This window comes from Ochotona curzoniae, unplaced genomic scaffold, assembly GCF_017591425.1.
Source record: "Ochotona curzoniae isolate NIBS_2020 unplaced genomic scaffold, NIBS_Ocur_1.0 contig_3622, whole genome shotgun sequence".
Lineage (NCBI taxonomy): Eukaryota > Metazoa > Chordata > Mammalia > Lagomorpha > Ochotonidae > Ochotona > Ochotona curzoniae.
The window spans coordinates 10,193,028-10,299,615 of NW_024465926.1; the positions used below are offsets into that span (position 1 = coordinate 10,193,028).

General features: G+C 45.9%; 2 protein-coding genes and 1 pseudogene across 2 annotated transcripts; 2 read left to right on the forward strand and 1 right to left on the reverse strand.

The window, feature by feature from the left end:
- Window positions 1-22,208: 22,208 nt before the first annotated feature.
- Window positions 22,209-33,207, forward strand: MARVELD3 (MARVEL domain containing 3). Its single transcript, XM_040982046.1, has 3 exons — window positions 22,209-22,567; window positions 24,392-24,519; window positions 32,191-33,207. Exons 1-3 carry the CDS (start codon window positions 22,209-22,211, stop codon window positions 32,826-32,828), a joined length of 1,125 nt encoding a protein of 374 aa, XP_040837980.1. The 3' UTR covers window positions 32,829-33,207.
- Window positions 33,208-35,822: 2,615 nt separating this feature from the next.
- On the reverse strand, window positions 35,823-100,009 carry PHLPP2 (PH domain and leucine rich repeat protein phosphatase 2). Its single transcript, XM_040982410.1, has 19 exons — window positions 99,911-100,009; window positions 90,148-90,428; window positions 81,342-81,475; window positions 75,748-75,938; window positions 72,104-72,229; window positions 68,908-69,062; window positions 67,018-67,164; window positions 65,870-66,100; window positions 63,582-63,784; window positions 59,491-59,551; window positions 55,173-55,268; window positions 53,534-53,689; window positions 51,241-51,441; window positions 49,612-49,774; window positions 49,271-49,401; window positions 47,937-48,047; window positions 46,645-46,839; window positions 44,626-44,857; window positions 35,823-40,477 (listed from the first exon to the last, which is right to left on the reverse strand). The coding sequence occupies exons 1-19, from the start codon at window positions 100,007-100,009 to the stop codon at window positions 39,323-39,325; spliced, it is 4,068 nt and encodes a 1,355-aa protein (XP_040838344.1). The 3' UTR covers window positions 35,823-39,322.
- Window positions 100,010-102,117: 2,108 nt separating this feature from the next.
- LOC121158136 lies at window positions 102,118-102,233 on the forward strand (annotated as a pseudogene).
- Window positions 102,234-106,588: the final 4,355 nt, after the last annotated feature.

Here is a 106,588-nt window from a genome sequence, read left to right on the forward strand (position 1 = left end):
TTAGCAGTAAGGAGGATTCTGGCTAAACCCATCCAACAGGAACCCTGCTGAAGACAGGCCAAGCTGATCAGCCGATGGTGAAGGATGAGGAACTCCATCAGTGGGACACACGGGAGGTGGAGGCAAGGGCCATTAATACACTTGACAGAATTCTTTGCTCAAACTGGATTTTACAAGAAGGTGCACAGATGTGCCCAGAGAGAGCCCAGGGTGTGAATAAAGTTGGGTCAGGCAGAGTGCGTCTCGGAGTTTAAGATCATTCTTGGCGATTCAAAGAGCTCAAGCACGGGTGGGACTTTGTCCAAGGGAGGAGGTTTTCTGGTGTCTCATTTGTCACTAACAATGTAGATTCTCAAGCATTCCAGCTCCAGGAAATGCAGGCCCTGCTCCCCTGCTCAGCACAGTCCACCAGCCTGACCTCTCGCCCCCAGCTGAACTAGAAAACATCAGCCTGGGGTTGTGGGTGGCTAATTCCCTGGGGACACCGTGCGATGTCAGGGCACTTTTGTGCCTAGTTTCCTTCCCATGGTTGGATCTCTAGGGCATTCTCTTTTACCCTTGAGTTTCAACTAGAAGTTTGGTTACGTTCCACCTGATATTCCTGGAGCTTATTGTTGTGAGTTTGTCCTACAGGTTACCTTGACTTCCATATTGCCAGAAATGGAAATCTCTCTCCATATTAATTTTTAAAAGATTTCTTTATGTTGAAAGTTAGAGTTACAGAGAGCTAGAGAGAGACAGAGACAGTGACCACCTATAGGCTGATTCATCCCGCCAGACTGCTGCAATAGCCAGCGCTGAGTCAGGCCAAAGCCAGAAGCCAGGGACTTCTTCCAGGTCTCCCATGTGAGTGGCAGGAGCCCAAGTTCCTGGGCCATCCTCTGTTGCTTTCTCAGGTGCATAACTGGGGAGCAGGATGGGAGGCCGAGCAGCCGGCACACAAACCAGTACCCATAAGGGATGACAGCATTGCAAGTGGCAGTTTTACCTGATAGGCCATGACACCAGCCCCTCCACACTAATTTTACACGTCACTTTTTACCTTATAATAAATTCCTTGTTGAATCTTCTTTTGACACCTATTCTAGAATATTCTATTCCAGAACAAACATTTGCACAGCTCTTTACACATACTGCCTTCAGAAAGGCTAATTAACTTTTCAATCAGTAACAGCAAGCCCTGGCAATTGTTTTCTAAAATCTTTTGTCAAAGTTACAGAAAAACCAGTACCTACATGGTGCTGTCACTTCTATCCTTCTCACTTTGGTGGGGCTGGCCTTTCCCAGCGTTTGCAAGCTCTTAACTTTTGTCCCTCTGCTGTCTCTGCCAGAGATGCATCATTATCCTAGATGAGCCTTCTGCCCAGGGAGTAAGTGCAAAGCAGCAAAATAGTTGCTCTAAGATACTGGCCCAACTTCCCCTGACCCAACCTAGCTGGCCATGACTGGGGTTTACAGATCAAAGAACAGCAAGCAGTGTGGGGTTGTGGCGGGCAGCCCTGCAAATAGTGCAGCTGACGCAGGCTCTGTGGAGTGAGGGAGATGAGCAGAGGGCAAGGGCTGCTGTGCCAGGTCATCACCATGGACATGCCCTCGTCCCTGCTGGGGTAGCCAGCCACTGAACCTGGTCAGAAGGGACAACAGGCAGAGCAAACACATCTGGGTGACACCCCTCCCATCTTCTGGAGTGAATACTTTCCCTCGACAGAATGCAGAGGGAGAGCAGTGTCCCAGCTGACCCCACGTGAACATTACAGCGTGGGACACACTCAATGAACTGCAGAAATGCTCAAACTCCGCACCAACCAGCCACCACTCAGATTTGGCACCCCCAAATAACGCTTTTATTTATTTCCTTAATTGAGTATCATATTTGCCATTTTTAGAAGGCATTTTTAACATAAAAACATTAGACATCAAGTTTACCATCTTCACAATTTTTAAGTTCAATTGTGTTGTTGTACAATAGCTCTCCCCAATTTCTTCATCTTGCAAAGTTGAAATTCTATTCCCATGAGACAGTAATCCCTCCATCCTCCTTCCCCTAAACGTTGCCAGCCTCCTCTTTATGTTGCTTCTACTTGGTTGAGATACAGAGAAACAAAAAAAGATGCAGAGAGATCCCCTTGTCTACTGGTTCAGTCCCCAAATGCCTCTTGTCACCAGGCTGGGGTCCAGCCAGGTCCAAGAGCTGGGAGCTCAGGCCAGATCTCCCACACAGGGGGCAGACCCCTTCCACTAGAGCCAGAACCACTGCCTTCCAGGCTGCACATGAGCAGGAGGCTGAAGACAGGAGTGTGAACCCAGGCAGGCCCCAGTGGGACCAGTAGGTTAAACTCCCACTCCACACATTTCCATTTTGATAAGAGAAATACTTCTGAAATCATTTCACCACTCAGAAATGACTACTGTTAACCATTCTGCTTATAATGAACATTTTGAAATTTAAAATTTCTAGCTGTTTATCCATATGTCTTACATATAAATATTTTCTATTCCATGGACCTCATTTTATAATACACTGTGAACATTTTCCTAAGATTGTAAAATTGTTCGTAAATTTTCTTATTAAGAAAAATCCTGGTGGCCAGCACTGTGGCATAGTAGGTTAAGCTTGTGCCAGCACTGGTGACATTCCATACTGTGGCATAACACGTTAAGCTTGCACATGTGCTGTTAACATCCCATATGGGTCCTGGCTTGAATCCTGGCTGCTCCACTTCTCATCCAGCTTCCTGCTTGTGGCCTGCAAAAGCAGTGGAGGATTGCTCAAGACCTTGGGACATTGCATCCATGTGAGAAACCCGGGAGAAGATTCTGGCTTTGGATCTGCTTGGCTCCGGCCATAGTGGAAATTTGGTCAGGGAACCAGTGCATGGAAGATCTGTCTCCCCTTATCTCTGTAATTATGTCTTTCAAATAAAAATAAAATCAATTAAAAAGTTAAAACTTCATTTGTGTGGACGTGTGTCCACCATCTTTCCTTCTCCACCCACACTGACAGGACTGCTATCCCCTACCTAGCTCGGACACATGGCAGCCGAATCAGCTCATCCAATTCCCACCGCAGCCCTAGAAGGGGAGCCTGCTTTGTCCCCACTTGAACTGAGAGATGAGATCTTAGTGTCCGTGGAAATCAGTGCTGAGTGGGAGCTTAACCTTTGAAATCTGACACCAGATCTCCCCTGACACACCCAACCTGCTTCTCCTTAGAGGGCAAAGTGAGTTGAGAAGCACAGTTGGTCCTCCCCTAAGGACTACAAACAGAAAATATAAGGACACAGTCCACAGGGAAGAGCCTTAGGAAAATCCTCACGTAACTATGTGACTTACACTAACCTGCCTCTTACTGTTCATGCCCTCGGTAGTCAACTTGTGTCTTTCCATCCTGAATCACCACCAACTCTCACTCATCAACTGGGCATAAAGACACAGCTATGTTTTAACTTCCCTAGTCAACTACGACTGCGGGAACACCCTCCTCTGTTTCGGGCATGGCACTTTATGGGAGCCACACTCATTACTCACCACTTGATGACAAACAGAATATGAACTGCAGAGAATAGAACAGCCAAGTCACGGAAGGGAAGGTGCTTGCATATTCACAGAAGGCAGAATGAGAAATTTAGAAGGAGTTAGGAAGCACCTTGGATTTTGACCATTTATAATAACTTGCATTTACAGAGAGTTCTGTAATTTGAGTTCACATTCCTTATCTAAAATATTTCACATAATAACCCCTTTCTCTCTTAAACACACACACACACACCTATTAGCTAGACAGAGAGAAGATTTTAAGAACAGAGAAGTCAGTCTGGATGAGCTTTCTAATATTAAGATACAACTCATTCACCCACTTATTCGAAAGAGTGGCAGAGACTGAGCTGGCCCATCCTCTGGTTCACTCTCCAGGTGGGGGGGGCAGCAGCTGGGACTGGGCCAGGCTGAAGCCAGGAGCCATGTGTCTGGCGGGAACCCAAATCCTAAACTCGACCTCCCCTGCTTCCCAGGTACATGAATTGTATCAGAAGCAAAGTAGCAGGACTGAAACCAATCCTTCAGCATGGGATGTGAGCGTGTCAGGTGGTGGCTTAACTTGCTGGGCCAGAACACTGGTGGCAAGCTTTCTTTGGGAATCAGGCTTTTGGTTTTACAACACTTACTAAATTTACAGAGGGCTTGCAGAGATCGGGCCAACCCTTCACCCAAAGGATTTCTGCTCTGAACGTCTTACAGGATACGGTCTTGGTCACAGAAACAAACATTGGCTAATGTTAGCCAAACTTCATTTACATTTCACTGGTTTTCCCACTAATGGCCTCTTCAGTTCGGGGGCCTACGCTACATCCACTGGCCGTGTCTCCTTCATCTCTCCTGATCTGGGTCAGTTTCTTCGACTTCACTTTGTTTTCCCCAACTTTGGCAGTTTCAGCCTAGAACGTTTCTTAGTTTGGACACGTCAGGTGTTTTCCTCTTGGTGAGAAAAAATGGGTGGAAAGACCCGCTGAGCTTCAAAAGGCACAGCCATTCACTCAACAACAGAATTCCAAAGGTTAAAGAGGAAACAGAATCTGCCTGTTTGCTGATAGGTGGCTGCAGGAGCTTAGCAAATAGCACCATCCTGTTTGTTTTTGTGCTTTGCACAACCATGTAAACCAGGCCCATTCGTTCAGCCATTTTTCTTCAGATGGAACTTGGTGTTCCTTTGCTTGTGGGTGGCTGAAACTTCAATTCCACCTGATCTGGTTCTTGATGTTCTTCAAGAAGCAGTGTCATTTGTGGTTACAGAGGAAACCATCAAGCAAATACAACAAGGTTCTCAGAAAATAATTCTACATCCTTGCCATTCTGACCTTGGGAATAATTTGGAGCCCAAACTATGCCCCAATGCATCAGCCTGCCAGTGGGCCACAAGATCCCATTTATTTTTACAGTAATAATTATTTGTTAAAATTAGGGTATGACTCATTTACATAAAGTTCACCTTTTCAAGTGCACAATCGGTGATTTTTAGTATGCTCTTGGCTTCTGGCTTCAACCTGCCCAGACCTGGAAATTGCAAACAAGCAGATAAAAGAGATCTCTTTCTTTCACACAATGAATAAATAAATAAAACTTGAAAAAGTAAGTAGATCTAGCTCTCCTGCTCTCCTGGAACTTAGTATCTATTGACAGAGATAGACAGCAAGCAGATCATTACACAGATACTTCTGCTGTTTAAATAAGTGCCATGGAAGAGGAGCACAAGTAGAATAGCCCAGGGCTGAAGACAGAGTTCCAAGGACTGGGCTGAGGTGGGAAGACGCAGATTTAGCCGAAAGAGGAGAGAGGACTGAAAAAGTAGAGGAGAGAGGAGAGAGGAGAGAGGAGAGGAGGGGAAAAGACGGGAGAAGGGGGGAAGACAACAGACAGGAGAAGAGGGGGGGAAGTAGAGGAGGAGAGGAGGGGAGGGGAGAGGAGGAGGAGGGAGGAGGAGGGAGGAGGGGAGAGGAGGGAGGAGGACAAGAGGAATGGGGGGAGAAGAGAATAGAGGAGAGGAGAGGAGGGGAGGGGAAGGGAGGGGAGGGGAGGGGAGGAGAGGGGAGGAGAGAGGAGGGGAGGGGAGGGGAGGGGAGGGGAGAGTGTGCTTGGGGCTTGAGAAAAAGCAGAGACCCTGAAAGGTCAGAGCAAAGCAGCAGAGGACAAGGTGGGCAGCAGCCAAGAGGGGTCTGGCTGGAGCACACTCCCAGAGATGGTGATCAGGGGCTGCGCCAGTGTCTTCTCAAGCAATGAAACCTGAGCTCTCTTTCAACACACCTGAGCATTTATGGGTCTCTCAAGCTGCCTCAAAATTAGGCACTTTTTCTTCTAGCCCTAAAAACTGCAATTTTGGTCCTGAACTTTGTTTACAAACATCACCCCAACATTTTACTACCACTCTGGTGTGTAGATGTCTTTAGTTCACCTCTTTAGAGCCGCTCCTCCTTCCCCATCTCCCACGTGCCCCATCAATGGGGCTTCTTGGCTGCTATAGGTCTCTGGCAGGGGATTCAAGTGGGGGCATTCAAAGTGTTGAGTAATTAATCATCCAGCTTCCTTGTGCTGGGTTGTATCTTGTGACACTTTGGAGCTGCTATCAGCTGATTGTTCCATATGGTCACCTGCTCTGGGTCACCTCCATACATGTCCCTTGAAGCTTCCGTGGGATGAGCCGTGCTGGTTCTCTAAGACTGGCTCACATATTTTACAGACTTAAAAGAACAGCTGCACCAAGCCACCCACCTGACATGCTCTTCAGCAATGGGGTCTATCCATGCAGAGAGGGAGCGCATCTCTCTCTGCCCTCTTCTCGACTGGTGGCAATTGGGGGCTGCGACACCCAGTGGCCCAACAACTTCTGCTTCCTGTTCTTAGGACTTTGAGTGTTCATGGAAGAAACCTGGCTTATATTGCTGGAGAGTCAACACAGAAGGAAGCACCGTAGTGCCAACTTGGACATCCCCATGTGAGCTATCAGGTGATATGACCTCAAGATGGCCACATAAGAAGTCACACACAAGGCCCACCCAGCCAATATGATTCAACGTCCAGAACCACAGCAGATCAAAAATCAATTATTTGTGCTATGTGCCAACCTGCAGGCACTATCATTGGACAACAGTTGTGTTTGTATTCCCTGTCATTCTTCCTGGAATGATTTAATGAACAATGGCACCCAGCATTGAGCCCAGAGGTGTAACAACTTCTGTAACCTAAAGAACACAAATATTTATATATCTGCAGAGAGAAAAACCAAAGGAAGGAGAGAACAAGTGAGGCAGGAGAGAAATATAGAAATTTAAAATCTTAGTCAACAAAAGGGTAATTACTAAAATAACAGGATAGAATATAAAATCTTTGTTTGTCTCTGGCCGTATGAATTCCATCCTTTCCCCGTTGGCTCAAGCCTGCATTTCCTCCTGCAATAAGCATTCCGGGCTTCAAGGTAGGACTTTCCACAAGCAGAGAACAGGCCTGGACTTAGCAGGTGACATAGGATCTGCCTTCCAGACAAGGCAAGGGCTGTGCCCAGTTTCTGTGCCCTCGGGGAGTCCTGAGAAGACCTCTGGGATTTGCGCTGTGAAGTATTTTCTCAGCCAAGAAGCATACACTGTTCCAAAGGTTAAAGGCTTTGCCAGTACCACCCCCCATGGAGATCTCAAGGACGCTCCTTCCCTATTCTGCCTGGAAACAAGTGCCAGAGGTGATGCAACTCAGCAAACTTTATCCAGATGCACTGCTGTGGGCCACAGTGGGTGAGGATCATGGATGGGGTTCAAACCACAGGGAATTACCCAAGTCCTGGAACATCAAGTTCCAGGTGGACCACGGGCAAAACAAAATGAGATGCAATGGGCCATCTAGGATTTGAGAAGAGACCCAGGGCAGATGCAGGTATCTTTTTCACATGGAGAACTGAGACAGGATATGAGAAGAACATGGTAGAACAGGAAGATTCGGGTATCTGGACTAAATCAAAGCCTACCCCTCACTTCAAGCTCTTACAAGACCAAGTGTCATCACTCAGCTCATTCTTGGTGTGTGATGAGCCAGGCTCTAAACACTGAAGGAAGCCAACCAAGACCCTGATCTTGGGATCTGACACGAGAAGCAATGAATGGACAACACAGAGGGCAGGAGATGTCAACTTCACGTAAAACATTAAAGCAAGGTGTGAGACTGCAAGGGGTAGTGTCTTCTATATGCTCAGTTAGAATAGCTTCACCCCTCATCCCAACAGTGGGGTAGTGATCTTTCATGGGACACGGCAACAAAAGGGGAAAACGACTCCTGTGAGTAAGCAGAACAGCCCTCTAGGCAGAGGGAACAGGAAGGACCAGTACCCAAACTGAGATGGCCTGTGAGGAGCACTGCCGGGGCAGTGGGCTGGAGTGAGCCAAGTGGCGGGTGTGGCAGGCAATGAAGTCAGAGAAAAAGCACATCAGTCTTTTGACCAAGAGGAAGAACAAGGGCTGTTGGCTTAATGCAGGAAACTGCTTCACAGAGGTGACAATGTGTCACCTCCAAATGCCACTGAACAAGAGGGGATAGAAAGTAGGTGTGACTTACTGCTGACCTGATTCAGAAACTAAAAGGAAACCCACAAAAGGCTGCTGGTATGGAAACAACAAGGCTATCCTACCACGTGGGGTTCACACGGACAGGATCCAGCACAGGTGCACATAGGTGCTCGGAGGCTGTTCTGGTAGATGCCATGCAGAACAGGGGCTCTGTACCACAGGGATCTCCCACATATCCTGCTCCACTTCATCAAACAGCTTCCAAATCCAACCATTCCCTTGGCCTCTTTCTGGAAATCCTACAGAGAGATGGTTTCAGGGATCAGCAATGGCTGTGCAAAGCTTGCAAAACATACTGACGGACTCTGTCAGAGAAACTGAAAGAAGCTACACATTTATTAACTCACTGACTTCATGATACTGCGCTCCTATTCTACAAGTCATTTCTAGGACACATGACTGCCCTCTTCCTCAAGTGTTACAAGGATGAATCAGCCACAGATAATGACAGCTTGCAAGAGCTGGCCTTAGGCCAATCGGATTCCAATCCACTCAAGAGTTGGGGCTGGGCCTCTCTCCTCCAGGCCAAGCTAACCTCCTGCCTTTCTCCTCCAAGCTCTCCTCCCCATGTCCAGGCCCACCTTCTGCATCCTGGGAACCGCCAGGACCAGAACCAGCACCTATATGGGATCCCGGCATGTGCAAGGTGAGGACTTTACCCGCTATTAAACCAAAATAGGACATTTGGATCCTATCCACGGTTTTCAATTATAATATCTGTTTGATAGCTGTGGCCATTGCTTTCCAGAGTATGCAAATATAAAGATACATGAGTGTGCCATAGCTAAGGTGAGAAACGCTCCAAGTTCCTTCTCTGCCTTAGTTGGCCCACATCACCGACTGTACTTGACAGTATCATGTCATCTCAAACCTAAGATGTCACTGATTCACACATGCCAGTATCTTCCACACAAAACAACAAAAAATGCTGGAAATAATCATGGAACTACCCCAGGTGTAAGATAAAACCTCAATTTCTAAGATATTAACATGAAAAAAGTGTCTTAACATCAATAACACACTAAAAATGTTATCTACTCCATGACGGTGCCAATTCCACGATGCATGCTTGGTGCCTAGCACCTAGCACATAGTCAAGCATACTTGCTGGAGAAATAAATCACACAGTGCCAGCTGATACTCTGACCCAGGCCAACGCTCTCTACTTGAATTAACTTCAAATTGTGCTGGATATTTTTATCAAAAATAGGAAATGTATTCTCATTAGCAATAACCCAGAAATAAATACTTCTCAATAACCTTACTTGAACATAAAATTAAGCAACTGAAAGAAGAAAGAGCATTCAAGTGTTACCTTTAACAATGAAATGAGAATTTTTTTAAGATTTGTTTATTTTTATTGGAAAGTCAGATATATAGAGAGGAGGAGAGACAAAGAGGAAGATCTTCCATATGTTGATTCATTCCCCAAGTGATCATAATGGCCAAAGCTGAACCGATCCAAAGCATGAGCCAAGAACCTCTTCCGGCTCTCCCACATGGATGCAGGGTCCCAGGCTATGGGCCGTCCTCTACTGCTTTCGCAGGCCACAAGCAGGGAGCTGGATGGGAAGTTAGGTCGCTGGGATTAGAATTGGCACCTATATGGGATCACAGCGTGTGCAAGGCGAGGATTTTTAAGCCACTAAGCTACTGTGCCAGGCTCCAAAATGAGAATTTTTAAATAGTAATCTTATTCAAAAAGTATTCCACATCTGAGAAAACCCATGCAGAGAAAGTTTAAGGAGGCTGCCCAAGGCCACGCAGGCCACTCTAGTATCTGTATTCTCAACCTGCCGGCTACTCTGCCCCACAGCCACTGAAGTCCCCTGTCTTGTTTCACTGGAACCCACGTGGTATTCAATCAACCAATAAGGCAACAAGAATCATTCACTTGTGTAAACGAAGGAATACCCTTTTCTCCCCCAGTGAATTAGGCTCCTCCATTCACTGTCTGACGAGCGTCAATGATCAAAAGGAAGGCAGAGGCCTCCTTCCCTGGGTAACCTGGGTTTTCCTGGCATTGATTGGATGCTCTGGATGTGACAATCACTGCCCTAGATGCTGGGGATAAAAAGAAAAGACAACAGGTGCTCCTGAGACAGAATAAAGAAGCTGGCAATGTAATGAGTGTCATCATAGAGGTCTCTGGAGGTTGGGGTTCAGGATGACCCCAAAGGAAGACAGGGACATTGCCCATCCTTGAGCTGAAAGTTGCACGAGACATAATATGCCAGGTGCACAGCAAAGATCAGTTGGATGTTCTATCCTGCCAGCCTGCTGTCCTTCAAACCTGGAGCTGGGCGCATTGGCTCCCTTCTCTTCACAAGATGTTTTCAATTTCCCAGGATAAGACATCACCCTTAGCTCCCTATGTTTGCCAGAGCAAATATTGAGAAATGCCCCATGTGGTGACTTCAGTGTTGCACTTTATTGCATGTGACACCGGGATGAATCCATTCACCCCCCACCTCTTCTGGGCCTCCCATGCTCCTCCTCCCCCACAAACTGCCCCCTGTCCAAGTGAGAATCAGGTGCTTGAGACAAGGCTAAATTCTGGTCAACAGATGGGAAAGACCCTGGTCAATAGATGGGAAAGAACCTGGGGCAGGCTACCCAGAGATGCAGAGAGGAAAGAACATTGGAAGAGAAGTGGGAAATTGAACCTGCCAAGCCCCCAAACACAGGGCATGGTGTGTGCAGAGATAGCAGAGAAAACTGCCTAGTGTCAGTGCCACAACCAATAATCCTAAGGGATGAGGATGCCAGCTGTTCTGGTGTGTTCCAGAACCCACTGTGCCCTCTCTTGAAGAAAAATATAAATAACAGTTACAACACACACACACACACACACACACCATTTGTTTTCCTAGAGCTTATTGTGATCAATTTACCAAAGCAAGCAACATCTGCTCAGAAAAGATACTGATTTTGATTGTTCTATTGATTTCTTAGCTACCACTGAGTTCTCACATGGCAATGAGCGTTAACATGAAAATTATGAAATATAACACTTATGGGACTTTGTAGATATTTGATCAACATGTTTTTGGCCAAAAAAAAAAAAAAAAGGTGAAAAATCTGTTTCACAAGCCAAAAAAAAAAGTGAAAAATCTGTTTCTTTTCATGTTTGTGCATCTCTAAGGGCAGGGCCCTTTTTGTCTGGCTTGTTCTAGACAGTGCAAAGCCATCCCGAGTACAAGAGAATACTTACTTTCAATCTAAGAAGCAGATATATATTTCGGAGAGGGGGTCAAAATACAGACACATTCATACATCAAGACATCTTAAAATTAAAAAACAAATGTATAGCAATGGTGAAATATTGATTTACAAGTGCCAAATAATCAGACTGAAATTTACATCCTCACTGATTAAAAAAAAATGACAAGTTGGGCCAGCCTGCACACTATGGCTTCTTACTACTGGATGACAAATCTCAGTGGAAGACCATGACTTAAATCCGATGTAGGCAGAAAAGAAGAAAATTCTAGCACAGCAGTGAGTACCAACTTCCAGCTGTCCTTCACCACGTCTACCATGGTTTTTCCCTAAAATAAATAGATGCTTTCAATGGTTATGCTTTTCCCTCCTATGCAAAACATGCGAGATTTAAGATGTAAAGAGATTAAAGAAAAAATAAAAATGAAACTAATGCCTACATCCAACTTAAAAGCCAGACTCAATGCCAAATGTTTTTACATGAATTAAGTACTGTGTGAGATTATTTCTATTTTTATGTTAATTTTCAGTGGAGGAAAATTTTTCATTTAATTGGAAGAAACTTAATATTAAATATGTTGCTCAATGGGCCCGGCACCATTATCTAGCAGCTAAAGTCCTCGCCTTGAATGTGCTGGGATCCCATATGGCGCCGGTTCGAATCCTGGCTGCTCCACTTCCCATCCAGCTCCGTGCTTGTGGCCTGGGAAAGCAGTCGAGGACAGCCCAAAGCCTTGGGACCCTACACCCACGTGGGAGATCTGGAAGAGCTCCTGGCTCCTGGCTTTGGATCAGCACAGCACCGGCTGTTGTGGTCACTTGGGGAGTGAATCATCAGATGAAAGATCTTCCTCTCTCTCTGCTCCTCTCTGTATATCTGACTTTGTAATGAAAATAAAAAATAAATCTTTAAAAAAAATATGTTCCCCAAGTTCACAAATCTACCAGATAGGAGGTGTGGTACTCACACCCAGGCAGTGCAAATCCACATATATTTCAACCACCAATACATGACCAGAAAGAAACTCTTTAAGGACTTCATCCTGAGTGGCTTTGACCTTGGAATTTAGTATGTGGTACTGACTTTTCCAACTCTTTAAAGTTACAGTAAAACCACAGATTTGAAAAGGAAACAGCAAAAAAAAAAAAAAATTCCAAAGTATATAACACTTACTTCAAGTTATTGGATGCGTTGGTGCACACGTGCAGGTTCATTTCGGTAACTTGATAGCTAAGAAACTTCCAAAAGCAGAAGGACCTCTGGTGCTATTCCAACCTTTCAGCAGCTTCTTCCAGGCATCCTGTACTTACAACTCCCTCTGAGTTCTCAAAGGAAACTTTGACTTAGCAGGTCACTATGTGTGAAGTCAATTAGCACCAGCTGCTGTAGCCACATCCAGTCTCAGTGGCTGAATGCCCTTAATGTTTATTGCTCAGTCAATGAAAGTCAAAAGCAGACATCCATGCTATCTCACAGCGATTCCAGAATCCGGGCTCCTTTTACATGGAGCGGCCTCTGTTTTCAGCTTACAGTCTCAATGATGCCCTGGATTGTGGAAATGGAGACAGAGAAGCAAGAATGAATACAGAGAAGGTAGATTCTTAATCATTTCAAGCTGGAATTGGTGTACATCCTTTCCTCTAATGTTTTATCAGCAAGAACTAGTTCAATGTTCCTACCTCAGTATTGAGGGGCTGGTAAAAGCAATTTGCTAAGCACACAAGAAGAGCATCCTATGAGTCGCGTGCTATAATGTCCACAACCATTTTCATTTTATTCTTCCTTGAAACCTAGTTATTCCCCAGGATTCTCTTACGGCAGGATCTCTCACGGGTTGCAACTAAGATTTCCTCTGGGACAGTAGTTGCCTAATGCTTGGGTGCAGCTGGGAGACCCACTTGTTTATTCAACTGTCATCAGACAGTTTATTCACCAACAAGAAAAATATATATAGATTAATCACATGAACATTAGCAGGAATTCTGCTATTGGCAGAAGATCCAGTGCATGGCCATCCAGACCTCTCCAGAATAGCATTTATTGTCCTTCCAACACAGCAGCTGGGTTTCCCAGGAACAAGAAATCCAAGGGGAGGTTAATGATTTTTCTGCTGTATTGTTAGAAGTCATTTCCATTATATTCTATCGGCTATGAAGCTCAACCCTATTCAATACAAAAGGCAAGGGTCATCGTGGGTCGTCTTTGATTCTGTTTACTACCAGAATGCCTCAGCTTATAAAAACCAGATACCTAAGGTCATATGTGATCTCTCTACCTCCGTCATCTATATAGCTGTTGTTGATATCTTGCCAATGTATAGAAAGATATCTAGATAAGCATATAGATGGAGAATACAGACAGATATTCTTTTTCCATCTTTCCATTGGCATCTTTAAGTCTCAAGTGTGTCTGGAACACAGCAGGATATTGGATTTTGTTTCTTATTTATTCTGATGATCTGGATGTCTTCTGCTAGTTTTTTTAATCCATTTATATTTAATGTGATTATGAGTGTTGTTTGTGTTTGCCATTTTACTACTTTTTTTCTATGTCTTATATACTTTGCTTTTATTCTGTTTGTCTTCTTTTGTACTAAATAACTGTTTTCTTTATTTAAGATTTATTTCTTTTTATTGGAAAGTCAGATACATACGGAGAGGAGGAGAGACAGAGAGGAAGATCTTCTGACCGATGATTTATTCCCCAAGTGACTGCAACGGCCGGAGCTAAGCCAATCCGAAGTCAGGAGTCAGGAGCTCTTCTGGGTCTCCCATGAGGGTGCAGGGTCCCAATCCTGACTCTGCCTCTGGTTCACAACAGCAGGCAACTGGTGACAGCTCAAGTACTTGGATCTGTGCCACCCATGATTGAGTTCCCAGCTCATGACTTCACCCTGGCACAGCCTGGTTACTGCAGGCATTTGGGGAGTAAGCTATCAGGTGGGAAACCTCTCTCTCTCCTCCCAATGTTGACACAGATAAAATATTTTGAAAGTAGCACTTCTGTGAAAATATACACAATTTTAACTTACATTCTTGACTTTAAGATATCAACTCTTAAGAATTTACCATATTTTGTGTGTGGTTTCAATGTGTCCCAAAATTTATGTCCTGGAAGCATGGTCCAAGGTGTAGTGCTGTTGAGGTGGTGAAATCTTTATGAAATGTATCCTGGTGGGAGGAAATTAGATCAAGAGAACATCATCACCAGAAGAGATTGGGGCCAGTGCTGTGGCACAGTGGGTTCAACTACTATCTGCAGTATTGGCATTCCACATGGGTGTTCACCTGAGTCCTGACTGCTCTGTTTCCCATCCAGCTCTCTGCCAATAGCCTGGGAAAGCAGCAGCAGATGGACCAAGCCCTTGGGCCCCACATGTCATGAGGGAGATCTGGAAGAAGCTCTTGGCTCCTCGCTTCAGCCTCATCCAACCCCGGCACAGCTATCTGGGAAGTAAACCAGCAAATGGAATATCTCTGTCTGCAACTCTTTCAAATAAATAAACTTTTTAAAAAAGTTTTAAATACAAGATGACTGCGGTTCTCACAAGACTGAGTTGGTTCTCCCCAGAGTGAGCCACTGCCCTGCTCAGTCAGCTGTGTACCAGGCGGTCTCTCTCCTCTTCTGCACCACACTGTGATGCAACTCGGGAGGCTCCCGGCAGCTGCTACCATGGCGCTGGTCCCTTCCAGCTACCAGAACTGGGAATCAAACATCTTCACCCCTTACCCTACATTGGCTGTTCTATCAGAGTCACCCTGAGCAGGTCCAGGTAGCCCTGAGGACGGTGGACAAAGAGACTCCATTTGGAGGAGTGGTGTGCTCAGGCCCCCTAGACTGGGAGGAGCACCCTGGCACACTCGGGGGCCTGGTCTTTCTGCAGTTGCAACACTTGACGCATGGCGCATGTTTGTTTTTGGTTGTGACACTGTCACTACCTCCTCCTACTGCTTCCCTCTTGTCCCATCTCAACCCAGACGAACCTGCCAAACATGGGTCACTTTTAAAAATTAATTCAGCTTTGCAAAATTTGCTGTGACCAAAGGTAAGGCCATCCACTCTGACCCGATGTAAACAAGAGAAGATGGCCACTGGGCACCGGAAGGGCTGGAGGAGAAAAGATACAAGCCCACCCAAAGCACGGTCTCTCAGAGAATATGAACTGTTGCTTTTATTACTACCTTTACAGAGTTTTAACGCATTTACATTTTTAAAGATTTTATTTATTTCTTTTATGGAGAAGATTTACAGAGGAAAGGAGAGACAAAAAGATCTTCCACCCGCTGGTTCACTCCCCAAGTTGCCGCGCAATGGCTGGAGCTGAGCCTATCCGAAGCTCGGAGCCAGGAACTTCTTCCAGATCTCCCACATGTGGGTGCAGGGTCCCAAGGCTTTGGGCCATCCTCTGCTGCTTTCCCAGGCCACAAGCAGGGAGCGGGATTGGAAGTGGAGCAGCCAGGACATGAATGGGCGTCCATAGGGATTAGCCAGTTAAGCCATCATTACCAGTTCCGGTTATAAGGCACTTCACAACAGTAAGCCTGCAGAACTGGATGGTCAAAGGCACTGGGAAAAACAGTAAAATACTCATGCTATTCGGAATAACGGGTGATTGATACATGGGCAAAGCTTTTATTTATTTATTTATTTTCATTTGATTTGAAAGATAGAGAGTGCTCATCTTCCAGTTCACTCCCCCCAGATCCGTCAGCAACCAGAGCTATGCCAGGCTGAAGCCAGGAACCCAAACGTCAATTCAGGTCTCCCACGTGGGTGGCAGGAACCCAAGTACCTGAACCATCACCTGCTGCCTCCCGGGCTGGGCATCAGGAGAAGCTGGAATGGGAGCCAGGCTAGGACATGAACCCAGAGGTGGGTGTCCCAAGAAGCACCTGGATCTACGCACCAAGCACCCTTCTCTACGGGCTAATTTTTTTTTTGTAGGTGATTTTCATTTCTTTTCTTTATTGTTCCATTGTCAAAAATCTCCACTTTTAAGTAATACTGCCACCGATACAAAACAGTATAATTGATTTTAAAAGAGGAACATGTTTGCTCTTCCATTCCACGCATGCGTGTTGAGCACGTACAGCATGCCAGACACTGACATGGCAACGGAAATACATAGACTCCCTCCCCTTTGGTGCTTCTGCTGCGATGGGTGACTGGGTGGGGGGATGTTCCCACTCTCCCTGTGTGCAATTACACTCTGAGAAAATTTGGGGGGTGTGGGATGTAGAGGGAGAAGCCTGCTGATGTACTGTTTGACCCCAGACAAGGAGACCCTGTCTGGTGGGAAAGCTTAAAGGTACGGGCAAGGCGGGCCACCTTGTGTCCCCGCGTTACGCAAGCTGGGTCTCCAGGTCCTAGCTGGTACCCTTGTGAACCCAAGCCTGCCTCCTGCACCTGCCGACTCATTGTGAAATCCAAGCGGGGAATCACCCCAGCAGGAGCTTCTCAGCAAGGTGGGGCCTGCGATGGGACGGCGTAGCTGGCTGACGACCACCTGACCACCCGACAGCTGCTCTCACTCTGGCAGGTGGTGAGCTCACCCTGAGTCACTGGATGGAGTGGCCGAAGGGCAGGAGCAGCCTGTTCTGTGACGCTGGTTTCCCTGCTCAAGCCTGAGCTCACTGAACGGTCAGTTTCCTCCGGTGCCTCCTGGACTTTGTCTCTGGGTGTGATGATGGGAAATGCCGTGGTGCTCACTGCAAGGGACAAACATTACACAGGACTGGGGCTCGTCACAGTCTCCCAAACACAGTCTGCCAAGGGAAACCACGTGCCGAAACACGTGTGGATCACAGAAGATTTACCCGAAAGAAATAGCTTAGCGAGAGGGAAACACGTCTATGAGGGTGGCCGCTCGGCATAGCAGTCAAGGTGCCACTTGAGGTAACGGCACCCGGGGTCAGAGTGTCTGAGTTCAAGTCCCAGCTCCACCGATGCACTCCTTGGGAAGCAGGAAGGCACACTCAAGCGCTGGGTCCCGTCCGCTCACAGAGGAGCCCTGGCTGGGAGCTCACTCAGCCCTGGCTGTTGCGGGTATTTGGGGAGAAAAGCAGCTCACGAAAGGCCTCTTTCTCTCTGTCTTTCAGATAAAATGAAGGTCAACAAAGTGAATAAAGTTAAGATGAATCAAGGCGTCGCAGATCCCACCCCAGGCTCCGGGAGGAGCAGCCACATGGGCAGCCCTGTGCAGAGCCTGAACGGCCAGCCTCCCACGCACTGGCAGCACCCACCTGCCCCACAGGACAGGGAGCCACCCCTGGAACAGCCCTTCAGGCCTCCTCACAGCCCATCTGCAGGTGGGCACACTTATCCCTGTTTTGTAAACAAGAACACTTGGGCCCAGAGAGGTTGGGTCACTTCCCAAGTTCAGCTTATGTAGGAGGTGACGTTCAGGAACTCCGGGTGGTCTCCCACCCCTGTGATGTGAGGTGGCACTGGGTGAGGAGATGCCCACTGTGGCCCTGCTGCCGGGAGTCGGCACGTCTGAGCCTGTGCTGCCCCCTGCTGGCCAACTCTATCCTCCCTGAGTTCCTGAGTGTGAGCTAACGTGTCCACAGTTCGATTCTAGTACCACAGTTGGAGCTGGAATCTGACAACCCACGACAGTGCCCTGGGACAGAAGACCACACAAGAAGCATGTGAGCGCATCTGCTTGGTCCGTATGTCTGAAGCAGCGGCCCCCGTCCAGGAGCTGCAAGATGAAACCAAAGAAACAAATGGGGAAAGTGAACTCTGTCCCAGATGCAGCAGAACGGGCCACAAACCACTAGAATATTGTCTTAGAAAAGGAAAACTTTGAGGCCTGGCTCAGTGACCTAATGGTTAAAGTCCTCGCCTTGAACATGCCTGGATCCCATATGGGTTCTGGTTTACATCCCGGCAGCCCTACTTCCCATCCAACTCCCTGCCTGTGGTCTGGGAAGGCACTCAAGGACAGCCCAAAGCCTGGGGACCCTGCACCCACGTGGGAGACCTGAACGAAGCTCCTGGCTACAGACTGGCTCAGCTCCGACCGTTGTGGCCAATTGAGGAGTGAACCAGTGGACAGAAGTTCTTTCTGTCTCTCCTCCTCTTTGTATATCTGACTTTCTAATAAAAAATAAACAAACCACAGCACAGCACATTATGCCTTTGCCTGACACATCAGCATCCCATATTAGTGCCAGTTTGAGTCCCAGCTGCTCCACTTCTCCTCCGGCTCCCACTTGTGGCCTTGGGAAGCAGTAGAAGATGGCTCAAAGCCTTAGGACCCTGCAGCCACGTGGGAGACCTGGAAGAGGCTCCTGGCTCCTAGCTTCAGATCAACTCAACTTGGGTTGTTGTGCCCATTTGGGGAGTGAACCAGCAGATACAAGATCTTTCTCTCTGCATTTCCTTCTCTCCATAAATCTGATCTGCCTTTCCAATAATAATAATTAAGTCTTAAAAATGTACTTTTTCTGAGACAGAGACACAGAGGGACCGCTCCGATCCACCGGTTTGCTCCTCTGGGACTGCACCAAGCCAAGGCTGGAGCCTGAGAACTCAGTCCCACCCCAAGGGCTGGCAGGGACCCAGTGATCTGAGCATTACCTCCCAGTGTGCCCAGCAGCAGGAAGCCAGGGACGGAGCCCATGTGCCCCAATGTAGGATCAAAGGATCCAGCGTCTAGGACGGAGCTCACTATTTCTCGGAGAGGTGCCTTGGGAACTCGTCAAAAATCCCACAGCCCTTGGCAGACAGGCTCCAGCCGAAGCATCCCAGAAGCCACTTCGTGGGCCAGAAGCTCTGATGTCATTCCCCGCACACTCCTGTCCTTACTCTTGGGCCACTGTCGCTTACGCTCTGCAGGGGGTCCATCTGCAGGTGCCTGGAAGAAGAGCGGAGCTGACAAAGGATGCTACACTTGGGGAGTTAACACACCTGTGCTGGCCCACATCAGAATACCCGAGTTCTGTGCCTGACCCCAGTTGCCAGTGACACAGACTCTGGGAGAGGTGAAAGTAATGACCCAAGTTGGGCCCAGGGGAGAGACACAGACTGGAGAGTGAACCGGCACATGAGAGATCTATATGCCTTGTGTAAATCAAAATATCAAAAAGCAGACATTTAGGGCTTGGCGCAATAGCCTAGTGGCTAAAGCCCTCACCTTGCATGTGCCTGGATCCCATATGGACACTAGTTCTAATCCCAGCAGCTCCACTTCCCATCCAGCTCCCTGCCTGTGGCCTGGGAAAGCAGTGGAGGATGGCCCAAAGCCTTGGCACCCTGCACCCGTGTGGGAGATCTGGAAGAAGCTCATGGCTCCTGGATTTGGGTCGGCTCAGCTCTGGCCGTTGCGCTCACTTGGGGAGTGAATCATCAGACAAAAGATCTTCCTCTCTGTCTCTCCTCCTCTCTGCATATCTGACTTTGCAGTAAAAATTAAATACATCTTTTTAAAAAATAGATAAAACTTTTAAAAGCAGACATGTAAAAGAAGGCACCTATTCTTTTCCTTGTTCACAGGCTTGCAAAGGCTTTAAAGACATACAAAGTATGGGCGGGGCTTACGGAGACAGGTCTTCTCCCATTCCCTTGTAGGTATTTGGCCTTTAGCAACAGCAGTCGCACCAGCTACCATTTTAGTAATGGTAAGTGTGCATACCCTCCAGCCCACCTCAGAGAAACATCTGCATGGCAGGAGTGGGAGCTCAGCCTGGTGGGCACGACGCCCACACCCACCCTGAGTCTGGTCTGCCTCCCTCCTCCCGGTCATGCAAACCCCAGAGGTTTGAGCAATGGGGTTCCTGCCACCGTCGGGGTGATCTGGATTAGGGGATGACCCGGCAGATGGGAGGCCTCTGCCTGTCAAACCGAGCAAGAATTTGAAATATTTTTAAATATGTTATATTTTTAAATTGAGACACAGGAGAAGAGCACTGATCCCTAACCTCCTCTTCTACGAACAGAACAAGATAAATTAAATTAGAAGGGAACGTGTCGCTCAGTCCCTGATTTTGAATGCACCCTAACCCCATGGCAAATGCCATGGGACATAAATCGTTCCTGTCTCTTCCTGAGAACACAGACTTAATCTACAGGTGTAATGCTGCACCTAAAGCGCATGCACTGAGCGGGGCTGTGTGCCACGCAGCTGACAGCGGAGACACACGGAGCACTCAAAGCTTGGAGACCACAGACAAACCAAAACAGCAAAAATCCAAACAGCAGAGGCCGCAGACCGGGGAACACCTGGAGTGTTAAAGCCAAGCACTCCCAGCACACAGGCGTGAGGCGCGCTGGGTCGATCGTTTGCAAAGAGTGTGGCTTGTCTATGCCCCAGTGTCCTCAGCGGTGGCTTAGACCAGGGCATGGCGCAGTTCATATCAGGGCTGGACCCCACCAGAGCAGACTCCACTCAGGGCTAAGACCATCTGAAGCCCCACATGCAGGTGGACAGGTGCCACCCTCATGGCTGCTACCACCCTTCATCTCTCATCTCCATCTTGGTCCCTGAGGGCCGTCCTCCTCCTCCTGGAAGCCAGAGTGACCCTCTGAAAGCACAAATCAGGAACCTGGGGCAGCAGCCTAGTGCTTAACGTCCTCGCCTTGCATATGCCAGGATCCCATATGGGCGCTGGTTCTAATCCCAGCAGCCCCACTTCCCATCCAGCTCCCTGCCTGTGGCCTGGGACAGCAATCAGGACAGCCATAAGTCTTGGGATCCTGCACCCACATGGGAGACTGGAGGAGGTTCCTGGCTTCAGATTGGCTCGGCTCTGGCCATTGTGGCCACTTGGGGAGTGAATGAGCAGATGGAGGATTTTCCTCTCTGTTTCTCCTTCTCTCTGTAAATCTGCCTTTCCAATAAAAATAAATCTTTTATATGTAATACATGTTAATATTATATATTAATTATATATTATATATTAAACATAATAAATGCAATATTGTATATTAACATATATTAAGAGTATACAATTATATGTAATACATGGCCATATATAATGTATATTTTATCATATATTATAATATCATATATATAATATATATGTAATGGACCCAGTGCAGTAGCCTAGTAGCTAAATCCTCAGCTTGCATGTCCCAGGCGCTCATATGGGCATCGGTTCATATTCCAGCTGCTCCACTTCCCAACTAGCTCCCTGCTTGTGGCCTGGGAAAGCAGTAGAGGTCAGCCCAAGGACTTGGAACCCTGCATCCACGTGGGAGATCAGGAGGAAGCTCCTGGCCTTGGATCAGCTCAGCTCCAGCAGTTGCAGTCACTTGGGGAGTGAACCACAGATGGAAACTCTTTCTCTGTCTCTCCTTCTCTCTGTATACCTGCCTTTGCATAAAATAAAAATAAATAAAAATTTTAAATATATGTATATCGTTGCTTGGTGACGTCGAAAAACTATGGATTCTGTGTGATTTTTCCCCATTTAAAAATAACACGCTTTTCAAATCCAGGAATCTCCTAACGCAGGAACTACACCTCAGCTGCGGCAGACAGCAGAAGTCAGGAGCACGGATGAGGGGCAGGATGGGGGGCTGGAGGAGAGCGTGGGAGCCAGGTGCACGGCGCGCTTGTGAGTGGGTAGCAAAGGAAACGCAAAGTGCCGTGTACCTTGAACCTTCAGGAGCTGGCAGGGTCACCAGCCGGGTGTGGTGGAGAGCGCCTGCTTCCAGCACGACCACCCCTTCCGTCCGGCCAGCGCAGCCTCGGGGACCTGACTGCAGGCGGCGCTCAGTGTCCCCAGGTGAGCGCTCGCGGACGCGCCGCGGGGCCCAGTGCGCGTGCGCCCAGGTGCGCTCCCCGCCGCCCCGCCTCCCGGGCTTGGCCACCTGCCCGGGAAACTTGGGTTTGCCTGTTGCCCTCGGGTCGCTCCCGCGTCTGGACACGGAACCGGGCCATGGAAAGCAGGTCGGGGACTCGCGCGTCCCGGGCCCTTCCGCGAGAGCGGGACCCGGACCGGCGCCCCCGCGAGCGACCGCGGGACAGACCCGACGACCGGCGCCGGGAGCGCAACGGGGAAGCGCGGAGGGACGGGGACCGGCGAGGGGGCCGAGGCCCCCGTCCGGACAGACACAGGGACGCGGGCCATCGCGCCGCGGGACACGGGGAGCGCGACAAGCCTCGCCAGAGCCGGGAGCGCGACGGAAGCCGGGGCGCAGCCTGGGACGCGGCCCCGCCCCCCTGGCCCGCGCCCTGGGAAACCCCGGAGCCGCCGCCCCACAGGAAGGAGGGCTTGGGGCGCCGCGCCCCGGAAAGGTGAGCTCCACCTCACGCCCTCAGAGGGCGACGGGGGCCCGCGCAGAGACCCTCACCTCGAGGAGGGACGCCAGGTTCACGAAAGGCTAGCCGGCCTGCTGTGGGGGTCCCGGGGACGAGGCGACCCTGAGGCGCTGCTCGCGGCGGAAGTTCCTCGCGTCCTGGGGGCCCGATTGGGTTCCCTCGGTCGGGGGCCCGCGGAGAGACTGCGCATGTCCGGAGCCCCCGCGCTGCGCTGGACCCCCAGCTCCTCCCAGAAGCCTAGTGTGCCTTAGGGCTCACACCTGTTCCGATGTCCGCAGGGAGGTGTGCACCCTCCAGCGGAACAAAGCCGGCTCTTCTGTGGTCCTTGGGATTTTGTGAGCTGGGTACACTGGGCAGCAGGCCCTCTGGTCCCCACATCATTTACTTGTAGGGTCCTTCCCCCACCAGCCGGCCCCCATCTCACATTCATTCACCTTGCACAGACGCTAATGAATGCGCAGATTCTGTGCTTAGCACTGTGGCCTGTCCCTGCCCCGCTCCCACGAGGACACCGACAAACACACACACAGGACCTGATGGCCACTTTAGGCCTCTTGATACCCCTGGCTCCTGACTTGGGCCATCGGGAGGCTGAGCCCAGCCTGTCCGTTGTATGTCAACACAGCCGGAAGGCTGGTCTCTGGAGTTTACTGGTCGTTATCTAAAACCAACTCGCAGGACAAAAGGTGCGCCCGCAGCAGGTCACAGGGCAGCTGGCTGCTGAGGGCTCCCTGGCGGCGGCCACGGTGCACTATGGTTGCTGTTTGGCTGGTGGCATCCAGTGGCAGCGGTTAGGTCAGGGTTGGTTTAAGGACCAGCAGCCACCCACCCACAGCTGGGATGTGGATGGGAACCCAAGAGTGATTTTTGTCTTGTCCTCCACTTACCATTTATTTGAGGCATGGGTTACAGGACCTCTCCCCTGCCTCCCTGCCGTGGTTACTGGACCCACTGCAGCCCAGCACTGCACGTTCCTTTTTGCATCGAACAGCTGGGCCTCTGGTGAGAATCAGGCGAACTTCCTGGAGGAACTAACCGCTAGAGAAAAGGTGCAGGAAGGGACAGACGAGGAGCACAGGGCACAGAAGGCCTTCCCGGAAGAGGAGTAGCTTCTGCAGAGACTAGGGTAGGGGGCCTCGCAGAGGTGACCAGGCTGTGCTGTGACGCCCTGGGCTGGCCAGCCTCGCAAGTAACTTCACGGAGGTTGGATCTGTGCGGAGCTGAGAGCTTTGGTTCCTGCAGGAGGAGGCTCACTGCTGCCTAGTTGGGCAAACTCCCAGGGGCAGAAAGACCTGTCCTGGCTCCATGTCCCATCCCAGCTTGCTCTCGGGCAGTGAGTGATTGCACGGGGTCTGGGTTCCCAGCCGTTCGTGGAGGAGACCCAGCTGCTTCCTGGTCTTGGGCTGCCCAGCCCTTCTCTGGGGCCACCCTACGGGGAGTGAACAGCGGCTACAAGATTTCTGTCCCTATCTTTCTGTTTCAGTCTCTCTGTGCTCAGTCTCACTGCTTTCAAAAATTAAATATACATATATATATACACACACACATTTAGAAAAATAATTTTAAAATAATTAAAATGGTTCCAAGGCTGTGCTCATGTGTGCTGGCTTGTCTGGGGAGCAAGTGTGTGAATGTTCTGGAACGCTTCTGTGAGGTCTACCATAATATAACAAACTGTACTTGTGTCCTGCACATTGTCTCACACATGGGCCCTGTGCAAGGAGCCCCATGTCCTCGTAGCACAGCACGCTGGGGGCTCAGACATATGTCATAATGGGCATGTGTGTTTTTTGCTTCTAGTGAATTCACGTCTGGGAGATACATGCCCTCGAACCCCAGGCCTGGGCTGGAGGAGGTGGAATTTGCCCAGTCAGAGGCCAAAGGACTCCTGGACTGCCACAAATGCAGATACCTGTGCACGGGCAGAGGTGAGCCGTTGGGAGAGAGTTGGCAGCCATCACTGTCTCTCGGGGTGGGGTTGAGCTATGGGCCGCGCACATGTCCCTTTGGGGTCCCTGGGATTTCCATCTTCAGCCCTGTGTGAGAGCCTCATGACAAAGGGACAAGTGCTGCTGGCTAACGAGCTTCTTGTTTGGAACCCTGGGCCTGAAGAGTCAGAGGGGTTGGCATTGGGGAGGAGGGAGCCGCGAGCAGGAGGGCTGCCTGCCTGTGAGCTGTCAGCTGTCAAGGGCGGCTCCTCGGGTAAGGTGGGCCAAATGGGGTGGGGGACTCTCCTGCAGCCAAGCTGCTGCTCACACCACAGGGACCCTGGCATTCTCCCCAGAGACACTGGGACCCCTGGCTGCGTTAAGAACCGGCTCCCACAGACGAGGAAGCCAGTTTGTCCAGAAGGTAGACCTACCCTCTGACGCAGCAAGTGCTCGACAAGCTCTGCGCTGTTGGCATTCAAAACAGAACTTTAAAACTCAGCCCAAGGGGCCCACCTGCAGCCTGAAAGACACTGAAATAAGATCAGATGTGAGCCCCGAGCGTGGTTCCCAGGGCTGTCGTCTGAGCCCTGGTGCCTGGCAGCAATGAGGAAGATCCGGTTAGTTCAGAGCAAGTGCTTGTGTGACTCAGGCGATGGGCTGGTGGGGGCGCAGAGAAGTGTCCCTGGCTGGGCTGTCTGTAGATGATGGACAAGAGCGAGGAGAGTAAAGGTGCCAGCCTCGGGAAGAAAAATCACAGGAAGGGAAGTGACTCCTCCCTAAAGGTGTAGCTTGGCACGGTAACTGCCAATATGATTGTAGGATCAGGACATTTGCTGCCAAGGCTGTCGGCCTTCCGGGCAGTGAGTACTGGCTGGCCGCCGTTCCCCTAGCAACTCCTGAGGCTCAGACAGGGAAACACTGACACTGTCCTCACATGGTTTACTTGCTTAACCTTGCTGTTCTTGAGGATACCAATCACAGGAATGAGCCAGAAGTTGGCTAACAGGTTCCTGTGTACAGACTTTTTTTTTTTTCTCTCTGTGATTGATTGACCAAGATGGGAGGGCAGCGCTTGGAGCTTCTGACCCAAGTATGCCTTGATTTAGCTTTGATAACTTCTGGCTACGTGGCCTCAGGAAGTACTAACCCTGGATATGCAGAGGCCCAGAGAAGCAGCCGTCAGACCCCGGGAGAAGTGGGCCTGCACAGAGGTCGCACCCAGGCCCCTGGAACTGTGCTAGCGTGTACCCTGTGTGACTGCCTTTCCTGATTGGTGAGACACAGTCCCCCACACTCACCCGCAGGAGTGAGAGGCAGGTGCAGCCTTCCCTGGCTTCCTGAGGAAACCCCCAAAGCATGGCTGTGCTTTGTGTCCAGGAAGTTCAGTGGAACATAGTGGGAGACAAATGGGAAGAGATTTACCCTGAATTCTCTTGAGTGAGTAAGAACTTTAGTGGATCAAGAGGGAGGGTAGGAGAGGGCAGATGGAAAGCATGCCCAGATGTTTGAGGCACACGTCAGGCCACAGGAGCCTGGGCACCTGTAGGGTGTACCTTTTTGAGACACAGGTGGCGAGTCAGCGGTTCCCAGCAGGAAGCAACATTCCCATCAGGCCACAGAGCACCTTCTCACCTTTCGCTCTTTCTCTCTTGCCTTAGACCCTTAGTACTCAGATCAGAGGCATGGGCATCTGGCTCCAGGCTTGCCTGCAAAGCAGCTTTAAAAACTTAATTTTGTTAGGGCCAGCACAGTAGCCTAGTGGCTAAAGTCCTTGCCTTGCACACTCCAGGATCCCATATGGGCACCAGTTCGTATCCCAGCACCCCTGTTTCCCATCCAGCTCGCTACTTGTGGCCTGGGAAAGCAGTGGAGGATGGCTCAAAGCCTTGGGACCCTGCATCCGTGTGGGAAACACAGAAGAAGCTCCTGGCTCCTGGCTTTGGATCAGCACAGCTCCGGCTGTTGCAGCCACTTAGGGAATGAATCAGTGAATGAAAGCTCTTTCTCTCCGTCTCTCTTCTCTATATATCTGACTTTCCAACGAAAATAAGTAAATCTTAAAAAAAAAAAAAACTTAATTTCCTCTCAAGACAGTTGCCATTTCTATAGTCAGAAGTTCCTCTCGCTCACCCAGAGCCTTGAGATGTAGCTTCTGAGTTCCTGTTTCAGAGAGCTCCCATGCATTGGTTTACTCCCCCAAAGGGTGGAAACTGAGTCAGGCTAAGCCAGGAGCTGGAAACTCCACTCGGGTTTCCTACATGGGTGGGAAGACCCAAGCACTCAAGCTGTCACACACAGCCTCCCAGGGTACACTTCAACAGGAAGGTGGGACCAGAAGCGTTGGAACCAGGACTTGAATTGGGTGCTACCAGAAAGAGTGTGGGCATCTAAAGTGGCAGTTCAGCTGCCCTGCCCCATACCTGCCTCTGTAGCACTTCAGGAAGGACAAAACTGGTTTCTGATGAGAGGTGGCAGACCATTGGTCTCCTCGGGAGGAAGGTAAACCATTGAGCTGAAGCATTAGTAGGGAGATTCAAGGGCTTCATGTCTGGATGGTGTTCCCGTGGCAGATGTGTGTGTCAGAACTCCGCCAGCTGTATGCTCACTGGAGTCATTTGCAAGTTCTATCTCAGTGAAGTGGATTTTAACGAGAAGACAGCTTTCCTTGTCCAAGATAGAGAAGCCCAGGCTCCTGAAACAGTCCAGCCCTGGGAAAATATTACTGCCCAGATAAGTCTTTAAGGGACCTGACAGATTCCACTTCAACTTAGTAACATTGTTTGAAAGGCTGAATAAGAAGTGAGATGTAGCCACGCAGCTGGACTAGTTCAAAGCCAGGAGCCAGGAGCATCTTTCTGGTCTCGCACGAAGAGGCAGGAACCCGAGGACATGGGCAGCCTTCTGCTGCCTTCTCAGGTGCTTTAGTGGGAGGTGGACAGGAAGTGGAGCAGCTGGGACTCCCTGGGCACCTCAGGCAGTGGCTTTACTGGCTGCATCACAGTGTGCTGGCCCCGGAGCTCTGCAGTCTCTTCTGAGAACTCTCCTGTTAGCACCAGTAAGAGGAGATGGCTTTCTTAGTGCTTTGGGGGAGGGTGGGGTGTGTGTGGCATGTTCTTGCCCTACAGCGTAGGCTGCCTTTCTGGCTGCAAGCTCGCGACCTTCCTCCGGTCAGCTTCATGCCCACAGCCCGGGGCAGGCTGCCTTGCTCTTCAGGGAGTCCTGCTTTGCCGTCCAGAACATGTTGGTCATGTGTGGTGCCCTGCTGCCACCTGCCTCTGTGGATGTGGCTTTGGCTGAGGACCTTGGGATAGAGGGCCGGCACTGGGTGCTGCTGCTGGCGCAGGGAAGGTCGGCCTCGCGGTGGAGGAGCCTGCGTGTGCCGTGGAGCGACTCTCAACGTGGTCCCCTGCCCTGTCTTTGCAGCCTGCTGCCAGATGCTGGAGGTTCTCCTGAACTTGCTGATCCTGGCCTGCAGCTCTGTGTCTTACACGTCCACTGGGGGCTACACGGGCATCACCAGCCTGGGGGGCATTTACTACTACCAGTATGGAGGGGCTTACAGTGGTTTCAGCGGCGCAGACGGTGAGAAAGCCCAGCAACTGGACATCCAGTTCTACCAGCTCAAGCTGCCCACAGCCACCACGGCCATGGCCTACAGTGGAGCCCTCATGGGCTTCTCCTGCCTTCTGCTCGGTGCAGGCGTGTTGCGGGTGCCGTGGCACTGCCCGCCATGGCTGCTGGTGGAAGGCTTGCTGGACGCGCTCATCGCTGGGGCCTACATCCCAGCCTTATACTTCTACTTCCACCACCTCTCGGCCGCCTACGGCTCTGCCGTGTGTCAAGAGAGGGAAGCACTGTACCAAAGCAAAGGGTACAGCGGCTTCGGCTGTGCCTTCCATGGAGGTGACATAGGGGCTGGGGTCTTTGCAGCCCTGGGCATCCCTGTCTTTGCCATGGGGGCTGTCCTGGCCTTTAGAGGATTCCGGAAAGTCAGGAGACTGAAGGAGAAGCCGACGGAAATGCTTGACCTTTAGGATTTTCCCAGCATTCTGCCAAACATGAAGTGATCAAAGTCACCCCAAACCCAAGTCCTTGGCAAGAACACTTAGCTGGGGAGCCTGCCGGAGCCTGGAAAGCCAGAGGCTAACTTGAACACCAGCCGTGAAGGTCCTAGTTGCAAGGAGGGGCATTCTCTGAACCAACCCTGGTTTTTGGAATCTTCCATTAGTGAAGCATGATTGATATTGTGAACAATAGAGCCCGGGACCCACAGGGCAAAGGCTGCAGCCAGGTGTGGCTATAGGTTAGGTAAATGCAGTAACCCAGTGGATCTCAAGAACCTTCTCTTCAAATCTCTGAACAAGGCACAGACACATGAGCCCGCATCCCAGCCCCAGCCTATTTGCATCCAGCTGGAAAGTCCAGAACGTTCCCTGGCTAGCACTCTGGGTATCCCATGGGCGCTCCGGGAGGCCGCTTCTGTCCTATTTAAGTCGGAGACAGGCACAGGCTGAGGGTGTTGCAAAGAGGCAATCCAGCCGAAGCCCCTCTGCTGGGAGCATTTTGTACCTCAGCAATGTGCTGCTGCACCAAGCCTGGAAGCCGACATCTGGGACCCAGCATGCATCTTCGTTTCCAGAACATTATACTCTTGGTCATAGGCTTGCTGGGTTCTGACTGTGCAATACATCACGACCACAGACCTTGTCACGTGTGCCTGGTACAGGTGAATACCTTGTTTGATTTATAGGAATCCAAGAGAAACACCCAGAGAAAGACTCGCGTGATGCTGATTCTCTTGACTCTTAAGTTCTTGTTACGCTCTGTGGTACAAACAGCTGATTGCTTTAAACACGCAAGTGGTAGAGCCAGTGCGATGGCTCAGTGGTTACATCCTCACCTTGGCATGCACAAGGATCCCATACGGGCACCAGATCATGTACCAGCTTCCACTTCCCATCCAGCTTCCTGCTTGTGGCCTGGGAAAGCAGTCGAGGACAGCCCAAAGCCTTGGGACCCAGCACCCGTGTGGGATACCCGGAAGAAGCTCCTGGCTCCAAGCTTCTTATCAGCTCAGCTCCATTGTGGCTACATGGGAAATGAACCAGTGGATGGAAGATCTATCTGTCTCTTCTTCTCTCTGTAAATCTGCCTCTCCAATAAAAATAAACAAATCTTAAAAAAAAAAAAAGACATGAGTGCCATTCAGGTCTTAAGAACATTCAGGACGTATGGACTTCTTGAAGTAGATATAAAATCTCTTGAAGAACACAAAGGAAAGTATTCAGAGTATAACAGTGTTGTTTCTGGGGGAAAGGGAATTTTTAGAATTTTTTACCTTCTGTGTATCTTGATCACACATGTATTTATTTTTAAAAAAATAAAAATGAAAAAAAAATCTGCTTGGTCGTCTCCGCTTGTGTAGGGCCAATGTAGTAGAGGCAGGTGTCTCGAGCATTAGATGAGAAGACGCCAAGACCACCTGGCCCAGAAGGAGGCTGTGTGAAGTAAAGCTCCCGGTCTGTTCCAGGCTCCGGGTCCCTCTCCTGGGCTCCTACCGTCTTTCCAGAGACTCCGCTCTGCCCCACCTGAGACAGGCCACAGCGAGTCTTTTCTGACCCTAATGTGTGTGTGTGCGTGTGTGTGTGTGTTTCAGCATTGACCTGTTCGGTACTCTGCTGAACCAGGACTACTGTCCCAGTGCCGATGGAAACTGGCAGATGAGTGTCACTCCTCCCAATGGCTGCAATTAGTGGGTGGGTGGTTGATTGTCATGGCCTGGGTCTGTTGGTTTTCACTCAGCAGACATGTGCTGCATGGGTTGTGATGTGGCTGTTTTGCTGAATCTGACCCAGAAGGAAGGTGGTTGGGTGTCCTATGTCTTGCAATAGCCATGTTACTGTCTTCCCTCAGAAGATGAGACAGCGACAGCCTGCAGAGGTGCCAGGGCAGCAGCTAGAAGCAGCATGGCATCTGGGTCAGTGCTCTTGCTCTGCTGTAGGAATTGGGTGGCCTGGAGCTCATGGTGCCCAGGGGAAGAGTGGGCAGTGTGGGTTCTCCATGCCGAGCCCTTGACAGCAGGGTTTCATGGCCATCTTGGAGCCTGCAGGAATTTGCATGGGTGCCATGGAGTTGGGATCAGCAAACCTGCCAGCTGCCCATCTGAGTGCCTTCTGGTGGGACGGCAGTGTCTGTGGCACTCACCACCAGAGAGCCTCACCATAGCCTGGCAGGCATCTCCTTCAGGCATCAGATCAAGCGCCAAGACTGAGAGGTGCAAGGACATGGGAAAGATGACCAGGCAGTGAGGGGAGCGGAACCTGGTGTTCCCCAGCATGGGTTCCTTTGCTTTTCTCTGGGCTCCCATCTCCAAACCCCTCACAGTAACAGGGGACCAGCCTGGCTCCCCCTGCCTCCCCAGGGGACAACCCAGGCATCCATGGCAGAATCCTGCTTGGACACCATTGAATCCCCACACCGGTGCTGCAGGCCATGTTACCCACGTGCTCGTCCTGTAGGGAGTTCTCAGAAAACATCTCTGTTTTTCTGCCTCCTAGGTAACATGAGAATAACATTTAAAAGGTGGTCAGGGTGCACAGTTTGGCACAGCTGGTAAATCGCTGCCTGGAACAGTGGCACCCGATATTTCAGTAGCTAGTCCAAGCCCCAGCTTCTCCAGTTCCAGCCTGCTTCCCGCTGACGTACACCTTGGGAGGCAATAGGTGATGGCTCCAGTGCTTTGACACCTGGTACTCACGTGCGAGACCTGGGGGTTCCCTGCCTCCGGCCTCTGGCATGGCCCTGCTCTGTTGTTGCAAGAATTTAAGGAGGGGATCAGCAGATGGAAAATCCTCTCTGCCTTCCAAGTAAGAAAATAAACACGTAGTAAGCAGTGAAGTGTTTATATCTGTGAACAAGCAGAGGAGGAGCGTAAGTTGCAAATCTGAGTGTGCTTTAATTTGCATCCAAGGAACACTAGAAAGTTGTATGAGAAACTACTGGAAGTATTTAGGAACGTCAGCTTTCCCAGCTGATCCTTTACATCATTGTGGTGACCGCCCCCAGAGCCGGTTTAGGGCTCACCAGCTCCACGTGCACTCGTGTGTGTAGTTCTGTGTGACTGTCGCAAGCATGGAGCTGGGTCACTTCTAACAGCACCATCAGAGCCAGGTGCCACCCCCTCTCAAATCGCACCCATGCCCTTCCCCAGGCCACCTAGGGGTGCTCTGTAATTCTGTCCTTTTGAGACTTGGACAGAATCCTTGTCCCCTCTGGTCCTGGGCTTGCTCCACTCCTCACAGTTCCCCAGGGACCCCTGCAGTTGTTGACTGTCAGATCTCACTCCCTCCTGTAGCTGAGCGGAGGGCTCCGTGGAGCGCGGGTGCCAGTGGGCAGCCAAGAGCATCTAACACAGGGCTCTTTGAAATGAGCCTCCTGTGAGCAGTCCTGCACACATTTTTGTGTGGACAGAAGTTTGTTCAGAGCCAGTGCCCGAGAGTCGCGCTGCAGGATCACAAGTGCATTGAATGTTCCTGAGAAAGTGCCAACATTTTTTTTTTCTAAGAAGCATTTTGATTTTCCAGATTTACATGGCTATTAGAATCAAAACACTAGTCAGGAAGCCCAAACGAATCGTGGGGATGCTAACCGCCCGTCTCTCCCCTGTAGGTGTGGTGCACATAGTGGAGGTGATACTGAACGCCATGGTCCTCATGTGCATTGTGGCCTCGTACTTCGTCCTGGCCGGATTCAGTGCCAGCTTCACCACAGGGGGCGGCTTCGGGAGCAACTATTACTCACCATTTGAGGGCACAGAGCTGGAGCAGGTGCGGCAGCTGGACCAGCAGTACACAGTCCTCCGGGCACCCCTGATCTACGGCGGCGTGGCTGTCTCTCTGGGGCTGGGCGTCCTCACCATGGGCGTTTTACTCCAAGGAGCCAAGAGCCTCATGAAACTGCCTAGGAGGTGGCTGCTTCTGGAGGCCGCATCCAGCCTCCTCGCAGCCGTGGGCTACTGCGTGGGCATCGGCATTTACCTGCACGCCGCCTTGCAGATCAACTCCACGGACACTTGCAAGCAAAGGGAGAGGCTGTATGCCCGCAAGGGTCTCACCTGGATGAACTGCCAGCTAGCAGGCACCGATGGAGCGGCGGCCACCTTTGCCTGTCTTCTGGTCATCATGTATGGCATCAGCGTGGTGCTGGCCCTGCGGAGCTACCGGGAGCAGAGGCGTTGCCAGGACAGGCAAGGACAGCAGAGGTACCACGCCGATGCCCCGGAGTACCTGTGGTCCGGGACTCTCTGAGGACTCCTCTGGAACCGAAACGTGAGCCTCGCTACCCTTGTTTCTCTGCCATGAAGACAGGTCCTTTTACAGGCTTGATTCTAGGATCGCTGCTGTTGGTACAAAGTGCAAAGTTCAATGTCTCATCCTTCTCTTCTCCAAGGAGATAACAAGGTCCTGGTTGGCGGACTGTGAGAGAGCTTGAACACGCCGCGTCCATTTACTGCCAAGACCAAGGTCATGAGTCTGGGGAGCGCCCTAGGGAGGGCTCACGACTGCAGAAGGCAAGCAGGGCAGTAGCTCTCTGACCTGGAAGTTCTGAAGGATGCGGACAGCACTGCAGGGCCTGGCGGGCCCAGTGGTAACTGTAGAACTATCCTCCCAAACCTGGCGCCAGGGCCTTCAAAGAACGCTCGTGGAAGAGGGTGAGTTCGTCTTCGTGCCGAAAAGTTTTAACCCCATGCATGCAAAGGGTCTTCAAGAAACTCATAGAAAGGGCATGTGACAGCATGTTTTGTACACCTGTTTACAAAATTTTGTGCACCCAAACCAAACAATCATTCCATGTTTATCAACTTGCCAGCCTTTAAAAATGCCAGCCTGTAATCCCCTGGCAACGGTTTTAAGGCAGTTCTGCTGTGGAAGTCTAGCCGAGTACCTGCGGAGGGAGGAGGTGCCGTCGTGTTGTGCCAGCACCCAGTGGGCCGTCAGCAGCCTGCCTGCCTTCGGACACGATTCCTGCCACCTGAAGAAGTGCCGCCTCGGGCCGGAGGAAAGGTTTTGAAGTAATTCCTAAGGTCTTTTTTTTTTCTAAACAGGAGCCTTGCAAGTCTTGAGGAAATTTGTGAACTTCTTAGATGCCTTGTTCAACTGATTAAGATAAGATAGTTAAATCAGCCGGCTCCGAAGGGTTACAGGAGGCTGCCTCATTTCTGTGTCGCCTGCTGAGCAGGCGTTCTTCACAGATCTGGGACTCTCGTTCCCTCCACTGACTTCGGAACAGAACCAATCCCTCGCATTGAGTTTTTAGGAATTTTAACCTCAAGTGTTCTAGTCCTGCCTTTACACTACTAGTCTCCAATGATAATTTCTTTATGCCACAGAAACAAGTAACACCGACTGGGATGGGCTACTCTTCCTCCCAGCTGTCCAATAGTTAGTTTCGAACGGAATCCATCCAATTAAGGACCAAAATCAAATCTCACATAGAAATGGGAAAGTTCAGGGCCCAGCACAATAGCCTAGTGGTTAAAGTCCTCGCCTTGCACCTCCAGGATCCCATATGGGCGCCGGTTCTAATCCCTGCAGTCCTACTTCTCATCCAGCTCCCTGCTTGTGGCCTGGGAAAGCAGTTGAGGACGGCCCAAAGCTTTGAGACCCTGCACCTCCGTAGGAGACCTAGAAGAAGCTCCTGGCTTCGGATCGGCATAGCTCCAGCCATCGTGGCCACTTGGGGGGGAGTGAATCAGTGGACAGAAGATCTTCCTCTCTGTATATCTGACTTTCCAATAAAAATTAAAAAAAATAATAAATCTTTTAAAAAAAGGAATGGGAAAGATCTGAATTATACTTTTACTAAAAAGCAAAAGTTAGAGGAAAAAGAATCAACTGGACATTAACATGCTAGGTTAAAATATGTTTGTTAAAGGGTGCTTCCCTGCTGTTCTCACCTCTTGAGTTGAACAGCAAAAATCAAACCGCTTTCCAGCCCCCTTGCCAAGAGACAGTACACTTCCGTGTACACACCGTTCTTATCTGGCCTTTATCCCTTCAGACATGTCCCGAAAATGAAAACCAAAACAGAAACACATGTCCCTTACTTGAGCTTTGCCCACAGTGGGTTTGGGAACCTGACAAAAAGGGAATTCGGTCTCTGACCAACTCTGTGCCCTGTCTATTCCTGTGCAGCAGCTGGAGCCCATGGCACTGGGACCAACTCTCCCGCTGGCTGCACACAGCTCGCTCTCACAGCATGCCGCAGTCAGCCTTCCCCCGCTCTCGGCCCTGGCACAGCTAGCTCCCACGGCCCACGGCATGCCGCAGTAAGCCTTCCCCTGCTCACAGCCCTGCACGCAGCTCGCTCCCATGGCATGCCGCAGTCAGCCTTCCCCCGCTCACAGCCCTGGCACAGCTAGCTCCCACGGCCCACGGCATGCCGCAGTCAGCCTTCCCCCGCTCACGGCCCTGGCACCGCTAGCTCCCACAGCCCACGGCATGCCGCAGTCAGCCTTCCCCCACTCACAGCCCTGGCGCAGGCCCAGAGTCATCATTCTGCTTCTACAGACGAAGAGGTGAGCTTCTGCCTGACAGTTTACGTATCATCGAGCACTGTGTGCCAGGTCCAGTACTGAGCTGCAACAGCAGTTGGCACCATGGCAAACACAGCAGATGACAGACACTGCAGTGTCTACGTAATGAGAAGAGCAGCCTAAGACCAAGGAACTTGCCTGAGCTCCCAACACTTCTGAGCAGCACAGGCATGACGGAGACCCGCTGACTCACGCGCTGGAATGTCTTCCAGGTGATCCCTGCTCACCTGGGGCCCCGAGGCACCTTGGAATATCCAAGAAGCAGAAAACATGCTTAGAGTTTCATTCCTGCTGCCTGGCCAGGAATGCCAATGCCTGCAAAGGTGGAGAAACATCTGTGTGACAAGAGCTATTCGGATATTCACGACTTCACTGACACCAAGCCATGGTCATCAACTGAAAAAAAAAAAGAGCCTGCTCCAATGTACTGAATTTTGAGACCTGCCTGCAGTGGCCCTGGCGGGGACCAGCTAAATGACTGTGGGGTTAACCCAGTTCTTCCCCACCCCCACTTACTGGCTTACAGCTCTGAACAGCATCATGGGTATGACTGCGTGTTTGTTCATGGTTACCTCCCCCTGACATAAAGAAAAACCAGAAAATCCTAAAGGTGCTTTGCATTAAGGACTTAATTTCCCCTGAATTAGGAAGATTTGTTAAATAACAGGCATTTCATTTTAAAACAAAGCCATGAAAAGATACTCCATTTTATTTTATTTATTATTATTATTGTTATTTTTTACAAATAATAGATTTGCTGCAACATGCTCTGGCTCGTATTATTGAATTAAAAAATTTAACACATTTCAAAAATATCAAAAATACACTATAATAATGAGTCTTAGGACTACAATACAACAATGATTGCACAAAACCATAAGATATGAGCGCACTGTCTGGATGACATCATTGGCAACAGTGAGAGAAAACCCTACAGCGTCTGGGAGGAGTGAGTGGGATTAAGGAGCTCATGGGTGGTCGATCAGCAGACGAGGGACATGACCGCAGCTGCTTTTCTCCACTGAGGAACTACTTACCCGAGTAGGGGCAGAGTCACCGACTGCAGAGAAAAGATGACCTTGTTGCCATGACTGGGGAGGCCAGGAGGCTCCACCCAGAGGGAAGTAAAAAGTGACAAGATAGTTCTACAGTGATGCTGCCAGACATCACCAAATGGCTTGGAGACTAATTCTTTTATCGATAACAGCCAAGTGCTCCCTTAAGGAGATCTCTTCATTGATAATTACTGAAGAGAAAAAGAAGGTAAGCCTGTGGCTACCCAGTACCTGCTTGCAGGGAAGGTCTAGGTGGGAAGAAGAGCAGTGTTTGATATTCGGTGAATCGACCAAACCTAACTGGCTCCATCTCCTGGAAAACAGCACGCAGTGCAGGCAGTTGTAATAGCACCCAGTGTTACCAGCTGCTCGTGTTGGCTCTTAAATACATTAGGAACATGAGTCTACCAACTTATTGCACACACACACACACACACACACACACTCTTGGCAGCGGTGTATTAAAACCCTCCCTTGTATCAGCAGCGGAATTCAATGACTTGACTTTGTAGTAACACTGTAGTTCTGCCATACCACATTCACATTTTCGAATAGATTCCCAATCCAAAGTAAGTCTCAAGGCTGCCAAGACGAGCAGTTTTCTTTCTCCCATGGTACTGCTCAACTGCTCCTCTGATCAGGACAGTTCTTTCAGGCATTTGCTAAAACTCCCTTGTGAAATGGGAGGTACACACAGAACCCTGAGCATCGCGCAGAGGCCCTCCTTGGCCCACATGGGGGACCCAGCCCCTGGGATGAAGCCCTAAGAAGTGGTTACATTCACCTGGGGACAGATGACTGCCTCCCACCAATGCAGCCTACTCAGAGAGCACCCCCTTGGTCCTAGGTCACACGCGTGTTTTACATCAGAGATTTTGGTCACGGACTATGGCCTTTTTACCCTTTAACACAGAGCAACTGTAGGTTATGAATTAAAGGAGACTGCAAAACATAATCAATTTGCTTTGGCCTATCTTAAAGCATTTTAGCACAACCTACTGATTCCTAAAAATCACTCTACCACACCAAAAACACCGGGAATGTTAGAATTCTGCTATCTAAAAAGTTAATGCATTTCCTTTTGTCAAGGTCATTTAGGACCTGGCTTTTGAAGTGGTGCCAATGAGCAGGGTGGAAAACAGAAGACAACAAAAGGATTCACAGGTATTGGATAAATTTTTTTATAAGACTATATTATTAATGTGGTATGTTCCCAAAATAATTTCTACTTTTAGACAATCTCACTATTCTACAATCCACAGGTTGTGCTATCTGTGGAGGAAGATGTCTCACCCATCACCATCAGGGTTTTTCCTTCATTTTCTTTCTTCTTAAAAATTTATTTTTTCATTTCCCCCCTATTCTCCCATATAAAAATAAGGTGGCAACACACTACTATTCCCATTTCTAACAGCACCTAATCTATGTTTGAGCCACTCTGCTCCGTATTTCAAAGCAAAGACCTGAGTTCTAAATATTTTCAGTAGCTGACCAGTAGTTTTGACACAGGCAAGTCAAGTGTGCCTGACAATTTGGAAACTCCAGATGGGAGTCTTGAGAGGTCTAATATTAGACTGTGGCAGCGGTGCAGCTTCCCCCAGGCATCCCACTGCCACACGCTGCGAGGCACAGCGCTTCCGCACGAGAAGACACATGGTGTTTGTGGATGGGTCACTTGGTTCTTGACCACTGCCCTTGGCAGACCCTTCCCAAAAACAAAAGGCATATAATTCAACTCTATCGTTAACATTTTGTTTCTGATGAAACAGATAAAAAAAAAAAAGGGTTCCACTCTATTTTCTTAATTGTGAATATTCAAAAATTCAAAGCACATTTCCCAATGGGTAAAATCAAGCAATGTAAATAAATACTAATTAATTTTCCTAAGTAAATCTTCTAAGTGAAAAAGTGGCAAAAATAGAGAAGGAACTAGGCTTTGCTAGGGTTACATGGAATGTGCGATATCCTGGCATTGAGCCTGGTACCCTGGAACCACACAAGGTGAATAAGCAGTTTTTGGAAGAGTGCGCCGTATAACATTACACGTAAGCTCTTGGTTTATTTCCAACATTCTGGAAACTGCCCCCACCCCCATCTGCTTTACAGTGACAGTGGGAACAAGTCTAACTTGGGAGATGCATCCACTCATCTGTGCTCATTTGGCGTCCGTCTGTGTCAGTCATTTGCTGTAATTCAAGGTGACCTTGACGTCAGCAGTGTCAGCCTCCGCCCTGTCGGCAAGGGGGCCTTCTGCCAACTCTTGCGCGTGTCAGGGGAGGAAGTCAACCCCCAAGTGCCTCCCTGAGAGCTGGGAAGCTCCTGGCAGGTGTCACATTTGTCTTTTCCTGATTTGGGGGAAAGCATTCTTTGTGCTCACTCCTTCCCTATCTTCATCCCCCAAAGTTGCTACGACCTCAGGTTCCTCATGTGTGTTCACAGTCTAACATCCAGGAGTGAAGTCAGTTCCCTCAGCCCCTTCCTCGTACCCTCAAAAAAGGCTCCAACACCCGGGATCTCTCTGCTTTTGCACAGAGGTGCCGGGCTGCCTCAAAGATTGGCTCGAATGCAGATTCAAAAATAAAAGTTCACAATGAAAAGTGCTCTCATTACATTACATACATAAATTATCTGTTTGATTGGTTCTACATTTCCAATAAGCATCATTTTGATAGGTTGTATTCTCGTAGAGAAGAATGAAAAGCATGTGACGAGTCACATCACACCCCTGCTAGTCTGTGAGACAAGGTGATTTTCTCTGGGCAGAGACCCATCAGCAGCAATCGGTAAAGGGAATCAATCTTCAGTCACTTCCTCCACAGAAATACCCCCTCCCTGCCCAGACAGGCAAGTCCTCAGAAATCCTTCTTAGGCGAGAAAGGGTTAATGGCAGGTGGCAGGACTGACACGGGGCAACATCGCCCTCTGCCTGGCAACCCTGGGAATTCCATCGCAGGCAGAAGCAGAAACTCAACACTGAAGGCGACAACTGGCTTATCTGGGGCCAGACCCTGACAGTACTCACCTTTGGCTCTGAGTTCTACCTCACGTGTCTATGGTTTAGCAACGCAGAGGCCAAATGCCTCTGGAAGGGTCCCCACCCCAACCCCACAAGCCTCCTCTCACACCTGCCCACTCCAGGGGCAGCATCGTATCACAGCGCAGTGTCAAACTCCTCCGGGGGCTCAGTCCGATCCTCCTCGCTGGGCTCGGGCTCGGGTCTGCCCTCCTGATGCTGTTTCATCTGCTCCTTCACTTCTTCCTCCAGGTCACGAGGTACAACAAGTTGATCTTCTGGCTCCAGCTGAGTCGGAGCAGCAAAATAGCCAGTTTTCCTCTTGGGTACTTCTGTGGCAACCTCAATGAGGTTCAGGCTGTCTTCTAGGGGCACAATGGAACCATTGGAGAGTTTCTTTCCATAGAGACAGGAAGTGGAGGGGGACTTTTGTAACTCCATCTTGTCCTTGCTCACTGGGAGGAGGATTCCACTGTTCACACTGTTCTGTCTGCGGATCCCAAAACACAAGCTTCTAGCAGGTTCCTCGGGACAGGGAGTGGGAGAGTTGTCTCGGAGCGTAGGAGCGTTCTCAAGGTCCCTCCCTCTGCAGCAGTGGATATCCACTTCCACTTCCAGCTTGCTGCCATTTGTTATGACCCCTTCGACCGGCTGGTCATCATCACTGTCTAGGCCATTGTCAGAATGATTACTGGAGAAGGTGGCACAGGAAGGCTGCCGCTGGAACACCCCAGAGGGGGCTGCCGGATGGAGGCTGCAGCGCCTCTCTGGCCTGGGAAGCAAGCCAGCGTCCAGGCCCACGGTGTTATGCTCATCAGAAGCAGTGGAGCCTACCTCACTGCTCACCTCTGAGGTGGACGTCTCACTGCTGAACTCTGAGGCGATGCCACTACTGGACGAAGGGGTGGTTGGCTTGGGGCCGTCCTTAGCTGTGCTGCTGGAAGCAAACCCCACAGGACCTGGGAGCGTGAGTCCATTCATCTCACAAGTGCAGCCTTCCTCACCAATGTTCAGATAAACTACGATTGCCCCCACATTGTCCTGGCACCCATAGCTCTGTGCTAACGTGCACAGCTTCTTGGCTGCTGCTAGTGGGTCTTGCACATGACGCACCGCGTTGACAGCTTCTGTGTATGACAGGTGTTCCCACAAGGCTTTGTTTCCCAGAATCAGCAACTCATCTTGAATGGTGAGAGGAGTAGAAGAAACGTGGGGCTTGGGGAGGATCCAAGGGTAGAGGTATGTGCAGCCCAGCATCCGGGTACAGCAAGTTACCCCATTCACTTTGTTGTCCTGGAGAAAGAACACGAGTTCTGAGAAACAGCAATAATGACATGCAGTTTTGTGTCTTTCTAAAATACAATGCTTAGGGATGTGACGTAAAATAGAGTTCACACATTATCAGAGTTTTGCTAGAATCAATATAGTTTCATTTGTGAGGGAGAGATGGGGACAGAGATGGGAGCCAGGGTAAGAAACAGATCTCCTACCCACTGGTTTACTCCCCAAAGCCTACAATAGCGAAGGCTGGTCCAGGCCAAAGCAAGGCACGCGGAACTCCATCCAGGTGTCCCAAGTGAGCGACCGAGGCCTAAGCACTTGAGTCAACCTCCACCCTGGTCAGGATGCATCGGCAGGAGGCTAGCGTAATACTGGAGGAGCTGGCACTTGAACTGACAACCTGGATACCAGACTGGGTGTTGCATATGGAGGCTTAACTTGCAATGACATAACACCAATTCCTTAACTGGACTTAAAAAATGAAAGAATTCTAAAAACACAACATACCATATGGTTACAGTACAGAGACCTGGTGACTAAACAGCATCACTACCTCAAAACATTCTTGTTCCAATGTGAAGGACAGACTTCAGCATGTCCTCAAATACAGAAAAGCAATAAGCGGAACCGTCACTGGTTTTCCATCATAAGTACTCCCAGAAAGGCCGAGACTTCTAAGGTTATTTAGCCTAGAAAAGGAGAGTGTGGAATCTGTGGCAGGGCAGGCACGTGGTGCGGCCGGTTAAGGCACAGCTGGGAGGTCCACGTGGTGCGGCCGGTTAAGGCACAGCTGGGAGGTCCACGTGGTGCGGCTGGTTAAGGCACAGCTGGGAGGTCCACGTCTGCTAACACAGTGTTGCTGCTTCAAGTCAGGTACTCCGCTTCGCATCCAGCCTCCTGCTGACGCATCTGGAAAGGCAACAGGTGACAGCCCAACCCCGTGGGCCCAGCCCTTCACACAGGAGACTCAAGTTGAACTCTAGCCTCAGAAAGAGTTCTGGGCTCCTGGTTTGGGTCTGGCTCAGATCAGTCTACTTGGGAAATGAACTGAAAGATCTCTATCACACAAATAATCTTTTTTTTTAAAAAAAAAAAAGAAAGAAAAAAGAAATCTGTAGTGTATTTAACCTACTTTGTAAGGGCTATGGTAATAATAAATAGATCACATCAGAATCCATGGAATTCTGGGCACTATAATTAAAGGGGAAATTAGAATCTTGGGTTGCAGATTGGGATTTTTTTTTAAAAGATCTATTTGTATATTTGTTCAAAGGGTTTTTAAAAAAAGATTTATTTTTTATTGCAAAGTCAGATATACAGAGAGGAGGAGAGACAGAGAGGAAGATTGTCCATCCGATGATTCACTCCCCAAGTGAGCGCAATAGCCAGTGCTGCTCTGATCCTAAGCCAGGAGCCAGCAACTTCCTCCAGGTCTCCCATGCAGGTGCAGGGTCCCAAGGCCTTGGGCCGTCCTCAACTGCCTTTCCAGGCCACAGGCAGGAAGCTGGATGGGAAGCGGGGCTGTCGGGATTATAACCAGCGCCCATATGGGATCTCAGCTCATTCAAGGCAAGGACCTTAGCCACTAAGCCACTGCGCTGGGCCCCTATTTGTATATTTGAAAGTCAAGAGTTATACAGGGAGGGAGAGAGAGAGAAAGAGAAAGAAAGAAAAGGAGAAGGAGGGAGGAAGCAAGAAAGAGAGATAGGGAGAAATCTGAAGGTATCCTATACAGGCTCTAGTTCAAGTTCCAGTTGTTCCACTTCTAATCCAGTTCCCTACTGATGTGCCTAGGAAAGCAGTGGAGGAAAGCGAAGTGTTTGGGTCCCTGCACTCACATGGAGATCTGGAATAAGCTAGAGGCTTTGTTTTTGGACTGGCCTAGCTCCAGTCGTTGCAACCATTTAGGGAGTAAACCGGTGATGGCAGAACTCTGTCTCTGTCCATCTCTCCCTGCCTCTCTGTAACTCTGTGTTTCAAAGAGAAATAAATAAATCTTAAAATCAAACAAAAAAGAATTCCTGGCACCAGAATTTTGGTACAGCAGGTTGAGTTGCCATCTGCAGTCCTGGCATCCCAGGCACTCCACTTCTGATTCAGCTCCTGCTAACAGCTTAGAGAAAGCAGTGGGAGACGGCCCCAGTGCGTGGGTCCCTTCCACTCACATGGGAGACTCAGAAGGAGTTTCTGGCTCCTGGTTTGTGTCTGACCCAGCTCTAGTCATTGCAGTCATGTGGGGAGTGAACAAATGGATAAAAGATTCTCTCACTCTCTTTCAAATAACTAAATCAATCTTAAAAGAATAAAAAACTAAAAAGTAAATAAATTTTATAAGACAGTTAAATGGAAGGCTTTTATCTTTCATTTGCTTTGACTGAAAGAGCTTCCCAAGACTACCACCTTATGTCTGTGTATGTCTGTGTATGTATGAGTATGTAGTCTCCACTTGCAGAGAATGTGACAAACTGTCAAAGAGTATTAAAACTAAAACCAAACAAATTTAAAATGTAATAAAAAGAGAAAGAACCAAAGTTGTCCAAGTCCCAAATCCTGCTAGGTGGAAAGACAGACATTAGCCTGTGTGAGGCGCCTGAAAGAGACAACAGCGAGTTCCCTTACACCACAACTCCTGCCTGCCCGCAACAACCTGTAGTAGGTAGGGTGCCCGTCCTCTTCTCCCCACCCCAATACAGGAGCCCTTCTAGCTTGGCACCAGGCCGTTTTCTACTCCAAGATGGCTGGGCTGGCAAAGTACCTATAGAACTTTCACCAGTTCTATGCCTGCTCCCAGCAGTATCCCAGAAGCAGGAGCGGCAGAGCAGAAGCGGCAGGAGAAGCTGTGTTCATGCCCGTATAAGCTCTAGTCCGAATGCTGCGCGGGCACTCAGGTCTTCACCGAGCTGCCTGCCTGGCTTGTCAGGTGCCTTGTCTTCAGTGCACACGGCGAGCTTGCTGACTGCCGCTCTGTCTCACAAGACACGCTTTTCTTGCAGGATGACATACACCTCTATCACCTACTGGAGATTAACACACTGTTAACTGTGTTTGACTTTTTTTGTTTGGTTGGTTGGTTTTCGTGCTTCCTTGGGTGAAATCTGAGAGAGAATCTGAGAGAATACCAACAAAATAAAGAGCGCAGAAACAGGCTCTCACAATTCTCATGAGCTTTTAGAAGACCCCTTGAATTGTACCAAAATAGCTTTAAATGCATTTCTACACTAGTGTTTTGAGGTCTTCTCCTAATGGTCAGCTGATCATTAACAAAGGAGCAAAGGCAACGCAATGGAAATGAAGCAGTGCTACAACTGCACAAACAGTGACTGCAGAGACACCACAGGCTTCGCCAAACGGATCAGACACGCGAAACAGACCGCAAGACCCAGAAGGTAACACGGAAGAAAACAGGCGATCTTAGGCTTGGCAATAAGCCCCAGCTACAACATCGAAAATTCTACACATAAAATTCATGAGTGGGATTCCCTTGAAACTAAAACCTTTCTGTCTACAAAACACACTGTTGAGAGAATGGAAAGACAAACCCCAAACAGAGAGAAAATATTTGCCAAGTGAGCGGCTGATAAAGGACTTGTTTCCAAAATAACAAAGAATTCTTAAAGCCTTAAAAATAAACAATTCCATTTAAACAGTGTGAGATTTGAAAACACTAAGCAGTGTTTGCAGTAAAAAAATGCTAAAGTCTCTTTGAAAGCGAAGATGTTATCTGCCAGCACATTATAAAGGAGACTGTCGGTGCATATGGAACCATACGCAGAATAAAAAAGGAAAAATATGTTTTACACTTTGCATTTCAGCATGGGGATATCAAGCTACAGAACTATTTCTCCTCCTGTTTGGAGTAACAAACTAGAGCTGTTGGGAACTACCTGAGAGGTCACAATATTTATTTTACATGCCAGCTACTCATTTAAAAAAAATCTCAAGTTAGGATTTCTCATTTCTAACTAATTTTGCTTTTTATTTCTGCTAGTCACTAACTATTCTGTAAAACAGCCTTAACTGGAGCCGTCTGAAATGCACCTTTGTGTGGACTGGTTGTTATTGACGGGGCATGGCAGGAAGAAATGAACCTTCATCACCTCCGTAACAAACACCTTCACAAGATCCAAGGGGTGTGGGTGACTGGCGAGCGCAAGACGCACCTCTGTTATGATGGCTTTTTGGTCCTTCACTCTTTGTGCCTCCTCTGGATCCTGTTCCAGGCTGAAGACTTTGGACAGGGGCACCGGCTTCCCGCCCCGGCACAGGACTGCTCGGCAGGTGCCAACGTTGGCCACAGTCAAGGTAAAGCTGTTTGCGGGATCGACAGTGTCAGGACGGATGCAGCACAGGAGAGCAGAGGAGCCCAGCTTCTGCCCAGCCATTCCTAGTTTCCTGTTCACAGGAAAAGAAAATGCAGACACAGGAGCTACTTTTAGAAGGTGGTGGTCTTTCATGTGCTCTTCTGCTGATTCTTCTGCCATGCGACTGCGAGCCAGTCCACCTGAAGGCAGACTTTTGCCATGGGTCACACCGGTACAGAGTTCGGCCTTCCCCTCCTAGCGGAGAGGAGCTTGTCCAGCAGCGCAGCTAGGTGGGGAGAAATGCAAGTGTGCCCTCCGCTACCGCCTCCATGTCTCATCAAAGACCTCCTCACTCAGGGGGCTTTATCAGATCAGAACCACGTGGAGGGCAAGGTGACTGATAAACAGGGACTGCTGCGGCTTCTGATGTCGTAAGGACCGGCCACGCCATCTGCCAAGTCTCGGTGACGCTGAGGCTGCTGGGCTCAGGACAACGCTTTTAGAATGAAGGGCTCAAGGTGTTTATTCTTTGAAAGAGGGAACACAATCTTCCTTGTATCTCACCCCAAAATATAGTCTCCACCCATCCATCCATCCATCCACTCATCCATCCATCCACTCACACTTACTGCACAACACTGAAAGAGAGCAGATACCATCAGAAAGACCTGGCTTCAAATTCCACCTCCACCACTTCCTAACTGTAGATCTTCAGCAAGTTATTTCTCTAAAAAGCTTTTTTGACTTTTTTTCCTTAAGATTTATTTATTTTTATTGGAAAGGCGGATATACAGAGAGGAGGAGAGACAGAGAGAAAGATCTAGCATGGCCACAATGGCTGGAGCTGAGCCAATCTGAAGCCAGGAACCAGGAGCCAGGAACCTCTTCCAGGTCTCCCACATGGGTACAAGGTCCCAAGGCCTTGGTCTGTCCTCAACTGCTTTCCCAGGTCACAAGCAGGGAGCTGGATAGGAAGCAGGGCTGCTGAGACACAAACTAGAGCCCATATGTGATCTCATTCACGTAAGGTGAGGACTTTAGCCAGCAGGCTGCCGCACTGGGCCCTACAGTGTCTGGCTCTAAGAAGCAGCTTCATAATACGTTGTTCTCTTTCCCAAACTCATTATTGTGCCAAGCCTCTAGCTCAATTATTAAAACACAGATTCCATTAGAGGTTCCTGGCTTCTGGTTGTGGATTAGCTTGGCTCCAGCTGTTGCAGCCATTTGGGAAGTGAATCAGTGGATTGGAGATATTCCTCTCTGCATATCTGCCTTTCCAATAAAAATAAGTGAATCTCTCTGTTTCCCCCCCTCTCTATGTAATGCTTTCAAGCAAAAAATAAATAAATCTGTTTTTTAAAAAAGTCTCTTTCAACACCTTACTTTGTGTTTTACTGACTGATAAAATCCAGCTGGAACTCCATGCTATCCCACCCTGATTATTCAGTGTACTTCTCAGTTGCTCATATCATTTTGGTGGTGCACCACGAATTCTCCAATAACTAGATTGAGCTATTGAGCAGTTTGGTTATCTAAAGTTTACGCAATCAACAAACAGACTGTGAGGAGATTAGTATATACTCCCCAGTACAAGTACTCAAAACATGCGGCTCTGATGAGAGATTATTCAGTCACCAACTCTCTCTAGACGCTCTTACAAAAGCTTACCACGGTCCTTCCCAAATAAACACATCCACACACTAACAATGCAGACCACTCTGTGGCTCCTTCAAGAGCCAAGTCCCCACTCCCATGCTGAGAACAGAAGGATCACAGAATGAGCCAGATCTCCTGGATCCCAATCGCGATCTTCAGTTTAAAGAGATGTAGTTTCCAAAAGTAGAACTGAGTTAGGGATTATTGAACCCACCTGCTTACCTGTGAGATACCAAGAAGGTGTTCACCATGAAAACTGTGTCATTGGCTGACTGCTGTACTTCCTCCAAAAGCACATCTGCCATCGTGCACTGCAGCAGGCGGGGGAGCTCCTCGTTCCTGTCCCCGTCAAACATGCCATACACAGCGCCCACGCCCTCTGCGAAGCTCTCCACAGCCAGGGCAGACACACACAGCCTGCAGCAGAAACACCAGAAAGATACTCACCAAACAAAGCTGTGGCAAAATATTATTCCTCAGGGGGCATTCTTTTAAACTGCAAGTATTAACTGAAGGTGAAGCAGCACAAGTGGTGAAAAACTCCCTAGTGAAGAAAATGCAGCAGAACCCTGAAGGATCCTGCCACAGCGTGGAAGGGCAGGTCTTTTCTCTTGGTAGTTATTAAGGACTAGATTTTGTCAAAGCCCTCAAGGCAAGAACATCAGAGCCCATCTGTCGCTGAACAAGCTGCAGTCCTTGCGGCAAGGGAGAATGCTACACCATGGAACCCGGCCGTGTGCTGGCGGGGGATGTTGGACAGAACCTAGTATAAGATTTGGGCTTTGGCTGGGTCGCTGGACAGCACTGTAGGAAGTAAAGGATCATACTAGGTTGGCTGGTAAGAGAAGGCACGGCCATTCCCTGGTTGGCTATTTCAGTCCTGTTGACAGGGAGGAAAATTTAGCACAAGGATAAAGCTATAATTGGTGAAAGAAGCAGCAACCACCCTCTTTAACCATGAGAGGGGGTGTTAGTTCCATGTACTGCACATTTATCTTGTATTGCCTCATTTTATCGCTACTCAGAAGGATCTTTTTTTTTTCCTCCCAAAGATGCACTATATTTTTATTTGAAGGGCAGAGTTACAGAAAGCAAGCAGAGACACAGATCTTCCACCTACTGATGCACCCAAATGGTAGCGATGGCTGGAGCTGAGCCAATCTGAAGCAGGAGTCAGGAGCCTCCTCCAGGCCTCCCACATGTGTAGATGGGTCTAAGAACGTGTACCATCCTTTGGTGCTTTCCCAGGACATAGGCAGGGAGCTGGATTGGAAGTGGAGCCACCTACACTTGAAATGGCACCCATAAGGAATGCTGGCACCGCAGGCAGAAGCTTGGCCTACAATGCCATGGCGCCCGCCCCTCTTAAAAGACTCATCTATCTGTGAGCTGACAGGCTGGGATGTGTTAATGTGTAACAGAATAACAAGGCCTCACTAGGAACACCAGCACGGATTTCACATGCCAGGGCTGCTTTCCTCCTTCTGTTCTTTGCCTCCAGTCAGCATACTCACTTGTTCCTCTGTCCTGCCATCTCAGCCAGTCCGTGGCTCCAGAAGGTTGATGTAACTGTAGAATCTGTGGCTGGTAAAGGTTTCTGATCAATTTTCAGTGTTGTGATATGACTGTAGAGGTGAAGGAAGGAAATATTAAGCCATATATCCTTTTGTCTTTAATGAAAACCATCCCGAAGATGCTTTTTAAATTAATTTTAAGTATTTACTTCACAAGCAGAGTAACACAGACAGTGAGAGAAAGAGACAGAGATATTTTTCATCTTCTGGTTTACTCCTACAATGGCTACAATGGTCTGCCTGAAGCCAGGAGCCCAGAACTCCATTCAGATCTCCCACATAAGTGGCAGGACCCAAGTATTAGGGCCATTCTCTGTTGCTTTCCAGGTAAATAGAGCTGGATCTGAAGCAGAGCAGCTGGGACACAAACTGGCCACCAATATGAGGTGTCAGCATAGACCGCAGCAGCTTAAGCTGTGGTGCCATGTCAACCTCAAATTTATTTGAAAGGCAGACTAACTCAGAGAGAGGGAGACAGAGAATCTTCCATCCCGTGATTTACCCCCCAAATGTCCCAACAGCAGCCAGGTCTGGGCAAGTTCCAACAGCACGAGAACTCCCACAGATTTCCCACAGGGGTGACAGAGGTCCAAGTTCTTAAAAAAAAATCATCTGCTGCCTTCTCAGGTGCATTGTCAGGAGGCTGGACTGGAAGCAGAGAGGCCGGGTCCCTCTCGCTGGCGCACCCACACCCTGCCTGCTGTGGGATGTGCACCTGGCAAGCAGACGCTTTATTCGTGTCACAACACTGGCCCCCAATAACATGTTTCCATAAAAGCACCTGTTGACAGGTTAAAATTCAAGCCGAGAGGGAATGAATGCAAGTAGTATGCTGAAAAGGAAGAGGAATACAGGGAAAGGTGTAGGAGGAGGAAATAGGGGCCAAATATTGTCACAATGAATGTCATTCCTTTCTGTGAAGAACTCAGCAAAACAAAGATTCCTATGTTGCAGCCAGATGTCTCCTTGTTTTAAACATTTTCATACAATGATGTCTTGATTCAAAGGATAAACCTGTGTGATCTATTAGTACTTGTGATTAGTGCCAACTAAAATATTTATGCCTGCCACATAAAAATACCAGGCATGTCACTGAGTGGTAGCCAAGGAGCAGTCTTAACACAGACTGCTGCAGACGACAACCATCCATACACAAATCAAGGCAGAGAACCTGAGGCTTCCTGGGCTTGTTCTATCCTTTTAATTAATCAAGATCTCCACAGTCCTGAAGAAGAGCAGGCCAGGTATGGATGAAATTTCCAATGTTTTCCTACCTAAATATGTCTAGTGTCTTGTGTTCCAGAACCAGATTCGTGTTTCCAGTGAGGTCAAGGTCCTGTAACGTAGCGGGCAGAGCCTCTGGAATCAGGATTTCTGTCAAGTCATTGCAACTTAGATCTACAAACTGAAAAGAAATGGAGAGACAGACACACCTTAGAGAGCTCAGTCTTCACTCCCAAATGCTCCATCTCTTATTACACCCTCAGTCATGTATACTCCGGTCCCAACGTGAGTATATGAAACAGTACTTCTTCCTTATGAGCAGAGAATAACCTCATTCACACTAATCTCACTTCCCCATACGGGATCCATTACCTCCAGCATGTGAAAGTACCTGGATCTGAGGCAACTGCAGAATCTCTGGGAAAATGCTGATGTTGTTGGAGTGTGCAACCAGAGTGTGCAGCCTTTTGCAGTTTGCTATAGTTGTGGGAATTGTCTTAAGCTTGTTGCCACTCAGGTTCAGTTCCTCCAACTGCTCCAATTTATTTAGTTTGCTGAAAAAGAAACACCAAAATACCATAATGCATCAAGAATAAGCAGCTGCCAAACAAGTGCTATTTCACGGCAACCAGAGTTCAAAGGGCTGCCCGATCCACTGCCAGCTGACCTGTCCAAGTGAAGCAGACACGGGCAACGCCCCGCCTTGCAGCAAGCACCTCTCAGCTTCAGGGAACAAAGCTTCCATGAGTCTCACAGCTGCCCAGTCTGGTGGCCAAGACTTGGAAGAGCAGGCTGAAAAAGCACTGGCCTAGCATGGAAGACTACTGCTGGTCCCTGCTCCACCACTAAGTAGCAGCAAAACTTCAGATAACTTGGTATCAGTGCACCAAAAATGGCTCAGTCATGAAATAGACAAGTTGTACTAGATCGCCATTGAGACTCCTATCAGTTTAAAATTTCCAGGTATTTGTTTATAACTTAATTCATCCCCGTTAAAAATTGATCAAGTTCTGGTTATGCACACAGTACTGTGCCTAGACTTTGAGGTGACTGATTCACAAGACGCCCTTCCCTGAGTTGAGTAAAGTATGCCAATATCTTCAATCACTCTAACACCTTTATGGAGATTATTTCAAATTGTTTTGATTTCCTGATTTGAGAATCATAAAAAACACAACCTGCTATAATATAAAAACTTCAAAAAATAATGAGAATAACCACCCATAACGCCAGCAGTATGAAAGAATGGACAGCATTCCAAATTTTCTCCCAAATTTTTCAAGTCAGTTTTACATCCTGTCTTTTCCATATAACTAGGCATAAATAATTCCTACTACTCGAAGATTCATATTCTAATAATAAAGACTAAATTAATTTTCCTTATTTTAATAACACATACTCTGGAAAATACAGATAAACAACTTTAAAAAAAAACCTTTAATCTCAATATCAGAGATAACACCGAATGACATTTTGGTATGCAGTATTCTCATTATTTTTCAAGCATAAATATAGGTGTTCAAGAAATGAACTGATAAGATTAGTCAATATGGAATATTTTACCATTCTAATGGCAAATTCCATTTGATTTTGTCTGTAGTTTGACTGAGTTCTTAGTGATCTATATTGTTAATCCCTGTCTTAATTTCATACCTCATATCAATTAGCCAACAGCTTTGGAAATCATAAGTCAACGGTCTTTCATTTTCACCTTACATAAATGTATTTCTTCAAATGTACAAGAAAGTTATCTTCATAATTTCTTTACTTAAAAGTGTATAGTTTTCTACGTTAAACATTACTGCACCATGATTAGGTAATTAGGACTAAAAATTCAACACCTTTTAGCCATACTTTCTCTGGTTTCTGATGCTTCACAACTAGGTATGAACTATTAAGAAATTTTTTTCACTGGGAAATCAGTCAACATAAAAGCAAGAGTCAGCGTCAGCTATATAATTCAGTCTAACAAAAGGGAAATGTTCTGTATTTGCGGTGATCGAAGTTGGCATTCACTTACCTCGCAGGAAAGGTCTGCAGCTGGTTGTTGGCCAGGTGCAGGACTCGCAGGTGCGGGAACCCCACCAGCACAGGTATGCACTGGTCAGTCAGGCGATTGTTGGTCAGGTAAAGCAGCTGCAGCACACTCAAACTCTCCCCAGCAGCACACGCAGACGGCAAACACTCCAGACTATTTGCGGACCCATTCAAGTATCTGAGGCTGACAGAACACACACAAAAGGCCACTTCATTTATAATCATATGTTTCTTTGTTATGCAGAAATATCAGTATGAAATGCTGCCATTCTAAGCTCTAAACTTAAAAAAAAGAAAAGCTAATTTCTTTCAGGTAGTTTTTCCTAACTGACTCCATTCACAGTTTATTTTACTCAACTCACACAAGTCGGGGATGACGATATAGCATAACAGGTCAAGCTGCCACCAGCACTGCCAGTAACCCATGAGTGCTAGTTTGAGTCCAGCTGCATTACTTCCAATCCAGCTCCCTAGTAATGTCTCTAAGAAGACTGCAGAAGACAATTCAAGTCCTTGGGACCCTGGGTGATGTTCCTGGCGCCGGCTGCAGCCTGGCCCGGCCCCAGTTGCTGCAGCCATTTGGGGAATGAACCAGCAGATGGAAGATCTCATTATATCTCCCTCTCTAACTGTGCATTTCAACTAATCAATCAATCTTAAAAACAACAACAACTCACACAAGCCAAGCAGAAAGAATACAGGCTTGGTTACATTCCCAGGCTTCTGTCAGGCTGATTCAAACCTACCTTCATATTTCACTATGTATGCATCTACTGAAAGGATGTAGGTGGGAGTCATGTGGACATGTATTTGAACTATGAAAAATTCCTCAGCAGAAAAATACATGTGTTTAATCTGCACCTTTTTCTTAATAGTATTTAGCTGATAATCACCCAATAAAGATCATACAGACTGTTTCCGATTCCATCTGTATGCGGTGAGCACTAGAATGAGCACCTCCTTGTGTGCTTTAGAGACACTCAAGGAGTGAAAGTACGGCCACCAAAGTCATCAACACTAAGCAGCAGTCACCGCCAGCTGAAATCCAGGCTGGTAAATGGGCAATGTTTTGTATCTGAAATGACCAAAGTTTGCATTTACTTATCTTGTACGATTTTTTTTTAAGATTTATTTATTTTCTAAGGAAAGGCAGATATACAGAGAGGAGAGACAGAAAGAAAGATTTAGTCTCTGGTTCACACTGCAAGTGGCTGCAACAGCCGGATCTGAGCCAATCCAAAACCAGAAGCCAGGAACCTCCTCCAGATCTCCCATGTAGGTGCAGGGCTTCAAGGCTAAGGGCCGTCCTCGACTGTTTTCCCAGACCACAAGCAGGGAGCTGGATGGGAAGTGGAACAGGTGGGACACAAACTGATGCCTACATGAGATCCCAGCAGTTCCAAGGTGAGGATTTGCACCGAGCCCTGTGTGAACATTCTTTAAGGAATCTTTTCAGAAACAGAATTGGGGTTTGTGGGGGGTTGTGTAATGACTTTTTATATATTAACATTTAATATGTTTTAAGATCTTCTAATACACGACACATCAGAGGTGTCTGGAAGAGCCACTGAAGCAACCACATCATGCACCTGAGTGTCCAGGCTGCAGTCTCAGCTCTTTAGCTTCCTGCTTATGCAGGCCATGGGAGCCAGTGGTGGTGCTCAGCTCTAGCCACTGCAGGCATTTGGAGATGTGAGCACTGGCACATGTGTCTGCTCTTGAGTGTGTGCCTGTTCCCTCTCTCTTTCTCACTCTCAGAAAAATAAAAGGGGAGGGGTGGGATAAGATGCTAGACAGTGCCCGGCACAGTAGCCTAGTGGCTAAAGTCCTTGCCTTGCATGCACTGTGATCCCACAGGGGCACAGGTTCATATTCTGGCTGCTCTACTTCCCATCCAGCTCCCTGCAATGGCCTGGGAAATGCACTGGAGGATGGCCCAAAACCTTGGGACCCTGTACCCATATGGGAGACCCAGAAATTGTTCTTGGCTCCTGGCCCCAGATTGGCTTAGCTATGGCCGTTGTGGCCACTTGGCGGGTGAATCAGTAGATGAAACAAATATATTTCTCTCTGTCTCCCCTTCTCTCTGTAAATCTGCCTTTACAATAAAAAAAAAAAAAATCAATATAACAACAAAGATGCTGGACAAAGAAGACACTTGCAGCCTAAACCATTTTTGTACATCTCCATGTTATAGTACTATTGCTCATCTCGATCTTCTGCATTTTCTTAGCAGGTGACTCTGCTCTTGAGAAACAACGCCCTGCAGCACTTACTTTAAAGCCCTGGAGAAGAGTGTATCTGGCAGCCTGCTGAGTCCATTATGCTGCACATCCAGTACCTCAAGAGGGATGTGCTCCACCAGCGCTGGAAGGGTCTGAACATGATTGTGTCCCATCATCAACTTCCTCAGACTCAAGCTACTCAGAATTCTGTGGGGAGAAAATACAAATAAATATCTGTTTAAAGATAATATAAAAGATTTCTGCTTCTGTCCTAGGATATTTGACTGAAATCAGTAAACTAACAGAAACATGCTCTTCTAGACTATACAACCACCTAAAGGTGCCAGGGCCAAGAAGGCAATCACACCATCTGTTATCTACCACCCAGCAAGAAGTCATGAATGTCACCATGACAAAGGTCAATCAGTAACAGCAAACAGCACAAAGGCGATCTGAACTAAAAAAGCAACTTAGATGTTAGGTCCACAGAGAACCAAAAATTCATTGTATTAGCATAATTTATTAATACAACATATTAATAATAACAAATTATATTACAAGACAAACTACTACTTAATGAATGGTTAAAACGTGGGAGGCTGCAGGCATTGTAATGCAACGAGGTAATCTACTGTTGGGACATGTGCATCCCACGAGAGAGTGCCTGTATGGGTCCTGGCTTCTCTGCTTCTGATCTGGCTTCCTGCTATTGCTCTGGGGAAGGCAGACCACAGCCTGAATGCCTGGATTCCTGCCAGTCACAGGGGACTCAGGTGGAGGTCCGAGCCCCTTGTTGCAGCCAGGCCCAGTCCCAGCTATTGTGGGCATTTGGGGAAGGAACCAGATGAAAGATCTTTCTTACTCTCTGGTCACTGACCATTTCAACTAAATAAATACTTTTTCTTTTTATTGGGCTGGACCATTTAAAAATGAAGTCCAGAAAGATGTTTGATTTGTTGAAGATCTTGCACTTAAAAGTAAATGGAACAGTTGGGGTTTGAGCAAAGGTCTGACTTCAAAGGTTACCTTCCTACTTCCTATGCTATGAAGCTTCTAGTTTAGTTGCAAAGACTCCAGCAGATTAACATGTTACAACTCATATACTTTGAATATATCATCTCTTCCCCAGCTTTAGCTACTACTCTCCTAACTTCTTCACTTAGAGAAATCTCACCTTCTGGTGAAGGTCAACTCAAGCCGCATCTTCTCCATGAAGCACTCTCTACTTATTCTTGTGCATTTCTAAGATTACTTCTACAACATAGTGACTGGGAAGTCTTGGGAATAAGGGACTACTTTCGAATATCAGCTCCTATCATTCCACAGTTAGTGTGGCCTCAGTAAGGTTTCTTAGCTGCTTTAGCCCTATTTTGCTCAAGTACAGTTCTAACGATGTGGGAACACGATAAAAGGGAAGTTCTCAGGACACTGTCATCTCGTAACTGATCATTCAAAGCTACCTCTGCTGTACTTTGTTAGTTATTCTAACATCATACTATCCTCTGACTTAAATCTCTTAAGCCAAGACCATGCATCAACTATTACTACATTCCTGAAGGCACAGCACACTGCCTTGCACTCAACAGGTACTCGATATGCACTAAACAAAAGGAAGAGAACTCTAATCAAGGAAATACAGACATAAACACATGTGAACACACGTGTAATGTATGCTTTCACACCCACATACCTCACGGGAACCTCTGTGAGAAGGTTGTAACTCACATCTATTATTTCTATCTTCTTTGCGTCGCAGGCCCAGTCAGGGACACACTCTAGCAAGTTTCTGCAAAAGAAAATTAAAAGGCATCATTTAAGATGATATGTGGATCTCACTTCACTAGACTGAAAGTTATCTCTTAACTAGTCTGGGAGCTCCCAGAGGACAGGGACAGTCGGTGATCTGCTACCTAGATCACGCAGAAGGTGCCGAGGGAAGGCTGTTGAATCCTAAAGGTGGGAGATACTAGCGCACTAATGTGTATCAATGTGGTAGGTGCCAATGAAGCAGAGATGAGGAAAGAATGAATAGAAGTGGAATTTTAAAACCACTTCGGAAAGTAAGGAGGGGCCAGTGTTATACAGTGGGTTAAGCCAGTGCTTATGTAGAAATGAAAACAAAATGCAGTAAACGTGGCTCATTGCTACTAAAACACTGTGAGTTTGCAGGCCAAGGGCCTATGTGACCTTTAGCACCGATAGGCTCCAAATCTCATGAATCAAGGCCCAAGTCCAGTTATCTCACAGGTGGTTCCAAGTAATTAAGTGAGTGGTTACCTTAATTGCTGGACCAGAGAAGAGCCAGGCATGATTTGTCCAGCTGAGCTAGGCAGGGAATGTGTAGTATTTCCCCCCTCACCTTGCAGGCTATTGCGGACTGCCCCTTTTCAAAGTTATTGTAGACTACCCCTATAAAAATCCTGTGAATGTGCTGTTCAGCACCACTCTACGGTAAGGGGGTCCCATCCAGTGCATTAGTCATTTGGTTGCCTTGCCTCACATTTATAACAAACCTTTGTTGTGACTGTCACTGGTGAATGTAACATTCTGTTTTAGTGATCGAGTGAATGTAACAGTTACAACACTGGGATCCCATATCAGAGTGCTGGTTCAAGCCCTGGCTGCTCCGCCTCTGATGGAGCTCTCTGCTAATGCTCCTGGGAAAGTAGCCTAGGAAGGCCTATGTTCTTGCTTCAGCATATTTCTGCATTGCCTCCCTGTCTGCTCCCCTCTTCCAACCTGAACATTTCTTTATCATTTCTTGTCTGAAATTCTGTAACAGTGTCCTGATTGTTCTTCTCTTAACAACAGAACCAGATCCTCAGTGAGACCATTATGTGTCGACAGAATCATCTGTTTAAAGTGACTATGAAGGCCATGTGACAGACACAGATGAAGTTCATGACTTCTGGCTTTGGACTGACCCAGGCACTACTCTGACTATTTGGGGAATGAACCAGAAAAGGGAAGATCTCCTTAGTTTCTTTCATCTCTATCTCTATCAATCTTGACTTTCAAAATACATAAATCCTTTTTTTCCTAAGATTTATTTTTATTAGAGAGATTTATGGAAAAAAGAAGAGGCAGAGAGAAAGATCTTTCATTCACTGGTTCACTCCTCAAGTAGCCACAATGCCCAGAGCCGAACTGATATGAAGTCAGGAGTCCCCTCCAGGTTTCGCATGTGGATGCAAGGTCCGAAAGCTTTAAGCCATCCTCCATTAGGCCTGGGAAGGCCACAAGAAGGGAGTGAAAGATAAGAGGAGCAGCTGGGACACAAACCAGCAACCATATGTGATGCCAATTCTTGCAGGTGGAGGATTGGGCAGTTGAGCCATCATGCCAGTCCCTTAAATATGCAAATTTTTAAAAAGGGGGCAGGAGAAAAAGAGTAAGAGTGCCACAGGTAAAGGCTGGGCAGAGAAGCACACACGGCAAAGGAATCAGACTCTCCAGGTCCAAGTTTCTCTGGAATGCCCAAAGGATGGCAGGAATCTAACTGTATTTGAGAAATGCAGATCCTGCTAAAGCAGCTTAGTGACAGGATCACTGCCTGAAAAGGATCAAGACAAGCTCCTTGAGAAGAATGGCATCTGGGAAAGAATTTGAAGAATGCTGCACCCTGACCTTACAGGAGGACTTTCCAGGCAAGGAGTGAGAAAAAAACTGAGAGGCTGGTGTACGTGGGGAATGCCAAGCAGCTTGGTGATGATACAGCAGTGACAGGGAAAAGAGCACTACGACTTGACCTTCACCAAGTTCACAGTAAAGAGAAACTACCAGGGCTGCACGTTAACACATAACGGTCTCAATGAGAACCTGATCTTACTGTAAAAAATAAAGAACAATTAGGAAGCTGTTACAGAATTTCAGGCAAGAGATGACAAAGAAACTTACAGGTGGAGGAGAGGTGGTCCAGAAATATCCAGAAATATTTAGAAGCAAAAACAGTAATAACTTGGAGATACTTTAGATGTGGGGTACAGAGGGAAGAGCTGAGCCTAGCCGACCAGGGAGATGATATGCCAGGACTGGAAAAAGACACAAGTGTACAAAGCATGCAGCAATGGATACTGAACTTCATTTTTGCTTGTATGTGAGTACTCACTGATATGTAGGTTTAAGTGTCCAGTACAGAATTGGACTGGATCTGAGGCTGATACAGAGTCCCTGGACTGGATATCTGGGGGATACTGACACTTCAGTGCAGCTGAAATCATTAGAGAAAGTGAGACCACACGCTGTGTGATACAGTGGACCAAGGACTGAGGACAATCAACCTCCAAAAGGCTAGCTAAGTAAAACGAGTATGCAAAAGTCACAGGAGAGTGGCCAAAGGGGCATGGAAAAGGTCAGAGAAAGGCCAGCTAAGGTTAACTGGAGTTAACCTTGAACATAGAAAAGTTCCAAAAGAGAAGGTCTACACAGAACTGTTGCTGCAATAAGCAAATGGGAACTGATTCAACAAATGTAAATAATTCTTGAGAAACCAAGACCAAAGAGGATGGGTGGGATTACAAGGATGGAGGGCTGTGAGGTAAAGGTAACCTTTTCTGTCTGTTAAGACAGAAGAACAATGTGTACACACAAACCAAGCACACAGCGCAGAAGGTGGGAGCCGTGCTGGAACAGAGGAAGGAGGCCGAGGAGGGCTGAGTGTCCTGGCTACGCAAATCCAGTCCAATGGCTAAGAAGCTCGGGGAAATCGGCCACAGGGACCTGTAGCCCCTAGCAAGCCAGGCTTTGTGTTTAAGAATGTGGACGAGAGGTGGGTAGAGGGATATGGAACAGATGCCAAGCACACCGAAAGGAGACAGTAAAAGGAAGGACCAACAGGCTGAGAAAGGATTGGAAAGTACAAATTCGTAGTGGTGTCCGCCTGGATGTAACTTTCTTAAGAAATGGTCACGGTTAGTGGGAAAGGTGAAGGCTTAGCATTGATCTATGCTGGAGATGCACCACAAAATGCACAGGAACCTACATAGCTTAATAATAATAAAGTAACAACAACAACAAAAACCCTAGTTTGAACAGCTGTTCTTTCTTCAGAGACTACTATAAGCCAGGTACTACAGCACTCATTTTGCCTTCCGCTGTCTTCATAATAATCATGACCACGTTGGAGCCTGTCACTGCTCTGAGCTGCGCCGTGTACCTTACACTCACAGTGATGAGCATGCTCTCCTGCAAAGCCTGTTTGATTGTCAATCAGTTCATTAGAACATAAGACTCAGTTATTGAACCACAAACGCCTAACATGGTATTAAAAATGAATAAATAAACTCCTGAATGTAATTAATATATTTCCAAAACTTGAACCACACGACAGTATCAAGAAACTAAAGGTTTCCTAAAAGCTGCATCTAAAAGTCAAGAATTAACTGATTTCAACTGACAAAAAAAGAAACTGCCTTCCAAATTAATAAATAAATCTTTTCCAAAAAATCTAGTCTTTGGGTCCAGCGCAATGGCACAATGGTTAAGGTCCTCGCCTTGCAAGCCTGGATCCCATATGGGCGCCGGTTCTAATCCCAGCAGCTCCTCTTCCCATCTAGCTCCCTGCCTGTGGCCCGGGAAAGCAGTCGAGGATGGCCCTAGGCCATGGGACCCTGCACCTGCGTGGGAGACCCGGAAGAAGTTCCTGGATCCTGGCTTCGGACCAGCATAGCATCGGCCCGTTGCGCTCACTTGGGGAGTGAATCATCATACGGAAGGTCTTCCTCTCTGTCTCTCCTCTCTGTATATCCGCCTTTCCAATAAAAATAAAATAAATCTTAAAAAAAAAAAAAAGCTAGTCTTTGAGAATGAGTAATCCAGATGCATCTGTCTCTGTTTCAAGAGGATCCTTCCTATAACTACTACAGCTATTAAACTGTAACAGTCCTTCACCCAGGCTTCAGATTACTCAAACACTTCAGTAGGTTTCTTCCACTTGACAACTGCCATGTATACATGGATTTCTCTGAATATTAAGCATAAAACAAGAACCACCCTCAGGAGACACTCACCGGGACAGCTCCAGGGTAGTGAGCAGGCTAGGAACTGGATAGACGCTCACTGCTGTCAGCTCTAGGAGAAAGAAAAAAAAAAAAACAAAACGAGAAGAGGAAGGAGGTTTAATTGAGAGAATAAACACCAGGGAGAAATGGATGTCCTCTATTAACATGAGCTAAGATAAGTTAGCGGGAATCAACTTTGACTAACTGCCAGATCTCAATCTGTCTTGAAAATCAAACGCAACAGTAAATGACAAACCCTGTGTTCTGTACTGGATTTACACTGTCTGGCTGTTGTGAAATGTTAATAGAAACCACTCAGCTTTTTACCCTGAACAAAAAAAAAAGGTAGATTTTTACTGGCAATATTTTAATTTTGAATTAAATTTTAACACAAATAAAAAAAATACAACAATGCTTAGTGCAGGGATGAATGGATTTTTACAAAGTGAATGTGCAGTGGCACCAGCTCCAAGGTGCAGAAGCAGAAGCCTTCCCTCACTGCCTCACAATGGCAACACTACGCTGGCCTCCAGCACCACAAGTTTCTCCCACAAGTTTCTCTAACGACACACAGACTCGTGAAGTTCACGCAAAACTTCTGTCTGGCTTCATTCACTCCACGTTTATGCTTGTGAGAGTTGTTCATATTGTTACATCCAGTTACAATTCATTCATTCTTGTGTCTTTTATATGAAGTTATTTTATGGGAATAAACCACAATGTGTCTGGTACGCAGCTAGCTCTTAGGCGTTTGGGTCCTTTTTAGTTTGGGATGACTTCACACAGTGCCTCTGTGACGCTGTTGGCAGTATCTCCCGGGGACTAACACAGGCACTTACGGTGCACACAGGCCCACATGTGGACTTGCTGGGTACAAGGCATGGCCATGTTCTTCACACTGGGGAGACACTATTCATATTTTCCCATGCAGCACCAAGTTACCTTCTCAACAGCTACCACCAGGGCTTGAATTGTAGTCATTCCGGCAGCGGGGTCCGACAGGAGTTTAATTTTCTCATTCCTGATGGCTAGTGAAGTAGAGAACCTCTTCCTATATTAACTGGTCACCTGGATAACTTCTTTTGTGAAGCTCACTTCTCTACATTTAGACACTGAAATTCCAACTATTTATATGAATTTTTCCAGACTGCAAAGAACTGCTAACCTCAAACAAGCCCTGTGCGATACACTGCTGTGACACTGTGTTCATTAAAGACTATACATGTGTCAATGAAGACTTTCCCAAGAGGGAAGACACAGGAACTATAAACACATCAGGCAATAAGGCCCAATGCTAAGTTCCTCCGTGGCAAAGGCCTACTACCAGCGACTCTGCACAGGAAGACAACATACATCAGTTTTGTCTCTTCTAACTCAAGCAAGTAATCACAGCTACAATTTGAAGGTATGAGAGAAGGCAATGAAAACAGGAGTCCTTAATCTTCTTTTCCCCAATGATATATTTTAGAGAAGAGACTACAACCATGAAGATTCTTGCACATTTATCTAGCTTTTAAAAATGCACATTCTCCATAACAAGCTTCAAATTTTTAAATAAAACTTTAAAAGTACACATATGACATCCTGCATACGGTTTATCATTTCTATGGATACTTTTGTGTTGTTACACTACACTTGTAGCTCAGAATATTTCCATGTTTTAAATTTTGGTACAGCCATTTTAATATATGATTTCATATGTTTATAGGGTATATATACATATCTATATATACACATATACTATAGATATGTAACTATTGCCATTGTCCATTTTCTTCATCCCCAAAAATATTTCTAAGATTAACATATAAATGTTAATAAACAATAAAATGTTAGTATATTAATTTTCATTGCTTTGCAAATCTATTGTGCAACTATAAATCTATTGCACATAACTAGTGATTTTTAAATTTTCCTCATATTTATTTATCTAAAAGGCAGAGTGACAGAGGAGAGGGGAACCAGACACATATAGACATATCTTCCATTCGCTACTTCACTACCTAAATGACCCCAATGACCTGGGTTGGGCCAGGCCCAAGAGAGCCAAGAATGTCTTCTGGATTTCCTGGAGCTGTGGCCGAAGTCCAAGCCATTGGACCTTATGTACTGCCTTCCTAGGCATATCAGTTAGAAACCAGAAAAAGCAGAGTAGCTGAAAGTGAAGTCAGCATTCAGACACACGACGCCGGCATCATAGGCCATGGTTTACTTAATTTTAGTCTTATTTTTCCTATTTTTTCATGAAAACAATGTGATAGACATTATTGTACACACAGCCTTGTGTGCACATGAATGTTTTTAGGATATATTCCAAGTAGGGACTGTTACAATATGTTCTACGTCTATTTCTGATTTCTCTAACACTGTCACAGGTGTTTTTTCCAGTGAATCCTCTTCACGGTCATATGTAAGAACTCCAGAACATGATTATCAAATTCATCTTTGGCAATACTCACAATCACCTTTCTAAAATTATTTACTTAATGAGCATAAAACTACTTAATATCAGATTTATATGACATTTGGTGAAATCAAACATCATTTTTCTTCTTTATGTTCAGAAAAATCAGCTATAATTTCTATGGTAAGGAGATTGTAGCAGGGGCTGGTATTGACGGGTCGCAAGTCAAGTCACAGCAGTGATGCCGGTCTCCCCAGGACTTGACTTTGGGTTACTCTACTCCAGATCAAGCTGCCTGCTTTGAGGCCTGGGAAAGCGGAAGGAGATAGTCTCAGTGCCCGGACCCCGACCGCCTGTGTGGGAGTTGTGAATGGAGCTCAGGCTCCTGGCTTCAGCCTAGCTCATCTAATTCTACCTTTAAAATAAATGAATCTCACTCTCTTTTTAAAGATTTATCTATTTTTATTGGAAAGGCAGATTTTTTTTTTTTTTAAGAGAGAAAGATTGTCAATCCCCTGGCTTCACACCCCAGACAGCCCCAACACCTGGAGCTGAACCAATCCCAAGATGAGAGCTTTCCTCCATCTCGCAGAGTCTCGAGGCTTTGGGACGAAAAATCTCTCTGTCCATCTCTGAAAAAAGCTGCTGTTGTGTGCTTTTTTTTTTTTTTTAAGGAAGAGCTCTCCATAAAAAGGATGAATGATACCAATATAATGCTCTTGACACTGAAAAATATTTCTAGGTGCTTGACATTCTAAAACTGAGGCAGCACCAGTTTTGAACCTGCATTCAAATACTTTTCTGTGAAAGGTTTTAAATAGTAAATATTTTAGGCTTTGTGGGCCACCACACATTATTTCTTTATTACCACTCAATTACACTATCGTAACATGAGAGCAATAACTGGTAAACACTCTGTAAACAGATCACTCTGTGTTTATGAATACAGAACCTAGAATTCTATATAGTTTTCATATGTTTAAAAAAATCATTCAACTTTTTTAACCCTACCATGTAAAAAACTAACCTTATGGCTGGCACTGCCAATATAGCTACCACTTGCAACACTGGCACCCCACATGGGCATCAGTTCTTGTCTTGGCGGCTTCACTTCCTGCCCTGTTCCCTGTTAACGACTCGGGTAAAGCAGAAGAGGATGGCCCGAGTGTTTTGGCCCCTGCCACCTAAGATGAAGTTTCTGGCAACAGTTTGCCGAAGCCCTGGCCACTGTGTACATGTGGGAAATGATCCAGCAATGGAGAAGCTCCTCTCTCTCTCTCTCTGCCTTGGTTCCTCCTTCTCTATAACACCGACTTTCAAATAAATAAATCTTTTAAACATAAAAACAATCTTGGATGCCACACACAAAATGAGGCATTAGGCCAGATTCCAGATTTAAGATTAGTGGCACAATTGCCAGCCTTTACTTTAGACTATTGCTGATGATTTATTGTGAAGATGCTTACCCACTACTCCATTATTTTGCAAAAAATGCCTCTCACTACGCATATTTGGCAAACCTTAAAGTATCTTGTTATGTCTTCCTACGCATAATGGTTGACAGCAAAGTTAAAGGACAAAGACAAGCCTCTGCAAACTACCGACTCCATTTTGCGAGTGGCTAAGAAGGTACTGTTCTTAGAAAACTTGCATTGGAGCAGAAACAGAAAAGCAGGAGATATTACAGAGAACTCACTGTTGGAATTGGCATAGAGAGCTCGAAGGGAGAATCCACTCAGTGTCAGCTCCCTCAGCTGGTTCCGCTCACAATGCAGCTGCTCCAAGCTACACAAGGAGCTAAGATCCAAATCTGTCAGCTGATTGTCCCGCAAATCCATGGAAGTGATATGTTTATTTCCCTCCAGATTTTCAACAACCACTGTTTTCAAATGATTCATCCTTAATATCCAAAATAAAGAAAACAATCAGAATTAAATTCTATCAAGTGAACTTATCAAAAGATAAACAGGAGAGGCATATTCCTTTTTTACTTGTTCATGACCAACTTACGAATTTTATTTATTTGTTGTATTTGACAAGACTATATAAATAATCACAGAGTTCATAAACAAAACACTCAAGGTACAGCTAACTTAGACATTCCAGCTTGGCCAAATACATAAACTAATAAGAAGGAAAATCATGTCCATACCCACAGTTATAGACTTACATTCAAATACCTAGTGAAATCAGGTGGGAACAAAGGTCAAGAAGGTGAACACAGCCTGTGGCCAGCATGTATGTGCAAAGGGGTCAGGAGAGCAGCCTCTCTAAAGTGGGAGAACTACATTTCTCCTGTTGCCATGCTAAGACCCATATAACATTAATTAATAGAAAAACATAATCTGTTTGCATGTGGAACAGTCCTGAGGAAAATGACAAAAAATGATTCCTTGGTTCTTTATATGAATTATGATTTATTACATGTAGGTCTGTTCTCATTTTCCTGTATTTCAATAAATGTATCTCTTATGATGTGTCATAAGGTCTATCACCAGGTTATTGCAAGTGATAGAACAGCCAGCAACTTCCTTTAGTAAAAGATTGTAATTAGAAACAAAACTCCTTCTTAAGGGGTCGGTGCCGTGTGATAGGTAAAGTCTCTACCTGTGGTGCTGGCACCCAACATAGGTGCCAGTTCATGTCCCAGCTGTAATGCTTCTGATCCAGCTCCCTGATAATGATTTGGGAAAAGCAGCTGAGGATAGCCCAAGTATTTGGAGCTCTGGGACGCACACAGACACGCAGAAGAAGCTGCTGGCCTGGACTGCCCAGTGCTGACGATCACAGCAGTCTGTGCAGTATGTCAGCACACGCAAGACCTCTCCAGCTCCCTCCCTCTCTCTAAATACATAAATTCATCTTAAGAAACAATTTCTAAGGCCAGCATTATGGCATAGCAAGTAAAACAACCACCTGCGACACTGGTGGATCTTAACAAATATAAAATCCTAGTAGGGAGTCTTTAATTTTATAACAATACATATTATGAAAAAACCAAATAACTCAAAAGGGAAACTATCCAGTTCATGGAAAACCACAAACTGCTAACATACATGTCAAAAGATGCTTAATCTCATTCTTAAGTACAAATGTTGACTGAACCAATGGAATAGTATTTTCTACCCACTAGACTGATAATAAGGAAAGAGACTAGTAAAATACAATATAGATAAGGATGTGAGGAAATGAGAATTCTCATCAAGCATTGCTGGTTAGATGAGAGAATAATCTTCATCAGGTCTGCATTGTGTAGTGTGTAAAGCCACCACCTGCCAGCATCCCTTAGGGACACTGGTCCAAATCCTGGCTGCTCCACTTCCAATCCAGCTCCCTGCACCTGGGAAAGCAGCAGAAAATGGCCAAGCACTCGGGTCCCTGCACACATGTCAGAGACCTGGAGGAAGCTCCTGGCTCTGAATCCTCCCAGTTGTGACTGTTGTAGCCATTTGCAGAATCAACCAACAGATGGAAGGTATTTCTCTATGTTTCCCTTTCTTTGTAACTGTCTTTCAAATAAATAAATCTAAAAAAAAAAAAGGAATGAAAGAAGAAGACCAACCTTTGTCAAAGGCAATGGGAAAGTGTCTGCTATGTTGTATACATAATCTCTCTGCTTCTGAGCAATACACAAAGTTTTTACCATAGCCCTGAAATACAACATTCCCAACTTTCTTAAATTATTTCTTTCTGAAATCAGCAGCCTGGAACTTCAACTATGTCTCCCATGTGGGTGGGTAACAGAGGCCCAATTTCCGGGACCAGGTTCTGCTGCTTTTCCAGGCACATTAGCATGGAGCCAGACTGACTAGGGACTAGAATCCATACTCACATGAGATGCTGGCATCACAAGCACTGGCTTAACTCACTGCATAAAAATGCTGGCCCCCAAATCCTAACATTTTAAAGAAACCTTTATAAAGCAAAGATGTAAAGGCCCATCACAGTCAATCCACAGGAAGCCTCAGTAAAGAATGACCTCACCTTAAATCCACATGCTTGACACGGCTCATCCTGTTCAGTACTCCTAGGCTTAGGACTTGCAGGCAATTTCCTGCCATAACAATTTTATCTACCACAGTGAGTTTCTCATAAACCTCAGGTATCTGACTGAAGTTGTTGAAGGAGAGGCCCAGGGAGGAGAGTTGTTGCAGATTTCCTAATTCTTCAGGTAAAGTTGTCAGAAAGTTACCATCAAGACAGAGGGTTTGAAGGCTGTAGGGAGAAAACAAAGCTAATTATATCAATGAAAAGTTTCATTGGAATAAACAAAATACAGTTATGGATTCTTTAATTTTAAAAAAAATTTTAACATTGTTACACAGTTGAGAGGGATGTACACCCATGTGGGCTTCTGATTAGGGTGGGAAGGGTCAGGGATGAAGGAAGGTGGGTCAGACGTGTTTCAGGTTTTTTTTTCCTGTGTCCACCAGGGAGGAAGTGGGAGCATGCCTTGCTGTCAAACTACATCAGCAACTTGGGATGGAGGACAGTCCTTTGATGATGCCTTAGAGATCCCAACATGGAAAACACTGTTCCAAAGGTCAAAGGTGCTACTTGAGTGGTTTTGATCGTTTAGAGAAGTTGCTGGTTTCATTGCTCAAGGGTTGATAAAATGTTTCCAAGGTCTACTGTTGACAAAGTCCACCTCACTGCATCCACAAACCCAGGAACACACTGCAAAGCTTGGCCAGAATTGTTCAACCTGCTCTGCTTTCTATCTTCTGACAAGGCAGTCAATGTCCTCTGCTGGTCTTCTAGAAGAGTTAACTATCAGGTCCCCCGTGTGCATCTGCACATGCTGTCTACCACACAGGCATCAGCAACTCACAGTTACAGATTGTAACTTATGTGATGAATTATCAATACAAAATGTTACAGCACCTAACTCTTGGCTGAAAAACCTAATATCTGACTTATATGGCTTGTCCCTCCAAAATCAGAAGCAAGACCTCTGTTGTTGAATTAGAGGAACTGGGTATTGCTACAGACATGTGGGTCTCTGATATCAAAAACCCCTCCTGCCTGGAATCCTAATAACTGATCTACCACTGCAGGAGCTCATGCTGCTCCCTTCATGCGTCACTACTCAGCAAAAGAAAAGAAAAATCTAGGAAAAGCCAGATACTTACTTTAGCAGATTACCAATCTGACTTGGCAGGTCATAAAATCCATTACAGGAAAGGTTGAGCTCAGTCAGAGTAGAGATCTCACACAACGATACAGGAAATAGTCCAAGTTTATTATGAGACAAGTTCAGGCCCTTCAGTTGAGAGAATCTGAAGAGCAGAGTTAGAAATTCACATTGCATTTCAATAAATCTATTATCATATCTTTACAAGAGACATCAACGGCCTGAGATGATCTGTTTTAAATGTCCATTACAGAATGTTTTCCCAAAATATTTACTGGGTACTCAGTGCATGCCAACAGTGTGTGAACATAGGGTGCTAGGTTGACTAACACACAAACCACACAACCAAGGAAACCAGTTTTAATGTGATGGAAGTTCTCTCTTCTCCTTCAAAAGGCACAAAATCCTAAAGACCAGAGCAGGCTGGACCCATTCTCTTATATTAAACTATTCTTGAAATGCTTGAAATCTTTTCTATTATTAAATTTCTACATATAATACCCAAAGCCTTACAAGAATTAACTCAGGAATAGCCAGCACACATGTGTATCAATTCCTGGTCTATTAGTAACTTCTTTTTCATACTGACATTATGCTGGCTCCAATGTCATTTGAAATGAAGAGCAGACGGAACTGGATAATGTCATGTGTCACAGTGTTTTAATGTGATATGAACTGAGATGCACTAAGGCACAGTCATTCTGGTGCTTCTACTTTGTCGACAGATAGAGAGAGAGAGAGAGAGAGAGAGAGAGAGAGAGAGAGAGAAAAGTCGCCCCAGCCACCTCAGCTTTGGGGTATGATACAGTTATGCCAACACAGGCAGCTCGGGCTGAGGTGTTGCCCACCATGATGGTGAACTCTATCACCTTCCAGACGGGAGTCCACACCATTTCATTCCAATGCTCTTCCTTCAAATTAATTTTCAACTTTTGATTTCCAGATTCCCCTGACCTTTTACTAATTTTTTTTTTGGCTTGCTGTCTTGACTTCCAAATTTTTAATTTAGCCCTCAAAATGGAATAATTCTATTTTCAAAGCAACTGAAAAGGAAATGCTAAAAATAAAAATCCTTAAAAACCACAGCTCATTTTCATTTTTACATACCCATACCATTAAAATATCTAAATAGAGGGTTACATATACTTGGAAAACTTTCAAAAATGTAGTATCAGATGAGCCAGAAATCACAATGTTTCCAGAAACTACTCTAGAATTATTAGCTATTAAGAAAGTATGTAAAATATGTCATCTTAATGGGCACTATCTTTTTAATTATCACATAATTGAAACTACTATGAATGGTGTAATCTCCTCCTAGGGCCAGACAGTTGATTATACAACATAATTTATTCACTCTTACCCATTTACAAGTGGAAGGGAAGAGGAAGAATGGGGAATATAATCCAATAAAAGAGACATAAAAAACATGTAGGTCATACCTGTAGGAATGAAATGGTTCCTTTATTAGCAGAGAGAGAAGTTTCATAGCTGAAAAGGCTTAAGAGTTGGCAGCAACAGGTAAAAAAGAAAAATAAAGCTCTGACTGCAAGAGTGAAATTCCTGCAATCAGGCTTACTGAGGTCATTTAAATGTGGTATTTCTAATTCAAGCACGTTCTACATGCTGAGTCCCTGGCAGGTTCTGCAACACCGTCAATGATTGACATTAAAGAAATAAACCTGATCAGGGTAGTTCTTGTGGTTTCCGTAACAACACTTCATAAATCTATTGTTTTATAAGGGGAGAGGAGAGTGACAGAATTGTGTCAGCAAAAATACTTTACTTCCTCTTCACAAACGAAGGCTCACTCACAGTTGGACACTCCTATGATACCGATTTCAATCTCACTTGAGTAAGTCGGCCTGGAAAGCTGTTCTCCGCATACCTGTAGAGTGTGTCGAGGCCCCCTGGCCTTTCAGAGTGCATGAAGTTGTGTCGCAAGTTGAGGTAGGTGATATCTTGACTGTAGAAGAGATGCTCTGGAACTTCCTCTAGGCTGTAGCAGGAAAGATCCACAGTGCTGATGCGCTGGGACACCACCTGAACAGGGCGAGCAAGAAGAACGCTCAACCTAGCGCCCAACTTCTGCACCCCACACAACATGGAAGAGCATTTACTCCACAAGCACCAATTCTAAAGATCTGGATAAAAATGCGGTAAGATCCAATTATTCATTAGTAACAACTAGCTATGTTTTGCCTTTGTACAAAATCATGGCTACTTGAAAAACAAGTATGTAAACTGTAAGTCTAACTACAAAATTTTTTTTTTTTAAAAAAAGCAAATTAAAAAGATACAGGTAATATCATATGCAAGTAGCAATGTTGAGACAATTCAAAATAAGTTACAAAATCTGGGAGGCAGTGTGATGACAATAAGCAGTCTTGTGCAGCCACACTAACTCTTCCACTTTCTAGTGCTATGTCTACATTTGTCAGAAAGATAAAATTAACTCATCAAATACACAGTATACAGCTGACTCTATAAAAGATGCCCAAGAAATATTAACTTTAAAAGGGCAGGAGAACAATGGAAGTTTCTTAATAGTAAGGTTAGCTTAATTCAGAGTAGATTTTTTTCAAATTCATTTATTTTTATTGGAAAGTCAGATATACAGAGAAGGAGAGACAGAGAGGAAGATCTTGCAACCAATGATTCACTCCCCAAGTGGCCACAACGGCCAGAGCTGAGCTGATCCAAAGCCAGGAGCCAGAAGCTTCTCCGGGTCTTCCATACAGGGGCCGGGTCACAAGGCTTTGAGTCATCCTCTAATGCCTTCCCATGCCATAAGCATGGAGCTGGATGTGATGTGGAACAACTGGACCCAAAAGAGTTGCAATATGGGATTCCAGTGCTTGCAAGATGAGTATGTACCACTGGCCATTACACTGGGCCCTCTCAAATAATTTTTTTTTAAGTATTACTAGAAAATCATTAATTTTTTAAAAAGATTTATTTATTTTTATTGGAAAGTCAGATATACAGAGAGAAGGAGAGACAGAGAGAAAGATCTTCCCACCATTGACCCCCTCCCCAAGTGACTGCAACAGCCGGTGCTGTGTCAATCCGAAGCCAAGAGCCAGGAACTTCCTCCAGGTCTCCCCCGTGAGTGCAGGGTCCCAAGGCTTTGGGCCGTCCTCGACTGCTTTCCCAAGCCACAAGCAGGGAGCTGGATGGGAACTGCAGCCGCCGAGATTAGAACCGGCACCCATATGGGATCCTGGTGCATTCAAAGAGAGGACTTAGCCACTAGGCCACTGTGCCAAGACAAAAGGAGAGGCAGCACTGAGTCTACTGGTTCACTCCCAAAATGCCCTGAACAGCTTTGGGCTGGTAACTGAAGGCAGAAGCCCAAACTCAATCCATGTCTCCTATGCAGATGTCAGACACCCAGTTTCTTGATGGCCGCCAAGACAGAGGCTGGCATTGTGACACAATAGGTCAAGCCACTATTTTTCTCTAAGATTCATTTATTTAATTTTTTTTAATTGGAAAGTCAATTATACAGATACAAAGACCTTCCGTATGATGATTCACTCCCCAAGCAGCTGAAACAACTGGAGCTGAGTTGATCCAAAGCCAGGAGCCAGGAGTTTTTTCCAGGTCTCCCACACGGGTGCAGGGTCCCAAGGCTTTGGGTTGTCCTCTACTGCTTTCCCAGGCCACAATCAAGGAGCTGGATGGAAAGTAGAGCTGCTGGAATTAGAACAATTGCCCATATGAGATCCCAGCATGTTCAAGGCGAGGACTTTAGCCACTTAGTCTACCATGCCGGGGCCAAGACACTACTTCTAACATGCTTATGCCTCATATTAAAGCACCAGTTATAGGCTGGCTACTGCACTTAAGATCCAGCTACCTGCTGTCAAGTCTGGGAAAGCAGCAAAAATGGCCCATGGTGCTTGGGCCAACCATGTGGGAGATCCAGATGGAGTTCTGTGCTTTTGTCTTCAGCCTGGTCCATCCCTGACCTCTGTGCTATTTGAGAGAGTGAATTAGCAGACTGGTACCAATTTGTGTCCTGGCTCTGCACTTCTTATCTAGCTCCCTGCTTATATCCTAGGAAAACAGCAAAAATGGCTCAAGTCTTTCAGCCCCTGCATCCATGTGGAAGACCAGAAGAGACTCCTGAGTTCAGATAAGCTCTCAGTTCAGGCTGCCATGGCTATTTGGAGAGTGAACCAGTAGATGAAAATTTTAAAATAAATTGATAAAGAATAAGAAGATGGTCAGGAGAAGAAGAAAACCTGAAAATCACAATCTAACTTTCTAGTAGTGTGTGTTTTTAAAAATTATTTGGAAAGATCACCCATCTCTGGCTCACTCCCCACATGGCCAGGGCAAAGGCTGAAGGCAGGAGAGTGTAACTTAGGAACCCAAGTGCTTGGGCCATCAGCCGTTGTCTCTTAGGGAACACATTAGCAGGAAGCTGGATCAGAAGCAGAGGGACATTACTCATTATACTAGGCATATTGAAGTGGCTATCCCAAATGCCACTCTGACTGATGCCTCAAATACCTGCTCCCATAGTTCACTGTTAAAGGCTAAAAAGCATAAGTTACACTGAAAAAACAATTTTTCCCAGCATGTAAGAATAGTGGGTTAGGACAAAATCACGGGTTAATGCCCCACCAATCAATTCAGATGTGAAGTAGTCTTCAAAGCTGTTCTCATCTGCACAAACCAAGACACACTAGGATGCCAGGCAATGAACAGCTCGATCCATCAAACGCTGCTGACTACTGTGTTCAAGGAAAGTCTTATAAATCTCATGGGTCTCAATTTCTTCAAGGGCCAAACCTGATTACATCATCATTCTTTCCAAGGTCCTATCTCACAGAGAAGGTGGAAATAAATCCACCCAAAAAACCTTTTCAACAGCATTTTGTCATGCAAATATGAGTACTGAAATTAGTTAAGGACCTGGTGGAATTCCATGACTCTATTCATCATATATTCAAAAAGGCCTAGATAGGAATTACGAAGTATGATTCACTTTCTCAGCAGTAGGTTCAGTTTCAAAATACGTAATATTTGGCTTCCGCATTCTTATCCCATCGGGACATTTTGACGCTTCTCACCTTGGATGCTTGCCGCTGCCACCTCTGGTACTCAGCCAGAGTCTCGAAGCTGACGTGATAGGTCTGGGCTTGGGCTCCAGCTGAGCTGAAGGCAAGGGAGTGCTGCCGGCGCTTCACTTCTTCTATCTGAAACAAAGCAGAGGGGAAAAGCAGAACCTCTCAGAACCTGGCCTCATCAAAAAGCAAAAACCTAACTAAGAAAAAGATAGGTTCCACCTGCCAAAGAATCACCAACATACCCAAAGAGTACACTTTACCAAGCTTTCTTAAATCGCATTGAAACCTTTTTTTTTTTCCCTACTAGGCCTATGGAAAGAGGCAAAAACCTCTCCTGTTCCCTTTTGGAATGGTTATGGGCACTTACAGCACAAAAACACCCATCTTAAGAAACTCTTGTTCGAATTCCAACAACCAATCCATACAGTGCTGGTGAGAACACAGGCTTCTTAAACCTTGTGCTACATCTTTGCCATCTCGCTTTTGCATCACATACACCAAATCTTGGCAATTCAACTGGAAACTTACAAGTCATGCTTTGTAAATGTTTAGGTTTCTGGTGCCAGCTAAAAAAGAATCACATTAAAAAGATTCACTAAAAATTACTTCATAACTTTGATGGTCATAGAACATAACCATTTTTTCAACTGATTAAATTTGTGTCAAAATAAAGGACCTTTTCTTTTATTCTTTCTTTTATTTATTTATTTATTTATTTATTGGAAAGGCAGATTTACAAAGAGCAGGAAAGACAAAGATGTTTCATCTGCTGGTTTGCTCCATAAATGAAAAATAGATATTGTTTTAGAATGATGTTCCTTAAATGTTTTATTATGAAATGTTTGACACAGTAAAGCATTGCATATAATGCTACATACAGAGAAAAGGTTAATAAATCTTCCACTAGATTTAAAAATTTTTAGGAGTAGGGCCTGGCGTGGTGGTGCAGTGGTTAAGGTCCTCGCCTTGCACACCCGGGATCCCATATGGGCACTGGTTCTAATCCCTGCAACCCCACTTCCCTTCCAGCTCCCTGCTTGTGGCAGGACGGCCCAAAGCTTTGGGACCCTCGTGGGAGACCCGGAAGAGGCTCCTGGCTTCAGATCGGCATAGCATCGGCCGTTGTGCTCACTTGGGGAGTGAATCATTGGACGGAAGATCTTTCTCTCTGTCTCTCCTCTCTGTATATCCGCCTTTCCAATAAAAATAAAATAAATCTTTAAAAAAAAAGAGAGAGAAATTTTAGGAGTAATAAAGTTAATTTTGCATTATATATGTTTGGGCTATACCATTAGGTAACTACAACAATGTAACTAGTAAATATTTATAGTAAAATTCTGTGGTGAGCCACTCCAGCTGTACTAATGCTTTGTGTGTTAAGCTTCTGAGGAAGATCAGTTCTTTTGAGATATAACTTATCTAAAATAAAATTAATGGGTTTTAGGGCCAGCACAGTGGCACAGTAGCCTAAGCTACCACCTATGGAGCCAGCATCCCATACGGGCTCTAGTTAAACCCTGGATATTCCATTTCCCATCCAGCTCCCTGCTTGTGGCCCAGGAAAGCAGGAGGAGAATGGTACAAAGCCTTGGCCCCTGAACTCTTGTATGACACCTGGAAAAGGTTCCTGGTTTTAGATTGGCTCAGTTCTAGCCTTTGTGGCCATTTGGGGAGTGAATCAAAAGATGAAAGATCAATCAATTTCAATTTCACTCTCTTCTTTTCTATGTAACTTTGCCTTTCAAATAAGTAAATGTAAATTTTTAAAATAAAATAAAATTCACATATTTAAAACCATCACTGATTCTAAAATCATAGTTTGATTTTTTTTGTAATCAAGTAGAATATGTAAACCCATGAACCTCAAAATTTGCTGAATAGCCCTCTGCAATCTCTTCCCTTCCTACTCCAGCCACCACTGATCTGTTTTCAAGTACTACAGTTTTAGTTCTTTCAGAATTTCATAAAAATGAAGTCAAAATAATAAATGAACTTTTGCACCACGCTTCTTTCCCTTGGAATAATGCTTCTGAGAGGCAGTGTTATAACCTAATGAGTAAAAAGCTGCTGCCTGCAATGCCAGCAGTATGAGTCCCAGTTGCTCCACTTCCAATCCAGCTATTTGCTAATAGCCTGGGAGAGCAGCAAAATACGGACCAAGTCCTTGGGCCCCTGCACCCACACGGGAAATCTGGATCAGGCCCCTGGCTCTAGGCTAGCCCAGCTCTGGCCACTGCAGCCATCTAGGCAGTCAACCAATGGAAATTACACAACCTTCGTGTAAGTCAAAGAAAGAAAGAGAGAAAGAGAACAAAAGAGAGAGAAAAAGAAGAAGGAAGGAAGGAAGGAGAGAGAAAGAGAAAGAGAAAGAGAAAGAGAAAGAAAGAAAGAAAGAAAGAAAGAAAGAAAGAAAGAAAGAAAGAAAGAAAGAAAGAAAGAAAGAAAGAAAGAAAGAAGCGAAGGGATGGAAGGAAGGAAAGAGAAAGAAAGAGAGGAAAGAAGGAAGGAAGGAAGGGAGGAAGGAAGGAAGGAAGGAAGGAAGGAAGGAAGGCAGGCAGGCAGGCTCCTGAGATTCACCTTAGCTTCTGTGTATTGATACACTATTCCTTGTCATTGTTCGGCATGATTCCACCATATGGATATACCACATCTGCCAGTAATTCACCAATTACTGAGCTTGTAGATTTAAAAAAAAAAATTGAGGAATCAGTGGAAGACTGGTTTGGGCTATTCTGAATCAAGCTGCTATGGACATTCACATAAAAAAATGCTCAGGGTCAGCATTGTAGTACAGTAGACTAACTCACCACCTACAATGCCAGCATCTCATGTGAGCCCTGGTTCAAGTCCCAGCTGTTCCACTTCTAATCAGCTCCCTGCTAGTCACCTTTGGGTCCCTATCACCCATATTAAAATCCAGGTGGAATTCCAGGCTCTTAACTTCTCAGACCACTTCAATCACTGACGTAGTGAACCAGTAGATAAAAGAAGTATGTGTGTAACTTTCAAATAAAACAATAAATCTTTAAAAAAAAATATGCTCAGGACCAGAGCCCTGGCACGGTAGCTTAAGTCTTTGCCTGCAGTGCCACCACCACATATAGGTATCAGTTCAAGTCCTGATTGTTCCACTTCCAATCCAGACCCCTGCTAATGCACCCTCCCTGTAAATATGCATACTTTTACATTCATCTGTCCCATTTGATTAGTACAGCAATTGTTTCCCTGGGATGGGGAATCCTCTAGGAAAGATGTAGGAATCATGCCCAGGTGCTGGATCAGGAGTGGGATCATCTCAAACTCTGAATTTTACTCGAATAGGGACAAAGGAGACATCAGGGAGCAGCTGTCTGGGCAGTGCTTACTGGCAGCTGCTCCCCATTCCTCAAGGCAGCTGGTGGGGGAACCACCCTCTCCATCCCCTCAGTGCTCTCAGCGGCAGCAGCGCACACCTGTCACCAAGGCTCTGCCACAGGACACAGAGCAAGGACAGCCTTTCAATTTCCCAATCCCATTAAAGATGAGGGGATCTTTAATGATGCACACAGGGGCGTCTCTGGAAAGCTAAAAAAAAGGCTACGATAAGCAAAAGCAGTTTTTTCTTCAGCTCGCATGGAAAATAGTAATTTATGTTTTGTGAGTCCTACCTTTCCCCCAACCAGAGGCAAAATGTGCATCTTCCCAGTCTGACAGTCCTTCACTGAGGAAACAATAAGGCAGGTGCCACAGAGGACAACGAGGCGCTCAGCCCACTTATGCAGCTGGGTCTTTCCCTTGCGCACGTTATAGATACCAGACAGCAGGATACGATCCAGATGATCCATCTGGCATGGTTTCTCTGAAAAAGGAAACAGTGCCTCAGAACCAGAGAAGCAGCCGAAGAACACTGAACGTATGCAGCATCAACATTCAACAATCTTAGTTATAAGTAACCAAGCAATACAAGTATTACAAAACGAGATCTTAGAGCATCCTTCACTTCATTCACACAGTGGAAGCATCTGCAAATTTTGGTCTCCAAAGCAGTACCTCATCTTGGACACCACTGTAAATCCTTCTTCCAAGAGCCTTACCTCATGTATTACAAGCAGAGAAAGGGAGTTAGTGGCTGAGACCACGAATTTGGGAGCCCAACTAACTTGACTCTGACAATTGTCTTGCCACTTTGTTTCCTTGAACTTTAAGCCTCAATGAGATTTTTGTTTGTTTGTTTTTAAAGATTTATTTTTATTGGAAAGCAAGATATACAGAGAAGAGGAGAAAAAGAGAGGAATATGTTCTGTCCATTGATTCACTCCCCAAGTGGCTACAATGGCTGGAGCTGAGCCAACTTGGAGTAGGGAGCCTCTTCTGGGTCTCCCACATGGGTGCAGGGTCCCAAGGCTTTGGGTTGTCCTCTACTGCTTTCCCAGGCCACAAGCAGGGAGCTGGATGGGAAGCGGGCCTGCTGGGATTAGAACTGGCACCCATATGGGATCCCAGAGTGTGTAAGGCAAGGACTTTAGCCACTAGGCTACCACATTGGGCTTAAGCCTCACTTAGTTTTTCCACTCATTTAGTCTGGATCTTATTACTGTGTATTTTTAGGAGGTACTCACAAAAATTAAGATAATGAATATAAAATACTAAGCATACTTTAAGGTACAAAAGAAGCATAGAGCAAATAACAGCAATTATTACTAATGCATTTCAGAGGGAAGAACTAATGACAAGAGGCATTCTGTAGCGTTACACACAATCCTCCATCCCTCTGCCACTCACGCGGGAGACTGACGGATGACATCCCAGCCACCTGCTTCAATCATGGTAGCAGAAGTGTCACGAGTATATCACAGTTTCTCCTTCCTGGAGCTGGTGCTGTGGCATGGCAGCTTAAGCCTTCACCTACAGAGCTGGTGTACCATATGGGCACTAGTTCCAGTTCAGGCTGCTTCACTTTGTATTCAGCTCTCTCTGTTAATGTGCCTGGTAAAGCAGGAGAAGATGGCCCAAGTCCTTGGGTACCTGCACCCAAATGGAATATACTCAGAAGTTCCTGGATCCTGACTTTTGACCAACCTAACTCTAGCGACTGCAGCCATCAGGGCAGTGAGCCAGTTTCACATTCTAAATTCTCCTCATGGATTGAGTTCTTTAGACCCGGAAGAAGCCCCTGGCTTCAGCCCAGCCCTCCCCCAGCTGCTGGGGGCCACTTGGGAAGTGAACTGCTAGATGAAAGATCTGCCATTCTCTCTCTCATTTTGCTTTCCAAACATAAGTATTTTAAAAATCATTTTCTCTTTATATTTCTGCCATATATGTATATATTCTGTATTAATAATCACAGTAGTTTAAGCCACTACAACAAATGTAAGATGAGCAATCAAGGACAACAAAAACTTGATTCTGTTAAGGGGGCATTCCAGATGTCCAGCGTTATTCAGAAACTTGGGTTTGATGCCATTTTTAACACTTCACTATAAATACTGTCACTTGTTGCCATCCCAACCCAGGACAGAGGAAAATATACTGAGAAGCACACTTGGGAGGCTTTAGGAATCAGGAATGAAAGTGGCGTGCGTCAGCTCCACCCACGCCATCTAAGAGCGCAGCACAGGGGCACACCTCACTGCGACCAGGGTGGAGACACACGCTGTGCCTGGGCACTCACACCCAATTCCACTCTGGCACGGAAGAATCGCTAGGCTCCGCTAAGTCACACGGCTGACTGTCACCTGTTGCTGAACTTTAAATGAATAAGCATACCAGGTGATCCTTTCATGCCTAGCTCCTTCTGATGTGTTTATGCTCCTCAGACAAACGGTCTTAAGCAATGTATGCAAAGAATGTGGTCCAGGATTAGATGTTCAGATGGGGAGCCATGCTGCCCGAGCTGGACACAGAGCCAGAACTACATTTTCTCTAGCAAATCACACACATCTTTTCCCCGTAACAACCTTTCCTCACACACAAGAAGAGGTAGATTAATACGCTCCCTCATCCCTGTATGGTTACTCATGCTTCCCACTCAGGCGCAGCCATGGCTTTCACATCATTCATCTGCACTGAGACTCTGTTCCTCTCACCCCATTCTCCCACTGCCACACACATACCCCGCCCCCAACACACACAGACACCCAGCCCTGCACACCCTCTCCATCAAAACTGATACCCCAGCACTTCCCACTGACTGCCTGGGAGAGCAGACACCTTTTCTACCCAGAGAACACAATAATACATGGAATGAACTTAGGAACCCATGACTGTGGCCTCATTAATTATATATTCTAAATGAGCTCACTCACCGAGGATTCTGCACATGATATAGTTAAGCCTGATTGCTAAGCTATTTGCTTTAGAGAAACTACCTCCAAAGTACCTTTCTTCCTGTTCATTTTGGTGCCTTTGGATTCAGGATATGACAACAGTGAAAAGCAAGATTATTTTTTTCTGATGATTCCATGGTATATCCACAAAATCTTTTGAAAGAAGTTTGAGCCTTGAGTGGGCATTTGGCTCAACAGTTAAAAAGTTGCTTGGTTGGGTTAAGCCTCCACCTGCGGGATGGGTATCTCACTTGCAGGGCAGGTTCAAGTACTTACTACTCCACTTCCAATCCAGCTCCCTGCTAACACAACTAGCAAAGCAGTGGGAGATGATCCAAGTTCTTATATCCCCGCACCCACATGGGAGACCCAGAGGAAGGTCCCGGCTCCTGGCTTCAGATGGACCCAGCGCCAGCCATTGTGGCCATGCAGGGACTGAATCAGCCAGTGGAACATCTCTTGTTCTTTCTGTCTCTCCTTCTCTCTACATAAATTTGCCTTTCAAATAAAATTTAAAAATATCTTTAAGGGGGGAGGGGCTGCGTGGACGCCCACATTCCATTGGCACCACTTTCACTTCCAGCTTCCTGTTAAAACACATCTTGACAGGCAGCAGATGATGGATCCCTGTCACATACGCGGGAGACCCAGACTGAGTTCTCACCTCCAGCTCTGGGCTGGCACAATCTCAACTCTTGATGGTATTTTGGAGAGTGAGCCAATGGACAGAAGATCTCTGTATTTCTCTGTGCGTGTGTGTGTGTTTTAAATTAAACAAATAAATGTTTTTTTTAAAAAAAAAAAAAAACCTAGAGCTTAATGCCCCTTGTATAGTACAAGCTGTTCAGTGACTTGCTTCTTTGTTTGGAGGCCTCTGCGTGCGTGCAAGCACGTGTCAGCGTGTGCCTGTCCGCACTGAGGAGGTGACATGCCATGTTGTGAAGAGCAACTGAAATGCCGTGCTAACAGCCACATGCATGAATCATGCCAATCTTCCACCCCACTCAAGTCTTCGGATGACTCCAATGTCCTGAGACTCAGGCCAGAACCCTGCAGATACCCAACCCACAGAAACTGCGAAACAAATATCTACTATCCTTTTTTTTTTTTTTTAAAGATTTATTTTATTTTTATTGGAAAGGCGGATATACAGAGAAGAGAGACAGAGAGGAAGATCTTCCGTCCGATGATTCACTCCCCAAGTGAGCGCAACAGCCGATGCTATACTGGTCCGAAGCCAGGAGCCTCTTCCGGGTCTCCCACGTGGGTGCAGGGTCCCAAAGCTTTGGGCTGTCCTCGACTGCTTTCCCAGGCCACAAGCAGGGAGCTGGATGGGAAGAGGGGCCAGAACTGGCGCCCATATGGGATCCCGGGCGTGCAAGGCAAGGACCTTAACCACTGCGCCACCGCGCCGGGCCCTCTACTATCCTTTTATTTCACAAGGTTCTCAGGGGTGGTGCAGCACAATAATATAGTAACTGCAAACCCCTTTCTTGAACATAATATTCTCACTTAGATGATACTAGCTTCTCTAAGGTAGCAGAGCTCATACTTGCAGAGGTTTGCTACTTAAAACTTCTCAAAATGTAAATACTACAAATGGGTATTCTGCCTTTTATGGTTATATTAAGATCCTCCTCATAGTCTATCTTATAAAATGCTGGTAGAAAAATCAGTGGCATTAAGCTGATCACTGGGGCCCGGCAGCGTGGCCTAGTGGCTAAAGTCCTTGCCTTGAAAGTGCCAGGATCCCATATGGGCGCCAGTTCTAATCCTGGCAGCTCCACTTCCCATCCAGCTCCCTGTTTGTGGCCTGGGAAAGCAGTCGAGGACGTCCCAAAGCCTTGGGACCCTGCACCCACGTGGGAGACCTGGAGGAGGCTCCTGGCTCCTGGTTTCAGATCGGCATAGCATTGGCCATTGTGGTCATGTGAGGAGTGAATTAATGGACGGAAGATCTTCCTCTCTGTCTCTCCTCCTCTATGTATATCTGACTTTCCAATAAAAATAAATTTCAAAAACTTTAAAAAACAAACCAAAACCAAAAAAAGCTGATCACTAAGCAATGCAAGTGAATGTAAAAATCATGAGTAAAAAGTAGCCTACTGGCACCTCACAACTCAACTTTTCCTCTATAAAGTGAAACATATACAGAAGAATGCAAACTCAATTACAATCAAGTACAAGGTACGTTACTGCTCCAAGGCCTTTTTTTTTAAACCACATTTTATGATAGCAAGCTTGTGTTCTTCAAATTATAAGATTCTTGTGATTCACCTTAAATCTCGCAGGTATTCTCTCAACATGAACCAGTAAAGGCTCTTATTTATACTTCCTACTTACAATATTTTACCACTCAAGAATTCCCACTGTTTAAAATGAACATCAAATCAGCAAAACACAAGAACAGAGAGCAGGGCGGGCACTGGTAGCATGGGAGTTACATCATTGCTTGGGACATGTGCATCTTACATTGAAGCCTGGTTCAAGTATCTGTTCCTTCATTTCCAATCCAGTTTCCTGATAACACATGTGAGAGGCAACTGATGATGGCTCAAACTCTTGGGTTTCTTGGTACATGAGGGACCAGGATAGAGTTGCTGGCTCCTGACCCAGCTCTAGGGGCTGCAGGCATTTGGGGAGTGACTGGAAGATAGAAGCTCTTTCTCCCTTGTCAAACTGCCTTCCAAATAAATACACAAACAACCTTTAACAAAAAAAAAAAAATGATACTTTTGGCTAACATATTTAAGTTTTCCTTTCAGCTTCACCACTGACCTCTTGTTAACACTGTAGTTTGCTTGTTTTCAACTATAACAGTTAACTGTCCTCAAAATAGCTTCTGATAACATATTCTTTAAAATCTGAAGACAGAGGAACCAATGACCCACTTAAAGGTAGTGAACATATCCACAAAGCCACTGATAAATTCTTACCACCATAGAATCGGATCATACAGCCGAGGTCAGGATTTCTGGCCTCCTCCTGTATGCGCACGGGGTCCTCGAATCCCAGCCTGGACAAGTAATCATGGACAATCTGAAGAGGTCGTTCAGCAGGCTCCAGTCTCCTGTTTGCACAATTCAGAAGAAAAATATTCGATAAGTAATAAAAATACTTCGTTTAACTATTTAACCTTTCCATATAATTCTGATTTTTATTTTTTCATCAAGATTTTTCTTCATATCACATGTGACTTTCAAGGTTTTTGGTCACCCAAAAATCTTTTTGAGAACCCCAAATGGCTTGTGTTTACACAGGTTACATCTATTGATACTTACCAAAGTAGAAATTAAGAACTTTCTAGGGCTGGCACTGTGGCCCAGCAGATAAACCTACCACCTATAGCCCTTGCATCCCATATGGGCATCAATTTGAATCCCAGCTACTCCACTGCCAACCCAATTCGCTGCTAATATGCATGAGAAAGCAACTGAGAATTGCCCAGGTTTGAGCCCCTGCACTCACGTGGAAGACCCAGAAGAAACTTCTGGTTCTTGGCCTCGGACCAAGCCGGGTCCAACTTTTGCAGCCATCTGGGCAGTGACCCAGTGGATGATAATCTCTCACTGTTGCTCTCTCTCTCTCTTTTAAATAAATAAATAAACTTTAAAAAATATATATATCTTATACTCCTACAAGGTCTTTTGAGAACCTAACATCCAAACTTAAAAACAAAACTGAGATAGAAAACATTACACTGGCCACAAATAAGTTCATATTAGTTACACAGCTTATAAATACAGGATTTGGGACTGCCTATTACAGCCCAGAAAATAGATATTTCCACAAATTTCATAGATGATTCTAAAAGAGATATTTCCACAAGTTTCATAGATGATTCTTCTGTAATAACTAGAAATGAATAGCTTAATCATTCCCCTATAAAGCAATTCTATTACATGATCTTGATTGAAAGCCAAAGTAAAAACCAAATGCTTAGTAAGCATTCATGGTCTCTGGTGACAATACACTCTGAATCACACACACCTTAAATATGAATAAAAACCCCGAATAAAAACCAAAAATGATCATCATTATTCTGATAGAGTGGAATACATCATAAAATGAAAAGGCAGATTTTTTACAATGTTTTTATCATTATAAAAAGCAAAATTATAAATACCATGAAATACTACGAATACAGACTGTAAAAGTCAGAATGACTAAATGTTACCAGTTCTGCCACTTACCAACAAATCCCTGTATCAGTTAGTTAACTTTATATTAAATTTCTCACTGGTACAATGGGAATAACAATAGCACCTAATTCATAGGATTGTACTGACTTACCAAAACATGGCATAGTATGTTAAGGGCTTAGCAAAATATCACACCATTAAGTGTTCAACAATTCAAAAATGTTAGTTTTAGAATATTTTAATTTGAATAAAATCAGAGTATTTCCCCCACCTGACACAATAACTAAAAACCAAATACTGAAAGCCTATGTGCACATCCTCAAGAATTTGGGAAGGATTCTTGGGATGGGCGTTTGGCCTTGCAGGTCAGACACCCTCATCCCATATCAGAGCAACCAGGTTCGACACCTGGGATTGACACCGGCTCCATTTCTGACTCCAAGTTCTTGCAATTGAACATCCCAGGGCTCACTGATGACGGGTGAACTGCTTGGGTCCCTGCCAGCCACATGAAGAGACGGACTGAGTTCTCAGCCCCTCCCTCAGGCTGCAGTTGGGGGCCAATATAGACAATTGAGGGCTGAACCAGAAAACAGGAGTTCTTTATCTCCTTGCCTATTAAATACATAAATAAATTTTTCAGAGAATAAGAACTATCTGTCATAAGTAATTGTTTTTCTTTTCAAAGATAGAGACAGATAAACAGAACAAGTTCCCATCTGCTGGTTCACTGCCCAAATACCCAGAGGGGTTAGGGGCTGGGTCCAGGCCAAAGTGAGGAGCTAGGAACCCAAATCCGCTCTCCCACACAGATAGGGGGAACCCAAACATATAAGGCAATACCTGGCTGGTTCGCAGTGTCTGTATCAGGTATCAAACTCAGGCACCCCTGGAGCCAACATGTTGATTCAACTGGTTAGTCCTCCACCTCCAAATGCCAGAATCCCATACAGGATTCTGTCTGATTCATGTCACGGCTGCTCCACTTCCACTCAACTCCCTGCATATTGCTCAGAAAGCAGAGTAAGATGTCCCACAAAGCCATGGAGGGCGGCCCAAAGCCTTGGGAATCTGTACCCATTTGGGAGACTCAAAAGAAGCTTCTGGCGCCTGGCTTTAAATCGGCTCAGCTCGAGCCACTGTGGCTACTTGGGCAGTGAATCAGTGGATAAGAGATCTTTCTTTGTCTCTCCTTCTCTCTGTAAATCTACATTTCCAAATAAAAATAAATAAATCTTTAAAAACAAAGAAAAACAAAACAAATAACCCAGGAACCCCAACATGGGCTAACGGACACCTTCACCACTAGGTCAAATGCCCATCCTTGCTATAATATAGATAATTTAGAAGAAAATGCTGTAAAACTACACCAGATGATTTTCCTTTCAAAACTCAATAGTAAACCAGCAGATAGAAGATTTTGCGCTCTGTCTCTCCCTCTCTCCATAAGTCTAATCTGTTTTTCCAACAAATAAATCTTTAAAAAAAAAAAAAAGGCTGTAGATTTTGTAAATCCTCTTTATGAAGCATCATCTATAGAAAGTGTTTTCCATGGTGGGAGAGAAAAAAATGAAGAGAAGCCTGACATCTGTTTTCATTAATTTAGCATAAATAAGTAAACAAGTAATATTTCAAGTACAAAAACAAGTAAAATTTGGGACTAATTGTACTTTCTCATTAAACTCATCTGCTTAAGAGTAGAGAATATGGGGGAGGGAAATGCTGGAATATGTTTACAGCTCAATTTTGTGTTTCAAAGCTCCAAAATTTTAACAGCCTCGTAATTAGTGATTTGTTAAATCTCTCACAAATCAAAGAGAAATTATGTGTACTGCAAAACAGGCACAGGAGGGAGTAAGGCAGGCAACGAGGAGCCCTGCTCAGCACCTGAACTGCTGCTGCTGCTGCTGCTGCTTGAGGGAGATGAGGGGATAACATGAGAGTTCTGTCTGGCTGCTACAGTTCATGCAAACCTAAACTCAAATACACCGATCGGCAATTTCTCTCCAAACCAGCCAGTCACTGCAACAAAACTATCAACACATTACATCTCTTAGACAGAACTGTCCTTTGTCAACATATATGAGAGAGAAGAATAAATTTCATTCCAAGTACTGGGTACTTGAAACATTAGTAAAGAAATGAATTAGAAGACAAATTCATTTTGGTACAGAGAACTTGAACTCCAGGCATAGTTATGCTTCTTTTTGCTCTTTTTTTTTTTCATCAAATGCGTTTCCGTGAACATACATTTTTACATGAATACATCTATTTATTTAGGTAGCAGGAATGAGTTCTCTTTTTTTTTTTTTCAAGAGACCAATATCTGGGAAACAGAGATTTCTTGATTCACAAAATGCTCTAAGAAATTTTCTTTTAAAAAAAATATTTTTGAGAGATAAAAAGCTACTATCAGTTGGCTCAATACTCAAGTGTCCATATGACCAGGCAGAGGCCAGCTGATACCACAGTACAGGTCTCCCTGGGGGGGAACTGTCACTACTGTTCCCCAAGGATTCAAATTTTAAAGATTTATTTATTTTTTTTATTGCAAAGTCAGATATACAGAGAGGAGGAGAGACAGAGAGGAAGATCTTCCATCTGATGATTCACTCCCCAAGTGAGCACAACAGCCGGTGCTGTGCCGATCCAAAGCCGGGAACCAGGAAGTCTTCCGGGTCTCCCATGGGGGTGGCAGAGTCCCAAAGCTCTGGGCCATCCTCGACTGCTTTCCCAGGCCACAAGCAGGGAGCTGGATGGGAAGCTGGGCCACAGGGACACAAACCAGCACCCATATGGGACCCTGGCATGCGCAAGGCAAGGACCCCAGCCACTAGGCTACTGCGCAAGACCCAAAAACTGTAACTTTCATAAATGAGATTCAGAGAGTTACACATTTACTGTATGACATCAGAATTTCAAGCTGTATATCTTCATTACAAAGCCTAGTTTCTTTTCAGCAAACCACATTACTTTATATAAACCATTTGTGAACTCAAAGCATTTCAAAAACAGCTTGCACCAAGGAACATAAGAATGCATGCTTTTAAATTACAATATTTTGTTAAACATCATTCTGAAAGATCATCATTTGAAAGATACACTAGTTTTTATTCATCATTGCTGTACAACAAAGCATAGGACTGGCCTTTTTCCCAGGAAGGAGATTTTTAATTCTTACAAATTCTTGAGAAATGAAATCTTTATTACATAGGAGGCCCCTGGATAACCTCTGCATTTATGCCAAGATGAAATGGCTCAGACAGGAGCTGGTCACCAAGAAAGATCAATCATGTAAAATTTGAGGGCTGGGGGCTTTCAGTCAGCCCAACCTGGAGGGGGAACAAGGAGTGCTGCAGGCTGAGTTCAGTCACATCAGAGATTCAACCAACCATGTCTTCACAATGAAACCCAATGAAACACTGTACTTCCCCAGCCGGCGAGTACTTCATGTGCCAGGCAGGTGACAGCTCCTGATTCTACAAACAGCACCAAAGTTCTGTTGAGACCCTTCTAAACCTCTTCCCAGTGTATCTCTTCAGTTGCCTGATGTTGATTTGTATCCTCTGTACTAAACTTCAATCATAAGCACGTTTCCCTGTAAGTCATTCTAGCGGATTACTGAACCTCAGTGGGTCATGGGAACTCCCAGATTTGTAGCCAGTTAATCAGAAGTGCAGGTGGCTTGAGGAGCCTCAAGGCACAGCCAACATCTGAAGGGCAGATGTTGGGAGGTACTACTTACACAACAGAAAAAAGATGGCAAATATTATAAATAGTAGCCTGCGAGGCAAGACACTTGCGAACCAGCTGAAACTCTACCACCACCAGTCAACCTCAGCAATGCACTTTCAAACTGAAAACCTATGAAACAAAAGGAAACAGTTTCACTGAGGCCCAGTGGTTTTCAGAGGACAGTTCTTGGGCCTGTGGTACAGGACTGGATTCCACACAGAAGATATTAAGCTTCTCTTGGCCTTTGCCCCATAACTGCTGGTAACTCTTGCGAGGAGTGTGACAGCCAAAGACCCAGGCTCTGTACTTATTTCCAGATAGAAGGTGAGGGCGAGGCGGGCAGACCAGGCGGGGAGGGGCAAGAGCACTGAGCTGGGTGGGGCACGTGGGGTGGGGTGGACTCCGTTTCATTAGTTCCTCCACAGGCTAAATTTCTACATATTAGTAACCCTTGAATTATACCCAAGGGACAAGTCCATTTTTGGACAAAAGTAAAGTAATGTATGATTCAGAGAAAACGGGTTAATTCTAGTCTTGATAATTCCATTTCCAGGACCTAGCCTAAGGAGATTGGCAATGTGAAGATTCATGGCAATGGATGAGTCAACACAACATTACTTCTGGAAGCTGAATGATGGGGAAAAAGCCCAATGGGAATATTTATTGAGCACTTACTAGGAGTCAGGCATCATTCTAAATATTTTACTTCCTGGCTACTCAAAACATAGCACATCAATTCAGAACTTAATAGAGAAACATTGTCTCAGGTCTTGAAGTGGAAGAGCTGGAACTCAAAGCTGCGTCAGTGACACATGCTGAGGATTAGCCTGCAATGCCACTGCATGGCCCTTTATTACTCAATCTTTAAACAACACAGAGTATACACACTCATAAAATAAAATATTCTTTAGCTATGAAAACAAGTCTAAAGTTTTAATCAATGAAACACTGAAAATAATGTTAAGTAGGCAGAATATAAAATTGAATATATGATTATTATGATCTCAAGTATGTAATTATTAAGAAGTGTGTGCCTGCGTGTCTGAAAAAAGATCTCAGGGGGAGGGAATACCAACAGCACAGGTGAGGAGAGTGGAATTTGGTGTCAGAATGCCCACACTGACACTCCAGTCCCACTACTAACTGGCAGACTACTCGTAGGTGAGATGCTTGATTTTGTTTTCTTCAGCTATAAAAGAGGATAAAATTCAACTAAAAAAAAACTGTGAGGATTAAATAAAGCAACCTACATACAGCATAAGTAGCTGAATGCTATTATTTTGCTTCACACTTTATTTCCCATAATTTCTTCAATGAACACAGTCCACAGTCTATCAGCTATCATGTGAAGGGCTAGGAGAGACAGTACCCTCCCCCTGATTAGATAATGTCAACTACAGCTGAGAAGGAGACCTAAACAAGATCTGGACATAAGCTAGATTAAACAGTGCAACTGAGTGAGGGTTACTGCTGTGCCCGCTCCCCTTCCAGAGCTGCTGCTCACAAGGAAGTCTTTCCTGGATCTGGAGCGATGGAGGCATTCCAACTGCTGCCAGCACCTGCCTGACCTTGAGCGGGTTATGAGAGCTCTCCTGAAGTCTGCTTTCAGCAAAGGAAAAGGAATTACACTGCTTCCCCAGGCGCTATGGCGAGGACTGTAAGGAAATGTGCACAAAGCCCGAAGCACACTGGCCAGCACAGAAGCCCCGTGTGCGCAGGGTGCCTGAGCTTCCCCTTGGCGATAAGGCAGGCACCTCCAGCCCAAAGTTCGACAGTGTCTTCATCATATTGTCAAAGAACTATTTCATTATAAATTATCAAAGTTGTGGGATTAAACTGTACCTTAAAGTACAGTTTAGATTCCTATAAGTAGATAAACTGTATCACATTTGCATTCTTGTGGGAGCAAACTAATTCCAGCAGAGATATCCCATATTTATAATGTCTGTGTAAACGGAAACATTGGTTTATAGATGAATCAGTGACATGCTTAAATAAGCGGACTCAATCAATCACCACCAGCTACAATCTAGGTCAAGGCTTCCCACCTAATAAACGTAGATCCGAATCCCTGCTCAGCTTTAGAAAAGCCTATTGATGACCCAGTCTGATCCTTCGTTTTACAAGTGGATTTAGGAAAGGCAGTTAACTGGTGAACAAGGAAAACATTCAAATACTAATCTACTTTTTCAGAAATTAGTCCAAATTACAAAAGGCACATATAGTAATCCTCAATTTATACTTTTAAAGAAGGACATCAACTTTTTTTTTTTTTAACACAGCTGAAAGTGTTACTATACTTATCACTTTCAAGGTATAACTGGGGAGCTTCCTTCCTCACTATAAAACCATACTGAAGTCACAGCTTTGGATTCTCTTTCACGTTATTTCTTTTTTGCCAAGAAGAAGAAAGAAAGGGGAGGAAGAAAGAGGGCTAGGATTTAAAGAGTTATTGTCACGCCTAATTCAAAGAACTAACAGTAATCTGTCTTAAAAAAAAAAAAAACTGAATCAAAGAGTTCATATGCACAACATAAGAATACGATAATAGTCTTCACACCTCCATCAAAAATTAAAACACATTAACAGCTTTTAAATTAATGAAAACATAATTAGCTTCATGCATTAAAAGAAATTAAAATTTAAACAACAAAATTCCTATCAGATCTGCACAAATCAAAGTCATCCAGCTTGGAAAAATATATGTTCTCTTATTTTAAAAGTGTCAACAATTATCTCTATTAACAAGCAAATATATGTTCATGTGTCTATATTTCTATATAAAATGTTAATACTGGGGTCAGTGCCATGGCATAGTAGGCTAAGCTTACACCTATTGTGCCAGCATTCCATATGGGCACTGGTTTGAGTCCCAGCTGCTCCACTTCCAATCTAGCTCTCTACTTATTGCGTATGAAAGCAGCCGTGGATGGGCCCCTGCACCATGTGGGAGAGCTGGGAGAAACTCCTGGCTTCAGATCAGCTCAGCTCTCACCATCATGGACATTTGGGGAATGAAGCAGCAGAGGGAAGATATATCTCTCTCATAAATCTTTTATAAAAATATATAACACACTTTGGAAAAAGTAAAGGGGAACAGATACACCTTCAACGTTTTTGATGGAAATGTAACTTCTATGAAAAGGAATTTGGCAATATCACTCAAAATTATAAATGCTCACAAACTCCACTACTGGGAATTAATCCCAAAATGTCAGTCTCCCCTGTATTAGGGATATCACAGATACAGAGGACTCACTATATTACTGTTTAAGTGATTTAAAAAAAATTGGTAACAACCTGAATGCCCATTGATAGGAGACTCATGACTGACTCATAAAATGGAATACTACTAGTCATTGAATAAATGATAGCTACACATCTCTTACTACATAATAATCTCCAAGGAATATATTAAATCAATGATGTGTTGCATATAGCTCCACTAATTTTCATCTGTATACTCGTGCATCAGCAAATATACATGCCTATAATTACATAAACTGTCCTTAAGAAGCTGAGAAACTGGTCATCGCGACCTTCTTTGTAGGAATATCAGAACAGTCAGGAGACAGCAGAGGCCTAACTTGTTACTATCTACTCTTTCATAAATTTCAATTTAACTCTCTGTGAACTTCTCAGAAATACTTATGATCCACGCCAAATATTTTTTTAAACTCCAATTTTTCTTTATTGATTTTTTTTTAAATTCAAGAATCATAAACTCAGCATTTAGAGGACAAAACTCTTTTTCAAGACTCGTGACTCGGTTCCAACAGGATTATAATGCCAGCACCAACTTCTAAGAAAAACGCATATTGCTTCATGCTGCAGCAGAATTAGAGTGTTAAAACTCAGATCTCACCTGACCAAGTCTCCGTGAAGTTGTATATAAAGACTTTCTCTGCCTTCTCCAGCACATATTTCTGACGCTGGTGTGTCCACTGTGCAAAGGACGAGATGGTAGTCAGCGCAGGAGGAGGAAGGGACGGAGGAAGTGGCTGGTGCGGTGGCAGTGCTGGACTCAGCGCCATACAGGTAAACGCAGCCTCTCTTCACATCTTCTCTCAGCCAGTCTCTTTCTCGAGAACCAAACCTATTTCTCCTAGTTAAGCAATTTCTGCTTCCATTACGTTTCATATTTCTCTAAAAAAAAATATCAGGGGAAGAAATTAGCCAGCATGTCTGACTGAACTCTGTCATCACCCCACCTCTCTATTCCATACTCACCACTACTTCACTCACCCCTCCTCTGTGAGCCCTCAGCACCTGCTCATTCTTCCTTCTCCAGTAAAGACTTACTGACACAGTCATTCATATGAAAGTCAGAGAGGAACTGGCCCAATACATCAGTTGGCTAATCCTCTCCCTTCAAATGCAGGTTCTTATCCCATATGAGTGCCAGTTCAAGTCCCGGCTGCTCCACTTCCCACCCAGCTCTCTGCTTATGGCCTAGAAAAGCAGAAGAGGATGGCCCAAAGCCTTGGGACTCTGCACCCATGTGCGAGACCCAAAGGAAGCTCCTGATTCCTGGCTTCAAAACAGCTCAGCTCCAGCCATTGTGGCCACTTGGGAGTGAATCTGCAGATGAAGATCTCTGTCTTTTCTTCTCTTTGCAAATCTAACTTCCTAATAAGAATAAATAAATCTTTAAAAAAATAAAAACTAAAAAAAGCTTTAATTTAAGAGGAAGGGATGGAGGGAGAAAGAGGGAATGGGATAGGGAAAGAGCTCTTCCACCTGCTGGTTCACTTCCCAAATGGCTGCAAAAGCTAGGTCTGTCTGGGCCAGGCCAAAAACAAAAGCCAAAAACTCCATCCAGGTCTCCCCCACACAAGTGGCAGAGGCCTGAGTACTTGGGCCATCTTCTCCTGCCTTTCCAGACACATTAACAGATAACTGGACCTGAAGCAGAACAGCCAGGACTTGAATCGGTGCTCAGACGAGGGAAGCCATTGATGCAGCCTGCAGCTAAACCCACTGCAGCACCACACCAGCTCCCACCTGCCGTTCCCGACACAGGGAACTCACCGCTAGCTCCTCTGCCGTGACGCCATCATCTGCTCTGACCTCGCTTTTTCTTACGTTTTCGGAAAAGCATCCAGAATAATAAAACATCTTAGTACTTACTCTTCAGCTTGCACAAATTTTAGTACTTTGCTACAGTTATTCTAAGGAACATATGTGTACACAGAATATTCCAAGACACAGAGCTGTGGCTACCAGGACCCCAGTGGTACTTAACAGACCATGCATTGTGTATGTTTAGCAAATACGCATACTATAAACTAGCAGTACAAATGTTAGTAACAGTTTACATTTTAATTTTACCTGATGTATAACTTCAACATATTTATATTTCACCTGGCAATTTTACATATTTAGAAATGTATATGTTAATACAAAAACCTCATTCATTTGAATAATATCCATTTTATGAATTCTTTGTAATTTATTCACTCTCCTGTTGATGGTATTTAGTTTCCAATTTTTATGCTGGAAATGAGGCCACAACTGATGAAAATTTCTGAGCATCTCTATGCAGACGTTTAAGTTTCTCAAGGGCTCTAACCCTCTGCCTCATATCCCAAATAAGTAAGGAGAATATCAACCCAATAATACAAAAATATTTTTCCTACTCCTTTCATGTTTCAAAAAAATTACTGTAGGGGGCTGGCGCTGTAGCTTAGTGAGCTAAGTCTCCACATGCAATGCTGGCATCCCATGGGGCACCAGTTCCACTTCCAATGCAGCTCCCTGCTCACAGCCTGGGAAAGCAGCAGGGGGTGGCTTGTGTCCTAGGGGCCCCATATCCACATAGGAGACCCAGAGAAAGCTCCTGGCTTCAGCTCAGGTGAACTCAAGCTGTTGCATCTATTTGTAAGCGAACCAGAGGATTGTAGATCTCTCCCTCTGTCTAGGTAAAACTGCCCTTAAGTAAAAGTTAAATAAATCTCTTTAAAAAGTTACTGTGGCATATGGTAACTTAGGCATGTAAAATTCATATATACCTTGTGACTTTAAGTTATCTCAAAGCAAAATAACTGCTTCAGCCAGTGTAACAAGTTGCTAAAACTAGATGTTTCCCTGGTCTATTTCAATGGCAGGCCATCTCTGTTGGAAGTCCCACTGACTGCCACAGTAACCAGCCACTCCAGCTTCATTCCCTGTGCCCTTCATTGTGTTCATATGAAAATCATTTCCAGCATGAAACATTGGAAACCAAATACCATCAACAGGGCAGGGAGTAAGATACAATGTATCCATAAAATAAATACTATTCAAATGAATGGTCTTTGTATATTTATATAGTCTGTATACCCAACTACTGAACAACTAACCAAAATGCACCAATGCTTACACATCTCTGTGACTTTATCTGGAATGTCCTTCACTCCAATGTCTATGGGATAATTATTCCTCAAAACTCTACTCAAACGTATCTCCCCGCTCTATTCTCCCTTTCTCGCTAGAAAGAATAATTCTATTCACGCCTCAGCAAAACTTCTTCATGTACAACATATATTTAATGTGCATTTGACAATGGGTTTTAATTATTTATTGGGCCCAGTGCAACGGCTCAGTTGGCTGCTCCTCCCCTTGCAAGCACCAGGATCCCACACAGGTGCCAGTTCGTATTCCAGCTGTTCCACTTCCTGTCAAACTCCCTGCTTATGGCCTGGAAAAGCAATAGAGGATGGCTCAAAGCCTTAGGCACCGGCACCTGCACCTGCACCTGCACCTGCATGGGAGACCCATTAAGAGGCTCCTGGTTTCAGACTCTCAGCTCTGGGCATTGCAGACACTTGTAGGGTGAACAGTGATGGGAGATCTTTCTCTGTGTCTTTCCTTCTCTCTGTAAATCTGCTTTGCCAGTAGAAGTAAATAAATCTTTATATATACAATTTGTTATTTCCATTTCTTCCTCTCTTCCACTGACAGTCTATTACAAAATCTTAACACAGAGTGGCATACAGATACATGCACAAATCAGCCAGTAAGTCAGAAATATATTCGCAATCTGTACTTCAACTCAATCCCTGTAAGAAAGGAAACCCGGGAAAAATCTTTTTTGTTTGTTTTTAGTAGCAAACCCAACAATTTCTTCTTGTATCAGATACAAACTTAAAGGGAATAAAAACAGTTCCACAAGTACTCCTCATTAGGAAACAGAAATACTTTTAAATAAATAAGTATTAGATGTCGGCCTCCCATGTAAGCACTGACAGAAACTCCTGCTTGTTCCCCTGGTGACCCAGCTCCTTGCTAAACTGGCTGAAAGCAGCAGAGGATGGCCCAATTACCTGGACCCCTGCACCCACCTGTGAGACCCAGGAGTTCCAGGCTCCTGGAGTTGGCCTGGCCTAGACACACCAGTTGCAGTCCTTTGGGGAATGGCCATAGGCACAAAAGATTTCTCTTTCCCAACCCCTCCCTCCCAAATACATAACAAATAAAAATATTTTTAAGATTTATTTTATTTTTACTTGAAGGGCAGATTTATAGAGAAAGAAGGAAAGTCAAAGAGAGCTCTCCCTTCCACCAGTTCACTCCACAAACAACCACAAAGGCTAAAGCTGCGCCATGAACCCAAGAGCTTCTGGAATTCAAATCGACACCCACGTGGGATGCTGGCACTGTAATAAGAGGTGTAAGGTACTATGCCATGGTGCCAGTACCAAATAAAATTTCATTATAATTACTGAGATAAAATGGTTGATGGTAATTGTGATATTTAAAATTGTATTTCCAGGTGTCTCTCTCTCCCTCCCCTTTCGAGAGGCACCCCACCTCCCGGCTTTCTCTCCAGAGGTGCTTTCCCCTTCCCTCCCTTCCCTGCTCACCTGGTCCCTTCGCAAATAAACTTTTCTGTTTGCAACAGAAAAAAAAAATTGTATTTCCAAAGACTATAAAAAAGGGGGCAAATAGAAGTCAGCAGGTATTTTCAAGAGGAAACAGGAGGAAAATGGATTCACAATTTAACTTAGGATGACACAGGTAAACTTAGCATTCTGTGGATCTTGGAGATCTGAGTATAGCTACTCAAACTCCTGAGTTCTTCATTCTAACTTCATAGATTAAAGCTCTGCTACAAGTAGAAACTAGGTCTCTCGTCAAATTGAGCGTTTTTCCTCAATGCTGAGCATTTCAGAATTAACAAAAGGCTTCCAAGTTTTGTATTTCATAAACACAAGAGCCATCACATTAGTGCCACTTAATAACAACAGCTAATTACTAGCTCATTTGTTTCACTATGAGAGACAGAGCTAGCACCCACTGGTTCTCTCTCCAGATGCCTGCTTACCACGGCCAGGGTCAAAGCTCACACTAGTCCCCATTGCCCGGCCAGTGTGGATGGCAGACAGTCATCTGAACCACTCCCACGGTCTCACAGGGTCTACACTGGCGGCAGGCTAGAGCAGGGAGCAAGGGCCAACTATCAAACCCAAGCACTCCAACCACTGCAATGCAGGGGTCTTTTTCTGTTAATGCTGAGTTACTGTTTTCATTTACTTAATAGACAGAGACTCCTCCATCTGCCAATTCATTCCCCAGCTGTCTGCAATAGCCAAGCAGGGTCACAATGAAGTCAGGCACCTGGAAATCCAACTGGGTCTCCCACACGGGTGGCAGTGGAGCCATCACCTGCTGCCTTCCAGGGTGTGTGTCACAAGGAAACCAGATTGCAGGTGAAGGCAGGTCTTGATGTTTGGCACTCCGACGAAGGAATGTGGGCGTCCCAAGCAGCAGCATAACTTGCTACACCACAACACCTGTCCCAAGTGTGGGAGTCTTCCCTAGGGTCTTCGCGAGGCTCAATGTCTACTCCAAGATTAATTCCAAGTACTTCTTTCTTAAAATCTTTGGGAAAGATGAACTGGTTGGTCCATCTGAAAACAAACTTCTACATGGTAATAACACACACACACACACACACACACACACAAAAATCTATGGGGGGTGAGTGATATGGTGTGCTGGTAAGTCACTGCTGGGACACTAGCCACACATTTGGGAATTACTGGGATCAGGTTTCACCTCCACCCACGTAATCCAGCTTCCTGCTAATGTGCCTGGTAAACAAGAGACAATGGTCCAAGGCCTGAGGCCCTGCCCCACAGAGAGACACAGGTGCATATTTTGGCTCTTGTGAGTATCTGAGGAAAAAATCAGCAGCTGCAAGATCTCAATCTCAGTATCTCAGTGTCTCTCTCGCCTCTGCTCTCTGTCTTTTCAATAAATAAAAAAAAAAAAAGAACATTTACCAAAATAACTATGAAAAAAAATAATAAAAACTAAACTCTAAATTCAACAGAGGGAAAAAAAAAGTGCACCGATTACACACAGCCACCTTTACTTAAAGGAATTTTCTAAGATAAAATATTGACCCGTTTGATAACCTCAATCTTAAAAAAGTCAAGAAATACAGTGGGACGTACATGGCTTTTTTCTTTAACAAGTTATTTTTTAACACACATTTACTGCCTTAAAACTAAATTAGTTGAGTCCACCGCTGTTGTACATCATGTTAAGATGCTGTTTTCTCAGCCTCTGCTTGCAATGCCAGCATCCCATATGGGCATCAGTTTGAGACCCAGAGTAGTGGAGGACAGCTGAAGTGCTTGGGGTCCCAACACCATGTGGAAGACCCAGAAGAAACTCCTGGCTTCACAAGGCACCAGCTGCAGCCATTGTGGCCACTGAGGAGAGAACTGGCAGATGAAGGACCTCTCTAACTTCTCCTTCACTTGCTGTAATTCTGCCTTCCAAATACATAAGTAAATAAAATCTTAAAAAAGAAGATGTGACACCAGCATTCCATACTGAAGCATCTCTTTGAGTCCCAATTGCTCCATTTCCAATTCAACTTCCCTGAGAAAACAGGGAAATTTTTGAGCTCTGTCAAACATAGGGGAGACCAAGGAGGCGTCAGAGCTGGCTTTGGCCTGCCCCACTCTCCTGCCGTTTGGGGAACAAACCAGCAGTTAAATGATCTCTCTCTGTTCTCTCCCTTACTCTCAGTTGCTCTTTCAAACACACGTACCTTTAAGAGATTGATTCGCAGGCTATATGATGTACTCCATCCCACCCCCTCCTCAGCAACAACTTGTGCTACAACCTCAGCAGTCATGAACCTCATCCAAAGCCCTGAATGAGAAGCAAAGCCGTGTCATAGCACCAGTCTAGATGGACCGCTTTGCTAGGATTAGTCAAGGCTTCTTGCTTAAGTGTCAGGTAAGTGCAAGGAAGGCCCTTGAAGCAACCAGGCCTGCTGAGGACATGTTCCTGTGAGGCTCCCAGCTGTAAGTATACCACTCCACTGCACCTGCTGGGTGGAAAACATTTGATTCTCTCCCCATCTCATATCTGCATGAAAACGGTTATCACAAACCCACCTCACAACTCTAACCATTTCTCAAATTTCTCACATCAATGCAGTACATAAAGAGTACATTTAAATATTTCAACTTTTCTTGAAAGCAAAACGTTTTAGAGTAAGCCATGAATTAAACATCTACTGCTTCCATAACTTCTAACCCTCTAAACCTGAATAATGAGGACTGTATGAGTTCAAAGGTGATAAACTATGAAACATTCATACACAGACAATTAAGACTAAGATATCCAGGGCCCAGAGCAGTAGCCTAACGGTTAAAGTCCTTGCTTTGCACGCAATAGGATCCCATATGGGCACCAATTCATGTCCCTGCGGCCCTGCTTCCCATCCAGCTCCCTGCTTGTGGACTGAGAGGGCAGTTGAGGATGGCCCAGTGCCTTGGGACCCTGCACTCATATGGGAGACCCAAGAGAGATTCCGGGCTCCTGGCTTCTGATGGGCTCAGCTCTAGCCCTTGTGGCCACTTGGGGAGTGAATCATTGGATGGAAAATGTTCCTCTCTCTCCTTCTCACTGCATATTTGACTTTCCAATAAAAAGAAATCATAAATCTTTTTTTTTAAAAGATTTATTTTATTTTTATTGGAAAGGCGGATATACAGAGAGGAGAGACAGAGAGGAAGGTCTTCCGTCCGATGATTCACTCCCCAAGTGAGCGCAACAGCCGATGCTATGCTGGTCCGAAGCTGGGAACCAGGAACTTCTTCTGGGTCTCCCACACGGGTACAGGGTCCCAAAGCTTTGGGCTGTCCTCGACTGCTTTCCCAGGCCACAGGCAGGGAGCTGGATGGGAAGCAGGGCCGCTGGGATTAGAACCAGCGCCCATATGGGATCCCGAGCATGCAAGGCAAGGACTTTAACCACTGCGCCATCACACCAGGCCCAAGAAATCATAACTCTTTAAAAAAAAAAAAAAAGAGTAAAATGCCCATTGTAAAAAAAAGGGGGGGCAGTTTCTGGCAAGTGATTCTCCATATTCAGTGAGTTTTCTTAGAAGCAAAAATAACATAGAAAATGTGACTGGGAAGATGTTTTTACATTCATTCAAATCTTTAAAACAACACTGGCTCATCTCTGAAAAGATGCTATAGAATATTTTGGAACTGAGTGGGAGCAGTGGGGTGAGATACAGGATGAATAATTTCAATGAATTAATTTTTTTTTCATAATGCACAATTTTGATTTCAAACTTTAAAAATTCTTCCAAAATGAACTTTACAACACCAACTAGGTGAGCTAGAACTTCCTATCTTCTACAGACTGAGCCAAAAATAAATATATAAAGCTTGAACTTGTGGGCAACATCTGAAAAATTTGTTAACTAAATCTGAGAACCTATTTTAACAAAATTTTATAAATTCCCATGCAGAAGGACCTTGATGTGATCCAGCTAGATTATACAGACTCCATTCCAACAGCCTTTCCATGAAGCTCTCCTCTAGCTGCGATCAAACAAGGGATGCCTCGACCTGGGCGACCCCAGCCTCGCACAACTGCAGCTCAGCCTGGTAAGCAAGACCACTGAGGTAGCATCTCTACTGGTCCATGGTCCCAGACCCCAGCACTTGGGAAACGGACAAGTCTGTCTTCACCAAAGGGCCTCACGCCTCAATTCAGTTCTCTCTCAGAACTCACTACATCCTGAGAAACACTTACCAAAAACCCCAAAGTTGTTGGCATGTTTTAAGTAGACCTGCCATTTGCTGATAAGCCTTGGCCTGAGAAAAGTGTGCTTCTATTCAGCTCATTTGCAATTTACAGTTTCATGATGCTATCACTTTAAATAAATACAAATAAACGGGCATAGGGTCCATAGAGAAGTCGGTCGTAAACTACGAAGAATTAAATCTAAGTCATTGCATTGAGACTGCAGGGAAGGGAAAGGGTGATAGCAGGAAAAACCGTTTTTGCACTCACAGACCTGTGGAGTGTGTGTGAGTGTGTTCCCACTGGGGAGCTGTCCTAATAATCATAACAACACTAATAATCTTAGCAAAATACTGCTCAACCACAATCCCAATTAAACAGGATTAAAGCATGTTTGGACCTCATGTGTTCCCACTGGTTCGCAAAGGATTTCTGAAACACCTAAAAATTTCTGTCTTCCTTTCCTGTGATAAGTTTTTTTAAATTCGGTGCAATTCCCTCTCTCCCTCCTTCCGTAACTCTAGAAGGAATTCCACTCCACCTCCAGGAATGACACCTAGCTTACACATCTGAGGGACAGAAAAAAAAAAAAAAAAAAAAAAGGTCTCAGCCAGTATCTCAAAGGCTGGTAGAAAACTCCACCCAGCGGGCTTCCCACAACCACTCCCTCCCTACGCGGTCCTCTCCCCAGCCTGGGCCATTCCCGGTACTTTAAACTTGTCACCTGCCCGCTAGCCAGCACACATCTGCACAGCTTCTCACTCCCCCGACCCCGATTCCTGCCCCAAAGCTCCGCTAGCCGGCTGTCTGTTGCATAACGGAACCCCCACATGCACCCCCCACCCCAAACACCCTCTCTCCAGGGCTCCCGCAGGCAGGAATGCCCCGCTCCGGCCCTGTCCCTCCTCCCGCGGCCGCCGCGCCCCGCGAGTCCCCGCGCAGCCGCCAGGTCGGGGATGGAGGGTAGTGGGGGGAGGGAGAGTCGGGGTTCTCCTTCCATCCGAGCGTGCAGCCGGCGCCAGGTCCTGAGTTGGGTAGTAAAACCCCGAGGATGGACAGAGTGCCCGCTCCCGCGGCGGCCGCGCAGCCCCGAGCACCCCTCAGCCGCGGCCAATCACCGGCGCCATCCTCCCGCTGGGGCGATGTCCTCAGGTGTCCGGGGGGGGGGGGAAAGCGAGCCCTGCGTACTTGCAGCCCTGCTCCCTCCCCGCCCCGCATCCCCGGTGCCCCGGCGGGCGGCTGAGGCAGGCCCGGGGGCGGCGGCGGCGGCAGCCCGCGGCACGGAGGCGTGGGCCTGCGGGGCGGGTGGCGCGGGGCCAGCAGGGATGGGCAGCGGCAGGGACGGAGGCGGCCGAGGCCTCGGCGGGGGCGCGACGCGGAGGCCTCGGCGGGGAGCCGCGGCGCCCCGGGCCCGGCTTTTCAGGCTGTGGAGCGGACGCAGCCAGCCAGCCGACCGACCGACCGACCGACTGACTGACGCGGGGCCGGGGTCGGGCGAGCGCGCGCGCGGCGGGGGCGGCCTCTGCCCTCCCGGATTCCCCTTCCTCAGCCCGCCTGCCTGCCCGTGCGTCCGTCCGCCTCACCTTCAGGACCCGGATCCCTCCTGGCTGGCGGCTCGTGGGCGCCTCGGGCGGCTCCGGGGGCTCCAGCGGGCCCGCGGGCCCCGGCTCCACCTCCCCCATCGGCGGCGGCCGAGAGGCTTCCCAGGGACGCCGGGCCGGCTGGGCGGCGCGCGGAGCTTCGGCGGCGCGCGCGAGCCAGCAGCCGGCGGCCCCGCCCCTAGCCCCGCCCTCGCCGGACCGGCTCCGCCCCGGCCCCGCCCCCAGCGGGCCGGCCCCGCCCCCAGCGGCCGGGCTGGTCTTGCACAGCGGCGGGCGCGGCGCCCCCAGCCAGGACCGCGGAGCATGGCACGGGTGCACGGCCGGGCCTGGGCAGCCCTTGTTCGGAGGATTGAGGCGCAGGGCGACTGCTCTTCCGGCTCTGGATGGACCTGGTGGCCAGCAGAAGGGTCTGGTGGACCGCACATGGCAGCTTGCACAGGCCGCTGCTTTCCGCACAGTCCCAGGTTTTCTCCGTCAAACCTGACCTCTCCCTCTTCTCAGGTTAGCCAGGCGCCTTTCTTTTTATGAGGCGTTCTTCAGCCAGCTCCACTCAGCCACATCTCAACTCCCTCTTCTACTCAAGGAGTAAAAGTGCCAGAATTCTATTCCTGGCCTCAAGCAGTTACAGGTTCTGTAAGCTATTTTGGTCATTTGCAAGGCTAATTCAGGAATCCTTGAAAAGTAAACTTTCTTTGGTTCCTGAAGTGAGGGTAGTTTTTGTGGCCTGCGGGCTGAACTTGGGGATCAATCCTTGTTAGATCTATACTGTTGTGCACGTCACTACATGGAACCCCCTGGTTCCACGGCTGGGAGGTAGAGAGGATCATTTTTCCTACTAGCTCTTAGGAAGGTGCAGTGAATAACATACAAAATGCCCAGCACTGGGCCTGGCTCAGTAGCCAAACGCTAAAGTCCTCACCTTGCATGCATATGGATCTGGGCACAGGTTCATATCCTGGCTGCTCCACTTCCCATCCAGCTCCCTGCTTGTGACCTGGAAAAGCAGTCAAGGATGGCCCAAAGCCTTGGGACCCTTCACCCACGTGGGAGACCTGGAAGAGGATCCAAGCTCCTGGCTTCTGATCAGGCCACTTGGGGGAGTGAATCATCAGACGCAAATGATCATCTGTCTCTCCTCCTCTCTATATACCTGACTTTCCAATAAAAATAAATCTTTTAAAAAATGCTCAGTACACAGCAGCAGCCATTCAGTGACCACTAAAATTCTTCTGTTACATAGTTAACATTCCCTGTGTTTTCCAAAACATACCTTCCTTAATTCTTCCTACATTCTTAAAAGGCTTCTGAATTTCTGCTCTTGGAGTAAGTGCTCAATTTTCAAACAACTTGTAAGGATTCAGCCAATTACTTGAGTAATTGTTGAAGATGGAATCACCTATTATTCATTGCTGCAGCTTGCCTAATTCTGACCAGACCAACTCTGCGTATGAGACTGTGATTACAGGTTTAGCATGCAAGGGAGTTAGGAACCTAACAAGGTAGTCTCTGAGATACGTATCCATCTGTAGATAAGGGAGAGGCAGGAAGAACCCCCATCTCCAGGACAGCTGGGCTGGGCTAAGGCAGAAGCCAACGTCCAGGGAGGATCTTTGGGTGCGAAGGGTGAAGCTATTGTTGAGATGCCCACATCCCATCGTGCATACTGGATTGCACTGTTCTGCTTCGAACACAGTTCTTGTTAATGCACCTTGGAACACAATGGATGACCTTGGAACACCTGTATGTGGCCTGGGCGGAGTTCCAGATGCCTGACCACATGAGGCTGCTGTGACTATTTAGGGATTGAACCAATGCATAAAAGATCTCTCTTCCTCTTCCTCTGTTACTCTTCCAATTTAAAAAAAAAAAAAAAGGACTCCTCAGTAGTCTGGTGCAAGGCGCTCTTAGTGTCTGCCTCCTGGGCTTTCTTCCTTCAACCCTAAAGTTACTTTCCAGAAAGCTATACAAGATAACTGGCTTTTCATTTTAGAGCTTACCGATTTCTTGTAGTAAAAACACTGGTACACAAGACATAACTACCAATATGGAGACAGAAACAGGCTTTGACGACCCCACCACACCAAAAAAAAAAAAAAGTGGTTGTGAATGTTTCTAAAAATTTGTTTCTTCTTGAAATACCTCCTGGTGGTAGCCATCACAGATCCCATGAGCAACTCACTAATAGAAAAGTTATCTCGTTTTGGCAGCACATATACTAAAATTGGAAGGATACAGAGATTAGATTAGATTAGCACGGTGCCTGCACAAAGCTAACACGCAAACTTGTGAAGCGTTCCACATTAGCAAAAGAAGAAAAAAAGCTCTAAAGCCAGGGCGACCATTTGATTTGACCATTTGTGCTGAAAAATGCAGTGATAGGTGGCTTCATTAACAGGATAGTAGACTAAAGAGACAATTCAGAAAAAAGTACATGCTCTAGAGCCCAGTGCATTAGCCTTGAGGCTAAAGCCCTCACCTTGGTCACCCCGGGATCCCATGTGGGCACTGGTTCTGATCTCAGTGGTCCTGCTTCCCATCCAGCTCCCTGCTTGTGCCCTGGGAAAGCAGTGGAAGACAGCTCAGACAAAGCCTTGGGGCCTTGCACCCACGTGGGAGACCCAGAAGAGGCTTCGGACTCCTGAGTCTGGATTGGCTCAGCTGCAGCTACTGTGGCCGCCTGGGGAGTGAAGATCTTCCTGTCTCTCTTCCTTTCTTAATATCTACCTTTCCAATAAAAACAAAGCTTTTTTTTTCTTAAAGCATATGCTTTAAGTTATGCATTTACTACCTTTTCATTACTTACAATGGAAGTATTCCTATACATCCCCATGATTCAAGACTCAGTTCAAAAATAACAACCAGTTGGATGTTTTCCAATCATGTTACAGCCATTAACATTATACTTTGTTTCAAAGGTCACACACTCACTCTCTCCCCCTGTTCAAGGCAGTGTGTAAATTTGTGTGCCATGGGTTATTTAACTGTAATTTCTGGAAATGGTAAACAGCTGAGGCTAAGCCTAAAAATAAATTCCTCTTGGATTTTTGTGTGTGTGCAAAAAACCATCTGCCCACACTGCAGGTTCATCATTACACAAATTGCTTTTTGGATCCAGCCAAGAGACAGAGAAGTCATTAGAATGCTTCTTCTTGTCACCTTCTCATAGCAGCTGTGCATAACCCTCCACGCCCCCGCACTCCAGCACCGCACACATGTGCACATTTTATACCATAAACTCGTCTCCATCTTCACTGCAAAATGAGAAGACAGTGTAGAGAAAGAAGGCCTAAGCCTATCAGGTTGAACTCCAGGAGTCTCCTGGCCACTTGTGTCTAGTTCCCACTCCCTCAATGACATTATCTTTAGGACTAATTCTGATACTCTAACCAGGCAGTCGTGTTTTTTGGTTTCCAATAAGCAAGCAGTATTACCTGACTTCAAGGTGTGAAGAACTTCTTTTTTCCTTGAACACGTCCATATTTTTTCAGTGGAGTCAAAATAACTAGAAGGAGGACACTCATCAAACTAAATTTGGTCCTTGTGGATTGAAATCCCAACCTGAGAACTACTCATCACTACCTTATGAAGCGATGTCTATGACTGGCTAAACTTTATTACAGCATTTACATTTTCATCTATTTACACATTGTAAACTAAATTTAGAAACCAAAATGAACTTTTACTAAGCCACATGACAGGGAGGATTATAGAAATGCTGCTTATCAGTGTGCCAAAGGGCACATGTGCACAACGAGATAATGGCCCCTGGTGGAAGGGGAGCGCTCTGTCCTCTCCCTTCCGAGGGACTGTCAGGGACCACCAGAGTTGACACAACACTGAACTCAGAGCATGAAACAGAACTCAGAACCGGAGTCCATTCTGTCCCCTGGCAGTCACAGGTACACCATCCAACTGTACAGAAGGCCTGGGAGATTTCTGATTCCTCACATTCGTCTCTTGGTTATACCTCTGTATAAAAGGAACAGTAGCAGGTCAGTAAGGACAGCTCAAAGCTCTAGAACTCATCCAAGGCTTCTAATTCACTTGTAAGAAGCAAGGAAACAAATTTTAAATCATTGAGTATTGACTTTTTATTATTAGTCACTGTTCATAATTTGTTTCAACCGAAAGACAATAGACACAGAATTCTAATGCATCCCATGTAAATGTTTACATCCATTTTATTCCTCACTCACCTCTAAGACTTATCATTTAATTTTAAATTTTTTTTACATTTCAAAAATATGTCTGCAATAATTAGAACTTCATTAGCTGTCCCACTTGGAAACAGCTTTTAATATTTTTACAGTAAAGATGTGATGGGGCTTAATGAAAATGTAACTTACAACATTATGAAAGAAAGGGGACTTTACAGAAACAAACAAGGAGCTTCCAAAGGAAAGAGTTCAGAAACCCTTTCCCATGAGGCACCCAGGGAGAAAACAAAAACAAAACACACAAAGCGCAAACGCAGGTTCAAACAAACAAAAACGCCAACGCTCCATCTTGAAGCCAGAATCACTCTCACGGATATTCAGGAAGCAACTGTGCAAGCTGCTTCTCCAACAAGTTTCTCCTGCCTTAGTGTTCCAGGACCTGGAACCTTACTGATGGGACCCCACTCTTCCAGTTCTAAAAGCAGCCCCACCCTCCCGAGCCTAAGCTGGTCAAGAGTGTTTCAAACTCAAGGACCTTGAGCAATTCATTTTCTCTTTGATGATCCTCCCCATTCCCAAATTTATTAAACCTAGACATGTATAACCACTGCCAACCGCAAAGCTCGTGAATATCTACTTTATGCTCTCTTCTTTCTCTGTTTAGGACACCATGGTTATAATACATTCACTAGCGGGAAAAAAAAAAATAATGAAACATTCAAACTCATTCCTTCCCCTAGTTCTCATGGCCCAAATATTTTCCAATGAAGAAGAAAATGAAGTTGAACCTCAAAAGCATTCCAACCTGTTCTAGAAGGACATTAAAAATGGAAACCATGTTATTTGGTGGACGAAAATATTCAAACCGTTAGTTCTGAACAGTTTTAAGTCTATTCTCCTATATGAATGGGACAAACAAGGGGGCATGAACCACACTTTTAACCTAGTAAGGGGAAAGAATCTCCTCCCAATGTTACACTGAGGAATGTTTCTTCGAATGAGAAAGACATGAACAGAGGACCACTATACACAGCACGAAACTTCCATGACTGTCCAAGCCACCTCAAGGTAACAGCACCAAAACACTGTGGGAGAAGCTTTTTGGGGAGAGCACCCGTCCTATAGTTAATTGGAGATTACTTAGATGAATTCTCCCTTGGGATTACTGGAGGAGAGGGACTTGGAAAGGTTAGGATACAGACTACCCAGGAAGAGGGTTAACAGTGAGGTACAAGTACGGATGAAAATCTTGAAGTACTATGTGAGCACTCACTGCTTATCACCCTGGGCTTATTAAACGGCCATGGAAATCGCTCCTTTCTTGAAATGGCTCTTAAGTTGTAAATTCGTCCGAGTATGTTCCCCCTTAAATGTGCTTGGGAAAGGGATTGCTGAAATGTGTGTTTACAGAAAAATGATGAGATTGTCTCCTTTCAGCCTCAAAGCCAAGTGAGAGGAGAACAAATTCTAACCCTAGAAACTAAGGCACGCTGAAGCTTTCCAAGATCCAATTGTTTGAAACAGTCTTCCCCACCATGAGTGTCCTAGGCAGTTGTTCGGCTGCCAGTGCTGCAGTGCGGTGCTAGGCTCAGGCTCTGAAATTAACTCATAGTCTACACAGCACCCTTTGTGTTAAGGCCAAGAGATTTTATTCCTTCTAGACAAAGTCATGGATGACCACAAACTCTACCTCAGGACAATGATCACCCAGTGAGAAGCTTTGCCCCTTCCACTCCATCAGCTAGCATGGTGGGATAGCATGGTGTTGAGCAGATTTCTTCTGAGATTCAACTAAAAAAAAAACAAAACAAAAAACCTGAGCTGGTTAGCTACAAATGTTACGAGAGAAAATAAAGCCTCTACACAAAGAGGAATGTTAAGACAAATTCTATTCAAGAAATCCACCAATATTATGTTAATCCTATCACATTTCACAGCATTAAATATCCATCCAATGAAATCAGTCGCCAAAGAAAAGTTTGAAAAGGCTATTTTGCATTGCACAGACGGAACAGCTGTCTGAAATATGCACTAGTCCACACTTTATTTTCTGAGAGCTGTGCGAGAGATAATGTTCTGCTTTTGACTCAGCCATCCTTGACTCAGCACAGTGAGTTTGAGCAGATCTTGCTCTTACATACTAATAAGACCAGAAGGTTTTTCCTTTGGAGCCTTTAGTTCAACTCCAGTTTTGTCAAATGTTAGGAATAGGCTAGCATCTGATACAGAGCTAGATTTGACAAAACACTGAAGATTTTAGTAAAGGCTTTGTGAAATGGAGGGGGGAAAAAAAGGATATTTGTGTCCAGGTTTTAAGACTGAAGCAAAAGTAGTCACTATACTGTACTCAATACAGTAAAGATTGCTAATATTTTAAGAGCAAGGTGGGCCTCACATTTTATTCTTTCATTAGACAAAATGCCTGTATACTTGAACATACACAGTATATTCAACATGCACCACAACTCAACTTGAAGCTCTGAAAACACAAAGATCCTTCCTA

What these genes read in the sequence shown, in the direction of transcription:
- MARVELD3 (XM_040982046.1), top strand. Translation starts at nt 22,209, where the DNA reads ATGGAAAGCAGGTCGGGGACTCGCGCGTCCCGGGCCCTTCCGCGAGAG. An exon ending in GGGCGCCGCGCCCCGGAAAG is followed by an intron (nt 22,568 to 24,391) that starts GTGAGCTCCACC and finishes TTTTGCTTCTAG; the next exon opens with TGAATTCACGTCTGGGAGAT. An exon ending in ATACCTGTGCACGGGCAGAG is followed by an intron (nt 24,520 to 32,190) that starts GTGAGCCGTTGG and finishes TCTCCCCTGTAG; the next exon opens with GTGTGGTGCACATAGTGGAG.
- PHLPP2 (XM_040982410.1), bottom strand. Translation starts at nt 100,009, where the DNA reads ATGGGGGAGGTGGAGCCGGGGCCCGCGGGCCCGCTGGAGCCCCCGGAG. An exon ending in GAGGGATCCGGGTCCTGAAG is followed by an intron (nt 90,429 to 99,910) that starts GTGAGGCGGACG and finishes ATTTTTTTTTAG; the next exon opens with AGAAATATGAAACGTAATGG. An exon ending in TATGATCCGATTCTATGGTG is followed by an intron (nt 75,939 to 81,341) that starts GTAAGAATTTAT and finishes TTCCTTTTTCAG; the next exon opens with AGAAACCATGCCAGATGGAT.